The sequence below is a fragment of the Manacus vitellinus genome, unplaced genomic scaffold, assembly GCF_001715985.3.
Source record: "Manacus vitellinus isolate BGI_N305 unplaced genomic scaffold, ASM171598v3 scaffold_5_pilon, whole genome shotgun sequence".
NCBI classification, from domain to species: domain Eukaryota; kingdom Metazoa; phylum Chordata; class Aves; order Passeriformes; family Pipridae; genus Manacus; species Manacus vitellinus.
The window spans coordinates 21,052,090-21,196,268 of record NW_021940682.1 but is presented as its reverse complement, the minus strand read 5'-3'; positions in this window follow the sequence as shown (position 1 = coordinate 21,196,268).

Here is a 144,179-nt window from a genome sequence, read left to right as displayed (position 1 = left end):
AACTGTCAGCTTTTTAGTTTAAATTTCTGTTGGTAATCAATTTACATTTAGTGCTCCACTTCCACCATGCTGCAAACTCTTTCTTCCAATAAACTTTATTGAAAGTATTAACATACTTTATGCTCACAGTTAGTGCCTGTTTAGTGGATGCAAATGCCTAATGGTGGATTTTAATATCCCAGCAACAAAAGTCAGTTGTATAATTCCCCATATAAATAGAGGAAAATAAAATAGTTTTCTGTACATAATCTGTTGGGAAATAAATGAGTAATTGCCATAAATACATCCAAAAGTAAGTTGCTTGATTTTTCTCCCATTTTTTCCCCTCTAAATTAAAATATCTGCTAAACTCTACTGTATTCTGTAGGTTTTTAAGATATTTGTCCCTATAAGTTTTGCATTAACTTTGCCAATTTGGTATGAAAGTAAGGAAACTCATGATTTTTATAGTCACCTGGAAAATCTCCAGCTCAAAGAGTTTTTTAATATATTTATCTCTACATGATAGGAATTCAGTATTTTGAATAAGTTAGACTGTTTCTGACTCACGATATAGAAAATCTCATGAGAGTGAAGCAAATGGCTAGGGTTAAACCACACACCCGGTTCCTATTAAACTGGTTGAAAAAGGGGTAGGGAAATACTGTGCTTGCATTCTCCAATCTAAAGACTACATTTTTAAAGGCATGATAACTGAATAGAGGTGTTTACTTAGCTGAGTTCTGTTTTGTTGAGAAGATGATGGTCTCATTTGTTTAGCAAGGGGTTAAACAGAAACTAATCCTTTAGGCTTACTTTGAAAGGTGGTTATCTTTCTAGCAAGAGAAAGCATTGTTTGCTTTGCCAGAAACAGTGTAATTGTTCCTTAAACCATCATGCTCTCTAAATAGATAAACTTCTTAGAAAGAGGAAGAATATAATTGGCATAAGCAACGTCTTTAGAAGATTCCAAAAACTAATAAAAATGCTTTCATTTATATCTAACAAACATAGGCATTTTGTGTGATGTAGGCTGTATTACAGCTTTTTGTGAAGAGATTATTTTTTGTGTGTGACAACTGCTTTAATATAGAAGTATCATAAGTTATGGGAAGCAGAACAGTAGTATGGTTGGCTCAAGTTAATTACATTTATTCAGATGAAATGCTGTTCTACTGTACTCTTCAGGACAAGCAGAGAAAATACTGAAACCTTTTTTAGCCAGTATTTATCTATTTCAATTCTTTTTGACAGTTTGTGTTGCATGTGTGCTTTAGCTACAGTGCTTTTATATCGACAGTTGGTAGCACAAGCCTTTTAAAGCACAAAGGGTAGCAGTACTTCAGCCAATCTGTGATAAAAGGGAAAAAATGAAATCACTATGGAAACTGCAGGAAGAATCTAAAAGCTTTCTTTATAAAGTAAACGTCTGATGTTTGTGACTGCGGGGGCAAAAAATTCATAAATCTGTACGATGCTATCATCTCTGATTTGTTATCGCAGCAAATGCCAAGTCTAAGCAGTCTGACCTTAGCCTTATTAAGTGCTTTCTTTTCAGATACAGTTATTATTTGACAATAGAGAGACTGCAGTGCTACGAGGGGGAAAACTAATATATTTAAAATGTGTGTGTGTCTGTGTGTCTGTGTGTGTCTGTGTTTGTGTATATATATAACTATCCAAATTTTTTACCCCGTGAAGCTTATAGAGTTGGGAGGGCTGAATGTGGGAACTCAGGGACTACTATTCTGAGCACAATTGAGAAAACTATGTTTCGTCCCATTGCATGCACTTGTCTTTGATCTCAAATTGAAAATCTCTGAGCCTCTTCCTCCAATCCAAAAGCAAATAAATACTGAGAGAAAAAACCTCTCTCCTCTCAGCATATAGGGCCTTTAATACTGAAAAATGAAGGTGGGTGTAAGAGCTCTGATGAACCTGTTTGGACAACAGACAGCAAAAAAATACCTGTCTCGGTGGAGGAGTTTAAGAGCACTGCAGAGATCATCAGACAGTGCAGAATATCTTGGCTCACACAGGCCATTCTCTTTATCTCAAAACAATACCAGCCAAGCTCCTCTGTACCTAAAACTGAAGAGCTGCAGGAGCAGGAGGACAGTAACTAATACAGCTTTTAAATTTGAATCTCCTTGATTTTACTAAGAAAAAAAAAAGAAAAAAGAAAAAAGATACATGAATTCAAAACAAGATAAGATATCTGGTAAGTATTTTTATTCCATTTGGTTTCTTTAGATGCAAGATTTTTCTTTTAGTCATATGTATCTGCTGTAAGCAATATTAAGGCTTGATTGATTGTGAGGTTTTTGTGAAGTTTTTTAATTATGGAAAAATTTCATGCCTATTTTTGCATTTATGACTTTGATAGCTTTTGGATTTCTTTTTTTTGTTGTTGTGCTGTAATTAGTGTGCAAGCTTTACAAGTTTGATGTTTCAAGATGTTCTAAAGAGCACTGTTGTTCCCAGGCTCTTGGAATATAAATATACCCATTGGTAATATATATTATTGTATTTTATATATATACACACAATAACAGGTTTTAGTATTTGTTTTAGTATAGCAGTTTTAAAATATACTGATAATGACTGAAGCCAGGCAAGTACATTCCGACTGTTTCAAGCTCTCTAAACAGTGTGAATATTTTAACTCTTGTTCAGTAAGTTTATATATGAAAATTTAATCTATGACAGATGACAGTATAAAGTTATTTGTCTATAAATGTAAGAGGCCAGAAGAATTCTTGATTATATTCTGATGTCATAGTACATTGGTGAATGCTACTATAGTGTGTGCTTATACTATGAACAGAAAGATTTCAGGTTAACAGTAGAAAAACATAGACAATACAATTCTGTCTAAAGCAGGTCAGTCTTTCAGTAATAAATATAAATCTAAAAAAAGATGTATTTTGACTTATTGGCTTCATTGCAGCGTTTTATGCGTACAATGAAAACCAATTATCTGGGGGGGAAATTTGACTTTGTGGAGTGTAATTAAATTGCTTTTTAAAGGCTTCCTTAAGCAGCACTAGCTGGAGGGAAGTCCAATAACATTTTTAGCTCTGAATTGTAATGACTTTGCTACATTAATAAATCAGGTTGTGTTCTGACTTTTATCTAAAGATTCCAAGGAAGAAAACTATCCACAGCAGGTTGAAGCTACTGGGGCAGTCCTGAATTGTTTTTCTCCATCAAGCTACTTTACTTCAAAAAGTGGACCTTCAAAACCAGCAATTCCCATGGATCAGTGCTTAAAACGGTAGGTCCAAATCCATCAAAGATGATTAAAACAATTGATAAATATTAATTCCTGCTAACAAGTGAATTGTCAAACTGGAATATCTCTAATATAGTCTGGTTATTTAAATCAGTGTTCTTAAGGAAGCAAGGGGAAAAATTCTATTCATGCTCATCACATTTGGGGTGGTGCTGGTGTTGTTTTGTGGGTTTGGGATATGTTTTGTAGGTTTTTTTGTTTCTTTTTTTATAAAGAAAATATCTTGTTCTATTCTGTTTATCTCTGGTCTTAATATGGAACTGGGTACAATATTGATCTAAAAAGTAAACTTTTTCAAAAGAGATGGTTTAATTCACTCTACAATGTGTGTATATGTCCTGTTGCTGCAATTCATGTACTACTAGTTAGCTAGGCAAGCGTTTGGGCTCAATGTTGAATGGAGTGAGGTTTTATAAAGTATGTATTTGGGACTCAGAATCTGGAACTTTATGAAAAGAAAAGCATTTGTTTGAACATTTGTTTTGGTCTGTTGATATTAGCTCTACAGTAATCGTGGAGGAAAAAAAAGATACTGCCATCTACTCATTTTTCCCAACAGAACACATATCAAAAGTGTAATCTGTAGGAGGAACATGAACTGGTGAAATGTACCTCTGATGTTGGTTTCCCATGCTTTTATGCAGAATGTTTGTAATCATCTTGCTGAGTCGTAATCCCTGACATTTGCTTTCACAAAGCATCTTGGGGAGAATGCAATACCCTAATTATGTTTCTGTGAAAGAGTTGAGAGGAAAAAAAGTTGTGCTCTTGAGCACAGCACTTTAATAATATACATATAAAATTTTGGGGAAGACTAAGGATACTTAATCAACTGTAATTCCAGGTTGTTTTATATTGCAGTGTACAAATATAGTTGAACATATGTTAATTGTAAGTTCTTTTCTGAACTGTGTGCTGTACTTGCCCACATCCAAAGCAAAACAGGCACTGTCTCCAGTCTAAATATTTTTATATCTTTATGTTTTCTCTCTTACATTTTTCCAGTATTTTCTGAGATAAATGAAATCTAGTTACCACATTTTAAATAAACTATCATGGTTAAAAAAAAGTTAAAAAATCAGTGCTTTCTCATATGATGTTTTACAGTAGCTTTTATATTAAGAAAATGAAGATCAAGAATAACAATGAGTTAAATTTGAATTGCAGCTCATGAAGATCACCTCATGTTATATTCTTTTATATAGGGAACTAACCATAAACAATGTGAAGTTGTAAAACTGACTTTTGATCTTGGGGGAGCTCACTTTTTATAGATAGGTTTGTCCACAAACTGAGGCAAAAGGTTAATTGAGGTTGCATATTTGAATACATTATGTGCATTTCACCTCTATTAGACAGTTAGTTACTGAATATCTGGTATGAATAATTTCTAAATACAAAGGTATTTACTACAGAACCATTAAAATGGAATCTCCAAAGGAAAATGGATATGTGATACTGGTGTGCGGCTTTGTTCACAAAGTGGGGCTGTGTGGGTTAGCTGAAAGAAGTGACTCCAGCAGTCTATTCTCAAGCAAATTTCTCAGACACAGGATTGTTATACAAGACATACCTGGCTTTCTTTTTACTCTCCTTTTGGGAAATCCATTAAACTGTTCAAATATGCTATGGTACATGAGATTACTTGTCCAATGTTGTGCCCATAATACCTGCTTCTAATAGATGAGCAGTACAATAAAAAAAAAAAAAAAAGGAAAAATGCCTTGCTTTTCCTCCTCCTTAAGGAGCCCGCTTTTCCATTCTCCTCTGTGCTTGTGTGGGCTTTGTTGTTTAAAAAAAAAAAAAAGAGAGAAAAAAATAGTGCCAATTAGTGCCAATCAGTGTAAACAAACATCACCCTTTACATAAATCCCATAAATATGTACTTTATAGCAAGACATCTGTTACTAGTGACATGGCTGGGAAGAGTGGCCATTGTCCCACTCAAAGGTGACCTCCAGAGATTGTGAAAGCCATTGGGCAGAATACTTCTCTCCAGTCTTGCCTCAAAACCTGGGAAAAGTTGTTTCCTTCATGGATGCAGCCTGGGGGTTGCTTCAATAAAAGCAGAGAGGGTTTCTGAGGAGGAGGAGCAGGTCACGCCTTCATAGCAAGCGCCAACTTCTCAAACTTCCCAAGAAGTGCCCAGCTCTGACATGGGCTCCTTTCAGAAAGTTTTCCTTCTTGTCCTCCCATAAAGTGGTATTTACTAATGCTGTGTCATTTTTGAATGGTGTGCAAATTCATATAGATACCAAGCTTGCAGCAGATGAGGATGTACCAGGATAACATGGCGCTGGAAGACACGTGGGATCCTTGATTCAAGGAGAAATATCCCAAGTTTATTACACTTAGCAAGGCCTAACCAGAGGTTTAAATCAAATATGACCATGAGCTTGTCACATGGTCCTTGGTGGGGCTTCAGACCAGGCTTTCCATGGGAGAGTTATTGGTACTCTCCATTTTTCAGCAGTATGTGCATGCTGGTAGGGTAGACGTTCTCAAGCAGTAACATGTACTCCACAGTCTTTTGTTATTACAGCTTCAGGACCACATTCTCACCTGCAAGGGCTGGCACAGCTTTTTCGTGCTGTACACTAGCAGCAGAGGACATTCCTGGCATATATTTTCCCATCAGTCTTTAATTCCATTCACTGGCAATACTTTCTTACCAGTTTGCTCAAATAGAAGGGAAACTGGTGCACAATGCTTCAGAATTCATAATAAATTAATCTTTTTATCTAAGAACACTATTGATTTGTAAACATACTTATAATTGAAAGCTTTTTTTTCCTACCTAATGCCAGGCATTTACATAAACTGATGAGTCCAGTGTTAAAGACTGATATTACAGTTGATATGAAAGAGATACTCTGGAATTAAACAGTAATGAAGTTTCTGAATGTAAAGTCCTGGTTCTTCAAAATGCCTTTGGTAGTCTAGAGGTATTCTGCCACACAGGGTATGTTACACTGAGTAACACTGATTTGCTTTCCTGTTTGTCTGCTTGTTTCCTCGCTGCACTGGAAGAATTTTGAAAGGCACTGGATGCCTGGCACTTTTGTAGGAATGTACTTAAATTCCCGTACATACAGAAAAGATTGCTTTGAAATGCTCTAAAGTGACAGTTGTCAACGTTCAAATTAAATCACATGTAGTTTCTTTAGTGTATCAGTTGAAAGTTGCTGATAAAATGATTGTTTATTTGTAATGCGTGAGGAGGCTTCTCTGAGTTGATAGGGTCTGCCACATTAAAATACTGGTTTTGACATCATGTCTGTAATTTGCACTTGTGTTAGCAGTCTCAATTCTTTTTTTTTTTAACTGTGCTTTTTATAAATCTGATTTTATTGCCATGTGAAAATTTTGCTGGTAATCTTCAACATTTACACCTTAAAATTACCTTAAAACAATACAACCCACACACCTTAAGGCAAGTATACCCATGCATATACATATCCTACTGCAGCCTGCTTGAAATGAAGTCAAGACTGACTTAGACAGAAGAAGGGAAAGAAGAAGGGAAAAAAGTGTTTTAAAGCTGAAGTCTACACCTGAGCTGAACTTATATAATAGTTATACAGAATGCAGAGTCATTAGCTTTTCATATAATAATACTAGACTTCCTAAAAGTCAAGCACAGAGTGTAAATGTCAGGATATTTTGTCTAACAGCTTCATTGGCTCTGTCTTTGCAAATAAATACTTAAGCTCTGTGTCACATAAAATTAAGAAAAACCCACAACTTTTTGTGCAAGTAAAATCTCTGTATCAAAATATAAAACTGCTATGAGACTGAAATGAGTATCTCTCCTTCTTATGCCAACTAACCAGCCAACTATGTACTTGCTCTAGCACAGTTTTCTGCTGGAGATGCTGCCTTCATTTTCCGTCAATGCCTAAAACTGATGTCTGGTGGAAAAACTACTGAAGCCTTTGCACTAAACTTCTCTGTGTCTTAATACCTAGAATATTTGAGCAAAGATACATATTATCTATTCAAACTGTTTTATTTCCCTGTGAATTATGAGAATTCAGAGGAAGGCAGAGCAGGAATTATTTCCCTTTCAGGATTAGAATCCTGTTTTACTGCTGAAGTGTGCTATTGCTGTGTTGTCCAACACCAGACTAGACAAGATTTCAAAATGAAAGTATATACTCCTAAATTTGCATAGGATTACTGCCTATGTACGTGAAACATTTTTCTTAATAAAACCAGAACAATTTACTGATTTTTTTTTCCCCTTCCCTTTCCCTCCCTCTCCAGGGCAAAAGGAGATCTTTGTAAAAAGTGAAGCGCTAGTAAATAAAGAGTTAAATTGAAGGCAGGCTCACTGGTTTGTTGAGATCTGTCAGAGTCTGAGTGGCTGGCTACATATCTGTCTCAGGAACAATAGCTACCTGTATTCTGCACGGGCTGCTGGGCAGGCACTAGCAGTCTGGAGAAGGTCTGCCTCAGAGGCTTTTTAGTGGGAATCCCTAATGACAGCCCTACTTCTCATTGGGAGGGGGTAGAGAAATCTTGTCTACTCTGTTGATGAGGGACAGAGCTTTGATCATTTTCATTCAGCCTTGACTTGGCCTGAGGTTTAGGATCCCAGTTGTGAAGTCAGCAGGCTCTCTTTTCTCACATACACACACACTCGCACACTCACACAGACCCCTTCGCTGGTCTGTGCAGGCAGATTAGTGTCACGGCTGTAACTGAGGCACAGAGCAATAAACATAGCAGAACCAATCTCCATGGTGGCAAGAGGGGGCACTGGAGGTGACAACAATGGAGAAGGATCTTTCTTCTGACAAGTTTTAGGTAAGAGAGAATATTTATACCCTCCGCCAACTATTTTATAGCCTTCTAAATAAGTTAGAATTTGTTAGATTGCAAATGTGCCTTGTTATAGAAATATTCTAGTTTACTGCCGTATCCAGGGTGTTACTAGCGTTTAACCTGTAATTGCCGTGCTTTGTGTTATGAGAACGTTTGCAGAAAGCAGGCAGGCTTTTTTTGTGGAAGTCGGGGCTAATATAGTTACGTTCTTGAAAATATAAGATCTCTAATATTTGCCTTTTTAAAATTAACCATGAAGCTTCATTTTGGCTATGTTAAAATTATGCTTAGCTATCATAAATATCTATATCTGATAAAATGTTGTGTAGCTGATAGCACACATGCAATATTAAAACAGTGCTCCCTCAACCCTAATTTGTAATTATTTTTACACCCTTAACTGCAGTGGGGTCAGAGAGTTTTAAAAATTAATGAGGTTCCCTGCTGAGTTCACATAGTATAATCTACATGAGTTGTTGCTGCAGAGGGCTGAAATTATTTCTGCATGTTTTTAATTAGGGTAGAATTTTTGTTTTGATATATTTCTTTCAAACATTTTCCTTTAAACATCAGTTTATGCAACCTGCAGTAAGAAAGGAAGGACAATCCATTTTTAATAATGACAAACTGAGTGTGGGAAATACATGACATACACTGAAAATTTGCTGGTTGTGTTTTCTGATTTCTTATGTTAGATCTGTGTTATATTCCTGCAGCTGTGATCAGTTTTACGTATTTACAAATAACTATTGCTCTAGGGAGAGGAAAATGAACAATACTTAGTGCTTTGTGTGAGATTGGAGTAATAGGTTACTGATGTGTTTGGAACATTAAAAAGAATTGTTGGAGTACTTGAAAAGATATATAAAAGAGAAGAAGAACAGTGTGAAAAGAGGCAGTAAAAATGAAATAATGTACTATCCCTTTTCCTAGAAATGCCGTACAGATAGTGTCATCAGTGCTCCTGGAAAGTAGAATTTGCTGAATATCCTCAAATAGAAGGACTGGAAAGGAAAGGGGGAGGGAGTTATTTATGATGAAATTTCCATATTGAAATAATGACAAAGTTTCATATCACAAGATTTAAGGTGTTGTTTATTATTTATTATAATCTCCAATGCATTATGTTTAAATGGTAAGCATTTTAAAGCTGAGTATAGTGTAATCAGCGCTAAAGACACGTCTTCCATTTGCAAGACCCACTCTGAGCTTCCTGTGATATATTGTTATGTAAATACGGTGCAGCAAGGGAAAGCAGCACTATGGAGATTCAATTTACTTTGAAAGTTGTTCATTATGGAAGGGATGAATGTTATTTATTGGATGTGAATCAAAGGCTAGAAATGACTTTTTCACTGTGAAGTCTATTGTGATGGGTGCAGCGTGATCTAATCTTTTTAATTTTGGCTTTCACACCAGTGGAGATGAAAAGACATCTGAGCTCATTTATTGGTTGCTAAGTCTTACTGAAGGCCTAAGTACCATTCTTGGTTGCTATGGCCAATCTGACCTCAATCTATGCAGTTTTAGGGACTTAAGCAATCCCTTTTTTATTTAGGAGCATGTACCTTGATTTATGTCCAAAATTGTGCCTGAATGTCTTTGTCTACAAGTGATAAATGGTGGTGTACAATTCATCAGTTCTTACAAGTAAACACTGCTGTCCCACTAAAAATATGTTTTGTTCTGAGTTAATGGTATGGAACAAGCCAGTCTCCACAAACAGCTATCTTTTATTGTAGAGAGCCACTGAAACTTGGAGCAAAGTGAAGGAAATTGGCATTCATCTTCTCTGCCATTAGCATTTCATTTGTGCTCTCTGGTGATGAGACTGTGTGTCAATGGACAATGAAATGCTAGCATTGTGTTTCCCTGCTTGAATATATAATTGATCAATTATGAATTTATTTATTCTGAAAGGATATTAAAAAGTCAGGAGTACGATTTCTTATGCTGTTTGCCTGCCACTTTCTTATTGCTAACTCTAAAAGTATTTGCATTCAAATAAACTGTGTCTTGGCTGTAGGAAATTTCAAGTTTCATAGGCAAATTCCTTGTATTAAAGTAATACCAGATATATGCTACTTCCACACATGTACTACTTGTGTGGTTCTTAATCTTTCATCCATATTAGAAATCCTTTCAGTAGGAGCTGTCCTAAGTGGTAATTGAGAATATAGAGTGAGTTTTATATATAAGTAGTAATAATTTTGTTTCATTGAAATTGCTAGTAGTCATTCAGGTTGTATATACAATGGGCAAATGTGATACAGAATACATAACAGAAGCAAAATATTATACTAGTTTGTTTGTTTTTTTTTTTTTTTAATTTGTGGGGTTTGGGGTTTTTTTAGATAGAGTAATAATAAATAAATAAAACTATGTGGAGCTGGATGTTAATACAGCTCCTCCAAAATTTGCTACTCTACCTTCACTAGTCCATAGAGTGAAAAATCAGAACAATTGTTGGTCTCAGTACTTGACAGTATATAAATGTATTGCTTAGAAAACCCAAAACTTTTGCTTTTTAAAATATAAGGAATAGCTTGACATAATAGAGTTCAGCATAGCTTAGCACATGCGGAGAAAAAAATAATTCTTCAATTGTATGCATTTTTAAACTAGTGTACTAGAAGTAAAAGTAGCATTTTCTGAAGCCCAATTTCTTTTCTTAGATTATTTTTAATACCAGGCTATGTCAAGTGTTAGTATTTTAGTTGAGCCAATTTTTAGTCTTCCTGAGGTGAATTTTTAAAATTTGAATCTACAGTGGTAACAGATTTTCCTAGTATACTGAGTACGTGATAGCTGCTCCTGGAATCAATTCTCAAAGAAATGGAATTTACGAAGGTTTCTGGAACTACTGAGCTTCTTTTCAGCATCAGATTGATAGCAGAATTTGCAGAGGCAGTTCCTTGGGGTTAGTTCACAATAGTGCTACTGCTTCAGGGCTTTTAAGAGTAACAGTTATTAGCAGCTATTGCTAAAAATGGTCTGAGATGCTAGTTACAGAACTAACCTGGATTTTCTTTTTGTGAGCATGCTTTGTAATAGTCCACTGTTCAGCTACTGTCTGCTTTATACAATAAGAATCTCCTAAATCAGTCCTGCACACTTGGAAGTAGATTTATGGGATTTAATATAAGCACTACCAAACAAAAAGACCATGTTTTTTTAAATGCTTTTGAATGAGAAATATCTTAGAAAAACATTTAAAAATACTAATCAGAAGTAATTTTTTGTGACCATGATGTATTTCATGTTTACTGTTTGTTTCTACAAATGTAAGGAAAAAAAGCTAGTTCGTTAATCTTACGAAAATTTTTCATTTGATAGCACAGCAATTAAGCTTTGTTGAAAGGTTTATATCTTTTGTCTTTTGCACATTTGTATTTAAGTTAACTGATTTCATCATACATAGGCAGAAATTGCTTTTGGAGTAAGGGTTTGTAGGATCAGGACACGCAGTACATCCTTATTCCTGTTCTTGTTACTGTTTGGTCTTTAAAATGCAAGTATAATATGAAATACTCTCTTCAGAGCTACAAAATTCTTCTTAAAGGAAGAGAATGCAGACATTCTATCTTTTATTTCAGTAGTGCATAATACAATGGTGTACATTAACTGGCAAAAATCTCACCACCACCCTGGTGTAGTACAAAAGTGAGAGAAAAAAAAAATCATTACTTTTTTGGGGAGTTCCTTCAGCTTATGAAACAAGTTTCCTTTACTGGTAGTACATTTTTAATTTTTGTAGCAGACTTTCCATTTATGAAAAAATATAAATAAGATCCAGCAAATTGTTGCAAGAAAACAGGAAAATTTATAAGCTTATTTTAATCAGTGGTCATCTGTGAATAAAGTCATTATTCTTTCTTGTCAACAGCCACCTTATTGGCTAATTTATAGTCCAGGTTTTGAAATAAAGGTACAACAGTGGAAAAACCTGTATTTTTGCTCTCTAAAATGCGTGATTTTGCATATAATAGTGCCAAAAACAGGTGCATAATTTGGATATATTGTCTGTGAACTCCATTAACTAATAGTCTGTTTTGAAAGAGAGGCAGAAGAATATATCATAATGTTGTGTATAAATAAGTGCATAAATCTTACTGGGTTTCTTTCTCTCCCTCATGTTTTCCATGAGATGTTTGCATATTCTCTCACATGTACCCAGAGTGAGCAAGCTGTGACATGTAAAATCGATTTCCATGATTTTTTGCATTTTGGATGAAGCCAAAGCTGTATAAGAATAAATTTCTTGAAGGTACACTTAGTTTTGACTAAGGTGTTTTCTACACCACACTGGGTGACAGTAGGTCATATACTAGTAAAACAGTGCAGAGGAATTACAACTAAATATGGGGGGGGTCCTTTGAATTTTCTGGCAGCTTTGGCGCAGTTCACATGTTGGGGACACCAAATGAGGTAGCTTCCGGATCAGGTCTGGCTTACCCAGCCTGCTCTTGCCCCTGGCCACAAGTGATGAGCCCAGTATCAGTGGTTTATTGGCGTAAAAGCCCTTGGCTTCTATTCCCTTCACTTGGGACAACTGAGTCACCCACCTGAGCACAGACTGGGGGAAACCCTCTTGCTCTTACACAAGGAAACATGTATTTGTCTCTATCACTGTTAATGTTTGTTATCAGACATGCATTTGTATTTACTTTAATTGATCTAAGGCTACTAATGTATTCTTATTCTTAATTTCCTGGTGTAATTTGCCACACCTGACTCTCCACAGGACATTACGTTCTTGTCTCTCTCTTGAGATATCTTATTGACTAAAGACTTGTAGAGGATGCAAGCAGTGTCTGGGTGGCTCATGTCATTTTGATTGCAGAGGAGGACTTTTAAATGTGATGATGAGCAGTAATAGCACAAACCCTTTTAACATCTGATGACTGACCCAGGTATCATCAGTGTGCCATTCCTCCTCCCCACTGGACATCTTTCCCATCTTGGCTATTGTCTGTATAGCTCTGCAGACCAAAGATGCTTGAGAACAGAGTAATTTGGATTAAATAATCCATTACTCAGTCTTCCTGTACACTTAATGAGATAGGGGTCCTATCAAAAAGAGAAAAAAGATGGTTGTGTAATTAATCATGGTATCATGACTTTCAGTTCTAAATTGAGCACCAGCCTCAAGTACCTCTCCTATTGTTTGTTTGATAATTTTGTACCTGCTATCATAACCTTTAATATTGATTTCTGTGTGTTTATTTATAAAGAGTGTGTGTGTGGTCAATTTAAAGTTCATGAGCTTTAAATAGCATTCATTTTTTTGAAATGAAACAGCAACAAGAATAAAACTGTGAGGTTGTCTAAATATTGTTTACTGCGTTGTTTTGTTTGCTGTAAATCAATAGATTCTACCAGAGCCTGGGTGAGCAAGAGCAGTTCTCTTTGTCTCTCTCTATCAATTTCATCATCCTCAATCATCTTGACGATACTATTGACCAATTATATCAAATATTTTCAGGCTCCAAATACAGGGTAACATCTTGTTCTCTCTGAATAATGCAAGGAAGAAGTAGTTACCTTTTTCTGGAGATCTTTTGGGCCAGTTGGTCAGTAATTTGAGTTTGCTCAAACTGAGGGCTAAGCTGTTCTCCACTAAACTGTATACCTCTCTGATGGGAATCACCTGACAAACGGTCACCTGCTTAGTAGTGTGGTAATTCTGCCCATGAAGGAGTGAGCAGGAGCCTTTGATTGCAGCAGCTTTGCTGACCTGGGCTAGCAATTCCGGAGAAAGCACCGGTCCTGCCTCCTCTTTGTTGTAGAAAGGATTTATAAAGCTTTGCTGATCAACTTAAAAATGATCTTTCTTTTTTTTTCCCTGGTAGGGTTAGTTTTCAGACAGATCAGTCACCTGATCCAGCTGACTGCATGGCTGCTCACACTCTGGTGTCCACACTGGAGAGGCAGCTGTGATGCGGCACGAAGCTGGAGGGGACATGTCAGCCCTTTGGGTCTGTCCTGGGGCTCCAGCAGGAGCTAAAGCAGTGTTTGTGGAGAAGTAGCTCTGGCACATGACCCTGTTCCTCTTGCTCCTGCACCTTCTGAAGCAAAAGCCACCTGCCTTAGTAATTTTGAGTGTCAAATAATGTTGTGATTAGGATGCTTTTCTTCTCTGCACTTGGCATCTTGAAAGGGATCTGATATGGTGTTTCTTGCTCCACACTGTTAGCATCATTTCTTGCAAAAAAAACCTTTGGATTAGTCTGTTGGTCAATCTGTTAGGCAAAGATTTTATACTCTTAAACCTGAATGGGAATGAAGACCCCCTTGAATTCTAGTTTCAATTCTAGTTACAATGCTGTAAATGTGCAATCCTGTGATTAAATCACAGGATTAGTGCATTACTAAAATTGCTAGGTTACATTTTCCAGAGGAGTCTGTTACCTCTGTGGGTTTTTCGCTAGCCCATCAAGGTATTTCCTTTAGCTTCTCCTGCTTTTGGTCAGTCCACTGTTATTAATTACATGGGTTCCAGTCCTCTGCTTTAAAGAGGTAGGAGAAGTTTGCTCTTTCATTTCTTGCTAGTAATTCCTCAAGCACTTGTGCAAAATCATCTTTATCTTCAAATAACAGCTGTCATCTTCCTCTGGGCCTGTGGCATCACAAAATGGTGGCAGTGCACTCATGGCTGATGGCATTGACTTGAATGAAGAAATTAATTTTTGTAGTGTTATTCTTAGCTTTCAGCATTAAATTTTTCAATTTTGCTACAACAGCTATACTATATAGGCAGCAACATGATCTCTAAAAATAGCTTGTCTAGCTTATTTTCATTACTGTTTAATATCTTCTTACCTTCTTAAAAATCTGACTTCCTGTTATTGGGACAGGGCCTTTGCATCTAAGAATGGAGAACTAAGGCCTCCAAGACTTTCACTTGACCGTCAGCTGGAAACTTTAGATTTGAAAAATGATCTCATTGTTGGAAACTGAACCAGCCTTAATTTTGCTGTTTAACATTTGGTTTATGTCACTGATGAAGTATGGCAAACTGAAAGAGAGTGTGTGTGATTGGGGCACTGTAAGATTCTCTGTCAAATAAAAATATGCACTTGGCACATCTTGGTACGGTTGTTGCATTGACACAGATGGCAATTGTACTGTCCCACACCAGGAACACTGATTTGATAGGACTGCTCTTCTTTCTATGACGAGAAACCAAAGTCACACAACATTCAGTGAAATGCAACAGACATTAAAACAAATCCATAATAATGAGTATTATTTCTCCATGAAAAGTTTTATTGGAAAACAAATTATTTGTTAGTAGATTGCAATGCATGGTTTTAGAAAATTGCTTTCTGGAAGAAGGAACCATTAAGTGGTTTGTACACAGAATTTTACCACTGTAAGTATATGTGTACTGATATTGCAGAAATAATGATCTTCATGACAAGTAACTTGTGATTACTGCTATCTGTGTGCAGCACATTGGTTCAAAGCTGTTGTTGCACAAAACTGAGATTTTTCCTTTTAGTTCATCACCTTTCATGTCCATGAAATTGACTTAAAAACTAAGATTTGTCATTATACATTCTTTATATTTAGAAATTCTTCACAACTCTAGATATAATAAAAGCCAATTATGCAAATGCATTCTTGCACCATGATACACATTTGGATTGTCAGTATGCTTTAGCATTTGTTTAAAAACAACAGGTAAGGAGTATCTATTACTTACTCATTGTGCTAATATATTCATGTATGTTCACTTTAGTCATGTTAACTGTGTAACCTCTAGATCTACCCACACCCACCAAAGCTCCAAATCTGTTCTGTAATGCATGGTTTGATTTTTTCAGCAAGCGCATATTTCATATAGAGGTTAAGGCTTTAATACATTGGAAAAATAAAACAAAAAATCAGTTCTGTCGCTTCTAGATTGTTAGGAGATCTGGTGCACTGTGCAAACATCTCTTGGACAGAAACAGTCTGCAGGGCCTAATAGCTACAAAGAGGGGGAATTGTGTTCATATATTATTGCAGTAGTTCTTAGATATGTGAGGATAGCCTCTTCTTTCTCTGCATTTTCGCGGGATACATTTTACCACCTCTTACTCAGCTCTGAGTGTTTCTCTAGGCTCCCTTGTTGTTAGCAAGTTTCTAGAAGTCTTTATTGTGTTTTTGTTTTCATAACCCACTTCTACCTGTTAGTGTGTGCCTGAGAGAAGAGGAGATGTATTTTAAGATCAGTTTACTCAAGCTGAAATGAGATTAGCTGGGCTTGGCAGGGGAAGCCATTCTGAGAGACTGTCTGCCTGAACATGCCCTCTCCTTTTGATGAGAGCAGTTCCCCATATTTGGGTTTTAGTAGCCCCCTTGGGCAGTCTTTAGTTAGTAGTAACTTCTTGTGCATTGGATTACCCAGTTTTGGTCATCTGGTGACTCATAGCTCAAAATGTAACTTTTTTGGTATATTCCAGTTGGGATAATGGTGGTAGAAAAGTCGCAGCAGGTGGAAAAAATAATAGCACATTATTCATGTGCAGACCATTCAAATAAATCAATAAATCAATAAATACAAATTACTTTTCAGTACCCTCTCTCTCTAAAAGAAGTGATTGACACTAGAAAAAAAAGCAGTTTTGTTCCTAGATAAACTAATTGAAGTAGACAAATACCATGGACAAAAGACTTTCCAAATGTGTTTTTCCACAGCACAGGTGGTGTTACAATGTACCTCGGAATGTTCAGACTGACCTTCTTTTTAAAAATCCATTTCCTGATGCTAAAAAAGTGTACTTTTCTAGAAGCAGGGAAATAGGAAAAAGAGTTGGAGTAGTCCCCTGCTTAGCAGTCAGCTGACTGTCCCTCCATATCACTTGTTTTCTAGCCTTTGTGGGGTTTAGTTTATGAAGGTGTGTCCTTCTTCCCAATCCATGTATGCATCTGTCCAAGGGTGATGGAGTAAAGGGAAGCAGCTGGGCTATAGATGAACCTTCTCCCTTGGTCTGTGCAACATTGTAGAGGTGGCTTCTCTGTTTTATACATGTGATCTCCATGCAACAGGAGGCCAGCAATGGGAACCTCAGCACTGAAGTGGTGCTGCCGTTATCCTCCACCAGCTTGCCCGGCCAGGTTTGGCACCAGCCAAATCTGAAGACTTCAGGTTAGTGAGCCAAGTGATGCTGCTGCAAGGTTTCTATGGAGACAGAAGTGGAAGATGAGAGACAACTAGTAAGAACTCAACTGAGCCAGCTTCTGGATAGTGATTTAAAAATACGGATTCTTAAAAATAGCCCTTTACCTTATTTCCCCCCACTTAGTCTTTGTTTCTGAAGAAAGGAATCAGAAAGGCAGTGGCTTTGTAGCAGCAATGAATGAGAGCTCTCACTCACCACTTTCATCTGCTGGCTGTCATGCAAGAGCTGTAAGTAGCAGTTTACTAAAACTGGTTGCAGGCTTATAAAGTGTGTAGTAATTGTAATTCTGGACTAGAAGAAAACGTGAAATGCATTTTAAAGGTGTTCTTTCACTCCTGTTTTCATCCTTTTGAATGCAGTGACTTCAAGAATGGCACAAAGGCACTTTCTAAGCCATGAACTTGCACTAGATATTAACTGTGGCGGAATATATGTGTATTTTACTGCATGAAAAATACTCTTTGCTGTGTTGTACCTATATTGCAAATGAGATCTAGGTCTATTATTCCTTTTAATCTGTTTTATTTCTCTTCATCCTTCCCAGAATTGTCCCTACACTGACAACTTGTAATGTAGACCCACAACATTTCAAGAAAAATTTTACGAAGTCTTTTCCAAGAAGGATCTTAGAAGAAGGTTATTATGTATCAGTGAAAAAGGGAATTCTTTACCAAGCTTCTGTTTCACTTAAATTGCTTAGATTATTTTTTTTCTCCTCAAAGGGTTTAAGAGGTGGGAAATTATGATTGTATGAATTTCTTACATAAAATCGAAAAGCGATACAATAGGCCAATGCTGGTGTTATGGCTGAATTTAGTGCTTTCGGTCTAATGCTGGATTGATTGTTGCTGCTGTTATGTTAATATGACGCTTTGATGCTTGTATGAACCTTTAGAATACAGGAACTAGATCAGATTGAGTCTCAACTCCTTAATCCATTTCTAAAAGTCTGTTGAGAAATTAAAAAAAAAAAAAAAGAAAAGGACAGTCAAGAGAGGTGGGAGCTCCACAACTCAGTATTATATGGCAGTTCCCATCCATGCAGACAATAAACCAGAATGAGAAAGCCAGTCAGTTGATACCCTTGTGCATCTGTATGCCTCTTCTCAGACTGAAACATCCTGTCCTGTCCCTCTGAATGATGTCTTAGGCATCCTAGGAAGCCCAGGGCAGAGGCAGTGGGACGCTGCCTTCTCAGTCCTGTCACATGTGTGCAGGAATATTCCCACTTTTCACATTGTACCCAGAATCTCTGATTTGCTCCCCAAGGCCTCTTGTGTATCTGATGGGCATGTCTGTGATTGCATGATGCTGGTGAGAAAACACTCCAGATAAATGAAGTGGTGGCAAAGATCAGAAATCAGCAATTTGTGGAAACTGGGAGCTCTGTTGGGTGATCTAGGTAAAGTTCAGTTAGAATAAACTCCTGCACTTTTATACCTCAGTTGAGAGGCACTTCCAGAATTTTAAAGAAAAAAATCTGTTTGTGTGGACAACTGGGAGCAGAGATAAAAGTGTCTGATTAAGTTGAGTGAGAAAAGTTATTTTGCTGGAAAAGGCCATATACACAAGGATGGCATCTAAACACTGCGTTTAGTAAACATTTATTCTAAAGAGTCATACAAAAATCCAACCTTTACAAAAAGTTACTAAAACTGAAGCACCACTACAGGATAAACCAATGAAATTTTAATTCACCTTTAAATGCAAATTGTTGGAGGTTGAGTAAGTTTTCATTACACAGACATTTCAATTTTTCTCAGTCTTATTTTCGGAGCAGAGAGAGGAAAAGGAGTAGGGAGATGAATAAGAAGTGGCTAAGGCTTAGTTTAGTTAATAGTGATTTAAATATAAACAATTATCAGCATCTTAGTATTTTTCCAGAAAATTCATCACTATGAATTTTATTTTTCCCTTTTGATATACTCTGCATTCCTCCTGTTGATCATAATATACTTAACAGTTGTGCTTGCAGACTTGAAAATATAACACATGCTGATTTGTCTTCCAAGAGGCACGCTAGATTTGACATGCACTTTTTGAAATACTGTATTTGTCACCGTTGAAAAGCCTCTAAGACTATAAACATCATTAGTTCATAAAAAAACCCAACAACAGTAACAACAAAAAAACCTGAAAAAACCAACCAACCAAATAAAAAACCTGCAAAACACATCAATTGCTATGGCTTACTGTTTGTACATATATGCAGGTGTAAGTTTAGAATACTCGTAAAAGTATTGAGTGTTGATATGGTGTAGATACCATAATATGTAAAAGCAATTTTCAATAGGTTTTTACTACTGTAAAGTAATCACTCTGTTCCTAGAAGTGTGTTGACACTGTGCTGACAAGGACTTGTTATTTTGAGTATCTCTTAGAGATGTCAGGGTAAAAGTAGGGTTATATTGGTGGCAGCACAGAAAGCAGGTCACTTTTCAGGGACAGTTAATGAAATTTAATCTTGTAAGTGTGGAAGTTCCCCTTGGACTGTGATCTAGGCACTTAAGCACTTCCTAATTTTTATAGCAAATCATAGACTTTCCTAGATTGCCTTTTAAATCTTCCACCAATTGACAGCAGTGGAAATCTTGCCAGAAGGATTGATAAGTGTACCTATCCATTTGTGGAAAATAATTGAGACTGTGTGTAAGTATTGGTGTTCTTAGGGTAGCACCTGTCACCACAGCCTGTGAACATAATTTATTGAAATATTATTTTTTCTTCTTGTTAACTAGCCATGCTGGCAGAAGTTAAGCTTAAATATAATATATTTAATGATGTTTAATAATATTTAGACTAGTCCATCTGGCATGAGTAACACTAAGGAAAAAAAGATAACAGTTTTGATATAATTTGCTTAGATACTCATGCCATGGGTCCTAACACATCTGTAGAAATGGAACAGTGTTACCTTATGATAGTGCTATTGCAGGGCACTTTCAAGGTGTGGGGAGCAACTATTAGCATTTTCTCTTCTTTTGGAAGAGAGAGGAAGAAATTTTACAACCTTGGTTCCGCTTCTGTTCAGGGCTTAGGGTTTTTCTAATCCATCCTTATATGTTTTCCTTCTGTTGCTTTACCAATTTCATTGTTCTTCTGGAATGTCGCACTCATGTGAGATAGTGCCTTTGGAGGGAGAGAGAGAGAGAAAGGGGCTTTGAAGTAACTTCAACTAGTCCCATTCATCCCTCAAATTATCCCTTCTCCACAGGGCTGTCTGCCTGTTGAGTATATGATAGCCATCCATCAGCATTTGCAACTCTGTAGAGGTTGTTTCAGGCTGAGGTCAAATTTGTACAGCTTTTATTAAAGAATTCCTGATAATAAAGGGGGAGAGCAATGTGCTAGAAAATGTTTAATTTTTATTTTTCCTCTCCATGTGAAATTATCTCCTCAAATGTTTTTCTTTCTATCTTTTAGCTTTAAATATTCTCAGAAATGTTTAAATTGCACTAACAGAGGGGACCACGTCTTAGCTTAACGAATCTCACTAACTGATGGTGTTTTCTACTATTCAGTCTTATTTTTTTCCCTTCTTAATGTCATCACATTATAACTATCATATCTTCCATATTACACTAAGTGATTTACTGAATCTGGTGAAATACAGACGAATGTGTTCCCTTGGTCATTGGTTCAGTCAGAGAAGTTCAGTTAGCATCAATTCTCTCTAATTGAAAGAAATTGTGTCTTATTTTTGAACTTTATCATCCCCCATCAGTTTCCTTTCCCTCCATTTTATTCTTTTTGGTAGGGCTCAGGGTAAATGCACTGTGCCTCAGAGGAGTTTTTTTACCACTTCTGAGCAGGTCCCTGAGCCTCCAGCTTTCTTGGGATTGTATATAAAGTGACTGTTTTGGGCAGCTTTGTTAAGGGAATCAGCTAGCAGGTCAGAGGGCTTTCCTGCATAGTGATTTTAATGCTCACAAATATTATGGCTAATTTAAATACAGACATAGCTAGATATAGATGTCAGCTCAAGAAACACTCATGGAGCAAAATAACATGTCAGGATTGATTGCTAGAGCAACCATAAGCCTCCTTACTGCTGTGTTCCCAACAGGGTGAACTGGTTGAAATAAGAATTTGGGGGGAAAAGAAGAGTAGTCTCTCTCTTACAGTATGATTAGTTCAGAGTTGGCTCTCCTTACAGCAGGACATGTGCAGAGAAGGCAACCAGAGAACAGCTCGATAATGTTTCTTATGCTGCCCAGGAAAAACAAGTTTTAAAACCCTTCCTGGCAGTGTGAAGCTGGGTTGGGTTGTGGAACTCAGTGCCAGAGAAAATTAAGGAGGACAAAGATATAAATAAGTTAAAAATGGAATTAGGGAGATTCATGGAGGGTAAATGTCACGGTGACTATAAAATCTGACTGTCCTGATGTACTCTGCTCATTCAAGTTAAGTTTAAATCTCCAATTTAACCAGAAATGGTTAAATATGTCTAAGAGTTATACTCTTCCTTAACTGTCTGCTCTTAGCCATGGTCAAGGACAGCATTCAGGGTACTGGCATAACTATTCTTGCAGGTTACAGGCCTGCAAGGTTAGTTTTCCTCCTGAAATAGGAGATGCTTATTTCAATGTATAGTTCTGCATTTTTTAAAGGTTGCACTGAAAATAAATTCTCAAACTATATTATCCAGGCTTTGCTCTGATTTGCATAAGGAAGCAATGCACAGGTGGTCATTAGGAACCTGTAGTGATCAGGGAAGTTGGATCTCTTAGAGCGTATTCTACATTTTGTGCAGCTCTAAGTCTTGTGTAGGAATTGAATTACGTAGTTATCATTGCACTCTGAGCTTACAGAATGGATCCAACTGAGGTTTCACATTCATATTTCTAGAAACTGCATGCTGTAGTGTTCTCTATTTCTATTGTGATTGTGTTCCTTAAAACTTTACCATAAGCAGCTTATTTTGTGCTAAAACAAGCTAGATTTTTACACACATTTTTTACACACATAATTTTGTGTCAGACAAGATAGATTTGGTAGATTCTGACTCTCTTTCTCTCCCTGCAAAGGATTTTTTTTTTCTGTTTTCAATTTCATATATTGGTGCAAATAGAGGACTTTGATTGAATAAAATCTTTTTAAAGTTTAATCTCAGATAAATAGGGAATAAAAAATACCAGAAATCACTTCTTACACTAATTATTTTTTTCCTGTAGCTTCTTGATAGATGGAAATCTTGAAAATTTTTGGAATCAGTTCGTTGAAGCATATTTGAGGCTTTTGTTCCAGATTTGTGGTAGTATGATTATTTCTGAAAAATGTGGCTGACACATAGAGAATTGTGCTATTGAGTTCTTCAGTACTAAAAGAAATATCTACAAGTGCATCTTGGCCCATTCCCCACTGTTCTTTCATTTTTCTATTCTCTGTTCCTGGAAAAAGTAGAGATAAGACTGGGAGGCTGATGGGAATGGGCTGAGGTGAGTGGGAGAGAGATTACCAGTGCTAAAGGCTGATAACTACTTTAGATTCTTAAAATCCCTACTCGGGCTTTGAAATTTAGTATATGTAGTAAAGAAAAAAATGCTAATGTCATTAGCATTTTTGTGGATAATTCTGTTTTAAGTTGTCCTTTCCCAAGAGTAGTTTAAATATTGGTGTTATCTGTTCCAAGAGAAGAGAAAGCAAAGATTGCTTTTAGACTGGGGGTTGGGAATTAACTTAAACATGAATCCCTGAAGAGGAGAATCACTTGAGTTCTGTTTAGCTCTACCTTAATTGTGTTGAAATGTTGCAGGAGATAGTTATAGGAACTATCATCCATCATTCAGAAATTTGTAGGAAATGGTTTTAGAGTACGAATAGTAAGAGTCACTTGAGTTACTAGTTCACAATTTTGAATTGTGCAAAAAGTAGTCCATACATTTTGGGATGAACATTAGTTCTCTCGGTAACTAACTGGATTATATTAAGACAGATATATATATATATAATTAATGCTGTATCTATGTAGTATAAGAACATTTTGGTGGAATTATACCACTTAGATATATATCTCAGATACTTTGATCCTGAGCTCCTGGAAAATATTTTCTGATTATATTAAAGGGTATAGTGATATAGATTTTATCTTTATTGCAAATCTAGTTGGTATGCAAATGCATATGATGCCATGTGCATCTGTTTGTCTGCTAGAATTCCAAAAAGCATTGAACACTTACAAAATTTTGCTATTTTAATCCACATTTTATATCCGTTTGCACAGCAAAATTTAAATGATTGAAACCTACAGATTCATAAGTTGTAAGCTTAAATTTCATATTTGTTTCCTGAAAATATCTCCTTTTCCTGGAAGAAGATCAGAGAAGATGTGCATTGGTCATAAATAGCCACAAGTTCCAAAGCACCAGAGATCTTAGTATTTCATAGCTCTTCCCAGCTCGATTTCAACCTAATTTGGCACATAAATTGTAGTTGACCTCAGACAGAATAATTCAGATGTTTGAACCTCTCAGATGTGTAGCCAAGAGTGAATTGTCTTGTTGCATGTATTTTTAAACATCTGCAAGCTGAGCTGAGAAGCAGAATGCAAATTATAGGACCTGAAGATACCTGTGAGGTTCGGAAAATCCCTTTGGGACTGCAGGGAATCCTTGTATTTTTTTTCTAGGCATACTGTATTTAGACATTTAGTATTTGCTTTAATTTCTGGTAACTGAAGTACAAATGCCAATAGAAGTAGCTCATCAATAATGCAATAGTAGAAGTACAATCTGAGATAATAACTTTTGTTGAACCTTTTAATGCATATTCCATGAGACTGGAGGAATTGTTTCCACAGTTTGTATTTCTTGTTTATTGGGATAGAAGAATAATCTGTTGTTCATGTGTGACAAAAAAATTTTATGTTGTAACCAGTTAACACTAGCTGAATTGTTTCAATAGCTTTCTTTTACTCACGTAGGCACCAGTACAAAGACAAATAATATTTTCGATAGACTGCAGAGGAATTCCCATGCCTCTTACTCAGGAGTAAGAAAGAGCTAACTTCTCAGCTCAGGATAAATAGGGTTTATATGGGGAGTTTTGATCACTTTGAAACCCTTGGCTGATATAAAGATGTGGTGATTATTTCTCTTAATTAAACATTGCATGTATCTATATAAATGTCCTATTTTCATTATAGAGTACTTTTTGCTTGAGATATTCCATTTTCTGACTATGTATTTTTAAAAGCACTGTGTGGAAGCCTGTGTTTCAGCAGGCTACATTCACAAGTTGACCTTTGAAGGAGAATTACATCCAAGCATTGATTTTTGATATGTTTGTATAGTCTTCAACCATGGGTTTGTTTCCAAGATGGGATTGTTTGGTCTTTCACCATTATAAAGCTTATAACATGGTCTCTGATGAGATTTTTTCTGTAGAGGTTCTTATCATAAGCACCTGTAATCCAGGATCCTCTTGATTACAAAAGACATCATGGCTCTTTTTGAAATGGCAAGGGGTTTTGGCCAAACTCCTGTTTAGTCATAGGTCCCTAACTTACACCCACCCTCTTCTACTAGCCATCCTGAGCAAAAATGCATGTCGGTGGTTGGTGGAAAGACTTGTCTGTGCACTGATTCGTAAGATACTCTCAAATCTTGGAAAAGTTGCAATCTGGTTTCAGAAACATCGCAAGCATTGGTTAAACCAGAAAAGATCTCATGTGATAAGGAAGTGGGTGCGTGGTATCGTGTTTTAGATGACTTTGCATCATGTATTATGACTCAACAACACAAAATCAATAGGTTCAAAACTTCCCTTAGGCTTTCTTAGTTCGTCTGTAGGGTTCTTGATTGTAAAAACTGTTGTATTATGAAACGAAGGCAACAAGCTACATGGGCTCTCACAAGTTTGTGAGTTCATTTGGCAACCCCATAGAGGATCTGCTGCCACTATGCACTCACAGATGAGACCAAATCTCTCCACAGAGATGCCTTTTCTTCTGAAGATCTTGTTATAAAACATAGACAAATATGTTGGTCCAGGATAATAACTTTTTTTGGCTTTGAGTTTTAGCAGTAAAGTGATGTGGATTTCTTGAAGAAGCAGTAGAAATTGCAACATGTGTTTCCTATGATATTGGGGTCGTGTTTGCCTCCTCATCTTCAGTAACGAGGTGTGCAAGAACTGCTTTTCTGAATAGTCCCCTCCCTGATCTTATTTGACTAGATAATGTCTAATACCCTGACAGTGATAACTGAGTGTAGTATCTTTTCCAGACAGTGATGGTGAGGAGCTGTGGTTATGATCTTTTTCCCATCTGTGTCATGGAAATGAACAGTGGTTTTCTTCCATGGGCCTCAGCAAAATGCTCTCCTTGAGCTTTGGAATCTTGAGGGGAGAAAAAGGAAAGGAATAACTGAGCTCCATTCCATAAAGCAAAATATCCAGGAACAAGATCCGGATGGGAATTCAAGTGTATTTTTGAGCACTAGAATCACCATATTTGGGAGAACTGATTTGTTACATTAGCAACAAGGAGTAGACAGTGGCCTTAGCTGGTGTAATTTCAATTGAGGATGATCAACTGTTGTAGTTTTCTGACTATATACATATATGTGTATATATATATATATACTGACTATATACAGGTTTATGTGCAAATACCTGATCCAGAAGAATTGTGTTAGAACTGTGCCCTTACAACTCAAGTCCCTTTTAATGTATATAGGAATCTTCTCAAATCTGGGTTTGAAAGGTGCCAATGACTCACAGGGATGCACATTGGCTGGGGAAATGAAGCTCCTCTGAGACTGGCAAGTTTGGGATGTTTAGCTGAGAAACAGCTGCCTGAGCAGTGTACCATGAGAGTGTAAACAAGGAGGGAGATCTGCTACAACCTATTTGAAGAAAACAGTAGTGTGATGTGGTTTTCTGGGGTTTTCTTCCCTCATAATTTTGATACTTTTGATTAACTCTGTTTTTTTGTGATGTCTCGTTATGAGATAAACTGAAGTGCAGAGCCTGTTAAAGACCTAGTTTAGCTCTAAAATGAAGAGAAACTTAATTTATAATGAGCTCAAGAGAGAAATATGTTTTGGGGGAAAAAATAAAATTTGGGATCTATCAAATCCAGCTTTTGTGAGTCTGAGTGTATTTGGCAGGATGGCTGTTCTTGTTGGTTTATTTCTGTCATGTCTTAAGACTGAGCTTGTCACAAAGCAACTCCAACTGTATCATTTCAAACAAGGATGTCATCTATATTGTGGAAAACAACCTTTATGCTTCCTATTTCTCAGGACTTGCTGACAGAGCAGCAAAGTTACCAGAAATCATCTTTGTCTCACCTTGCACTTTCCCTCCACAGATGTCAGGGTCTTGCTGAGCCATTGTTGACCCCCTGGGCACCAAGGTTGTGCAGAGCAGGAGGACTGCAGTGAACCTCTTCCCATGTCTCAGGGGAGCCCAGTTCTGAGTGTGGCAAAACCCTTGAGGGGGGCGTAACACAGGTGCGTGAAAAATGTTGGGAATGTGGCTCCATATTGATTTTGTGTTAATGTTTGACATGTTGAGTGGGGATAATATTCCAGTGGCAATTATTCTCAAGACATGCACCATTATACAAAATAAATGTCAATGCTTGCCCTCTGTAATGCATGCAGCCTTCTGATTCCTGTAGTTAATTTGAAGATTTTGGAATTTTAGGTTGTCTGCTTCTCTCTCGGCAGAGCACGATTAATTAGTGTGTCCTGAAATAATTATTAAGAAAATAACATCAGAGTTTTGGGGTTTTTTCTACTCCTTTTGCTCTTCTTTGGAGTCTTAAAGCAAGAGTAAATCTTCAGGCTCAGCAACAAAGATAAAGGTCTGATCTATCCTGCTTTCTACTGCATCTTCATGTATCTCCCAGGATCAGCCTTTCTGATGACTTCTTAATAAATGTCCCATTTCAGATAGTCAATACTGCAGAGCACGGAGAGAGAATGCTGATGTTAAGCATAAATATATTCTGATAAATCAAACATCAGTGATTGGTAAAAATAAAACTTTAGTAAACAATTAGTCAAGTTCTGATAAAATATAAGCCAGGCTTCATAAGCACTTCTGATATTTTTCTTGACTATGCTCTTTTATAGTTTCTATGCTATTACAATTATGCTCAGGTGCAAACTGAAGCTTTTAAAATTTTATTGTCAGTGAAAGGTGCATACTTTAGAGCTAGAGACTGAAATCCGCTAGTCTTTTAGTCAAACAAATGTGCACAAAAAATGAAAAAAAAAAAAGATTTCCACATTATACAGTCAGAAAACAAAGGCTGATATTGTGGGAACACCCTGAGCTTTGCACGGAAAGGTTGTTCATTTTTTTCAGTCCTCTGCTGAGAATGCCAGCTGTAAACATCACAGTGGAGAAAACATGGAGAGAAACATCTAATTAACTTATTTTATTGCCTGAGAAATAATTTCAATAATGTCAAATAATTTGATTGTCGCTATTCTGAACTGAAGACAAGACTGTAAAAGTCCAGGGTGTGAGTCTTCCACAGTAACTGAAAGCAGCCATATTGGTGGAACCTATGGGACTCTTGCATCTAACTCTGGGATGAGGACTTGATTCCCACTGTAAATTTTTTGGAGCTGCCTGTTTCTTTCAGTGGACTTTAACTTCTTATAGTTGGAGAAAAATTAAAACGTGTCAACTATCATGTTGGTAGGTTTTAGGAAAGGAAACACAGTATTTTCATTAAACCAAACTTTCTCAGAAGAAATTCCTTTCCTTTGGTTGGAGAAAGGATTGTGTACTTCTCACTTTAAGTTTCCTCTGTACCTTAAAAAAACCAAATGAACAAAAAAGCATGTTGATAATGTTTACCAGTTTTAACATTAAAGGAGTTACTTAGTCCAGTCACTATAAAGTAGTAAGAAACAGTAGATACCATTTTAGCTGCTTAAAAAAATTAATTTTTTTTAGAAAACACAGAAACACTGACTCGTTCACTTAAGCTTAAAAAGGAGTTACCTTGTGGTCTTTTTCCCAAGTTTTGGGCAGGTAATACTTTCGAGGCTTAAAGAATAAAGAAGCTTAAGCTTCAAACATCTCTTGTTCTTATAGTCTTTTGAATTACTGTACCGTAATTTATGTGAGTGGCTTCTGTTGCTCCCTTAATGACTACCTAATGTTCTTGCTGTGTTTTCTTGCATAGGATCACAGGATGACTACACAGTTACTTCAGTGATATCAGTAATGGAGTAGATAATGCTAGATTTCTGTACTGAAATATCTCCACCGAATGTGAAAAAGGGGAAAAAAATATTATGCTTTTCATGCTTCAGCAAGCATAACACTGATGAGAAACTAGTTGTTAAGATTAAGGCAGTGGAGAAGTATTGCTTGGAACCATGATAGCTTTTCATGTCTTAGTTTTAAAATGGTACCACAATGCACTTAACAAAAAAGATTAATAAAAATATGACTTTTGACTGGATAACATTTTCAGTGCTATTTGATTTACAAATATTTTCATTTCTTCCTTAGTAAGCTACCAATTCTAGAAAAAAATAAATTATTATTCAGAGTAATTTTCTGTGCATGCTTTTAACTGGATATTATGCCAAAAGTATTATTTCTTTGCTTACTGGCAATATATGGTATACCAAGTTAATTAAACAATATTTTCATATTACTTACCCTTTTGAGTACATAAGCTTTGTTCAACAAGATAGAAAATGTCTTTCAACTTTCATCTAGACAGTAAACCTCATACAAATTTTGTTTAGTGATACTCTTTCATTAAAATGGTTTCTAAGAAAAAAAAATGAGGACTATTTAATGTTTGGTTTTTTTTTTTCCACCAAGGAAAACGATACTGAGAACAGCAGAAATTGTTTATCTGGAGTATAAAATGCTTCTCTGCTCTTATGAGATGTAAATGCCTTTTGTTTCATCATATCAACAAATTTCTCATGTTGCGAAGTATAGTTTGTTTATGGCTTCCGGTGCAGAAAATGATTTTGAGGTGCCGTTTAAGCAGTAAGCCTGTAATAGTTTATTATGTTGTAAATTTCCATTGCTCATTCCTCTTGTGCAGGTAATGACTTTGGGGGCAGAGAGTGAAATTAAATTCCCCATTGAGTAGATAAACACTCATTTATTACTGCTTCTCTGGGTGCCAAATTATAGGATAGTTGATAGTGAGAACCTCCATCAGTTTTTAGCCTTTGACTCCAGATGAGAGAGGTAATCACATGACTCATATTGCCTCAGAAGGAAAAGCTCGTCTTCTGAAAGAGTGGTTGAAAGACTGTTGCTGCATTATTAATAAAAAACAGAGGCAATACAGAATCCCTGATGTCTCAGGATGATGAGGTGAGACTTTGAATTGTCCCGTAGGAAATGGTTTTATTTTATTTATTTTCTTCCAACAAGTTTTGCATTTCCTTTGTTGCCACAGGCAGCTGTAAGGCTTTCATGTATAGAGTACAAAATGCAAATAGCAACTCTACAGTTGATAAGTGGTTGGAAATGTTTAGTGCCACAGAATGGCAAACCTACTTGGAATGTGTTGTCTCATACGTACATTTCTATTTTGTGGTACATCTGCTAAGGCTTCCTGGGTACCTTTGACTAGTAAGAGTACTTGTGCTCTGCTAATGTCACAGTGATGGCAATATGGTATGGTAAAATACTTGGGAGAAGTATCAAAATAGAGTAGTATTGCTTCAGTGAGGAAAAAAACCCACTGTTGCTAATCACACAGGTGAAGGGTACGCAGTCAGAGTCTCAGTGTTTCATTTAATGATGGATGACATAATTAAAAAATGTAGTTCAAAATTAACACTAAGGACTCACCTATGATTAATGTGTAATCACTTTTATTTTGGTGATTTAGATTCAATGCTCCAGCAGCCCTGCCTTAGGAACACTGGCTATCAAGTTTACCTGGTAATGTTTAGCAAGAGCCAGGGGAACAATGACACCTAACCTGTGTGAGATAAGAGAAGCAAGAGAATCCCTCCAATCTAGAACACCCCTGTTGTTTATAGCTCACTTATAGTCACCTCTTTGAAAAGGAACTAGTTATCTTCATAATATATTGCATTTATTTCTTGTTTAGTGGATTTACCTTTTTTTTTGGGTCTATGAACACATAATGTTTAGTTTTGTGCCCCTGATTTTGCATAGCAACTCAGAATGGGTGTATGTGAAATGTCTGTCAACCTACTAAGTACTTAGTTAATGAAATAATACCTTTTAGGAACATTATGCCTTGGATAGGTGATGTAATGGTGCAAGGGTAAGTCATACCGCAAAATAGAGTGCAAAATTTAAATTAATGAGATTTGAGGTTTGGGCTTTTTTTGGTTCAAATGATTTTAAATTAGACAGATGTTTGTCTTTATTGCCCATTCAATAGTTTTATTAGAAAAAAGTGCCGAGGGACGTTTTTAGTTGAAGAACAGCAGCACTCAGCAAGTGTTAAGTGCAGTAAGCAAGTACCATTTGTGTATGTTGGCAGTGGAGAGGATAGCTCTGTGGAAGTTCACAGTGTGTTTGTAGTTCCTTATTATACTTTAGATGATCCATGACTTTCATGCAAGACTGAAGTAAGATCAGCCAGGAGGACCATCATCCTAGAAAACTTTACTCAAACCCACAATTTTAAAGAATTAGTCTGTTGAAAAAAAGATTTGAGATTCAAATACATGAGAGGTTGATGTGAAGAGGAAAGTAATAAACTGTCCTCTTTGTCTGTGGGGTACAGGAAAAGAATAATAATGCTTTTTAATGCTAGTGAGGGAGATTTAAATTAGACATTAGGGAAACCATTATAAATGTAAGGTTAGTGAAGGACAGCAGCTGATTGATTAGAGATGCTGCAGCATCCCTGTTGGTGACTCTGGGAATGAGTTAGGCAAAATTCTGTCAGAGGCAGGTTAATGATCCTTGTTGGGAGCAGCGGGGTGCTGAAGACAGTTTGTGGCATGCCCACCCACCCTGCCTAGGCCAGCTCCATTTTTATACTGTGCTTGGGATGCAGTAAGGTTAAAAATTTTGAACTGCAGTGGCTTCTTTACCCTAATCTGTTTTATGATTGTATGTCTTATTTTACTCTTGTCCGAGTATAAGATAAAACTTAAATATACTTTTGATCAACAAGTTTCCACAACTTTCTTTTCCTGAGGAGAGTGTTAAAAGAAAATGCAGCATGTCTATTTAATACTATCTAAACTCTGGTTTTGTGTTATTTGGCAGTGTTCTTTGTTCATATGTTGTGAATGAGGTATTTTTCTAATACTTTGAAATAAAGTTTGCATATTGTCGTTGAGTAAAATCGTATGCCAGAAATTTATGGCTTAACTTCCATTTTTATTTAAGGAAGATTTTTGGAAATTAATTGAACAGGGGTTTGCAAAATGCCCTTCTGGGTTTTTTGAATATAGGAGCATAAACAAATAAAGTCTCTTTTATTCTGAGTCTACGCAGCATTACGTAATTTGCCACATCAATATAAACTTCTGATCTCTAGGGAAGGTGTTATTTACAGTAAAATCCTATGATATTCAAAGTAATATAATGTGTCTGGTCGCAGCTGATGAAGACATTGTTTTCTAGAATGGATGGTAAAGTCCATCGAAGCATTAAAGAGGGTATTCTTGGTATCTCACATGTAGGTACAGTCTAGGCGCTTGAATAATCAGCAGAGTCATTAGAATGTCTGCCTGTAAGAATACTAGTCTTGGTGGTGAGAAAATAGAAGTATTTCTTGCTCATCATTGTCTTTCTTCCCTATTTTTCTTAGTATCTGACCTTTCATGGTTAAATACTAATTCGCTTGACTTGTAGTTTGCCTTTCCATTTCTTCTTTTTGTTTCAGTTCAACAGCAGGAACGGACAAATAGTATTGGAGCCCCAGGGATGTATTTTCACTGAATAATAATAGAATTTAACTGACTGATATTATACAGTCCTAATGAATTTTATTTACAGTATTGGAGATTAGAAAAGCACTTTCTAACAAAAATCAAATTATTGTTTTTCTCAAGTACTTGTTCCAATGTGTTAGATTTGGAAAAAGACCAGTGCAAAGTTCTATCAACATTTTTTAATTAGGAAAAATTTTAATTGTGATCTTGGACTTCAAAAAGATCCATGATCTTACTGAGAGCTAAAATAGTGGCATATATGGCTTCTGCTTCTCTTCAGTCTCTTCTTTGAAAAGAACAATTAAAACTGTATTTTTGCTGCTACTGTCACAACACTGTAGTTCTACGACAATTTTAAAGGGGGAATTTGCTTTGAGTCCAACAGGATGGGGCTGAAGTGCTACACATGAGAGAGAATATATTCTAGTGGGTTTTTAATAGATTTAAAAAAACCCACTGTTTGTCTTACAGAAACAAGTAAAGGGCCTCCTGTGACACATAAGATTTTGTAAGCACACTGAACTGGCAATCAGCTAATCTCTAGTGTCAGAACGATATCAGTAATTGGATCCCCTATGAAACAACAGGAGTCAGTGGTGGGTGGATTGTTTCTTTGCAGTGCAGTGCAGGCAGCTGAGTGCTCCCGTGCTCAGCTGTTGAGGTTGTGGGAGCATGATTGCCACAGTATCAGGAGAATTGAGACAGGTTTTTAATTACCGCTTTATTGAATTATTTGGTATTATTTCTTGCAAGTGCGCAATGAAGCACCATGTGAGAATACTAATTTCTACTAGGTTAATCATGGGTAGTAGCACTTCTGTTGCATACTTGTAGCCTGCTTTTGTCTTTTAGTTTTATAATAATCATGAGAGATACCACTTCTGCATTTCTATACTTAACTAAGGTAAATCTTTGAGTCAGAAATATTATTATTAATGTGCTTGGGATAATATGATTGAAAGTCACAGGAGAGATTTCAGCTTTTCAGGGTACCACCATGGGAATGCCTTGTTGTTTGAGAACAAAAAAAAATAAAAAAATAAGCAGAATATAGAAGGCAGAAGTAAGAAATAATCTTAGTTTCTGTTGTTTGTAATAAGTAGGCCTGTTTTGACTCAACTAATTATCAGAAGTCCCTGTTCTGCTGTGAGTATTTTCACCAAGAGCAATAACTCCTACAAGACAGATGTCCTGATATTTTGAAAGACTAGTTTAAATATGTATGTGTATGGTTTTTTGCATCTATTTGATGTTTAAATTCATTTTAGAGACAACCATGATATAAGATGCTCTTTTTCTTTTTACTGCTGCAGTCTGTATTTTGTGAAATAGTATAGCATATTTTTCAAACCATTTAGGGCCCTAAAAGGCTCATTTTTAATCACCAAAGTACCAAATAAAGCAAAGCCTTTGAAACCGTACAAAACCAATTAGTATCATTATGTATTTAGCATACTTGAACAACAACTTCAAGTGTCTGGAGTTGATTTTTTTTTCCCCCATCTTTGTTATAATTTTCCTTCACCCATCACCTGCAACTGTTATTGATGCTTGAATGAGTCAAAATACTTGGAATCTGTTTTACTATCGTATGCTAAATCTGGAAGACCTCAAAGTCAGTCTCTATGCAAATTATTTCTATTGAGTGGAATTGGAAATGGAGAATGTCACTGTGGGGAATAGGGAATATGTAGGCAGGGGAATATATAGAGGGAGCATTTTAAGGAGGGTTTTATTTATAACTGATATTTGTGTGTTCTACATTTATATTCTATTTTTATAGCTTCTTCAGAAATGAGCTTAAGTTCAGCTTTTATCGCCCTTCCACAGTGTTAATTTGCAGATCAAAACCAGACAAATAGCAGAAGAACAGCATTGTGCCTTTTCAGTCATGTGCCATTGCTATATGCACTGTAACAACAATAAACTGTTGTTTCATGCAGTCAAAGCAGGATTATGACTGGCTTTGTAAAGTGATCAAGGTAGAATGTTTTAAGTCCAGTAAGTTCTAATAACTTTTCAGAGAAAGGCAACATTTGATCTGATTTGGCATGGAAAAGAAGTGTATGTTTTTTCTCTTTGAAATTAATTACTCCTGCTCCAAGAACTGTTTCATGGAAGTTAGTTCTTTAAATGAAAGTATTTACTACCGGTGAAATAAAAAAAGAAATCAAGCGTATTTGCCTCATTTTATTATTTGCCTGAGTGAATGTTACATACAGAAGTAAAGTCTCCCCTTGAAAAGTTCTTAAATACCTGAGTATGTCTTCAGCCTAGATTCACTAGGTTGCTGGACCTGGAGCATTGGTTCAAAGGGGAATTTGGATTTTTCCCTCTTCCTTTTCAAAACTGTTTCTCTGGTAGACTCACACAAACTGTTATGTTTTGGGGTTTTTTTCTGATTGTTTCCCAACCACTACCTCCTGTCATAATTTTCCCAATCTTAAAATGTCTTTCTTTGCTACTGTAGTTGTTTGTGAGAAGGCCTTATGTGCAGTATTTTGCTGCCACTTTTCACATTGAGAGTACTCCTTTTTCAGCTTATTTTGGCAGATTGAGAAAGGTGATAAGATCACTGCGTAGAAAATTTAGACAAATACATCAGTGCTGTCCTCGGCACTGATACTTTTCCAAATACCCTGTTTTCTTAGTTGTCTTTTTCATATTCCCCACAGTGTCAGTATCACAGTTTCAGGGTCTTAATCAGATCCCAACTTCGTAGTTAGCACTTCTCTTTTTATATGTTTGTTTGTTGGTTTGTTTTTTTAACAACATACAAAAAAAGTTTCCTTACCTCTATTTTCTTTATGTGAGAAATGCCACTTAGGTTTTACTTTACTTTGCACAAATATACATTTTTTTCACCTGCTCTTTCTGTGGCTTGGTGTGCGACAAGGCAGCTTCTTGATTCCCATTGCTGGGTTGCTGTGACAGGCTGTGTTGCCTAATTGGTCTCTACCATTTTCTCTATCTTTTTCTCCCCTTTACCCAGCTAGAACAGAGCCTCACTGAGAACAGCCCATGAGCTTCTGACAACCACCTCATCTGTTACCTCATGCTGTTACTAGCAAAACAAAAGCAAAAGTCCTAATGTGGGCTTCTTGCAAGTAGCGAGGAATCAAACTGTGAATTAAACCTATTTTGCCTACTTTGCAGCTAGGAAAGAAACATACGAGTGATGTTTGAGGCACAGATTGGTAGGCTTTTTCAGAATACCTAAGAGACTGCAGGTTTTTGATACTGTGTTCATGTTTATTCCTCTCAGAAGAAGAAGCAATCATATCATGTCACATTTAGTAGGGTAATAGATTTAAGAACTGAATCACAAGGTAAGTATAGTGTAAGTACAGAACTCCATTCTAACACACTATATATAAGCTTTGAGCATCCTTCTGCTCTTCAAATTGAATAAGTCCATACAGAAATGGATAGCTTTACCAGTGTTCAGAATGATGAAGGAAGTTAATGCTGTGATTGAATATTGTATTTATCTGCTTCACTAGAATTTTAATTCAGTTTGAAAGTTATAGAGAAGCTTTCTATTCATGGTGTTTCATGACATCATTTTAATATTTTCTAGTAAACTGATGCCATCATAGAGTAGAACAGGCAACTTTTTAATGTGGAATTCAAGTTGGGAATTTAAACATATGAACATTCATATGTTTAAAGTTCTACTTTTAAAAAGTGTACTAAGCAGAATACAGGAGTTTACAATTACAGCATCTAAACTGTCATGATTCTGTCAAATCAAAATACCCTGTAAGTGTAATATGATTTTGTTTAAAAAAATTCAGTATTCATGATAGAATGAATGATAGAATGATAGTATTCATGAAGAAATGAACAGCAAATTCATTTCTCCTTTTCCATATATTTTCTTTTTCTTTAAAATAGATAAAAAGTTAAAGTTTTGGGGGCATCTTAATTGCATATTTCCCCGTTTAACCTGCTCACAGATCTTTGTTTGTCTTGCTTGTTTTCTGAACATCTTAGGTCTATGGTTCTGGACTAAATAGTAGTCAATTAAAACCTATGTATATATTTTTATTTCTGATATAAAGTCAGCCTTAATTCCATGGAAAAGTATTTTGATCATTTAGGATTAGATTGCTCTTTGCTACTGTGCATTCCTGATGATCTGAAGGCGAGTACTATCATTAAAAATTAAATCTTGTATGAACTATAACTTTCCATCCTAGGTTAACTCAAACTGCAGTTTACACCAGGGTAACATTCATAGTATCCCAAACACCTCTGTTAGAGTGGTACAGTTGTCCAAGTGTAGAATAAACCAACCTTGAGCTACTACAGGTTCTGCAACTGACTTGTTGGAGGATTTGCTTAGTAAAATCTGTGTCAGCATCCCTAGATATTAAGGTTTTTCCTCATATATCAACTTCTTTTATGTACACAGTAGGTAGTCCAGCCGCTGCAGCTGCACAGTGTGTCAAACACCACCAGCCACTGTGGTAGATGGCCACCAAAGTTGTTGGCCTTCAGGCTAAATACTCAGTTAACTTTAATTTTTGACTCTTGAATCCGTTCTCCCTTATCCTACAGACTTACAAAAATCAATGGAAGTCATCAATAGAGGTTTCATTTAATCCTTTTTGACCTGACTTCAGGTAACTTGCATGTATATGCTACATATAGATAAAAAAAAAATCCCAAGGTACATAGATTAAAGTTCATTGATAACTTGGTTTAATTGCAGCTTTTTCAAATTTAACTTTGCAAAAGATTTAGGTTGAAAAATTTGGAAAGTGTGCACAATTGAATTTTAATTATGGCCACTAAGGATTAAGTCTACAGCTGCTAAATTTCTTAGCTATTTTAAAATATTTTAATTCCTAATTATACCTCTACAGAACTATTTTTTTTAATTAGTGTGAATCTGCAATTAAAGGATATGGTGTATTTTTCACATATTTCAGTTGACTAAATGGCTTGTAGCAGCTTACAACACCAAAAGAACCTTCATAATTCTCTCAATAATATTTTGTCAAAGTTTACTAAGTTGTGGGTTTATTTAGCATCCCTGTGTTTAAAGAGTTGTTTAAGTTAAGATCTGAAATCACTTTCTTCGGAAAGTGAGAGAGGTGACAAAGTGCAAAGTATTATCTCCAACCACCAGTGGCCACTTCCTCCACCTCTCTGTTCTCTAGGAGGGGCTGAGGTCGTACTGACAGATCCCTCTGGACGGACACAAGGCAGCAGCAGATGAGCCCTATGAAGTTTGTCCCTCTTGTTCAGTCGTGGTGGTTGTCTCCAGCTCACCTCTGTGGAGGCTGGTGGGAGCAGAGCAGGACAGAGCACGGTGAAAAGCAGGCCTGGACTTGGCAGCAATGATCGTTTGAAGGTTTTATGTGAAGTCAAAAAGAGAAGCTTAGGGAGGAGATGGGAGTGTTGCCTAGCCCATTTTGTCTGCTGACAAATGCCTTCCTGCATTTCTAGCTAGTCAGTGCAGGTAGTTTCCTTAAAAATCAAAATGGGTAACATTCTGGTGTACATCATAGAATATGCAGCAGAGACAACTTTCATGACCTTTTGACTTCATATCTCTTAACCAAATGAGAAGTGCTAGCACACTTCATAGCAGGAAGGAAAACAGAACTAGGACAACTTATTCTTTGCTAGAGGTCATCACTGCTGCCTTTAATCACTCATAGCTGTGGGTACTTGTGATCACCTTTTCTTTGCTGTTATTCTGTAAGCAGGTTTAAGGTAATGTCCCTCACAAAAACCAGAATAGAAATAAATCCTGAATGAGGATCCATCCAAAGATTTCTCTCAAAACTAAATCATCTAGTTTTTAAAGGGCATGTTATGCAAAGTGGCTATCATAGTTATTTTTAGAAATGAAGGTAAGATTTTGAGAAGAAATTAGAAGATTGTTTATATTGGTGATGAGTTTTTCTTCAATACTGTATGAACCCTTGTTTGCTGACCAGTTTGGTTCGTTTGCAAATATGAAGGTAGGGGAACAAGATGATTCAGAAGAAAAGTTGTATGGTATAAAGCCTTCTATTTCATACTAGAAATAAGATCCAAACTCAACTAGTAATGATTCAGTAGTTAACACTTTTTTGGGTCAATAGCAAAATGAAAAATCGAGATGATACCTATTTGGTATTTTTGAAAAACTCTTTTCCACCTGAAGCAAAATGTATTTGCTGTTGCTAATGAACATTGGAGTTGCAAAGGAAGTGAAGCTGAAGGCATTTTGTAAGGCATTTGATTTGTTTCCATTTAATGGTCATGACTGGCACTTGTGGTAAGTGAGGCCAGATGCTAGATGGAAAGTCCCCTGTTCAGGCTGCATTTAATTTTTATTTTTAACCTTTCTTCCTGTATTGTTTATGCCAGTGTACTCTTTTTATAACTTCAGTGGATGTAGGATCATGACCTTGCATCTTAATTTTATTGAGTCTTATTGGAAAAAGACAATAGACTCTGAAAATATTTCATATGTCAGAGGAAACACATTACATTAAGATTGTGTTTAGAGAATAAGGAAGAAGGTTTTAAAGTGGATCATAATTCCTACAGATGGTATTTGCATTAATAACAAGTGCTAGAAATGTTTACATAACATAATTCTCTCTTGATGACTGGGGAGAATAGTAAAGATGGAAAGTGTTTCCTAACCATCACTGTTACTTGTTAGTCCATTCTATGAGTACAGCAGAATTTGTGGCTGGTCATATGGAAATGATTGAAAAATGTCTGTGAAATTAGGAAAAAAATCTGAAAATTTACCATGTTCAATAAAAGCTCATCTAATTTTAATGTATGCTGTGGGTTCAAATTTATGTCCCTTTGTCAGTAAGCTAATCTGAAAGAGTTTAATTGGGAAATACCTATTACCCTTTTCCTCAGTGGGACTGAGCTTTCAAACCTATTCAAATTTATCATCAGTCTTGTACAAGTTATCTTAGAAAGCCCAAGGAGAAATCAATGGGGTTATTTCCCTCAGGGTCCACCATACTGATTACAAAAATATCCATGCTTAATACTGAGTTTATGCTTATATCTTCACAACTGATCATGAAACAGATTCACTGTATGCATTAATGTAGAGCCAATGATATTGCAAGTGCTTACAGTGCTGATAAATTTTGTAATGGCTTGCATTTACATCAAACTGTGCTTTGCACTTCTGGCAAAAATACATATATAACTTCCAGGGCATAACATGTGCATTTATTTTTTTACTGCATGTGCAAATCTGACGTATCAGACTTGATGGTGTATAACAGAACATCTCCCATTTTGAACTAGCTCTACTAACACTCTGTCATCTTCTGTGATAACCCTTTACCTTTCCTAGGGTGAATCACAAATGTTTGCAGTCATGCAGAGCATAAGTATAAATGTCGACAGTTTCATGCAACACTGATTTCTTGTCATTCCCACCAGCTGCATGATCCTATAATGTACAATAGCAGCTGGAACCCATACAGTTGGCTTTTGGGATATCCTATGTTAGTGTTGCAAAATTCCTATGGAGTATTATATCCCTTTTTTATTATTATTTTTTTTAAGAATCCAAAACCTTCTTTCAGTGTTGCTGTTTGCCTTCCACTAGACTTGAAAAATTGTGAGTAATAATGTCTCAATAGAAGTTTATTTTCCTTTTCTGGTTTAACTTAATTTTTTCTGTGGCAGAAACTTGACCTGATTCTCAGGTTGAAGGTCAAATTCTTTTACAAATGAGGACAAAATTAGATTAAGTTCTCTATTTTTGGAGAACCTCAATAGTGTTAACAATTATTCCTTTCCTATCTTAAATTTCTGATGCCATCAGAAAGGAGTGCAATAGTCACACAGGAGACTTTTAATTCACAAGAGTGCTTTTAAATCCATAACAGAATGATGAAGACAGTAGGAGACACAGATTTTCCCCAGTGTCCTCCTTATTGTAGACCTCTATTGCCTGGTCTTATTTCAGTTTTATGGGCAAGAAGGTGTTAAATTTTGCACTTCTGTTCTCCTATGTTTGAATGAGAGTCTGTCTATGTAAAATTACTGACATCTTTAGCATCTCATTCTTTTGCCCAAGAATGCTATTTTGTACATGATAAAAAACTGTTCCTCTTACCGAGGCTCATATGCCAGGCTTGCTTGCAGTCTCTGAAATTAGAGCATGAACATATCACCACAAGCAATCAGCTGGTTGCCTTCTTAGGCATTTACGCACGTTTGCTTCTCCTTGGTCTGGTGGGTACCTGAGGTTTTAAAATTCATGCTCTTAGAGCTTGCTGGGAACTGCAGGCAGGTTGCTGAAGAGGGTGTCCCATTTATGTCCAACCCAGAATTATGAGGATTTCTTGGGAAGAATGGAATTCGGAAAGTGCTGCAACAGAAGTCCAAAGCTGGGTGCCCTGTGCTGCTTCCTGCTGTGGCCAGCGTGTTGTCTCTGCAGTCAGTGGTGCTGATGCTCTCCTGGAGGGATGGATAACTACAGCTTGCTTGTTTTGGATGCTGGGTTTATCAAGCCCTGCTACTTAAAAGCATTGTTTATTAAACCAACCAAACAAGGGAATTAAACAGATTATAGGCTTATCGTAGAGCAAGTAAAAGACAGAAAGCGTGTAATTGGAAGGTGGAGTGTTTTGACAGCTTCTGCAGATGGCAGTAGACAGAAGGGAGGATTGCGTTCCTAAAGTGTAACTTTTTATTAATAAGACTCAAATAATTCTAGCAGCTCTTTTGAGGGTATTGTATTCGTCCTGAAAAGTATGACTGGATTTCTTTCTAGGCATTGATTATGAAAGTCTTACTTGGGCTTTTTTTTTTTTTTATTCATGATACAGCATGTTTTCTGAGCAGTACTATTGTGCAGTTTATGTGGTAATTTTTGAAGCAATGCTCTGATTTGTTTTTGCAATGCAGTGGTCTCCAGAAGGATCAGGAATTCAGTATTGCCTCAGAGACTTTGCACTATTTTATCACTCAGGAGTGTTTTCATATTCGGTATCATCTCTGAAGCAAAATATCTAAATAGATTGTTTCAAAATACTTATTTTTCAGAAAGTTATATAAACATAAAAATATTACAGTGAAGGATTTATTTTTTACATGCTTTTGGCTTTTGCCTTTTAAAAACCAAAAGGATTTCCTTAGGGGTTTGCTTGTCTAAATCTCTTTTCTCTCCAGCATATGAAATGACAGGCTATACAAAGTGCCCAAATATTAATTTTTGTGACATGTCTGTATATTCATCTGTCAACCTTCAGTGAATTTTCTGGTTTTCTATTAGCTTGTCCCAAACTGCTGGCAAGCTAAATTTCTCTAACAGACATCAATTCGCTGCATTAAATTCCTATTCTATCCTGCAAGACGTATTGATTATTTTTTTCTTAGCAAAGTGACAAATACCATTTTCATGACAATAATAGAGATTGATTACAATTTTATGGAACAGAGAAGGAGCTGATATTGCTGAGAGAACCCTGGGGCTTATAAAAAATTGGGGAAAAAAATCATTGAATTAATAAAGAAATTAATTATTTTATCTGTTGCTGATAAAGCTGAAGCATTTTTTATATGATGCAAACTACAGTAAATGCATGATCATTGCTGCAGTGAGGCAAATTTAAATGCATTTATAACATCTGGTGCCTGAAATTACTTGCAGAAATACTAGTAATCCAATTTGAAGAGCTTTGACTATGAAATCTAGAAGATTTCAATAATTTTTTCAATGCGTTTAGGTATGCATGATCACATATGCGTGATCATGCTGTGCTATCTCGATCAGTGGAAGCTGAACCTGAAGACTGAGGAAATATTGTAGGGGTTCGTATAGTTATTTCTTTAGGTTCTTTTTTGGTTCATTTTCATTTGCATCTCACATTATCTCTTTTGCTGGAGATATAAACTGCAGGTCAAGCTCCTTTACTCTTGCTCTTGCACCTTATCCACTCTTTAAATGAAGCTGGATGGAGAGACAGTGAGGTTTCAAGATAAGACTCGAGTATTTGAATTTGCCACAGAATTTGTTTATTCATGACATTGTGTCAAAAGAAATTATAACAATGGAATTTATACAGGGTAAAACAACATACACAATTTTCATTTTCTTTTATATATTGTTTATAATTAAACAAAACAAAACCTCTTAGTGGACACTTTCTTATAGACGGGGTTTTCTATGTGTGATATGACTGTAAAACTCACATTCAACAACCATATATCAGTTTTAATACTTTTTTTTTTACTTCAGAATATATATTTTCCTGATTGATGTATAATTGAAAAACTAAGGTTAGAGTATGATGGATGTTAGACTTTCAAGCAAACTGGAAGGTAGGACAGAGAAAAAAACCCATCACACTGATAATTATAGTCCCTGAAATGACACTCGATTTTGCATTTAGTTTATGATTTTCTCATCAAGAAATATGAAGAACTAAATTTTTAGTCTAGGAAGAGATATTCAGCAAAGTTAGCTTACAGAGATAAACCAGAGTAGTATGCAAAACTAATTCTGTGGCTCCTGTACATGTAACATGTCAGTATGACTTGGAAAATTTTAGTCCTTCCTCCACAAAAAAAGTTATAAATAATTTAGTGTTGAGCCAAACATAAGCCTGGTTTGAGGCCAGGCACAATGAAGTGTTTCAGAATTCGGTATGAGGGCATTCTTTTTGCCTTGTTTAGCACACTTACAAAAACTTCAGTTGTTTTTTTGTTTCTTAAAATTCCAGGTTAACTATAAAGCTGAAAATGAATTTTTCTTGTGATTTTTTTTTTTTTTTGTTTACTTGAAAGAGTGAAACGATGTATTGTTTGCCTTCTGCTAATTCTGTATACACATATGTTGGAAAAAATGCAGAGCAATAGAGCTGGGGTTATAGTATTCAAATAAAAAAGCAAAACAAATAAATGAGTACCTACATCCCACTGTGAAACTTGCATGGGAGCTTAGTGGTTAAAGTAACAATAGAGACAGTTTCTGTATTTGACTTATCATGAGCTTCCGAACTAAAATTTTCAACTGTAAACTTTCAGTGTAAAACTTATTTTAAGAGTGTATGTAAAACTGTCCCAGCAGGAGAAAGTAGAATGATGCCCTCATTATAAAAAAGAATGTCTATGACCTTTTAAATGACAGCTGTAGGACCAAAACATCTGGATAAAGAGGTTGAAATTTTTCAAGGTGGCAGTTCTCTCTCAGGAGACAAGTCTTTGAAATGTCTCTATGAAAACAGTTGTGATTTGGTCTGAAGGTGCTGTGGTTTGCCCACAGGTGGTAAAATTTCAGTGATAGTATGTCCACCAGGTTACTCAGAAGAGCAGTTGGCTCAGTCTCTGCTTACACATCTTACGCTATTTTTTCAGGATATGCACCTGAGATTTGCAGGAGTCCTGGTATCGTTCACTGTTGGCTGTAAATTGTAAAACATTAGGCTTCCTCTTGGCTTTTTTACAGTGTGCTAACAAGCAAATTTGTGCCCCGAGAATTCAGGCAGTTGACATTGTTAGTGATTTAGGAGCAGTCTCACTTTCCCCTAGGACTTCTTCTTGGAAAGAAAGCTCTGTCCGAGTGGGATTGAGGGGTTGCAGTTAGACTTATGTGGAGCTGATGAGGATCCTATGATTCCTTAGAGCAGCCACAGTGCTGCACAGGTGTGGATGCTCTGTCACTAGCATCTCCTTTGGTTCTAAACAGGTGGAACTGCATTTGTGGGAAGCTGCTGCTGTTCAGCCCTTAAGCACCCACATTACTTTTATATGGAAGCAGTGGAGAAGTCTTGGTGTAGCAGCCCCCCAGAGTAGCCTTGGAGCAGAGAATGATCAGGGATACTCCCATTTCCTGCTGCATACTTCAACCTTGCTCCTTCAAGCATGGTGAATGTGGGCTCTGTGGTAGACATGGGCATGGTGAGCTCGCTGTGGTACTACCTGGCTGGCCTCTCGCAGTGTGCTTTAGCATCTGATTTAGACTACATCCACAGTGGTGCTGTCTGGTACTGTATAATATCTTCAGTGATGATATTACTGTATAATATCTTCACTGCTGTTTTCTGGTACAAAATGCTGAGTTCAGAGGAGTTCTGGCAACAAACGGTGTGCTCATAACAGTGTTGTGCTTCCACACCATTTTGTGAAGCAGTAAAGTTCAGTAGCCGTAAAATGGCATCAGAAAATAGTTAAAATACGCTCTGTGACTTTTTGCTGGAACAGAAAATTAGCCCGATCTGTTTATAGCAAAGTAATTCTATTTGACTGCACAACGCTAGGCAAATGCTTAGAAAAGTTGTTTTAAATATTATCCACAGCTTGAACATATGCAATCAGAAGTAATGTATTACCAATGAAACAACTCATGAAATTCCTCACAGGAATACTGGCTGAATTTTGTTGTAGTGTTCTCGTTTTGGCTTGGTATTCTGAAAGCAGCACTGTAGAATTTCTGCTTAAGACTCTGCTACGCAAATTCATATTTGTAACTAATTTTGGAAATGTAATGAGAGAACATGCATGTTTCTTATTTTAATTTCCACTTTGAAATATAAATTGATCTGAAATCATTAAAACTGAATATAACGCTTGAATGTGATTGATGATTAAATTATCATTGCATTTGCTAATTTTTTTAATATCCTGTTTTTGTAGTGAAATCTTTAAGTATTTAGCCAGATTAGGGACTGTGGGATGAATACCTACTTTCATGCAGTCAGCGAAGGACTCTTAAATCAGTCTCTGGAGTTATTTAACGGTTACCAATTACTCCTGCATTGTAAACAATCAAAGTGCTTGTATCTGCAGGCAGTAGATAACCTGAAAATCAAATAGATCAGCTCTGCCCAGATCCTTGAGGAGATTGTCCTGTCAAGTAAAACAAGAATAAAAGATGTGATTGTAAACAACATTTGTGGGCCAAGCAGGTTAGTAACATTAATTTGAAAAATAAATAAAGAACCACCTGTAGCAGGCAGTTGACATTAGGTGTACATCTTGCAGAAAGCAAAGCCTTAAGAAACTTGTGAGTATGTATATGGTCAATGGGCTTTGCTTCCTAATTGTGAGGGCTTCTTCCATCTGATCCTTCCTTTCAGTGGTGTTGAAAACCTTTGCAGTTTGGCTTCTTTGAGTAATGAAGTGACTGCTAGCCCTATATTTTTATTTCTTTTGAAAGGATTGTGTTTATGGCTAAATGCATGTCATAGGGATTTTTCTTTAATATAAGAATTAATGAATTAATTAAATATAATACTGTTATTAACAACTTTTTTTCTAGTTTTGTTTCTTGCTACCGATGATAAGAGAAAAGAAACTAATCATTACCTAGAAATTTTGATTGAAATATCTCCATCAGTATCTATTAAGTAGATGAGAAAAATGAAGATTTTTATATAACATTAGTTTAAATGCCATCAGTATTAGGAATAATACAACTTTTAGTGACCATTTCACTTATTCCCACAGCACTGAAGTTATTAGGGATTTGGCCATTTAACGTAAATGCTGGAATACCAAAAGAGCTTCCAAACCAGTAATAGTGTGACAAATAATTACACTGAGAATACTAGACTGACACCACTATATGTGGATGATTGTGTTCATAGTCTAAATGCTAAGCTTCTTCTTTTATTTCAAGGGAAAGGATGGTGATAACAATTTATTTATAGTCATTTGTGATGGAAATATTTGGTAAATAAAAGAAATAGAGGGAAAAGAGCAAATCTGTTAGCTGCTGTTTTCTTGTATTGACTTTTTTTTTCCTCTTAAAGATAGCTATTTAGTCCATTAGTGGGTTTCTTTCCCCTTCCAGGCTGGCTTCCTGTAGATTTCACTGTGGAGTAGCAGGTGTACAATTCCAAAGTGTCTTTACAAGTGGCTCAGCAGGGCTTCCTGTGCCATACATTCACTGGAGACAGCTCATCTGTTTAATCCTTATGTTTTAGTCAACCTTTCTTATTATGCGGACAGGGCTCCCATGCTCAGCTGGATTTTGACTCTCAGAACGAATTGATGGAGCTCTTTGATCTTTGCTGTGTATTGCATCTGTTTCATCTTTCATCTTAATGCGTGATCTTCCTAACTCCTAGCTAGCACTTTATTTTGTTTATTTTACTGTTTTCCACTTGAGTCCATCAATTTTATTTTGTTCTTTTTGGCATGCCTTTTTATTTTCAATGAATTTGATCACACAGCTTTAACATTATGATAATTAAGTTGATATGGGTAAACACAGGCAAAGACTCAGGGAGCCATGTTGTTTTTTTGGGTTGACATTTTGAGTTTTAGGGCCTTGATCAGAATCCATAAATCAATTCATGTGATTTCTTGCAAACTTATGGATTACTGCACTTAGTATTTGTGATAAATAGTAGAAATGCCGAAGAATCATAGGGTATGACAGCACATAGATTTGGAGTAGTCTGCTACTGGGTACTGGCACCTGAACTACAGTGGCATTGAGCAGTAGTTTGCAGAGCTGGTATATTGCAGAATTTTCTTGAGGTATATCACCTTGACAACCTGACACATGAGCATATATTTAAGTTCATCTCTTCTAAATTCTTGTTAAAAATTAAGCAGCTCCTTAGGAACTCTTAAGCAGTAATGCTTTTCCTTAACTGTGAGTTTATTCTGCTCTAGGCAGTTTTGATTTAAAAATGTTCAAAATTCCATGTTCTAACTCAGTTAAATGCTGAGTTACAGTTACATTTTGGGTTATCTTTTGTTTGTTTGGTTGGTTTGTGTTTTTGTTTTGTTTGTTTTGGTTTTTGTTTGGTTTTTTTGTTTGTTGGTTTGGTTTGTTTTTTTTTTTTTGTTTTACCACCCCTAAGTTTTAGTATGACAACTAGCAAGGGATTACTCCTTTTCAAACAAAACCAGCGAGTGAACAATTTTGGTTATACTTTTTAGTTGAAACTATCAAAACAGCATTTTCTGGTGGTATGATTGATTCCTGTACCTATACAATAGAGTTTAAATTTTGTCCTTAGAAAGATTTAAGTCAGTGTTCAGTTTTAAGTGAGAGTAGCAATTTAATTTTTCTCATGATCAATAATGCTGGAGTGGCAAGACCATTTTCAAGGGAGCAAAGAGGTCTGCAACAGCTAAAGTCTTGAGTCTTTGCTCATAAGAGGTTTGATAGATTTCAGTGCAGTCTGGCACCTTACACATGTGGCATACTCAGAGCTATACACTATTTTGCTGCACATACCAGTCATATTTTTGTCTTAGAAACCCTTTGGGGGTACGCAGCATTTGGACATAGAGCATTTAAAAAAAAATTCTTTCTCTGGATAGCGCTCCTAATGCAGAACTTCCACCTCCCTGTTTGGTGTGGTAAAGCCTGGGGTAGTTGATTGTTATGTAATGGGGAAACCTCCACTTAAAAATGGAGGCACATCCTCCCGTGGTGCTTCACTGGTCAACTACATATGACCCATTCAGTCACATTACAGGGGAATCTTTTAACAGCTTTTTGCAAATACCATCTTTATAACTGAAAAAAAAGTATAAACAACTAATTTTTGGGAAACAGCAACATTTTTACTTTTGAACTTGTTAGGCTTGATTTCAAAGGAACACAGCACCATTGCCTCACAAAATTACTTATGTTAGGCTTGATTTCACTGTGGCATAGGTAGATAACACTGTTCCTATTCATAATTTCTGTGATGAAAAAGAAAAAGGACCTCAAACTGATATAATAAAGTTACTTCTACTGCTGCAAAAAAAAATCATTTGATAATTTTTACATGGGATAATAAATATCTCCCCCCAAACAAACAAACAAAAAAACACCCCAACCCCCAAGCTATGGTTTACTTACTGTTAGATTTCTTCTTTTAGGTACTGCTTGATATAAGACTTTGTAAGAGATCCATGTCCTCCGATACTGAAAATAATAGATAACAGCCATTGATGTGGGGACCAGTTTTAAAATATATAACAAATAAATTTAGAGTTTGAAAAAAAATTATTTCTGACCTGGTTTCTCTGGCCTCCTTGTTATCCTTTTTTTGTTTTTTAATTTGCCTTTGGAGCTATTGCCTTTTTACTGCTCTGAAATGAATCAGGTGTAAAATATTATCTGCCAGGAAATTAACTAATTGTATTGAAAGAAGTTCATTAAGTGAATTTATAAAATTATTAAAATCCTGGATGCCTGTATTGGGCAGTTTCACAATTTGAGACCTATCTTCATAGAATCCAGACCCAAAATGTAACTACATTAACACTATTTTTTTTTTCTTTTCAAATGAATTATAAACAGACAATTTTAGTGTTTGATGTTGCTGGATTTTTTTTCCTGTCAGTTGGGTGTTTTGGCTTATGTCACTTTGATTGGATCACTGAAGTTACAACTTTTCTAATTGATCACGTACCAGAGTTTGTTTCTGCCACATTATTGGTGTTTTACATGTTTCAATTTTATTCAGACAAAATGGATAATTTTATGAGACTACTTCAGGTGTAAGTGCAATTTTTATTTTGGGGGAAAATATAAAATGACACATTAAACATAAGTACCATATAATCTAAAGAGATTGTTTTGCTGTAACATGGCAGTATGTTTTCTCCAATGTATTTTGTGTCTGTTGTCTCCAGAACAAGCATTTGTTTTATTCAGTTGTTATTTGTGTTCTATGTGTATGTGTGTCTGCCATCTCAGTTTCAGTTTACTGCAGGTGAGAACTTTTGCATAGGAGATGCCTTCAGGCTGCAGAAAAGGCTTTTTAATCACAAAATTGGGAAGAAGTTTACTGTAAAATAGTGCAAAGCTTGTCTTCAGAGAAGAACTATTGCTAGCTCCTGGAGCCATGATGCTCAGATGTCTCACTTGACCTAGTGAGAGGCTCTTTAGGAAGGTGCTTTATATATCAAAAATATCTTTCCATTAAGACAATGCAAGTTTTTTTATTGTCTTATGTTTACGGAATGATACAAATCCTGCGGGCCCTGCCCCCCCCAGTCCAGAATTGTTAGTCTAAATGTTAATGAATTACTTGCCTCTTTAAAAAATAGGTAAACAAAACAAAAAATTAAGATAGAATTATTTTTTGTAGATTTCATCTCAGTCTTAGTTTCTTATTCACATGAGCCTTCCTGTTTTACTGATATATTGTCAGTTATTTAACTGTGCACCCTTGGTACTGATTTTTGTCATTCTGTTACACAGGATAACTGTATTGAAATTCTTGTCATGTTTGTTAACTTATGTGCCATGTGTGGGCAGAAGCTGGGAGTGTACATCAGGAAAGAAATTGCTCCTTGCTTGCACTTAAATTCTTCCTGGACACCTGCTACTGGCCATTGTCAAAGGCAGGATACTGGTGTCTGAGCCAGTGTATATATTCTTACTGGTCAGTTTAAGAAGAGGTATGTCTGACTGCTAGTGTAGGTAGCAGAATAGCAGAGCTTTGGTGCAAGAAAAAAGGAGTAGCAAGGAAAAACAATTCACAGCTTTCAGGCTCATCTGCGTCTGGTCATAGCAGTCCTTTAGTTCATGTCTACTGACAATATTAAAGTGGGATAAAACTGGACCTGTTTACCATGATCTGGGTGGAGAAATATCATGTTTCCCCTTCTTTCTTTGTTGGTTCCTAGAATATAGGCAAGAATTTTTTTTCTTGCAATGCATTAATATTTCACCTCTGTTCATTCTGTGCTAAGGATTGACACAACATGTGGCCTCTTCACATCTGCCTCATGGTGCTTCCCCCTCGAGAAGCTATGTGTGACCTTTGCAGACATTTTTCTGCACTGTGAAATTTTATTATTTCATTCTTTTCAGTGGAATACACATGCAGTTTATTATGCAGACTGTCTCGATTTGCACTGCTAAAAATAAAAAGAAAAAATATCCATGACTATTTTAGATGCATACGATGTGCCAAAATGAGAAACTATACCATAAGCTCTCTGTCTGTAGTTACATATGCTCTTTCTTGGAGCGAGGGAGGAATTAGTGAGTGAGAGGGTCAGTGTGTCACCAAACCTTCAAAGCTCCTGATTTCAGGAAGAGATTCACTGCAGACAGATGTCGCTTCTTGGACCTGGGCTCTGCTATGTGTTCCCCTAACAGTCCCCCCGAGGACTGGCAGCTGTGCACCATCTAGCACTGGCTTTTTGCCCTTGTGTTGCATCTTTCCTTCTCCTAGTTTGTGTGTTGTAGTACAGTTGACCATATAGGCTCCTTATTAATTAGCAGCTGCTGAGCATTAAAAGTTAATTTAAAACGCACTGGATTGCAATGTGAAGTGTTCCTTTCATTACATTGTTCATTATTTTAAATGTATAATTTACATATATTATTGTTTAATTTCACCTAATTTTTAGTAACATGGTACTGAATGGAAGATTTACAGGATTTATGAGACTAGAAATGGAAGATTTATTAGATGGGCATTTTTAAGGTTAAGCTTATGAATAGGTATACATTACTGAAACTAAATGTGTTTATGTCCATCTGGGATTGTGAAATACTATTCTGACTATTGATCAAAATGTTTAAAAATATTTTTCTTTTTTCTTTTTTTTTTCTTAGATAATGGATCCTAGTCTTTTTCTATACTTGCTTTTTTTTGTGTGTGTGATTTTTGTTTTTTGCTTTTCTTTGCAATTTTTTGTGTTCTAGGAGTGTAGCAAATAATGCAGAAATCCTGAAGTAATCTTGTCTTTACTAGAATAAATCTCTGCTTTGAGTCTGTACCACCATTATTAGGGTCATGGCTTGTGGTTTGTTTTTTTTTAAACTGGTTATACTCTTAGTTAAGCAGGGACTATCCTTTGTTTCATCTTTCTCCTTTCTAAGGAAATTTTTCTTTTACCTGACCCCAAGTTTACTCTTCCTTTACCACTCACTTTCCTTTTCTCATCCTATATCAGGTATGTTGTCTAGTTGCTTCCATGGAGGTCTTTGTGCACTTTCTTTGTGTATTCTCCTTGATATGTTTTCTTTTCTCTGAACCTCTTGTTGTGTAGAGGATTTGGTAATTCTAATATTTTTGTCTCAATGGACAGGAGAAAAAAGACTACTGAAAAAGGCTGCTTTTTCAAAAGGTTTGAGGAAGGTGGAGGCCAAAATACTCAGAGGAGGCGCCCTGCCCTGCTGAAAAAATTACATATCTAATTCCTGTAGTATGGATCATCTCATAAATGTTACTATTTATGCTGCTTTTGTCTTAGACGGTTCGTGGATGAATAGAATAATTCAGCTTGGAAGAGACCTCCAGAGGTCGACTAGTCCAGCCTCCTGCTCCAAGCAGGATTAAAACTGAATTCAGATCAGCTAGTGGAGAGACAGTACATCCAGCATACGAGTCATTCCACCAGCATCCAAGTATGGAAATAGGTATAATAATTCATGCTTAGCAGATTCCTGTCATGCTGCCCTTCATCCTAGTCATGACAGAGGAGAACATAGTCATCAGCCCAGTTGCCTTGTTTGGCAAGGGTAGATGAAGTTAATTCTATATCTGTACACAGTGAACTCCGAAGTAATGAAGAAGAAAAAAGTGTAAATAAGAGAAAAACCTGATGTAATTATTGAAAATGGACAAAAGTAAGCGCTGCTGAGGTGCCAAGTTTAATCCTCCTTTCATGCTTCTCTTAAATAATCAGTCAGGTCAGTCTGTACCTGTCAGAGACCATTCTTCTTGTTTTCCAGTTTGACCAGCTCAGATCTCTTCTGAGAGATTAGAAACCTAGTCAGGTGTATGCTGGTGGCTGACTGGAGATACCTCTGTGGATAGCCTTATGTATCTGATGATTTTGGTTCACCTTCCAGAAAAATGAATCAGTAGCTATGGCAGCCTCCTATTTTTGTGTCTTTCCCAAGTCCCTCACTTGTCTGCTGTGCTTAGTTATTTCCTCTTACCTTAAAGCTCTGTGCTAGGATCAAGACTACTTCTTCATATTTAAAAGCTGTTTAACCAAAGCAAGATCTGATTTGAGTACAGCAATAGAATTGAGACCGAATAGTTCACAAAGGGCTTCCTTAACTTCTGACTAAAATCCTCTTGGTGGTAGATATTTTAATAAAGTGAATTGATCATTTGAGTTGGGCTAGGACTGAGGTTTTTGACAGTGCGTCTGACAATGCGTTGGTGACAATGTGTTGTGGAGGCACTTGAGCTAGATCTCAATTTGTTAATGATTTGGATATAGTTTGCAGAGTGGTGTAGTCTTCAATATCTGCCTGAGAAGCTTGGTGAATATTTCATCAGTCATCCAGAATGAATGAAATTATGACATTGCATTTGAGGATGTGATTTATTTTCTTGTCCTCATCCTTTCCGGTAAATATCAGAAAGCAATTAGTTGTGTTTAATAATGAATTATGAGTGCCATAACCATTCCTATATAAAATCACAAACTTTCCAAATGAGAAAGATATATAAAAGAAAATTTGACTTCTGAAAGACAAAGCAGGCAAAGGCCACACTGTAATTTCAAGGTAGCGAGGTCAGGGTGTAATTGTTACTCCCTCAAGCTACTATTTTCTAATTGTCAATATTTTCTGTTTGGATTTCAAGAAAATGTGCGAATTTTAGCTGAATTACATGTGAAAACTTTAAAGAAAAAAATATCGTTTTCAATGGATTTACTGAGAACAAAGATAATTTTATGCTGTTAAGTCCAGAACACCTTCTTCACAATTGAGATAGTATTGCTGGATACCACCTTAAATATTAAACTAGCTTTCAGTTAAGGTGAAATAAAAATAAGATCACATTTTCTGAAAATATATTGTTTTGGAAAAGCAGTCTTTGGTTGAAGTGCCAGGGCAGCCAATATACCATGAATCCAAAACTGGTCATAAAAATTTTTGCATGTCCTTATATATTTTTATTAATTGATAAATGTACTCATCCTATTTAGTTAAATGGAAGGGTCAGCAGGCATTTTGAAATGCATCAAGTTAGTTGATGGGGGCTTTTGTACCAGAATGTATTACTTTGATAGCTTTTATTTTATTGTAACCCTTGTTTCTACTTCATATGAACTACTGTACTTTGCAACATATTTGGGTTGTAAAAAGGTCTTAGAGTAAGAGCATGATTGGCCAATGGTGTAAATGAAAAGCCCAAATATATTCCTATTTTCTAGAGCAATGCTGAAATTCACTATCAGCTCAAATTCTGTTAGGATTCTTTTATGTTTTGGGCTTATAATATATTTGTGTGTTTAACCTTCTCAAAGTGTAGTCTTCACTAGTGGGGTTTTATGTACGATCAGACTAGTTGAGAGGAAGATGTATACAGAGAAGCCTTTAATGGGAGCTAACTGCTTCTGTGGGCCCAATTAAGACTATCCAACTGTGATACAGAGTCCCCTGAGAAACAGTGTGGTCTGCTTGCCTGGATTTTCTGAGGTGGGGGGAAGGAGGCCTAGAATAAGAGAATATCCAGTGCAGCTGTGAAGAAAAAAATATTTTAAGAGTTTTCTTAGAGAAAAAAACCAAACCAAAACAAACAAAAAACTGCAAAAAAAACCAAAACAGAAGTGAAAAGTCCAACAAACCCAACCCAAAACAAAACAAACAAAAGAGCAGCCCTGAAACTTTTGGTATGCAGTATTAACAAAGATCGAGGTCAGCTTTACGTATGCACTGCATTGTAGACTTGATACTGTAGTAGCTGTGCCTGAGATCTGGATGCGTTGTTGGTCCAAAATCAATCTTGTTGCTCCTCAGAAGGCAATGAGAGATAATAAGTACTATTCACCTGATTGCCTTCCTGTTCTGAGACAGCTGGTGACGCTTGTCTTCCTGATAACCGGGAGTTTCAGATCTAAGGCAGGGATAAAGAAAAGCTGGGAGCTTGCTGAATCTAAATTTGACAGTCGATGGCTGTGTAGAGGGTCAGGAGGGATAGAATCTGTGACACGTATAAGAAAGGAACAAAATTTATCTCCTCTGGTTGCAATGATTAGATGTCTCTTTGTCTGGCTTTCTTACAGTGGATGATTGATTGTACCCGCCAGCTGGCTAATATCATAATTAACAAAGTTGCTACCATGTCTGAGAAGTTTAATCGAAAAAATTGCCGGCAGTATGATGCCATTGTCGCAGGGATCAGAAGCGCTGCAGTGTTGACTTTTGTACTGGTGGAGCCGCAGGACTATGTAGATGTGCTGAAAAGTCTTTCGCTAGGATAACTAAAGGTATGTTTCTTTCCCTATACATTTCTTCACTGTTAGTTCTCTTGAAAAATGAAATGCATGGTCCTTTGATGATACCTTTCATTTCAAGGTGCCATGTGAAGCTATTCTGTTGTATTTTAAAGCAGTTGCAATGGCAATCTAGAATATGTTTTATCAATGCGTCAAAAGGTGAATAGTCAAAACTGTAGTTCAGTGCTACTCACCCTTTCTAAGTGGTCTTCAGTGTCTTGCCAGATGCTTTTTGCAAAAAATATGGATGGAGTTGTTTTCATAGCTAATTTTCTCAGTTGGAAGGACTACAAATGCTGTTGACAGTCTGTGTTCTAGGAACTTGTAGTTGTTTGGGGTTACGTTTTGCAATATTTATTTTCAATCATTACTTCAAGTTAGAATGTAATTTAAAAGGTATAAAAAAACCCCAACAACAGGGAAAATCCCATATTCCTGCGTCCATAATTCAGTGTTAGAATGTCTCGGTAAAATGCTCTCTTCTGTATATGTGTATTTGTCTGTGTGTTTGTGCGTGTAAAAGGAGAGCAGCATCGGTGCTGATAGCTGGAGATTCACTTCACACATAGCACCTTTGTAAAATATTGGCTGAGAATCTCACTCCTTTTTTATATTTACTTGGTTTTCCAAGTTAAAAATTATGCCATTGAGCTCTTTTTCTGTGCAATTGTATTTTTACATGTGTGTGTGTGCTCTCTGTGGTAGTTCAGTTATGCTCTGGAGTGTGTTGAAAATGCCAGCCTGACATATTGCTAATGAGTGTGCATATTGACAGTGACGGGGGCGTGTGTCTGTCTGTGTGCCATATATTAAAACAAAAAGAGGAGAGAGACGGAGACAGAGAGACACAGAGAGACACAGAAGGAAATATTGGGATGGGAAAGAACAGTTTATTTACATTACGGTATGTCAAAATGTTATTATGGCTAAAAAATCCATTTTAAATAGACGTGAGATTTCTTCCTCACAGAAGCTGATATGGCCATGGTAGGAGGATAAGGGAGACCCATTTATTTTGGTGGTATTAGTATTTTTCTGCCAAGTAATTTTGACTTTTTGATACCAGTATCTAAAATTTGGGAAATGAATTGTTTGCATTGTATTTCAGTACTGTAATGAGCTCTTCCTGAGTTTTCTGTTGCTTTTCTCTGTATCTTTACAGGTAAACTAGTTCTGAGCATTCAGATGGAATTGTTACAGTAGAATTTTGAAGGAATGTATTGTTTTATAGCTGAAATAGCTGATGTTTACCTAAAACCAACTTTTTGTTGAGATGTGCTCATTTCCATTTGATAACTTTCTGTTTCAAGTTAAACAATTTTCAAGTTTTGAGCTGATATTATTGCAATGATAATTTAAAACTAATTCTGACTTGAATTTTTCAGAGAGATTTTTCAGTTCTCAGTCAATTTAATAGCAGATAAATTGTTTTTAATTATTAGACCAAAACTGAAAGGATCAAATATATATTTTTTTTTTTAAATTTCTTTATTTGTTAATGGGTTATTCCCCAAAAGAGACTTCTATTTTGTGAGGAAATACTTCTTTGCAGGCCAGAAACATATTCCTATCATCATTATTATTCCTACCCTTGGTAATGGATTATTTTAACTTATCCTTGTCAATCTACTGCTTTTCAAAGATTTGCTAAGCAAAATTAAAAATCTATATTTCGTTTTGAATAGAAAATGCTGTAAACAGTGGCAAAATAGATTAGTATTATGATTGCAGACAATAGGGAAGATTAAGTTACTAAAACAGTATATTGTTGTTCTAAACTAAACCCTGTAATATTTTGTGTAATTGAGACTTTGTGCATTGTTAGAACTCGGTTGGAATATCAAACGGTTGTGAGGATTAGAGCAGACAACTAAAGCAATGTCACAGTAGATGTGGCTGGTTTTTAACAGGATTATCTTCTGAGATGTGTAGAAATGAGCTCTTGTAATAGTTTCATAGGAATTAATAATTTTAGTAAAATATTAATGGCAAATGTGCTAATGTAAAGAATTAGAGGATTAGCAATGCATTCTTTTGCATGGAAATAAGAATATAATAAATGTCCTGCAGGTGACTGAAGCTACTGCAATTTTATTGGGGATTAAAGTTTGATTGACCTTTGCTGAGGTGATTAACCCTTCTGAAATTAAAAGCCAGCAGTAAATTATTCTGTCCAATTTAAATGCAAACACGAATGACACAGCATACTGTTCTAAGTGTAAGAGAAAAAAATGTTTTAATTTTCCTTTTGCACTCAGTGAGATGTGATTGCAGACAGCACACTGGGCTGTGGTAGAGCTGACCAGTGGCACCTTGCCTTTGCTCTGCTCGTTCCCGCCGGAGCAGCTGTGCCACGGGGACGCTGAACTTCGGAGCAGCTGCCTGCAATGAACCTTCACATGCAGGAATGTTGGCAGGAGCGCGTGGAAGCACATCAACAAGGTAAGCAGTACAAATCACTGTAGATATGTTTTATCTGCTCGTGTAGACCTCGAACCAGCTGATGCACACACAGGCAGGCAGCGTAACACAGGTGAGGGTCCCTGCCCGGCCTCGCAAGGCAGCTTGTCGGAGCTGGGCTGCTTAGATGCGATCCATCGCAGAATTAGAAATAAAGCTGCATGTATGTTGTTTGAGGTTTTTTTCCGTTTCCCTAATCCTTAAAAGTCAGATGGACGAGCTTGCAAAACGCACTTTTTGACTGACAGAGCAATTCCACAAGTGCAGACTGAGTGCAAGTGTGCGAATTGCTGTGCTGTACAGGGTTGTGATTCCCATCCTTCCCACAAATATGAACAAGTGGTTTTTTTAGATTGGAACCAGTAAATCGTGCTGGATGTGTAGGATCAGGACACTATCTTAGCAGCTCTCTAAAGCCTGTGGGATTACTTGCATGTGTAAAGTCACGCAGATGGTCATCAGAGTCACAGTGGCTGTGCTACTGAACAACATTTAAACATCTAGAAAGTAAATTTCCAATAGATTTTATAATTCCGATTCACAGTTGGTATGTTTGTGTGCAAACTTTATTACTTAATATTAAATTGGAAATACCCCAGCAATACACTTGTTGCATTTTTTTATAGATCTTTCATTTAAAGTTGAACACTTAAAAATTCCTCCCAGAGTATCTGCCTTGCTCGTTTGGGTTTTTTTTTAGCAGACAAATGAATGTTGGGGCAGTGATTTGTTTTATAATGAATTACTCTTAATTTTCCCAGAGTAAGAGATCAGTGTGTTGCTACAAAACAGCATACTGTCTAAAAGTGGTTCTGGAGGACTATAACGACTCTCTGAGGGCTTAAATTTACTCTGACTAGAACCATTTTAAATGGATCCAGTTCATATATTTTTGTTACTTTTTAAAAGAAATTTGTGTGTTTGCTAAAAGCACAGAAATAGTGGTAAATTAGAAGCAGTTTAGTTACTTGAGGTTGGTTTAGTTTGCATTAACAAGCCCTGTCTCCTTCCTCCACCTGCTGGTCCAGGGGAGGGAGACAAGTGGGTCAGGTCTGCACCCAGAACTCTTCATGGTCCTTGGCACACACTTTACTGGATCTACCATAGATTTTTTTCATTTTACTTTTTTTTTTCTTTCTTTTTCCTTCCTCTCCCTGAGTCTACCTCTTCCTACCCACCTGAGAAGAGATAAAATGGCTCTTTGAAGGCTTTTCCTTGCATGCCAGCAGCAGTAGTACTGGGAATTGGGCTGAAGGGCAGAAGGGCTACTGCAACTGTTTGGTCTCGAGTGGACTTCCTGCCTAGGAAAATTTCCTATCCTTTCATGCAGCTGTAAGGCATTAAAATGATAATGAACGTGCTGTGTGTATTCTGTATTCAGTTTTTCTCCTCACTTTTCATCATGGAAGATTTTGTATTGCATCTGTCAAGGTTGGGAAGTCCAAGGAATTGCAGTTCAGAAATTAAGGACCCTGAGGTAGCAGCTCACTTCTGTCTCGTCTTTTCATTTACACTTTAAACAGCCTTCAGAGAGATGGGTTGCTGCTTCTGGGACCCAGTGAAGAAAGTGAGGAATAGATAAAAGCTAAACTTGTGGTGGAATGACCTAGATGGAACAGCTGGCAAAAGTATAGAGGGGATACTCCAGGGTACTGAATTATACCTTCAGGCTTGGGTTAGTGGGATGTTTAACAAAGAGATCCATTTGCCAAAAGGATCTCTGCCTGATTTTCAATTATGGAACTAGCACCTCCTTCAACATTTGTAAATTATTGACTTTTTTTTCCTCATGTAAAGTTGTAGAGTACTAATTGTTGGCTTTTGGCTCTTGTTTTTTCTCAAACTAAACATTTTTGCCTGTCCTTGAATTAACCCTATGAATACCAGTGACATGAAACATTTCAACAATTTTTCTGTTATGAATAATGAGTTGCATGCTCTGTGGAGAAAATAAATGTGAACTTTAAATATGTATTGCTTTGCTTATAATTCTGGAATGCTTTTGAGTGCTTGGAGTAGGACGAAACTTTTCTTTAAATTGAGGAAAACAATATTTATAGGTTCTTTGTAGTCATACATATCCATCTTACTTTAGTTAACAATAGTAGGTATATAGCATCCAATGTTTTTTCTTTTTTTAGTAGCAAGGTGTCTCCATCCTTTTATATATTTTACCAGCCAACTTTTGTATATAGCATTTTCTTTTTTGAGATAGCCATTATGCCCTTGTCTGTTATCAGCTAATACTACCATACATTTATTAAACCTCAGCATCAAAAATCCCTTTCAAATTGTGTGAAATAATGATACTCTAGCATGATATAAAATTTTCAAATGGGTGATGCATCAGGAAAATTCATGATGAAGTATGATGTATGCTATATACATACATGGGTTCAGTGAAGAGATGCCCCTAACTGTGTCTGCTTGTATTTACCAGTGTGGTCAGGCAGAACAGACAGGGCAGCATAGTAAAATATTTCTGGAAAGTCTGTTGGAATACTTACTATATCTGACTAGTTCAGGCAAAAAAAGGTACCAGCAATGTGGGAGGTGGAGGAGGGGGGAGGCTAGGATGTTGTGACTATACTCTCTTCCTACAGACTATAACATTTAAAATAAACAGTGTTAGTCATTACACCTTCTGTTTTGCTCTTTTGAAAAAGCATTTATCAAGCAGGGCAAGTTCTTTCAGAGACAGGTCACATAAGACTGTTTCGATGATTTCCACTGTATCTCATGAGAGACTGGACAGCTGCTTAGCGTGTGATATACATATAGGTGAGTGTTTCTCTCTTACAAGGGAAGAATGGAAAAGAGGTGAAGTTATAATGTTGTTTCCCTTCACCAGTGCCCCTAGTGACAATGGCATAGGGAACTGCATATATTTTTAAGTTGGTCTGATAATTGTTTAGAAATTATCTTGTTCAGCATTCTAACATTAGCAGTAGTCATTGTGAGTATTTGAATAGGAAATACTTCAAAATTTTACTCCTTCAGCAGCTTTATTTTCCTTCTGAACTGTTTTGTCAATATTCTTCCAATATGCTACTCTACCAATAACTAAATGAAAATTGAAGGTTTAAGACCATTTTAACTGCAGCATATGTCAAGCATTTTTATAATGGAACAAAACAGTTTTCTATATAGAGAAAACTTTCTGAATAGTGATATATGCACTGTATTATATATGATTGCAAACCACACTGCAATTTCAATAGCTGTATAGGGTAAAGGATTTTTTCCTTTACAATGATGTTTTTAGCAAAAGCTACATATTCCATATTGCAAATCTGCACATAATGAAAATTTATTATATATCCCTCACACAAAGTTAGCCTCAAATCAGGGAGAAGATACAAAAATAGTAGATTGATTTTAGACCTCTGCTAAAAATCAATAATTGCCTAGGTATTTCTTTTTATCATGGAAAATTAGCTGCAAGTTGATAATTGCATTTTTTGTCCATCAGACTTGTGTAGTTTTCTGAAAGAAACTACAGAGAATTGAATTTGAGTAACTTGAATAGCTGCATATGAAAACTCTTGGAACATAATGATACAATGAACATTCCTTATTTCCGTTTCAATAGAAATGAAAATTCTCTTATGAATATACAGTTTCTTATGCTGCTTAAATGTTGGGGTTTTTTTAGCAGTGTTTTGAGGGTTTCAAAATTTGGTTTGTGTGAGGGAAAGAGAAGGAAAGGGTATGAAACTTTGTAGGTCAAGGCAGAATATTTTTTAAATATTTCCTACTTTTCATTCTTGAAATGCATGGTGGTAGAAATGTCTAGAAGCTTTTCTTTAAAGTAAATGAAAATATGTCTTCTTTGAAGAAATTAAATTGTAAATTGAGGACATTTTCATGAAAATTTGTCTGACTGAAAATGAGAACAAGTTGGACCATCATGTTCACAGTTCAAAGACTGCTTGAGGAAACATTAACTTTTAAATACTTTAAAACTTTCATCAGAAATTAATCTACTCTTCCATGTAGAAACACTGAGGAAAACATTTATATGAAAAAGTTATTGTCCAATTGCTGAAAATACAGACCAATTAGTGAGATTTAATTTAGATATTTGTCACTGAGTATGCATCACATATATGTTAGAGCTGATTTACCATTATTTCCTTGCCTTATTTGCAAAAAGAGACTCCTACTTATTGAAATATTACTGAAGAATCTAGCTTTCCCCACAAATTACACACTTTTTGCATAAATGTGCCTAATTACCTGAATTCAGTTTTGATTAGCAGTGTTAATTGATGCAGCTGTGGATGGGCTCTGTTTACCTAAATTACCATGTGCAAACAGCAATATGTCTGAAAGTGAATATGCTAAACTGAAAATACTAATTAGCTAAGACAGATTGTTATTCAAGTCACATCTCAGAGCTTTTTAATGAAAGCCTGAATGTGTCAGGGCTTTATGATATTCAGACAGAAATGTCTATATTACATATGAATTCTAAATTTAATTCAAGCAAACAGATGGGATGTCGACCGCAGTTCTTCTCCATCGCTTTCAGTATTAATGTGAATATTTTACTCTACTGGATACATTTCTGAGTATGTGTATGTGAGAGAGAAAGAAGTGTATGTGTGCATGTGCGTGTGTGTGAGAGAGAGAGAGGAGGGAGGAATTCATTGTGTGCTCTGACAATGTATCAGCCAAGAACAGCTAGCTGGTCTATTTTGGATCGACATATTTGCAAATTGTAGGCACCTTGTTTCCCAGAATGAAGATAAACAAACTATTTTGCAAATTTAATAAAGCTAAACTGTAAATGCAATAAAGCCAAATAACGGAAAGGTTAAGTAGATCTCAGTAACAGATCTATTACCACAGCAGAGATTTCTCCTTTTGCAACAATAACAAAAATATATCAGTGTTTTTTATATGAGAGGACAATTGGGCTACATGTTTCAAGTTGTCATGGAAAGGATTTTAATTACATTAATCTGTGGAGTGAAATACAAACACAATGTATTTTCTTAATTTTGATTTAGAACAGCACAGATTTAGGTATTCTATTAATGCAATTAATCCCTCTTAATAGTTCAATTGGATGCAAAACTGTAAGTTTTAAAGTAGTACAAAAGAATATCTAGAGCGTAAGTGTTCTTAATATAGATCAGCAGCCATACAGCATATGCCCAGTCTCCAAACCATTTATTCTTTTTCTTCAGAGCTTAAATATTCAGAGGTCAGCTCCCATGTGAAACTCAGTAATTCCATCAGAAGCTTTTCTCACAATGTCTTGTCAAAATGAAAAGCAAGGGTTGTAAGTACTGTGCCTAACTATTTGTACCAAAATAATAATTAGAATTGTGATGTTCTCATTTTCTTGTTTGGCCAGTTTTTGCATAAATGTTCTCAAGGTATCTGTAATGGACCTGGTTCAATGTAGATAGCTATGGTTATAGTTATAAAAAGTGTCAGATTTTTGATCTAAATTGGTAAGAATCTATTTTCTTCTGTGCGTTGCAATGGGAGAGAGAACTCCTTTGACTCTGTTATTCCACAGTTATGGTGAACAGAATTTGGCCTGGTTACTTTAGTTTTGTGAACACAATACTCCTTTTTCAAAAGGTTCAATAGTTCTGTTTTTGTGTAAGTTGACATATTGAGCTGATAATATTTTCTGCAAGTAATTATCTAAGCTCCTAAACTTTATACCTGAATCCTTTAGTCATGCTCTCTTGTATTCCATTAGTGTAGGCTTTACAGATGGAACATATTCCTAAATAAATTAGTCCCAGGTACCTTCATTGTTCAGCTGACAATTAGCTCAGGCTGAAGAGGAGAACAGTAGTGGTGCAAGTCAGATTTGGACCACTATGATGAAAGAATCGCTTCATTCCTGTTACAATTGCTAAATATGAGTGATCCTCTATAATGAAATGTCTCTTCAGTTCAGACATCTGACCTAGTAAAGAGCTTTTATCCCTAATAAATCACATTTATCAGGTGCTCTGAGTCATAAAATGTTATACTAGACCATTTAATGTCAAGTACTTCACCACCGTCAATAGAGCTTGGCTTCCTTATGCGAGGTGTAGCTGAAAGAGAGAGAAGCATTGCCTTCCAGACAGAGCACAGAAAGGGCAAGAGGCAGACACACAAATCCAAACCAGTTTTAAGATGGAGTTTTAAAAAATAATGAAAAATTGCATCCAATGATTTTTCTGACTAGCAAATTTCTGAAATAAATGTTTCAGAAACAAGCTCTTCTAGACTGGTAGATGAAAGAAAGGACAGATTAACCCATAGTTCAAAATAATCTGTCAAGGCCTTTTTTTCAAAGAAAATGAGGTACCAACTTCCACATAAAGGTTTTAAGAAAGCCAGCACCTGATGCAGAAAATCTCTCCAAACTTTGACCTTTACTCAATCATCATTTGAGAGCAAAATCAGTGAGAAAGGAGTGCAGTATTTGCTTTTGGCCTTCAGAATAGGAGTTCAGGCCAGAATCTGTGACAGCAATAGCAGGTGAATTATTTGTGAGAACATACAGAACCTAAATGATATTTCTACCTCTCTGTAACCTTTAATTCAATTGGTTGATCAACTGCTACTCAGGGAGTCTACAAGATACAGCTGCAAAAATTAACTTAGCATTACAACAGGTTTTTGTTTCCATCCAACAAACTAAACGTGTGTTTGGTGTCTTCTGACATGGAACAGCTGTCACCTGCTATGTCAAAACTATGCATTCTATCATATATGTACAAAGCTGCTTAGTAAAGAGATACAATAACATTAATAAGATTATATCTTTCTTTAGGCTTTGCCTCTGATTCCAAAATTAGCCAGTTTAACCATAAATTAACCAATTAACCAACTAACCATAAATTAATACTTATGAGGTGTGCAGTCAACCCTCAGATAAGAAAGACACAAAAAATCATGCAGGAAAAAGTAGAGTAGTGTCATGACTAATTGCCTGTTTTGTTATTATGCCTCAAAGAGAATCCATGTCAATAAAAGTGGATGGTCAACAAATTCCTGTGGAAAATAAATTCAGTGACTGTATATAGTCATCCCCTCTGTTCTGATATTTCCACTTGATTCCAGCTCTTTTGTCTTGCAAAATCAGTGCAATGTTTTTGGTCTTCCAAGCAATTAATGTGTCAGCATTGGCTCTGTGGGCTACCTCTTTGACTTGTCAATGTACTTCTCAAAACAAGGAGAATGCTATTGCTGTATTGGGAAATCTTTTATAGAGTACAAGCGAAAAAGCATCTTCTGCTTTTATAGATAATTTTTTACGTTTTCCATATCTATTCCAATTTGCAATGTTAAATTTTCAAGATCTAATGTGTTCTGAGCTAGTCTTTTTGTTATAAATTTTCAGGAACACCTTAGAGTTTACTTACAGAAAAGAACTTACAGCTCAGTTACTCACCTGAACTTTTTTAAAGTCAGTTGAAATCTATTGCAAAATTGAATGTTTTCTATTTTTGAAGTTAATTGTATAACTTTATGCAATTAACATTCCTCCCAAAAATGGAAGATATGTAACATGTTCATTCTCTTTCACGTTCCAGCTCAAAGTATCCATTGGTGTGAAGGGTCCTTCAGGACCCTGCCAGAAGTGAAATCCTCTCTCTCTTCCAGGCTCTGTGTGTCCCCCTTCTCCAGGCTCATTTTCTCTTATAGTCCAGTTGCTATTTTTACTTTCACTCTGACTTCTGTTTCTGTACTGTGACTGTATCTTACATCACCATTTACCCTGATCCTCTTTTATCTCTGTCCCTTTTTCCTTATGCTTGGTACACGATTTGGGTAATTTTGATTTTTCTTATTGATCATATGTCCCTTCTACTTAAAGATCTTTAGGCTGACCATGAGGTTTTCTCTGGTCTTTATTATGTTACAGTTGTTGTTTCTTTCTAATAGAGTATGAGTAAGGCTATGCACCTAAAAAGAAAGTTCTTTTACCTTTTAAAGGCAAACCCAAAATGTTTTAATCTAGTAGGCTACTCTAGACATCTAGAAGTACTATCACCAATGGTGAATATTTTTCTGTCTTGTGTCAGCATGGATTTCAAAAAGACTTGCAAACTCCTACTGGATCAGCTATTTCTGTGCTGTCACAGAATCATACTCACTGTGTATGTGAAGTTTTCCATATGCTTTTCTCTGCTAGATACTGTCATCTCTCTTCTGCTCAGATGCAGCTTCAACCTGCAGTTTTTCATTCATTAATTTACTTCATGTCTATATTACAAGCCACCAGTAGGTATGTCAAAAAGGCAAGAGCAATAACTGTGTGTTTTCTGCAAATTTTCATCAAATCAAGACTGATAACAAAAATTTCTTCTTTTTCTCATCACTGGTCTTTGCTAATTCTACTTTTAAATTAAATTTCTTAAATTTTTCCCTGTTCTTCAAGACAGACTAAATTGTTCCTGTTGTATTTCTGTACACAAATTACAAACAATCTGCTTTTAGTCTAAAATTATTTTCAACTATATAAAACTACATAAGATAGTAAGAGAAGGAAAAATAGAGGAGGCCAGTACCATCTTCTCTGTCACATCAGAAGTACTCTGCTTTTTGTGTAGTTGTCCATATCCGTGCAGAAAAATGCCCAGAAAGGAAGACTCAAGCTATGTAGATAAATTCTTTTCTTAGATTACTGTATTAGCTCCTTTGTCAATCAAATTATATGGAGAGTTCTTGTCTTCTGTTAGTCCTTGCATAGCTTCATTCTTACTACATGTCCTCCCATAGCCCCTCATTTATTTCCTCCATCTACACTGGCCGTTGATGGTAGTGATGCTCCAACTCTCTCTTCTAGTAGATATTGTGTATGTGTGTTTGTGTGAGTGTACACATGTGTGAACCTATGATATACATATTTTGTGCCTTTGTGGTAGCTACGAACCAATCTGTATGTGGCATTTTTATGTTGCCATAAACATAGAACATTTCATTTGGGTGAATATCTACTATAAGAGACATGATTTTTGAATAATAGCTTTTCCAAGCCTACAGATTCTCAGGAGGAAAATTGCATGACCACATAAAATATGCCTAAGTACATTTAAACTAGTGAAAAGGCCTCTCTGAATGTTGTGGTTTGCATAGTATAGCAAGTGTGTTTCTATCTATATTTGGCATACTCATGTCTATGCATGTACAAAAACATAGCCCATCAAAATGGCTGCAAATATCACACAGGAAATTTATCAAAACTCTCACAATCTCTTTCTTCTTTTTCTTGACAATTCCACTTTGGTTGACCATTGTTGGGGCATTTGGAGCATATTCTAACAACTACCAGTGTCCTTTTGCAAATAGCCTAAAAAAAAGTTCGCTTTCTCTTAGATGCAAATTATCTGTATGCTTATTAGTCTCCAGAGTAGTATCAGACCATGTTTAAATCAGAGACTATTTTTATGTTAATTTTCTCTCTGGGTATGAGAATAGAAATTGTATTTTTGGAAGGAAGGAAGAAGACTAACAAATTTGCAGTGGAACCAAATATTTCCTTCCAAGCACATGAGCTCTCAGATGTGTAAAATCAAATCTTGGTATTATCATTACCTAGCCTTTTTTTTCTTTTTTTTTTTTTTCCAGTTAGATCATATAACTTTAAAATGCTTTTGCTTTGATTGTCATTTTCGATTTGTACCTGCACAACTTGAGTCTGCCTTCAACCATGTGAGCATGCTCTAAATGGTACACAAAATCTTAGCGACAATCTTAACTCTTTCCCCATTTTCTCATTATAGTATGAACTTTGATTTCTTTACTTTTACAGTTTATTTCTCTGTAAGCTGTCTTTAATCTCTTTAAAGAAACTATATGTCCATGCACGTGTAGAGGAGGGATAAAAGGAAGTTTTTAGGCAAGTCACTGTTTCTCTTTCATTTCTATCTTCTTTTTCATCTGGATTGACTATAAGGCCTCTGAGGGAGGAAAGTGAAGAATGTGGTGGATTGTAGTCCAGGCTGCAATGAGCTGGGGGCTCCAGGTACTACTTTGATACAAATAAAGAAAAAAGAATACATTCACATAAATAGCATGACATAGAGGGGAGGCATAAATATGAACAGTATCATTTTAACTGTTGTGCTTGTTTGTCAAAGCCAAATATACTGTAAGTGAACAAATATTGAAATGTTGCAAGGCTCTCATGGACAGCTACAAAATAATCAAAACACCATAGTTTTTAACTCGATGGAAGACTCTTGGGCAGGTATACATGTATACATGTATACATGTTTATATATGTGTGTATATATATATAATAAAATGGAAAGGTTGGTTTCACTTGGCAGAAAAGGGAATTCGGCAAAAAGAAAGTGCATATTACTGCTGTCTAGTTTTCATGGGGCTGGAGAGGGGTCAGTGCTCTGTCAGCACAGAAAGCCAAAAGCAGTCCTCCAAAACTGTGTTAAATAAATTATCAACCCCCTAAACTAATCGTAGATGTTAAAGAAAACCTGGCCTTAAAATTTTTTCTTACCAGAACTATTAGTTTTAAATGATTTTAGAGTTAAATTTTTGGAGTAGAATCTGCAGAGAGTGAACTTCACTCTAAGTGAAGTCTGAGGCCTAAAAAAAGACACTAATCTTTTACGAATATAAAATTTGAAAAAGAAACCTGTGGTGTCTGTATTGCATTATATCAACTCCATTTGATGATGAACAGCATGTGGAGAACCTTGGCTGCATCTTCATTATATTTTTGTAGGACAGCCAAGCAGTTTACTCTCCCATATGTTCTAGGTCCCAAAATCAGTTCTAATAACTAAAAACAAATGTACAAAAATCAAGATTCAGTTTTGTCAAATAATTATTTATACTGACTACAGCTTGGAGAGGATTCAATTATACACTGATTAGAGATGCTTTTTGACTTTTGATTGAAATTTTAATCTTGAAAAATAAGTAAAAGGCTTAAAAGACAAAGTGTAATGCCCAAATCATTAAGGACTGCATTTTAGAGAATTCTTTTAAAACAAGCACTGACTGGAAAGATATATTCACTTTTTATCTTAGAAAGACAGAAGAATTCAAGTGATAGCAACTGTTGATTATGCAAATGTTCAGGTTTGCATTCTCCCTGTGATCAACCAACATTGAATTTCTTATTGAAATGGTGAGAGAAAAAATTTGGTTATAAATTTCTTCTATACCTATGTATACTTTTGAGATCCTTTAATTAAGACTTTAATAACAAGGAAGGATTTTCTCTTTCTTTCTTCCCACTAAACATACATAAAGTGTTATCTCTTTCTGCTGCAGTGCATACAGTATTCTAATTGCATTGTATTGTTCCCGAACCTAATTTGTTGGAAGTTAAGTTTAACGATATTAGAGCTGGGAACTGAATCAGTGTTCAGATGAAAGAATTTGGCAAGATGGACTATTATGCATCATAAATCCACAAGTCCCTTTTATTTTCTTTTTGTCTTTAAGAAGGTCTAATTTATTTTAAGAATGAGTGGGTATTCAAGACATAAACATTACATCTAATAGGTGTACTGCAACCTTTTTTGAGAGTACTGTAATTCTTCTGCATAACAAAAAATTCAAATTACACACATCACAGAGTGGTTTTAAGACCAAGAAAATGGTTACTAAATGTTTAACTGACAGAGAATCCTAGAATCACTTAGTTTGGAAAAGACCTTTAATACCATCCACATTTGGACATATTCCAAAGAATGAAGAACCAAAAAAAAAAAGCAAAACCAAAAGAACCCAAACAAACAAACAAGCTCACCAACCTTTTCCATTCATAAAGGAGAAGACCTGTTGGAGTACTTGGAAGTAGTAAAACTGGTAGCTGCCACTTAACTTTGCATATTGGAGTTAATCTTAGTAATGATACTCATATCCATCTCTCAAACCTTTCCTCTTTGTCTGTAAAATAGTTATCTAATTCTTTTGTGTGAACTGTGTACGAGAACAACATGACCTGCTGCAGGCTGAAGTGACACTGGAGCTCATTTAAAACTAGAATTGTGTCTGGGACATGCTCTGTAGTCAGCTTTTTGTTGTTTGGGGGTTTTGGGGTTTTTTTTGGTTGATTGGGATTTTTTCCTCTTAGGAAGAGTGATACAGTTAGGCATATCTGTTGATCAGAACAAAATTGAAGTGTAGATGGGCAACATCTAGACATAGTAAAACAAGTATGAGAATCCTGCCCTCCCTCAAGTCGTAAGGGAACTTTTTTTTTGATCAGGACAGACAAATGGCATTTCGCTTTGCTGTCAGATGTGTGGGGAGGAGGGGCTTTTATCAGAAATGAAGGGGATGATACATTCAAGTCAGCTAATGAAAGACATACATGGAATACCTGTCTTGTAGCTCTCCAGGGTATGCACTTCCAATAGAAAAAGAAATTACTGTGTGGATTCATGTTTTTTTAATTGGCTAAAGTCATATGCTGAATGAGTTTCAGTAATCTAGTGTTCACAAGACGAAGGCAGCTACAATTTCTGTCATTGTTACAACACAGAATTTTGAGGTCTTTATTTTCAAAGTTATTATATATAAAAGTTGCATTCTCCTGGTCACACACAGAAAGACAAAAATAAAGAAATCCTACTGGTTTCTGGGGTGAAATCCTGTTACATTACCTGTCATTCCACTTGGGTCACAACCCAAAAGATTTAAAGGTTGGAAAGAACAGAAGTGGATTTCTGCACCTAACCAAACAGCTTGTGATTGAACTGTGAGAATATTGTTTAAAATTAAATCCTGATTAGAAGAAACTGAAAACTTCTTGCCTTTCTGAGCAATCTGTTTCATTGGTTAACTAACCTTATTGTTACAGTGCAAGTTAGCAATAATTTGAATTTTGTGCAATTTTACCTTCAGCGTGATAAATAATCAGATGGGAAGCAAACAATATCATAAAGAGTATTACAAAAAGGGAGAGAGTGTTGTCGCCTCTGTGTGGGGGTTAGACAGGATCAACTTGTCCCACGTTTGTTGGCTGAAATAGAGTGAGAAGGATGTCATATGGAACATCTTAAAAGATCTATACTTTCTACATCTGGGATGATGAATCAGGGTTTAAGTTACTTGTCTGTTAACATGTGCTGCTCTTGAGGAGACGGGGGAAAAAAAGAACAGAAACAAAGGGAGTGAGGGTCTTGCAAAGATGGAACGATGTGGCATCACGTTACTATGTTGCAAATAGCATCGAAATACGTTGATGGAGGAATATTTTTGAAAATTGAGTCTCTGATGTTAAATATTTGTGTCTTAAACATTCCCTTTTTCCATGACAAATAAGTGGGGGGGATTCCTCTTTGAGCTTAGATCAGGAGGACGACAGAACTTAATTTCTCCGTCACTCCTCCTATTGGAAAAAAAAATAGAAATCATAATGTTGTCATGTTACGACAGAAACTGGAGGGTACCTCTGCAGTTACACATCTGTGATCTTACAAAACTAAATTCCTATTTTAGTTTCAGCATCATCCTGAAGTTAACAGTGGGAGTCTGATTAAAAAAAATAAGAGTAGTAGAGTCTAAATCAATTGTTGTAAATCTAGTAGGTGATTACCTCTCCCCAGCCTCCTTTCTATATGTACAGGTGCATGTTTTCTTTCAAGAGCTTCTTAAATTGTTGAAGAAGTGTTATGTTTAAATTGTCCATTCATATTTTCTGTCTGGAGCAGTCCATTTCAATGGAAAGTATCAGCTTCCATTAGTGGAACAATTCCCAGTGCTTTTTGTTCCTCACTGCAACTAAGCCTTTCCGATTTCCTTTCAGAGGTGTAAAGTTCTGGAGGAATGAATATATATGCAACTCTTTTGCTGCAATTTCATGTTACTCTCTGATGTATGGGGCTTGAGGGGAGGGAACATAACCAGATGGAAATGTCTTTCTTATCCAAGTGGAAAAGGTTTAGTCAGCTTGCAGGCAAGCTCCATAAACATAACACAGTAGAGAAGCTCACAGAGCTGTGCTTTAATGGCCATTAAAATTGCCTCTGCAGTGCATTCAGTCAGAATACAGGGAATACATATGCTTGAATTATGAATAAAAGACAAACGTCTTCTGAGCAGAAGAAAATCTAATGTTAATTAAACTTTTCCAGAGTTTGGGGTAGATAATTCTGCTTTTGTGATGTTAAATCTCTTTTGATTTTAATTGCATGACAAAAAAATTGACTATAAGTGTAATGTTAGCAAATATTCATATTTGACTGCAAGTATCTGTGAATGCTAAGTCAAAGAATCAAATGCTTTTAATGAGGGTGGGTTTGGGGTTTTTTGTTTTTTATTGGTTTTTCCTTTTGTATGTTGGGTTTCTCTCCCCCAAGACAGCCACATTGATAGTAAAACTTGTACTGTCAGTATGCTGAAGGTCATTCCTATAACCTGTTCAGTGAGATCTGCTCCCCTTTGGGTGAAAAAAAAATCAACAGAGCATATCTAAAAATGTCTAGAAAATCCCATTACCCTTACTGAATTTCAGTTATATATTTCAGATTCATGTGGAATTCAATGAATGCTCTGATCAAATATGAAAAATTGTAGCAAGTTTCCAATATTATGCACAGGCTTCCTCTCCCTCCCCGCTTTTGTGGCTGTCTTAGAGAAACAAGGCACATTCTTCTCAGAGATGGCAAAGGGTAAACTGAAGTGATTAACATTAAAACATACTTAATATTGTGATATGTTTTAGAACTGGAAACAAAGGTAGGATATGTCTTATCTGTCCGTCTTGACTCCCTGTGCATCTGTCTGTCCCTCTAGAGCAAGTCAATAAAAATGATTAGAGCTGGCATCTCACAAAGGTACACCCTTAAACCATGAAGCAATAATACTGTGAAGGAAATTTTTTTCTGACCTTTTCAAATTACATCCAACTGTCTAGGGAATTTCTCAGTGACTAGAGGTAATAAAGTTCAATCCGTTTTGCTGGTTGGCTTCAAATTCAGCTCCTCAGAAGCCCTAACTTATCTTTTCTTTTTATCTTGGCCTTGGCACCTATTCAGTACAGTAATCCATGCATCTAATCTTTTTTTTCTCTCCTCTCTCAGGTTTAGCTGGTGGATCATATTGTGAAATCTGCAGCCATGAAAGGCCCTCCATTTACTGCACCCTTCAAAACAAAATGTTAGCATGGGAGGGTAAGCTGGTATGTTGCCTTTGAGAGACTCTTGTTGAATTTAATTAGCTTTTAGATTTCATCTCCATCCCGCATCTCAGCTTTCACTATTGTGTGTGATTTAGGCTTCAGTGACTTTCATTATTTGAAACTTTTCCCAACTTGACTGCCACTTTAGAATACCGAGGGGGAAAGTAAAGTTTAAACTTCATTGTCTTAAATTGATTTCTACTTAGTTTTTATGATGTGAGCTCAGAAACAATAGAGACACAGCCTCCCAGTAAGTTAGTGAATCATTCAAGTGATAAACAGGCATTTCTATATGTCTTGTTTCTCATTGTACTACATAAGTACCAGGTAAAGAACACTTTTAGCAAAATATTTCTCTGATTATTTTGAAAGTCATAAAAACTGGGCTTTGCTACTGACACTTCCCTGAAATATGAAGTCCATGTTTAGTTATATCTGATGTGCTATTGAATGACCTGTGGAATATTCAAAGTGCATGCGTATCTAAAAGCACCTGTAAAACACTTGCTTTTAATCATGGAAGAAATACACTGGGAGATATATGCAACCAACCTACATATAGTTATAAGGCAAAGGAGTAGCTGCAAAATGGTTGGTGAAGATGTGAAGCTGATTTTTTTTTTCTGAATTAATTTTTGTTTTGATTCTCCCTTAAGTGTAGGGAAACATGGTCAGATAGATAAAGTACAAAACTGGGAGATTATAGATCTTGCCCTGTATGTAAATGGGCCTCTACTAGGACTGTAATGTTTGTCAAGTCACTCAATAATTTTGCACCAGAACCTTGGCTTCTGTGAAAAGCTGTCAGTGAGTGCTCAGCAGAGGATGAGCACAGGGTGGAATCTGGCTATTACATTGTCTTTAATTGATTCAGCTAAAATGAAAAAAGTTCATTTTTAATTAAAAGGTATTGTGCACCATTGATACTAGTGATGTTGATAGCGGGATACTCAGTAATCTGAAGACCTGTTGTGTGCCTGGAAGAATGGCATTCTCAACAAAATTATTAAGGATATCTTTGAAATTAATTTAGGAAAAACAGTAAGCCTTCTTGCATTCACAGTTATTTCTTTAGTGTCCTTACTATCATATCATGAAAAGAAATATTGCTAAATGGACAGATTCAGATAAATTTTTAATCAAGCAGTAATAAGCATTTCAAAATTCCTTTATTATTTTAGTACAAAAGGTAACATACCTAAATTGGCAGTATGTGAGATCTTTGTTTCAGAGATAATATGAAAGGCCATACTTGAGTGTACACGAACACTGAGCATGGTACTAAAATATGTTCATGTGGATGCATTCATTTACCCTCCTGTCCTGAATGCTCCACAGATACATGTAGAGTTATTTCTTTGTAGAACCAACTGTTCTTCAGTCTACATGGATTAGGCTTCTCCTGATTCTCCAGGATTAAGGTTGGTCTCTAGATATGGAGACAAGCAACCCAAAAGTGTTCATGGTTTGCCAAGGGTGTTGGAGGACTGAGAAATGCCTCGTGGAAGTAGCAAGTTTTAGCATCTCAAAGCAATGACATTGTTGGCTATATGTATATATCTTCTTACATTAGGTACTTGAAAAATGTACAATAAATATCCCCTATAATATTTCAGGCAGAAATACATAGGAATGGGGTTATTTTGAATGCAAGTGGGATATTAGGATTATGGCAGTGTGAGGGTTTTTTTTCTACTGAGCAAGTTCTTATCTCCAGGATTCTTTCTAATTCATAAGCTGGGTAGAAGCAGTTCTGCTGGCAGGTCTTTCTACCATACTGATGGTGGAAATAAGTATTGAAAATGAATTTTAAGGACAAAAGAGTTTTCTTATTTATTTATTTATTCATTTATTGGATTCCATTCAGCCCAGTATATGTTACATAAAAGGAGCTATGTAGTGATATCTAAATACTTGCCTTCCATTTAGTGGAGTGTTTGTGTACCAGTAGTTATGAGCTGTGGACAACAGCTGAACTAAATGTGTTGTTGTCCACTTGGAAAGTAGTTGAGTATGTTTTACATTGTCAGAGCCAAGTATTATGGATCACTGAAGGCTCTGACATCTCAGAAATATATTCTAGTTTTAGGTAATACTTAGAATATCACATTCTTCTTTGCACTAATCCGTTCTTTAAAGTAGCTAACTGAAAAAAAAAAAAAGAGAACACAAGTATTTTTCAAATCGAACATACTACATTATGTCTTATGGTGGGAAACAACAGAAGTCCTGATTTTTTTCTTTGATATCTTTATAACTTTCCTGGTTTTCATAAACTGGGAGTCCAATAATAGGAAAACAAAATGGGTGCCAGATATAGGTATATGAAAAATGGTGTTTCAGCTCTGCTCTTTTTCCTCAGTTCTTTGAAAATATCTAGTTTAACAAATCTTTATGAGAAGAAAATTCTGTAGGTTGAGTCAAAGTAACTCCCACCCATGCATCAGTGGGGTTAAAATGGTAGATTGCATTGTACATATCAAAGGGATTACGTGAATGTTATTGATACACCATTGTTCTGTGTTATTTATATTTTCATCATTAGTCTATAAAGTCTTAATAATTAGCTCTCTAATTTCCCAGAAATCATGCTAATTTTTTGAACTGGTTGAAGAAAAAAAAAAAAGCTGACCATTCTGGCATTGTAAGTTAATAGTATAGAACAAAGTGTAGTCATAATTAGTTGAGAAAAGGACTTTCCTTGTTCATTCCAGTTCATAATAAAAAGTCCCTCACCAAAGTGACTTAGAAAATAATGCATTCAGACTGAGCAGAATTACCGCCTAGCAGATTCTATTTATCTGTAGCTTAAAAAGCAGCTGCGTTTTTGTAAAAAGCAATGAATGTGGCAGTCCTACTTAAAGGTAGAAGAAAAAGAACACCCCTTGTTTTGTAATAAGGGGATTTTCAATTTAAAAGAGAGAGTGAGCCTGTTGTGTGAAGCATGGTTATTACATTCACTGTATTCTATCTCACCCACCAGGAGGCTAATAACGAAGGAGTCAGTGAAGGAGACCGATGCCACAAGGGTTATCTCACAGCCCCAGATGCTGGATAAGTTGAAGCAGAATCGCTTTTGGATGACATTCAGGAAGGCCTTGAATGATTATCTTGCGAAAAAAAGACTATTCTTTCCAAGGTAAACAGTCCATTTTGTCTGTATGGTGTTGGTGTAAAATATGTTTATATAAATACCTCTAAAGTTCATTTTTTATCATTTTTCAGGGGTTTTTTTCTCTCGATGCAGCAATGATCTCTCAGGAATCCTTTTTGAGACAAAGGATCACTCCACATCCAACCACACCTAAGGAAATGCTTTGAAGGAATTGAGCAGCTCGCTTTTAATCACAAGAGAGAAAGTACCCACATGGAGTCAACAGAAAATGAAAAAGTAGAGCTCGTGCTGCGAATAATTCCAGCAAGTGCCAAGGGGCTAGTTGAGAAATAACTTCATGAGGTGAATATCTTTAGCTCTTACTTAGGGTTTAGTTACTGTATGATAATTTTCTCTTTTAGAAGCAATGAATATCATAAGCGTATTTCCTAACTAAATAGCTCTCTGAATATTTGTCAAGATGTTGACAGATTTCAGTCTTATTGTTGTTATTTATTGCAATGCATTTAGCACCTGCAGACCTACAGAAATCAATTCTAATAAAAAACTCTCTGAGTCAGGCTGTCAGTAGAAGTCAGTCTGTGTCTGAAACCATATGTGTCAATATATGTTTGAGTCTACCTGTATGTGTTTTCATGCTTTCATGATTTAATGTCTGTAGTTCAGGAGGATAACACATAAAAATAACCAGACAAATGTAAGATTTTGAATGCTGCCCCCACCCTTCAGAAAGTGTGTCCCATTGTGTTGGAGGGATTTAATATCCAATCATTACAACAAAAGGAAAAAGAAATTATGTCACTGATAACATCCTAACCTTTCCCCTTTGGGCCTCTCATCCAAATTCATTGGTTTCAGTACGAAATTAGTTTGGTGACCTTTTTGTTTGATTTATTTAACCTTCCTCTCCCAGTGGATGGGAATGGGACCTTCCCTTCTTTTTTGTTTCTGAGCATTTTTCTTCCATGCACTTACCTTTCTCCTGGGGTAAGATCACCCCTAGGAATGCCACTTCCCCTTTGTTCACTGTTGTGGATACTGATCTTGTCCTTGGTGGCTTGTTCCTGGGTACCCCCTAGGCAAGGACAGTGGCAGGGAGCATCACCCAGCTCCAGTGGAAAAGAGAAGGGGAGGCTGCAGGCCTGCTACTTTTGTAACTGGATAATTTGGCAGAGGCTGTGGGGGAATCCCTGGGCAGTGAAACCCAGAGCAGTGGCAGGTCAAAGACATTTGCCCCTCTTATGTATTGTGTTTCTGCTGGACTGCTTAAGTCCGCTTGTGAATCCTGTTTCCCACCTAATGGAGCTGCATGGAAACAAGGTACCAGTCTTGGATTGAGCCCCTTTTAGAAGTGTGACTGCACACAGTTTAAAATGGTCCATCTGCAGCATCATTCAGGGTAGGGAAGGAAGAGAAGAGGGCAGAATTAGGCAAGCCCAAACACTTCCCATCTTGTTCTCCATGTCAAGTCACTAAGTTGGTTTTTGGAATAGTTTCCAGCACAAAGTTATCTCCGTAAAAAAAAAAAAAAAAAAAAAAGGAGTGACGGTGTGTAAGCATTAGTCTTGAGGAGCACAGGAAAAGCCCAGATTCTTAAACCTGCAATATACTTTTTAGTTTTCACCTTCTTCCACAAATGAAACAGGGCTGGGGGAGGCGAACAGCTGTGTTTATTTTAATACATCTATTTTAACCCGCACCTAAAAACAAATTGGAAGGTTTGGGAGTGCATTAATCTGGATCCTATTAGTGTCTCTTTCTCCCTCAAAAGTGCAACCTGAGATTAATTAATGTAAACCAGAGTTTCATATGCAGTCTTTAAGTCATTTGCATGTTTTATGCATGATAATTGAATTTATTTATGCACTTCCTTTCATTTAATGATTTCTCACTCTTTTCTATGCTATCAACATTATATTATGCAAGACATAGGATTTGGTAGGCAAGAAAGGATACAGTATATAAATCAAATCTGAGTTAATTTTTAGTTCTAGTGTCAACACTAGATCAGAATTAATATTGGTCCCATGTCAATGGGGTTATATGGCTGGGAAAATGTTAAATATTTTTGGTAAAGCATAGACTCTTAGCTTAACGAAACATTTCTGATGCAGCCTAGTTTGCTTGCAAGTGTACAAGCAAAATTATTTTTGAATGGCAGTTAAATTATTGTATTGACTTTTCAATGACCCTAGAGACTTGTGTTTCTACTTGGCCAATTAGTAGTAATAAGAAGATGAATAGTAATTACATTAATAAATAACTGTGTTCAGACCAGGACCTTGGTATTGTGCTCTGGCTTAGAAAATAAGGGTATATTATAATTTGTCTCATTTGGTCTTTCATCTGGAGAAATATGGACTTTGGAGTTATAGTAAATTTATCATAGCCAAGAAGGTAAAAGTCCTAGGGATGAATAGGTCATATGAGATAGCAGCTCTGTGGTAGTGGCTGTTTCAGTGCCATAAGCATGGAATCTTGCTTTGTTTCTGCAATTAAGCTCAGATGTCTTAAAGATGTCTTAGTGATGGAGTCTGATTTTTTTATAATGCATATCAGGAAGCTACTATGGAAAATAGTTTTAAAAAGATGCTGGTAGTGGTGCTTTCATAGCATTTATCATTGCCAGTTTCTTTCGTGTCTCTTGTCTTTCCTTATGTCTTGAAAGATGTATGTGGAAGTGATATTTTTCTGTGGTGTCCTGTCTTTTATCAGTGAATTAAATGGTTGTGTCTTGTGATCGTTTCTTGATTCTCGTAGGTAGGAATGTGTTTAAAGGCTAAAGTTCTTTTAATTTGTAGTGTAACCATTTCAGTGTCCTTCTTGTCATTGAAATGTAGTTTAAAATGCTCAGTAATGTAGCATGAAATCATTGGTTAGTTTTGGAATGGTGGTGAAATCATGTGAAGAAAATAAGTATTGCATCTGATCAAGATAAATTCACTCTAGTGTTTTATGGCTTTTTATTCCTATGTGATAGTAATAAAGTCTCATGTAGGGATGGAAGCCATGAAATACATTGTGAAAAATCATCAACTCAGATGGGGCCATCAGGATAGCATGCTGTAGTTGTAGAGTTATTGAGAATGATTGGAAGACGATTTAGTATGTCACCACTTTGACCACGTTTTTGCATTTTGTTTCTTCATCCTTCACCCACGTAGTTTGATGAGAGGAAATCAGTTTGTAACAAACCAATCCAATTTTACATCAATGTTCAGTGTTTAAATTGTTCATACATCTTTCATTTTCTGCCAAAGATAACACTGTATATGAAACCCTAAGCTAGGAATTTAATATAGCTAATAAACACATGCCAAAATGAATGCGAAGAAGAGTAGATGAATTTCTAAATGCTTGGAAACTAAGCAAGGTCTACCCTGTTAGCAACTGGTCCAGCTTCTTTATTTTCATGTTTGAGAGCAAATCTGAGGGATGATTCAGGGATTTAATCCCTGTACTCTTTTACATGGGCTCCTGTACTTTTCTCCATTTCTCTGCTTGCATGTCCTTCTGAAAATGCATATTCTTTTGCCTCTCTGGAGCTGAGATAAAGGCTGACAATATTGGGGTCAGAAAACAATTTCTGACAATTTCTTTACAGTGCTACTGCCTTACTGCTTTGTCTTCTTTTCTTTTGAATACCAATTTCCTTTGTGAATGTTTTGGAGAATGTTATTTATTCTGATGCAACTATTTACAATTTTTCTGTTGTATTATTTCTCTGAAGCCTATGTTAATAAAACATTATGGATTTTTTGCTACTTTGGCTCCTTTATTATTCCTCTCAGGTGTGAATTTTTCTCTCTGCTAAAAGATATTTTCTCATTAATGTAACTAAGGACACCTTCTGGTCAAAAGCCCCAGAGATAAGTAGGCAGGATATGTATTTCCCATTTTATTATAGATTTAAATTTCTTCTTTAGATCAAATAACACACAGAGAATTTAACCATGATTAAATTCACAGATGTTGTGTGGCAATTATTTCAGTCTTACTTGGGCTGAAAAAAATGGTAGACATATGTTTGCTGCAATGTTGCCATGTGAAAAAGCTTATAAAAACGTAGAAAACATTACCTTCAGACTCCTATTAAAAGAAAAAGTATTTTCCTTCTTACATATTAGAAAAATTGTTTTCAAGAGTGTCCGGGGTGTACAGCCAAGAGAATAAACTGGGCTTATTTTTCAACTTTTTATTTGGCTAAGATAGTTTTTATTGTCATGTTTTCAAATCTGCTTTGGTGATTAGTTTACAGAGACCTGAAATAAGTCCTTTTAATAGATTTACATGAGCTCCTGTACTCTTTTACATGGACTCCTGTACTTCTCTCCATTTCTCCCAGTTGTTGATTTTGTTGATAAATTATATACAATTAATCTTTACTGCAGGCTATACTTTTAAAAGTAGTCTACAGTCCCACCTGTAGAACATATTTTCCATACTGTATTTTGTCTCCAAATTACTTCAAGAGTGAAATGTTCTCAAAGTTGAAGTACTTCTTTTAAATGCCAAGCCAAATGGTTGAATGTGGGATCTTAAAGGAAAGTGGAGCTCTTTTCCTGTATGTTTGGAAGGGCCCTACTGACCAAAAATTAAGTCCTCAGTTTAAGCAGTACCAACCTATTAATCTAGATTGCTTCCTTTGCAATGCTGTTATATTCAGTAAATTTACATAGATGTAACTGGAACTTACTAAATAATGTATTATTTTTTAACAGTTGAGGAGAATCCAGCTCATTGTCCTATAGTAGTTCTGTTGCTGCAGTGGTCAAAGGAGTGCTGTGTGTTTTAGTAGAATCTACTATGAAAATTCAATGTAAATATTTTCTGATTATATAATGCTGTTTTAAAACCCTCAGGTAACCTGGTATAAATAGGCTGGGGCACTTTGCTTTGCTAGAACAGCATAAACTTCACTGTGCAAATGATTGCTTACACCTTAGCTAAAGATTTAGGAAGGGGACTCAGAATTTAATTTCAAAAGGCATGTTTTGTCACTGGTGCCACTGTCATACCTGCATTTTTTGTGGGGGGCATCTAGTATTACAAACTGGTGTGACACATTCACTCCAAGAATTATATACTTGCATTCTATGATATGAAGGTGATTTGGCCAGTAAAGAAAAGTTATTCCCACCTCCCAGTAAATTATATGGAGTCCATGCCTGACATGGGCTTACTGTGACTATGTTTCTATGGTGAGGTGCTAAAAATATTAGATTTGACTCTGTGTCATGCAAATACAGCTTCACGTCCTTGTGTCCACTGAGAGTAAACCTTTTCCTTGGAGTGAGAGCAGAACCAGTTCGTGTCTGCCATAACAAGGCCTGTCAGCATACCAGTAAGAGCTTTTGGCTTGCCAACTTTTATTTATCCCATTTACCTAGTGAAATACAGGATGAGAGTGTGTGTTTCTTTTTTTTAGTGGAGCAGATAGTGTTGCTGTGTTTGTTTTTTTTTTTTCTCGTAGTAGTTCGTCCATAGATGTTGCAGATACCTCCCTTAGTCTATTCTTTCCTGAAAAAAATGTTATTATTTCTATCCTAATTATTTTCTTTTCCCTCTACCCCCAGGGTGGGGCTGATCTGTTTATTCCTTTTTTTTTTTATCTGAGCAAGAAAAATGCTCTCTTATAAATCCTGCAACATGAGTTCAGATATACCTCTTTGAATTATGAGTTTTAAGAACTTGACAATCAAGTTTTAAGTGACACCTTGCCATGATGGCAAAAAGAGTATTTTTCTTGTCAGTGTCAAATTGAGTAAGAAGTGTTTGTTTAAAATGTAGTGTATGTTTAAAATGTAGTCACTTGTCAGAAAAGAAGCAAGATCTTGTCACAGAGATGAAATGTTAAAGTTACCACTTTTTTTAATATATTGTAAATGTTCATATTGCACGTGTTCTTAATTTATTAATGGCCTTAGTAAAGAGCAAGACAATATTCTACTTATACCTTCAAAATACTGTCTGAAGTAGTGTACACATCAGCTTTCAGCGTCTTGGCAACCTGAGATTCAAGCAGGATTTCCTAAGTCTTTCTAGGACAATGCAAACAGCTTGAGTGTCACCTGCAAAAGGGGCAAGTCTCTGAAAGCAACTGTGATGTGTTTTCCATGGCCTGGAATATAAAAACAAGGGCAGTTACCATTTTCTACTGGAGCTAGTGCTTTAAAGCAGTCGTCAAGGGTAGCATCATGGAGAATAAATTACAGCAATTTGGTCTGGATGTAAGAAAGGCTTTGTTAATTGTTAGGAGAGCTGTGCCACTGGAGGGAGAAGAGAGGATTGGAATTGCTGTATTAATATAAAATCAGAAGGGCTATTTCTGGAGACTACCACTTACCTATTCTAGCACTATCATTGTCTTGCTGATGTTCACAGCATCAGTTCACTGTTCATTCACAACCCCATGTTGGGCTTTGCAAAAATTGGATATGACATTATGAGACAAAAAGTTGAGGTGCTATTTCATTTTGTGGGGTCAGGGGGTGGAAAGATTTACAGAAAGAGAGAGAGAAAATAAGTTTTTCTGATAAAAATTTTCTGTGTTATTTGAATTCCTAGGATTAGCTTGAAAAGTACCTTGTCAACCTGCTGCTTTACTACCCTTTACATTATTGTCTTTTCTAATTGTCTTAGTTTTTCTTAATTTCTTAAAAAATATTATACACAATTTGTTACTTTTCATTCCTCTTTCATACAAACTTTTTAATTACAAACTATGACCCAGAAATTGACTATCTGGCAAATATTATATGAGTGTTTATGGTTTTCTACTCTTCAACAGTTATTGCTAAAATAAAACTAGCATTTTCTTTCTGAGGAAAAAAGACACATAGGACCAGAATTGTGCCCATTTTTTTCCAGCTCAATCTGATTTACTTAAGGACATTACGTATCCTTACAAATTTGCCTCTCATTATGTCATTGCTCATATTTCTGAGTAGAACTCAGAGTCCTTGTTCCTAATTATCTGCTTGGGCAGCTGAATGTTTTGAGAGGGTTATTTTTTTCGACTTTGAAATCAAACATTTTGGCTAGACGTAAGTTTTAAATAGATTTGGTGAAATGGAAATGTCATTTTGAATGAATTAACTTGGTTACTTTTAGAACCTCAGCAAGTAGGGAAATTCCAAGAATCATCATAGAAAAAATAAGCTAGCTCATAAATCTGTTTGGGACAAATAGGTTTTTGTTGTTATGTCACTTATGCTTCCTTGTGCTTAAGTTAATTATTCCTACCCCCACAAGAAAATACAACATGGAGGGTGTCTCCTTGGTACTTCAGCCCTGGAAGCCCTTGTGCATCTGAAGAACATTGGAAGGGGAGGTGGGAGGAGATGCCCTGACCTGATAAAATCTGGAGAGTAACAATGGTCAGAGGTGATACAAATTTGGTGCTTAATCTTTGGCCAAAGTTCTTGCAGAATTTTCTGTGAGTGCAAGTTTGGTCATGCTGAGGAGCTCTTTACTTATGGCCCATTTCAATACATTTCTGTAGGATATTTTTGCTGTCTTCATTGTAGTCTTTCTCCATAAGCAATAAGACCAGACCAGGAAACAAGATGTAGGGGGACAGAGAGAGGTAGACAGGCAGTGGAGATGGGGAGCCAAAGAAAGGATCAGTGGGTTAGTGAAAGCTGCTTGGCTCTGGATTCATTCCAGCCCTCTTCTGCAGAGAAGCTTTTGTGAAACTCGCTGTGGTCTCTGAAAGGAAGGTCCCTATTCATCCAGCCACTGAAGGAGATCATGCTAATAGGCTCCAGGATCACAAAGACATTCACCACCTGCTGTCATGAGCACAGGTCAGGCTTTGTTTGCTGTGCTGAATGCTTTTTTTCTTTATAAACTGAAGTGTAGGTATATATTTGACAGAGTTTATGATTCTTTCATGTCAGCATTTAAAATTTTAAAAGATAAGAAAGAAAAACAGATATTGTCCATATTGTTAGAGGTAGACATAGGATGTTTCTCTTGCCACTGACAGAAGGTAGAGTTCAGAAAAAAATTTTGAATATGTAAATATGTAGATAATAAACCCAAATCTGAAGTAGTTTGATTTAAAATTAAGACTTATTAAATTTAAGCTGAACTTCATTTTTATTGAGCAGTATTATTTTGGCAGACAATATTAGTATGCTCAATTTTTCTAAACTACCTTATTGTCTCTAAGTTCTTATTGAAATTTTACTTTAATAAAACATTTGTATTTAATTTCATATTAACAAAATGGATCCATGAATTTATTAGGTTTGTTAGAAGCAAAAATCTGCATTTGTGGCCAGTCTGTCAAATTTGAGAGAAATAGAAAATAAATAGTCTGTAATAAAAAAAATGTTCAATGTAGCCTGTTTTACATTTCCAGACTTTAATTTGTGATAATCCAAGATTCCCAAGAGTGTTAAACTTTGTCCTGAAATAAATAACCAAATCTAAAATGTAAATATCATAAAGAATCTGTATTTGAAATTATAAGAGTTTTTCTAGTGGTGTCAGAGGCATGTAGTGAGTCTTGCATGTGAAACAACAGATAGTGTCTCCCTTTTCTAACATGATCTTATGTACACCCATTTTAAGAAATCAATTTCTTACTGTGTTGAGATAATAAGAACTTTTTGAAGGATATGTTGTGATAAAAATTGAATTAAAGCAGTGCTTGAAGCAACAAATGTAAACATCTGAGGTATTGCATGCTTGATCCAAGTAAGAACACAGCTGCAAATAATTTGAAAACTAAATTGTATTTTTATATCAACATGGTTAGACAAAAATGACTTATTAAGTAATTGCTATTGTGACAAAAACTTTATGCAGTAGCTGAATTACTTGGCAGCGCTAAAACGTCAAACTACCTTGGGAATCTACCACATTCTTTAATTTTCTGATTGATTAAATGGATTATTTGACATTTTGGCAGAGCTTTGAAATCATGGCATAACAATGACTCCTTTCATTGCTCGTTATTTGCTCTCTTCAGGCTTAGTGCAGATTCTTTGAAATGAAAGGTTTAAGGTGCTTCTTTCCTGGGTAATTTTTGTTCCAGTTCACGTTTTTGCTAGGAGTGTCACATTTCCAATTTGAATTCCCTACTGTGTAAATACAGTTCCTTATAATGACAATATAACCTATGGAGATATGTAATCTTGAAAAACGCTTTTATATGCTGCACAACAGTGGGACTGAAGAATTCAACATGACTAGTCAGCTATCAGAGAGGCTCTTCCACCACTGGCATTTTCTGGAGTGTGGGAAGCTGGGCAAAGTGGTGAGCGTCTGTGTTCAGGTTGTGACAATGCTCAGTTTTCTGCTGCCCCGGGTGGAAGTAGATAATGTACTGCAGCAACTCTGGGGGACAGTTCAAAGATAACCAGGTAGATCGGAGGTCATTTATCATCATCACCTTGACACCAGTGAGAAAATGCAGTGCCTAACTGTAGTTAATGTCATTAATGAGCAACTAACCGCACAGTTCGCTGTATCAAAAAACATCTCAGTGAAGGTGTGACTTTTTTTCCTTTTCCCATTTAATGAGGAGAACAAATGCTAGTGTCCTGTTCAGTCTCCAGGCACTTACAGATGTGTCTGCAAGATACGAAGTTCTGCTTGCGTGTCTAAGAATCCACATTTGCTTCCAGTCATTATGACTGGTTCGAAGATTATGTTCTTACCTGCCATACTTCCTTTCCTGAGAGTAAAATCAGGATCACAGTAATTAACTATCTTTTTCTGAGGCTATAGCTTGAATTGGAATTTGTATGGTAGCCATCTGTCCCGACTTTGACAATTTTTCTAGCTGAGATAAAACCAGTGTTTCTGATAGTTCTCTACTATAAGGCAGTTTTAAATCTAAGGGTGAAAAACACTGTGTTTTATATATGATTATAATTTTATTAATCTGAAGTAGTGATTCTTGAAGTCAAAGTTGTGCAGTGCTTTATGTTACAATATGTTGCTTTCAATTGTCAATATCTTGATAGTAAAATTTTCTATGCCTGAAGTTTTCTTCAAGCAGATTACAAAAACAAAACAACAAAACAAAACAAAACAAAAAAAACAAACAAAAAAACCCCCAACCAACCAACCAAACAAAAAGCAGCAAACCAAAACCCTAGTACCCCAATCCACTTAGAAAAAACAGTTTCAGCATTGCTGTGATAGTTTGAGGTGAGGCTATATGCACTGAATAACTGAATATAACCTTTCCATCACTATTAATGAACTATGTTAACACATTAGTTCATCAGTAGTATCTATGTTCATATGATAGAATTTGTGGTTTAAGAACTCAGAAAACAACATCACAAAATCAGTGAAGAACGAGAAGATGCCCAGTTCTGTGTTTAGGAACACAGGAACCTTCTAGTCTCAAAAGAAGGGAGATGCAATTTTACATGCATTTTTGACAAAGTCTTCTGTTACACATTAATAGTATGTCCCAATCTGCATAATAAACCCAGTGGAAATGGACATGCAGTCTTTAACCTTCTTCATGGCTACAAAGACAGGTAGTGTTTCACCTGAAGTGGAACAACTTCAGTTGGAAAGGCTGAGGAGTTCCCACTCTAGATATCCCACCTCAGATATCTTATGTGAGTTCAAGTTTTAGGCAAAGCCTAGAGCACCGTGACAACTCACCACCTGGATAAGAAAGTGTGAACACCATCACTATCAGATCTGGCATAGGGTCTTTTTAGAAGTCAAAGGGTTTAGTATATCTAGAGTACATTTACCAGTTGTGCAGCTGAGGCTGGGACATATCAGCCTCATGGGAAGTTTAGGAACTGGTAGGCTCGCAGGTCCACTGTTCCTAATTCCTGGCAAGCCATGCAATCAGACGTGAAATTTGTGGGGGGGAAAATGTGATTGCGCAACTTATAAATGGCAAGGGAGCCTATGCATAAAAAATGGCATGTCTCTTCATGTGGTTTAGTGGTTAAGGTTTTAGACGTGCGCTTGAATTATGGCTGAGATAGCTGCAGAATGGATGTTTATAGCATTATAAATGTCCATGAACTTGCTTTTAGTCTGCTGCAAATGGGAGGAAATATGACTGTGCACCTCAGTCATTTCAATGTGCATTTGCTGAGGGCTGGCAGTAGTTCAGGTGATGTGTGGCAGCTGGATTACAGGGCTGAACCCAGGACCACAGCAGAATATCAAATGCGTGCATGAATCCTGCATGTGCAGCCGGTTCTAGCACTAACAAAGTCATTACTGACTTGATTTAATATAAAAGAAACCAAATTCCCAAAGGTTTGACATCTTACCTATAATGAGATCATACAGCAGTTGTGTTTGGTGTAAGACTATTTAAGCCATGGCTTCAGAGATAAAGTCATCCCCTTTGGGTCACATATCGGCATCTGATACTCCTCAGCTCTAGAAAGAGCAATACCATCAGGTTTCATTTCCCTCAGAGCAGTGGCATATGTGTGATCTGCTGTGCTATTTAGAAAGCCCTTGCTTAAGCACTGGTCCTAGTCCTTTGGGTAATGCCACCTTGTTGTCAAGTTTTAGTTTCCATTTTGCCCTTTTATCCCTGTATTGGGATAAAACCGTTTACCACCATGCAAGTAGCTTATAATAGGCTGTAAAGTTGCTGAAGAAAGGCTCTGATTTGAAACCAATATAGGCATGCTGGTATGAAATTTTGCTTGAATGTGCCACAGATCAATTTTCTTCAATTGCAACCCTGTATCTTAAGCCTTTAAGGTTCACCCTGGCTGATTAGGGTTTGGTAGAATTTCAGTTCCTTTCTTATGCTTTATATTGCAGTATCTGTCTCTAATTAGCTCAGTGTAGAAAAGCACCCTATGTAACAAAAATACAGTCTCAAAAAGAACTCCACTCGGCATATAATTTAGGTTTCATTTTAAAATGGCTATAATGTTTGTGTTGTATTTTGCATTGTGGATATATTTCAGAGTGAAAGCTCAACGGGTTAGTTCTATCCAGAGTAAGTGGTAGTTAATGAAACCTTTTATTAATAAAGTTTAGATAATTATCTGGGTAATTGTAAAGGCAAATAATTCAGTAATCTGAAACGATTTATTCTGTGTAGAATGATACTTTACTCCGTTTAAGTGCAGCTTTACATGCTAATTACAGGGACTCAAGGGACTGGTGAAAAGTTATTCTAGTGATCATATTCTCCAGGGACACTGCTTTTTTGGAACAGCACCTACAGAAAGATACAAACCTCAAGCCAAAATACAATATTGGCATTTAAAGATTAAAAAAACCAATAAAGCAAAACCTAATTTTCAACGTGATTGTTTTTTTGTTTGGTTGGTTTGGTTTTTTCTTTTTTTCCTTGAAGTGTTAAGGCCACTTGTGTTCTCTTGACAGTGATACTCTACCTGTAATCAAGATAGACAAGTGTCTTTCTAGAGCACTTGTCAAGACATAGTAGTCCTGATACGAAAACACACACCGTCATTTTATCCTGTTTTTCCATGTAAGTTGCTAATCTTCATATCTCAGCTATGTCTTTTGCAAATGCAGAACACGAAAGCCTTGCAAGCACTTGCTTGCTGAGAGTAATATCGTGCATCTGATCCTCAGGTGTGAGAACATCATCCCCTGTGACATTAGAACTCTTGCTGTCTGACAAAAACATCCATTTTTTTGAATGAAGAGGTTTGGTGGTTTTTTTACTTTTTGGTTTCTTTTGGGTTTTTTTTTTGGTTGGTTTGTTTTTGTTGCTTCTTTTGTTGGATTTGAGTGGGGTTTTTTTGCTTTTGGTTTTGTTTTGTTTGCTTCTTTTTGTTTTGTGTTTTTGACAAATCTCTGATTAGTTCAAGGCAGAACTTCCTGAAAACCTGACTCATTTGTGATGGCTTGTAAGAGATGGCACAGTCAAAAGGTTTGTCATCTCTGGGCAATTTGAGTGTGCTGCAGCTGTTACCGTCCTTGTTTTCATGTGGTGGTTTGAGTACAAGCTTCGTGCTGGGCAGCTGGGAGCCCCATGTCACCCCAGGATCTCAACTCCCATATCTTTTCTGTGTGGCTGGGAACGTGGCTTCATGGGCATTGTTGTGATAGACATGTCAGAGACCTTGCTGGGGACTTGCTGCCAAGTTGCTACTGGGCAGGAATAAGTCTTGAAGCCTGTGTGAATTAAGACTCTCAGTTGTGGTTCTATTCCATGTAAATGTGAAACTGAATAATACCAAAACAGTCATGGTTGCTATTCATCATCTGTGCAAGCTGAGATTCAGACAATTCTCTCGAGGAGTTATTTGTCAACAGTAGTATGTCCTGCCGTGTCATATTCCACACACGTGAACTGTGTAAGTTTGAATGGAGGCAGATGGAGGGAAAACTGCAATGATTTATCAGTAACAGATATTGAAACTGTAGTCATGCACAACAGAAATTCAGCTGGTGAGATTGCCACCTCAGTCCTATCATATCTGCAAATCCCACTGATCTCTTTTCAGACCAAGTTACAGGTAGCAAGTTGTTGTTTAAATAGTTTATATTACTCAGAATCCCCACATGACATTAAAATTGATAGGAATATAGATGCATATGAGTAGAGGAGGCATCCTCTTCCTTTTACACACAAATTCTTCTTTTCCTTCACTAAGTTTAGACCTATCATATAGCTATCCAAAAGACACTGATGTTCAGAAACATTCAAGCTACTTGAGAAAATGTGCTTTTTCCCTCGTCAAATTATCATAATATGGGATTGTCTGGTCCCAGGTTTCACTTTGGTGAAAATTCCAGCTCCTCTGGATAAAATATGCAGTTCTTAAATATGATGTATATTTTGTAACTTCTAAGAAGTCCAATTGTATGTTTTGCTCTTTACACAATTATAAACAATATTTAGCATTGTGTAGAAAAGATGAGGGATTCCAGATAAAGCAGAGGAGAAAGTGAGATTAGAAGATATTTCAAAAGTACAGCAAGAAAAATGAAGTTCCGTGAAGTAGCAGCATGAGGAATATATAACATAATATTTATTTAGTAAATATGTAGGTCACCATTCAGTCAAAATGTACTAAAATGAGAATGAATGTAGTACTTATGTTATTAGAAAACCTTAGTAAATTTGTATGTGATGGTTCATTCAGGATTAAACCAGGCATATGGTTTATCCATATAGAAATATCCATATAAATGTGGATATTTATCATGATATTACTGCATATAATGCACTAAAGAGATGTATATCTCATTAACTTAGGAAAAAACTTTAATAGCTGATATTTTGTCTTTAGGGCAATATGTAAAGGGAGCCTCTCTAGCCAAGCATAAAAGTTCAGACATTATAACGTGCAATAAAAATATTGATCACTCAAACAGATGCCAAGTGGGAACAGCTATGGCAAAGCAGGACATATCCAAAGGGATGGGAATTGTGACAGTTTTCCAGATCTTGCTTGCAGATATTCCCCAAATCTATTGGCTGCAGCTGCTAAAAGAGGGTAGAAATGTGGTATTAATTGGCACAGTGCAAATTCTTGAATCAAATCCATCAACTTTCAGTTGGTTTCTGAAAGGATATGCCTAAAACTGACTGAAGAAAGAAGTAAAATATAATTTTTAATGTGTTTCAGTACAAGGTTTTGCTCGCAGGAATATGCTTGGAGCTACCAATATGAGAGTGAGAAGCAGAGGTTGCCCAGAGGACAAACTGCTCCTAGACTATGTTTCCCTGTGATTCACTTGCTGGTTTTCCCTTACTGCTGTGGGGAGTTCATGAGGATTCCCTTGGCATGGGGAATGGATACTGAGCATTGAAATAAAGAATAAATGAGGAATAAGGATTGCCATGAACTTATGTCAAAGCAGATAACAACATGAAAGGTGAAACTAATTGAAAGGTGATGTATAGAAGTACAGAGAAAAAAAGTCTTAGAAGTAACTTGGAATGCAAAATACCCAACACCTTCTAGGAGGATATCCATAGGTGTAGCATGCTGGATTATGCATCTGGGCACCGAACATTATAGTGTATTGCATTACTGAACTATGCTATTTTCTCATGAAACTCTTAGGCAATAGTAATGTAGTTGGATTAAAAAAAAAAAAAAAAAGAAAAAAGAAAAGAAAAGTTTCTTGTAGCTATTTTTCACCCCAAGACCTCACTTTGTCTCTCCCATTTTTTACAGTCTCCTCTTCCCCAGAACTTTCTTTCGAATCAGGAATAACTTGGAGGAGATTGCTGAAAGCAGTAAAAGTACACAGCCAAATGAAAACTCTAAAGCAAGTGTTGTTTTCAAATATGTTATTCTCCTTGAAAGCCTCTCAGGATGCAAAATTAGATTTCTTTTAAAAACATTTTTGAACACACACAAAAAATATCACCTTTTTCTCTTGTGTTTGGCAAATTGCCTTCAGGCAGTCTAATAAACAGAAGAATTTTTTACTGAAAACTCAGGAGAGGAGTTGCTTGTTGGCCAATTTACCCATAAAGCTATTAATTCTTCTGACCTTGGAGAAGAAAACTGGAAATAGATATATGACATCTAAACACCATTTCAGCTTGGAAAGTTGAAAGGAAATTTAATTTCACATTGTGAAAATTGACATCCAACCACAACTTTCAGCCCAGTGTCTTACTGAGTGTGACATGTGCATTAAAATATTCTGAAAATGAATCAATGTAATAGGAAGATGTTCTCCTGATAGGCAGCTGCAGAGTCACTCCTTGTCTACATTGCATGAGGCACAGTAGCGCTCTCAGGGCTCCAAGAGCTACAAAACAAGTTCTTACAGAGCAGTTCCTTTGCATCATCCTGATACGAATTTCTGCCACGACAACAGGTTTCTTGGTCACTTTTATAGCCAAATATTTGTGTGGTGAATCTTATTTTTCCCGTGGGTGTTATATATTTATAGTAGGGATAGAGAAAAAGCCAGTGGCGCAGCTGGTTTAACACCTTCTGCAAATTTTATTAGAACTTGTCCATAACTTTTGCTCTTTCTGCTATTTTTTTTTGGAACTTCAGTTCCTGGGTTTTTCACTAAGTCCTTTCCCCCTGCCTGGTCCCACCACCATGGGGTAGTGTGGCTGTTTTGGTGACCGTTGCAGTCAAGTCCTAGGAAAATGTTAACAAAAGGAAATTAGGTTTTCCATTTATGAGGCAAGAGACCCTTGCTTCTTATATTGACTTTTTATGCTGCTAAAAAGGCAGGAACTAAACACCTGAGGTTTATCTTCCAGGGATTTCTCAGTAAAGATTTCACCTGTGCCATGCAGAAAAGCTGCCACCCAAGGGATCTTTCTCAATACCTGTCAGGAGGAGGAAGCCTGGAGGAGGGACTGTGCTGGACAGAGGAGCAAACTGAGGCAAAACTTTAGCACACATCACACTTTTTGGCTGTTCAGCTTGCTTCAGGCTCCAAATCCAGTCCTTCTTTAGGATAGTACTCAGGTGGCTTAAACTGCATTAGCATCCATCTCAGGTGCATAGTGGCATGGCATCATGCCTCAAGACCTGTGGCAATTGTTTGGGGGTGCCTTACAAACCTGCCTGGTACTGACACACTGAACACAAAGAAAAAAGACTAATGTGTTTTTGAATGAAGTTTCAAATGGAAATCAAAGGAAAGGGGGCCTCTTTCTCTCTCTGCTGCCCTTAGATAGTGCTGTGAAACAAGACTGGTCCACATGTTTTGTGTCAGAGCCTGGGGAGAAGGAAGTAAAGCCCTTCCCACATATATGTGAATCATTCTCTTCCCCAGCTTACTGGTGACAATATTGTTTAATTTTGGTATTTCTCTTTGTAAAGTATCCGGTAACCTATGAACAGAATAACCCCAGAGTCAGGTATTGAGGCCCTTCCAGCCAGGCTTCTGTGCTTTCACAAAAAAAAATCTTCATATTTTCTGGATTTGTTAGCTTGTGAAAGAGGTAAAGAGAGATACTAGCATGTTTAGAGATTTTTTAGTTTGAAGTAGGGAAAAAATTAAAGTAGTGGGATTTCACAGCCATGATGCAGGGACTGATCCTTCCAAGAAAGACAGGATATGAGTGTGATGAAAGCACTGTGTTGGCCTTCAGTAAAAAATCCCCAATGGTAAAAATTACCTACCCTAGCAAATTCTGAATTTGAAGTTGTTCTTACAGAGGAAGTTAACTATATGACATTATTATTATGAAAACACCTCCAAAATATTTTATTGAACAGGAATTTTACTTGAAGAAGGCTGCAGAGTTGAATAAAATACTGGTTTGCCTCTCTGCTGCAGAAATATAGATGAGATTTAAAAGCCACTGTAATTTATGAGCTGTACTTAGAACCCATGAAGGGATGTCTCGGATTCAGAATTGTTTCATTCCTGATGTGATTTAGAAGATTAAACTGTCATATTTTAGCACAGATAGATGGCCATGATTGCTATAATTAATCATGTACCATAAATTCTATTATTTAGAAGATACTCCATATAAAAGTTGGAAATACTTATTATACAATGCAAAATTAAGTAGCCTTATAATTATGTTTTATAGATATATGTTGATTTGTTTCATATGCAGAGGCTATTTACTTTACAAAGTAATCCAATACAGTAAATGTATATGCAAAACAATACAATAATGGAGTGTTTGCTAATGGCTTCAGTTTAAGGACAGCCTGTCTAATAGGTGAGATAAGATGTTATCAAAACAGTGTGCTAATGATTTGAAAATTATTACTAAAATTGTGTTTGGTCTAGGAGGGGTTGCAGCCATAATTGTGCTAATAAATATCCAAGTCAGCTCTGATTTTCAAGCTCGTATCATGATTACTATAAGTTTAAGAAATCAGACAGAGCTAAATCATACTGTTGTGCTCATATGAATAACCTCTCTGGTGGCACTGCTCATTTGAGTAAGGAGAGCAAATACACCCTTGCTGGACAGAAATGCATTAAACACTAATAAATGGCTGGTCAAAATTGCTTAACTGTGCACGTTCCTTGAAATTCTCTCTCATGAAATTTGGTCTATATACAATCTTGCACACAAGTTCATATGTAGGTATATAGAATTTCAAAATGTGGCTAAGAAGGGATTCTATTTCTGTCTATACCTAACTGTAAAACATTGTGCGTATACCAGTGTCGCTATCACCTTTTTATGCATTTCTTAGGTGTTCAAAGCACTCATCTAGGACAAGGTAGACCTGAGTTCAGTTTCTTCTTGGCCTGCGTGGCACGAAAGCTAAATCTTCCAGCTTCTAAGAAAGTGCTCTAAAAACAGGTAAAAATCGTAGCTCCTTGTGGGAGGGATGATGTTTTGCTTGACCAGGGGCCCAAAGCATCTATTTGGTTTCTGGTCTCTATTGTGGGCTCCTTATGTAATTTACCTTAGATAGGAAGAGAATAAAATACATTAAATAGTACTTGGGACAGAAACTGAACCATAATTCACTGTTTTCTGTGAGCCAGCTTCAAGTGAGGAGCCTTCAGCTGGGCGATTAGCATGTGAGAAGAGGGCTGCGTATTTGTGCCCTCTGATGAGGCATGAGCGTGAGATGGAGTTATAGCTGGACTGTCTTAGCAATACTCAGATATTTCTGGGAGTTGCCTGATGCAAAATTCTGCAATGCCAAAGCAGATGTTTGGGTAGCTATGGTACTATTTCACAGCTGAATCAACAGTTTATAAATCAGAATTTGGTGTTTAAGTGGGAAAATCTCTGTGATTTGCAGCCCAAAGCTTTTGCACAACCTTGTATTTCAGTACTGATAATATTTCAGTCCATGTTCTTTAAAAAAAACCTTAGGGTTTGGCACAGCAAATTTTAATTCTTTTTTTCTCCATTCAAAACCAGAATGAAAACCTCTGCACAGCTGCTCATAAGGCACAAGACTTGAAAGTGTTAGTTCTAAAGTGAAGATGTGAAAAACAGTTTGTCTGCCATTTTTCTGACAATGCACAGATTGCGTGTTCCTTCTGCTGCCCACTGCCAGGTGAAGCAGTGAACCAGCTAACCTACTGGTATGTCAACCCCCTTTCTGTAAATCAATGGTTGAGGCTGACTCTTAACATAATTTATTAGGACACCTGCTTTAGGAGCAAGAAGTCAGTGGTGTGTGCTGGAGTGGCCTCAGAGGTAAGCCGGGAAGGATGCCAAGGAATGCAGATGTGTCTTTGGAGGAGCAGGTAAAAGGGGCAGTACCATGATCTACCTGCCTTGGTACTGCAAATTCCCTACTACTGGCCAGAGGAGTGTTAAAAGACTACTGGCAGCCTCAGAGCAGTGCAGCTGCAAGCCATGAAGAGCACTGGTAAAAGGCTGTATTTAGTCATAGGTCAAAAAGAGAAAAGCAAGGCTAAGCAAGGAACATGGGAGGCTTCATTCACTTGGCTGCCTCCCTTCCCATTGCAGCTGCTCTACTTCAGGTTATTTACCCAGCCTGAATTCTTTCTTTATTTGTCATTGTTGACTGTAGCTAGCTTGCTTTGGGGTTGAAAGGAGCTGAAGAGTCAATTATGTGTCTGGGTGCTTTTGAATGTCTTAAGTGTGGTAGATGGCTGCAACCCCTACTGCTCACGTCTAATGAGGCAAGGCACAGAGCTGCAAGCCTCTGGTCTGGCGTGGGCCCACAGAAATGCTCCAAAGAGCCAAACAGAAGTGAACAGGAAGGGAGAGAACCATGTCTGCATGGGTTTGCAGGGCATTTGCAGCTATAGCAGTGTTCACTCTGCCTCTCTGCTTGCCCTGGAAATGTCCCTGTGCTGTCAGGGCAGGTGTGTTGCTCTATGCCATGTGTTCAGTGACACCTAATGCAGGTGGACTCTCTTCAGGTGGCTTCAAGGTTTTGGATAGGTAAGTGTAATATTTGGTGAATGAGGTGCTGGTCTGATATGCTGAGGTGCTGCAGATATGATACCATGTCAGAGCCCCAGCTAGTGCTTGTAGTGTCTGCTTGCTACTTGCTCATTTACTAGGTTCTATCTTGCCTCTGCTCACAAATGCCTGGGTTAACATGGTGGTGGTTACTGACATATATTTACAGCATCATTTACCTCACCTCTGCTTGTAGTCCCCAGTCTCTTGGATTTAGCCTGGGGAGTTCACTTTGCTCTTCACCTCCTCTGACTCCTCTGCCTTGTATCTTAGTTAATTATCTGTAGACAAAGCTGCACTTGATGTCTTATCAACTAAAAAGACTCAACTAATCAGCTTTGTTAGGCAAAGGTTATAGCAAGAGAGTGACCGTCCTATCCATCTGTTCACTTGTCTCCTGAAGAGTAACCATAACAGAACTCTAAAAAATCCTATTAATGGATTATAGGTCAATAGCCTAGACACTCTGATAGCTCTGCAAGGAACCATGAACAAAATATCTGGGATTAATGGATTTTCTGAATACTTTTATAAGGTCTTTAATAGAATTTTCCCTCTCAAATGCTAATATGTTCTGCTAGTAGAAAGAAAATGGCTTTTTACCTCTGTATTCCCTTGATGTGGCTAGGCAAAGCTGGGAGGTACCTAAAACTATGTAAAAGGCACTGAGTTGATCAATTCATATGTAAAGTTCAAGGAGAAAACCTTGGCCTTTTGCCTTCAGAAGTAATCATCCAAGTCACAGAATTATCTCATCCTGACGCATGAGAAGTCTCATGCATTGAAATCCAAAAGTTCACCCAATTTACTACTGGTGATCAAATTGGCAAAATGTACTGGGGAAGAATCAGACAATTCACTGTGCAGCATGTCGTGCTGAGGCAAATCCAATCTCACTCAAATTCTGTGTTTTAGAAAAGTGTTATACAACTAAGCTAAGAAATTCTGTCACCTTCTTTATCTTTTAATTGTGAAAACTTTCATATGGAGGTGTATTGCAACCTATTCAAATGTTAGAGCTCTAAATATGGTGTTTGTGCTTAGTTTGCAGTAAGCACAGCTGTGTGGCAGGGTGACCATTTATCTCTGTTCTTTTTTGCCTTGACAGCTAGACTTGACATCTCCAATTGCTGCAGTGTAGGAGGTACTTACATCCAGAATAGGGCAGAAAGTGTGCAGAACTGTTTTGTCCTGATCGCATCATTTGTCCTGATGCCCATTAATTGAACAAAAAATGACTAAATATGGGAAAATGTGGATTTATGCCATTGTGGGGATTTGTTGCTCTTATCTCCAATGCCAAAATATTATTTAAAGTTTGCGCCTTTCTGTGTTATTATTCCACAAGAAGGAAGGGATCTTCAAGGTCTGAGGATGACTGTGACTTGGTCTCAACTAAATACACAATCCACATCTTTTCTGGAACAATGAGTAATGGCAAGTGTTTAAAATATTATATTTATGCACTGGAAATAATAAAGGAGGTTTTTTCCTGTCTAGAATTTTTTTCATTTTGGGCAAGGGGAAGGGAGGAAGCATTTTTTAAGATTTCTGATTTTAAGCAGAGCAAATTTTGCTGTTCACTATGTCTGCTAGTTTCCCAAGACCTCCTTGTGCTTCTTCCAGTCTTGCAAAAAAGGATGGAGAATCATACCATGCTTTTCAGTCTCTCAGGATGAATGTCTGGGCTTTTGCAGAGAAATTTTTCTTCTTCCTTCCTGAAGCATATCCCAGATAGTGATGATGTCAAGATCCCTTCCTCTCACAGGACTGGTGCTACAAGGAGCTAGTCTGCCCAAGTTGCTGAGGTTTCTTCTGCCACCTGCAGAATAAAAAAGGTTTACAGAACAGCTCTCTCCCTATCCCTCAAGAACAGAGAGTTCAAGAGGATCCTGGAAAGTTAACCAGGAAATGCCAGTTCCTCTCCCTGAAGGGACAGCATTGGAGAACTGATTTTCTTTATTTTCAGGAGCAACTCTGAAAAAAATTGGCAAGTAGAGCTGGAAGCAGGCTAAGAAAGTGGGGACACGTGTCTGAAGTAGCCAAGGTCCTTCTCAATAGCAGCAGCAGTACCAGCAAAACCAGGGCAGTCACCATCTCTCAAAAGCAGGCTCCCAAGATGCTTCTGGGTGTGTCTGACCCGGGAACTGACCAAGACTGCTGAGATTTATCTTTAAGGTGTGAAAATTGATCAGCATAAGCTCATCAGGTTACTCTTTGGACAGGATTCAAACACAGAGCTGTACTGTGCTGGCAAGTTGTATTTACTTATCACCCTGGCTTAAATGACTGCCCAGTGAGATAGGCACTTAATTCTCTTTATGTCACACATTACTTTGAAACAAAGAAAGAAAGAAAGAAAGAAAGAAAGAAAGAAAGAGAGAAAGAAAGAAAAGTAATTTGACAACATTTCTACTTCTTTATGATGTATATATTGCACACAAATTTTCTCTGAGTATCACTAATTCTTTCCTGCCTTCTCATTTCTGGGAAAGCAGATGTAAGTCTAGGGATGAACAATATAGATATTGTCTCAATAGTTCTCTATAAGTAGTTCTGTGTAAATATTCCTTAACCAGTTCCCTATAAATTGTATCAGCAAGATGGTTTGTTTTGTCAAAGTTTTGTTTTTGATATGAACCCACTGATCTGAACTGATGTTTCTTTTTGCTGCTTTCACATCTTTGCTGTCATCTGTCACACATTTCATCTGGAAGCATGTAAGTAACAGTTTAACTAGAGAGCTAAAACTCTAGGACAAAAACAGAAACTGGCTTGGAAAGAAAGATAATTGACACAGTAAGAGGTCAGGCCAAATCCCTTCCACAGCCCCACTGTAGTCACTGTGACTAGTTGTGTGAACAAGGCAAACAGGATTTGGCTTTTGCTGCAGTTCCAGCCACCTTTTATCATGGGAGAGAGAGGAAAAACACCATAAAATTAAATAGGTATCATCCTCCCTGCATTCTTAGTGTAACTATTTTAACTGGAATGCCTCATAAACAGATAAAGGCACTCCTGAGCTTTGGGATGATCATTTTTTAAATGACCATTTAGGACTGGATTATGGTTTTACATTTTCACCTTGGAGCTTTTAAGGGCTATTTGGGACATTAAGCGCTAACATATCAAAGCTTAAACTGAAAGGCAATGTTGCTTGCGGTCGTATTGCCCAGCAAAATAATATAGTTTTGCTGCTGTTAATAGGTAAATACTTTCATTTGTGGAAAGAAAATGGTGATTCAAAATCGTTTGATGCCCCTTAAACTCTCACAGCAGCTGGATATTTTACATTGGTGTCTATATTATTCTTATGATAACATTCCTATCCTGCAGGGGTCTGCTTGAATATCGGAGTACTCATCTTTTTTAAGTTTTGCATAATGTGAGATATTAAAATTAAGGCTGGTGTTTACTGTTCAGCTCTTACACATCTATTGCACATTCACAGCTAGATATTATTTCCCTTGGAAATGCTTTCTGTCCCTGCCAGTTACCGAATGCAATCAGATAGCTTTGCATGGGCCAGCATACCAATTAAGTACTGTGCCTAGGATACACACTGCTTCCTCCGTCAGAAGCTCAGTGGTTCATCAGCAAGTGGGCTGTGTATTTTGATAAGGAAAAAGCCTGGACCTACAATGGAGGCAGAATCTATTTCTTGAATATGCTTTCAGAAAGCAGTTTGAGGAGAAAGGAGAAAAGGGGGCAGGAGACATGAAATGTCTAGAAAAGTGAAACAGGAGGAAAGATTAATGGAAGCAGGATCAGAAAAATATTCAATTAGAACTTACAGACCTGGTCACATTACTCTGTGTTACTGTACATCTTGTCATTACCCAAATCTGTTGCTAAACTGTTGTCATTTATCTTCATTATGCAGTAAAATGGTATAATGAATAGGTTACAAATATGACGGAGGAAATGCCTTGGAATTATCACAATGCCTGAGAATGAAAAATGCCTTAATTTAAATTATTGGTGTGTGGGATCTGCCAAGTGCACAGATAGATGTGAAGAGTGTAACGTGATTTTGTTCTGATGCTGCCTTCAAAGTTTCTGTTCCACTTCAAAGGGGTTTTCAGGCTGAATCCTTCTTTAAAAGCCAATGTCAGGAATGTGATACAACAGATAGCAGCATTTGACATATTTCTTAGCCGCAAGGAACTGCACAGCCTGATGTCTTATATCTGGTTTTAGACACTTCTGCAAGCAGCACTTCCCCACATGTCAGGTGGAGAGCTGGTTAGTGTATAGACTATGACTTTTAACAATGAACTTTAATTTGAGGTGGGAAAAAAACTACTATCTCAGCCAAGTTAATTAGACATGATTTAGTCTTCAAATTTGCACTGATCCATACAGACATTACCTTTCGAGTTCGATTTTGCATTTGACTGATTATTATCTTCTAGAAAGACATTTTCAAAATATTTAAACTTAACATTTGGCCTACTTTAAAACTGCAGGAGTCTGAAAATCAGTACCAGTACATAATAAAGAATTTTATATTAGGACCAGGATAGAAATGAATATTTTACTAAAAGTTCAAATAAAATCCTAAATAGTATTGAAGTACTAATTCAGTAGTAGGGATCATAGACCTCCCTTTCTAGATGTGTATTAACTTTAATAAAGCATCCTAATGACTGCAAGGACTGTCCACCCAGGCTGACATGCATGCTTCCAAACTCATTAGGAGGTCTGTATCATAAAAATAATGTGTACATTAGAGAAGGAATATAAGAAGTCACACAGTCATTCAGCAAGAATGCAAACCTGGAACTGCAGGAAGTCTGTCATCTTAGTCCTCTGCTAGAGACTTCTTTTGTGATTTTCAACAGGTCTTGGTGGGTGCCTGGGCTTCATGTCCCCGTCTGGAAAATAGGCATAAGAAGGAGTAAAGGAAAAGGAAAGAAGGTTGAAAGGGATAACCCAGCAGGAATTGCTCTGTCTAAACTGAAGTTTGTGGGATGCTCAACAATAAGAGCAATGGGTTTGATGGAAGCAAACTATTAAATTATTTGCTTCTGTTTTTGAAGGCTGTCACACACTGCTGCAGTTCATGGCACTGCACACAGGTAGTGCAATACACGAGAAGCTGTTTTCTACCTTGTGTATTAAGTACTCTGATGAAGATTTGTACAGTTTTTCATACTAAATTCTTGACCTTGTGTTGATATCTTTATCTTGATTAACATGTGTTACTTTGACATCAGATCAAATATTTGGGAGATTTCACTTCTATATGAGCATCCTTTTATGTTGCACTAGATTTAATGATATACAGCTCTTTGCTTCACCGTGAATGGTAGATGTGTTTTAAACGTAATATGAAGAAGTTGAAATAATTTAATTTGTCTTTCAGAGGATCATTCTAATCTTAAACTTCATAAATGCTGCTAGACTCCTCATGGTAATGTTTCACTGTTAAGTTGCACATTTTGAACCAGATGGCTCAGAAAATCGATAAGATGATACCAAATCAGTATCACCTCTCAGTCATTGTTGGTTTGAATCCAGCTTTGGTTCAGAGTAACCAAAAGTTAGTACTGTCTGACAGCTGTTTTGCTTAGATGTTTCCAAGTGCACAGGTGTCCACCATAGAAAAAAAAAATTAAAAATCACCTGCACAAATAGAGGTTGCAACATAGGAGAGTTTATGGGCACTGACAACAGACTAACTTTTCTGATCGCTGGATTAGGTGTGTTGCAAAATGGAGTCTACACCTCTTTCTAGAAATACCTAAAATGTCTAAATTCTTCTGCATCCCTTCAGTGCATCAGTACCTGTCAGTAAGCTCCTTTCGTGATGTTACCTGTAGTAACATCTTTCATGAAGTGCTGGTTGACAGCCAGCTGAACATGAGCCAGCCATGTACCCAGGTGGCCAAGAAGGCCAATGGCATCCTGGCCTGTATCAGGAATAGTGTGGCCAGCAGGACTAGGGAAGTGATTGTCGCCATGTGCTTGGCAGTGGTGCAGCCCTACTTAGAATCCTGCGTTCAGTTTTGAGTCCCTCACTACAAGAAATACAAGATGTGCTGGACTGCCCAGAGAAGGGCAAGGAAAGGGTCTGGAGCACAAGTCTTATGAGGAGCACCTGAGAGAGTTGGAGTGTTTAGTCTGGAGAAAAGGAGGTGCACTCCCTACAACCACCTGAAAGGAGGTTGTAGCCAGGTGGGGGTCGGTCTCTTCTCCCAAGTAACAAATGACAAAACAAGAGGAAATGGCCTCAAGTTGCACCAGGGGAAGTTTAGGTTGGATATTAGGGAAAATTCCTTCAATTAAAGGGCTTCTCAGGCGTTGGAACAGGCTGCCCAGGGGGGTGTTAAAATCCCTAGATTCCAACACACCACCTCAGGGAAATGGTTTAGGGGTAAACAGAGCTGTGCTGGATTAACAGTTGGACTCGATGATCTTAGAGATATTTTCCAACCTTAATGATTCTATGATTCTATTCTATGAGTTATAAATTCACCTAAATGTTGTACTGGTTGTGGCTGGGATAGAATTAATTTTCTTCATAGTAGCTAATATGGGAATATGTTTTGTATTTGTGCTGAAAACAGTGTTAATAGATGTTTTCACTGTTGGATAGCGGTTTTACCTAGCCACATTCAAGATGTGTCTGCTCCAAAGCGATTGGAAGATCTGGACAGGCAAATGCAACTGACTTTAAAGATTTGACTATATGGTCAACATCTTAGCTGAATGTGAAGTGTTGGGAGATAGCTACTGATTGTAGTTATAGCTTTGCTATACGGCCAAAAGTCTATGGTGCACTGCCTCCTGGTGTTGCATTGAATCATCTGGGTGGACTTGATGACCTTAAAAGTCTTTTCCAACCACACATATTCTATGATTCTGTGATTACTGCTAAGCAGCGCTCACACAGTTTCAAGGCCTCTTCTGCTTCTCACACCATCCTGCCAGTGAGGAGGCTGGCGGTGCACAAGACACTGGGGAGGAAAAAGCCAGAACAGCTGACCCCATTGATGAAAGGGATATTCCATGCCATATGGCACCATGTTCAGCATATACATCCGGGAGAAGAAGAAGGAAGACAGGGGATATTTGGACTGATGACGTTTGTCTTCCCAAGTAATCCTTGCACATGATGAGCCCTGCTTTCCTGGAGATGGCTGAACACCTGCCTGCCCATGGGAAGTGGTGTATGAATTCCTTGTTTTACTTTGTCTGCATGCACAGCTTTTCCTTTACCTATTACTGTTATTAAACTAATTCTCTTCCCTAACCCACGGCAGGGGTGAGGAGTGAGTGAGTGAACAGCTGTGTGGTGCTTTGTTGCTGTCTGGAGTTAAACCACGACAAATGTGCATAAGATGAAATGCTATAATGTTTTCCCTCCCTTTGAAATAAATCTCTGATCTTTACAGCTTACAAGTTAGCCCCCTGATGAACAAATAGTTCATTACAGAACTCATGTAATGGTAACAGTGTAGGAAAACATTTATAATGATAGGGATGCCAAGACTAAAGTAGCAGGATGATTTCCATGTTTTTTTAATTATTATTCCTTTGCATGTTGTACCTGGTACAAAAGGGAAAAAAATAATCCCCATTCTGAAGATAGGGCCAAAGGGGACATGTTATTATTGATTGGAATTAAGTGTATATTAACTAGAAGGATACATGGTACAAGGTCTAAACCTGTGATTCTGGCTACTTATCATTGATGCCGGGGGAAACTTGATGCAGTGATTCATGTGGTAGCCTGAAACATGGGAGTCCTATGTCCTTTTGCTGCTTTTGCCCACGGAATCTTTTTGTGTGTCTTTGAACTAATCCCTGTACTTTGGTTTTCTAAGTGTAGAAGAAGGGTATCACTCCCGTTCCTAAATGCAGTAGCGTGAGTTAAATATATTCAGGTCTGTGTACTACACCTCAGAGTGACAGCCCCAGCAGAAGCTCCAGCTCGGCAGACAGAGCTCCTGTTAGACCTCTCAGGATAGAAGAGTTTAGTTAGCCTGGCTGGATTTGCTTTGCATTAGTATTTTTATTTCTTTTCTTTCTCACAAATCCATGTTGGTCCTGTGCAGTGTGGTGATGCTATTCCCAACCTGCTGGCACAACCTTGGCCAGAAATATCTCTGTCTGAGCTGGGGCTGTGAGTCTCCTCCAGGGGTGAGCCAGGAGCTGGGATGTGTTCTTTGGTGCCAGGTGTTGCCCCTCCACCATCTGGAGCCAGCAACACAGAGCTACCTACCTGGCACAGCCAGCGCACAAGGTGCTGGTGCTGAGATGAGAGTGAGTGTCAGCAACAGCAGTCTGATCTGCAAATTCAAATCTCCAAATTCAACTTAGTGTCTCCTTTCGGAAGGAAGGCGTGACTTTTGTACTGGGCACTGCTGGTGGACTGAATATCGAAGTGGTAAATGTGGCATAAAGGAAAAAGCTGTACTCTTTCCAGCCATTTGAGAATAATTATATTCCGATTAATTGAGGAAAATGACATCTGACACTGTCAGTGTTCTGAAGTGTAACGTATTAGACCCTAAAAAGTAAATGAGACACATATTCATTTTAATTAAAATGTTACCAAGAGGTGCTGCTGACCAAGAAGACCATTAACAATAATCTGCTTTAGTAACAAGTGAGGTAGTCAATTTATCGAACTGAACTAAAAAGCAAACCTGGTAACAGCTGCCCACTGAGCAAGTATTTGATCTTTCAGCTTTCTCTGATTAGCAGGGGGAGGCGTTCCCTGAATATTACGGACTTTTGTCTACTTTCTCACTACTTTGTGGTTACTTGTAGAAACTGTCTCCATGGTGCAATCAGCATTTGCTCATCAAACTTAAAAGGGAGCTTTACTAGCAGATCCAGCTTCAAAGAAGACATTTATAGAGAGAGCAGTTGCCAGGTACCATTATGTTCTTTTGTGCCTCAGCTGTTAAAATCTTTGCACAGGATGGAACGTTTTCCTTGGAGATCAGGCTCTTTTACATAGAGAGGCTAGTGCACAAGATTTGATGGTTACAATAGAGGCTACTTGCAATGAAAAATGACATGGTTGCACAAATTTACCTTTTAAACCTAAATTCATTAACTTCACTCTTTTGGATTGATTACTGTGTGCTAAGGAGCATTAAACTGGCCAGAGATTTCCTGAGCAGGTTTCTGCCTTTATAGGACATCTCAATATGGACATAAAGGTAGTGATGACAACCAAGTTACTGCTTGTACCAGGGAACACCAGAAGTTTTGGTGGGGCACACTTTGCTCTGCTGTCAGCACTGGAAAGAAGAGCAGCCATGCTGCAACCTTCTGCCTAGGCCATTTTGGGGAGCTACCACACCTGGCTGCTTCCTGTGGCCTCTCGTTGCTGTGCCTATACAATGATGCCAATGGTTGTTTAGCCCAAGAAAATTTACAAAATCCCTTCTCATGTTTCTTTTGCTCTTGGCTGGTGAAAAAGGTCAAACCCTTTGCTATGTAGGCAGTAGGCATGGGAATGTACATTATTCCAGAATCAGTCATTATTTCAGAATAAATTCAAATAATATCATGCAAAAAACCCAAAGTAGACTTATATGTCCAAAATAAAGTACAAACAACAATAGGTTAGTTCTCTTTTTCATAGAAAGGAGTTCAAAACTTTTGATTCTTCCTGAATCCATCAGCAGGCAATATGCATCAGTTTTCTTGGATGTGGGATAGCACACCAGGTCCAGAAGCCCTCCAGACACCTTTCTAAAAGCTCTGTTTTAATGGTTGTGATCCAAGAAGAAGGAATTTTTATAGCGATTCTACCAACTTCTGTCTGACAGAACATTTTGGGTGGGAAAATGAATCCTGTCAAAAAAGCACTGATGCCTTTTAAGTCCTACTGTGGACAATAGACACATCTGTCACTTACTGTTCAGAGGGCATGCCATGTTGAGCAAAACTGAAAGTCAATGAGATTTCATGTACTTCAGCCATTTTGAAAACAACATCCAGCAACCACTGGTCCAGAAGTTCACCCAGGAGTATATTTAAGGTAGAAAGAATAGCAGCAGCTACCGAAATGGAAAAGATTGATGCTAAAACTGAAATTAAGGTTTCTTATTTTTTTTAAAGTTTAATCAGTCAATGTTCTTCTTAGAAATCTAGATGTGTATGAAAGTAAACTTACGTATTAAAATCTGTAAGATTCTTATATTTTGTTGCAAAACGTTTTGGAAGATTTTGGCAGGAAGTAAAGAAGTGAAAAACTGAAGGAATGACTCCATAGAACTTTAAAGTATCTTTGAAAGAAATGAGCTTCAGCACAAAATTTTCATATCTTTTGACAATTTAAAAGTAACTGTTTTGGCACTAGAACATTTGCAATTATTTCCAATAGAGAAATTGAACTGAGGAATGAGTAGGTAGGGGAACTCTTGAAAGAATTAACATAATGTAATCCTATTATATCTGATCTGCTGTCCATCAACAGGGAAGATTCTTGGCTTTACAAGATTAGTTTTCTAGCTAAATGTAACAGTATATTCAGACTTTAAATGCTATGATAAAATAGCATCTAGAAATCTATGTTACTTCCTCCACCCATTATTGTTTAGTGAGACACTGATGACTTTTCACTCATTTGCCCTGAAGTCTTTTGAAGGTCCTTTAAAAAATGTCAAGTTTTAGTGGCTTGTAAGCTGATGTGTTTTATATTATTTTGGAATTTATGTTTCTTCATGTCACTTTCCATGGATATCCCAATCCAAGTTCAATGACCTGTTTATTTCCCACATACATGCATTTTATTTTTAGGACCAATGTGTGGTTTCTCACCTGAAGTGCTGGAAGCACAGCAGTCCAGTGGGCCAGGAGCTCTTCTGTTTGTGGGGGTGGGCAACCGATCCAGAGCTAAGTGCCTTTAGCTTCACCAGAATAAGCAACAGGCATGAGCCACCATCAGTCCTGTCACAGATTCATCTCTGTTGCAGTGATGCCTACTTACCCAGCCTACACAGTGAGAAGTGGAAGAATGAGATTACTTAGGGGCTGCGGTCTGTGGTCCCAGTGGTTACTCTTGGCACAGGGGAGCAGTTGGTTTGAACATGTTGCAGATGGTGTTTTCCTCCTGCAATCCTTTCCTCAAGAAAGGATTGCCTGCTTAAGCCTGCCTGGTTATGATTTGGAAATGATAAACAGAAATAGAGCTCACTGAGGATTCAGTCCATTTATTGTGTTTTTCTGGATTTTTGCGTTTAGCAAAAACTCATAGGAATTAATTAGGCCTGTTGCTGATAATCAATGGCTGGCAACAAGTTATGTAAATTCTGCAAAATATGCTGGGCATGGGAGAAGTGGCAGGCTATGATAGACTTAGCACTGAAGGGCTAGATTTTTAAATCTTAGTTGTTACTTAGTATTGCAAGACTAGGGAACTTGGGGGGTTCAGCCAGTCATTCAGAGTGTAAGTGCTGTTGATGGTGAACACATAAATTGAGGTCCAGGCAAGGGTTCTGCCTTTAGAGGATCTTCGTTCCTTTCCATTTTTTACATAATATGATTTTAATAACATGAATCATGTTTGACTTTACAGGATTTTTTTCCTTTAAATATAAATTAATAAGAAACCATCTTAATTAAGTAGCAGGGCCAGAATCAAATGTTGTTTTCTGACAAGAATTTCATTAAGAGAAATACATCTCTGGATTTTTTTTTCTTTTTTTTTTTATGGATGAGAAAGCAAACTTCAGAGGATAAACGGCCTTCAGAATTGTCTTATCTCAGTGAAACCCTTTCATGTGCATGGAGGAGAAGATGCAACCACTGAGAATGAGGACTAACAATAATCAGCCACTGTTTTACTGGAAGGTTTTTGAAGATGATCGTTCTTGTCCCTGCCCCCAGGTGCAGCACTGCTGTGCTAACAGTGAAATTCTCCATCTTAGTCCTGAGCACTGATAACAGCAGCATGGCTGTGGTCATGCACTTATTTGCGCTGTGGTAGCATGTGGTCTGGTCCCATGAGCTGTTTTTCATGTAACTCCTAGAGGTGACCAGGCATGGAAAAATATAAAAGCATTCTCTTCATAACATTTTTTTTTAATATATGAAAAATGTAAGGTCTCAGCAAGAAGAGGTAATGTATAGTTGTTCATTGGAGCCAGGTATAGCTTTCAAGATCTTCTCTGGGGAGCCTGATGCCCACTAAACTGTACTGGATAAAAACAATCAATACATATTAGTTGCTTTTATTATGGTAAGTTCCCATATTGCCAAGAAAACAACATCTAAAATGATAGTAAATGTAAAATTGTCAACGTTCACCATCATTCATACAGGCTGTGGCAAGAAAACATGGATTATTATGATGATAAACTGAAAACAACGTTACCAAAATAACTACAATTTACCTATTACCTGCAAGAGTGCAGCTGTTATAGTCTAGTATGATGAGTGTAGCTGAAGGTGTAGTCATGTTTTGAGTGTACAAAAACAACCACAAGATTGGGCATCTTGCAAACATACTTCTAAAAATGACTTCTCTCTGTCTTAGTTTCTGTAGTAACACTTAAACACTTTATTGGAATCAAGACAAATATTACTCCTTTTTTACTCCTAACCCTGTATCCAGGGCTATATTTCTTGGAAGCTTGTGCGGGGTTTTTTGTGGCTTCCTCATGCTTGTCTTGGGGCTAGTGAAAGATGACAGACCACTTGGTCATAATGTCATCATTTTTTAAAGTGCATTCACAGCTTAGTCTGTTGGCTACTGAATCAGCAAGTGGGCCAGTAGAGTTTTCTTTTTTTTCCCATCTATTGCTTCAGATCAAGGCTTATTTACAATTGTGGATAAGTATCTATGCTGACCACCTGCAATCTTTTGGCGGACATCGGATTAATAACTGCTCTCAGTGCCAGTCTTCAGTTTTCAGTTGGCAAAACTACTTGTCTGCTGTAGTTTTAAAGAAGGAAGTGGGAATAGCCCCATGGCCCTTCTGCTGTTGCACGGAAGCAGCTCTGCTCAGAGGCACTTGAGCTTCTGTTCATAAATATGCCAAAATTTAATTTTCCAAATTTCACGTGCTCTGCCTGACTGAAGGGTTCCATTTCTCTAAAATAAGCTGGTTTAGCCTGTCTCCTTCAGAAAAGCTAATTTCTTTCAGAAAAAGTACCCTTTAGAAAAAAAGAAAATAGATTCTTAACTGGACATAGCGCCAGATGAGTAAATACTAGTTTTCACCTACCTTTGAGAACAATTATGAGACTTAACAGGGAAATAGAATCATAGAATCAACTGGGTTGGAGAAGTCCAACCCTTGATCCAGCACTGCCACTGTTACTAGACCATGGCACTAAGTGTCACACTCAGTCTCATCTTAAAAACCTCCAGGGATGGTGAAGCCACCACCTCCCTGGGCAGCCCATTCCAATGTCTGATCACTCTGTCTGTAAAAAATTTCTTCCTAATATCCAACCTAACCCTCCCCTGGCAGAGCTTAAGACCATGAACAGAGCACGGGAGTCAAACCATAATCTGAAGGTACTGTAGAGACTAAATAAATTTTATCTATGCATCAGAAACATTTTCTAATGTTTCTGAAACGTTATGAATGAAAAAAAAAGTATACAACTTTCCCTCTTATAACAGAATATATTATATTTATTTGATAGAACAATTAGCACAGTTTAATTAATTTTCTCTTTTTAGAATCAAAATCACTTTGACTATGCTCTTTAATAGTTTCTTTGTTGAATTTGACATTATCTGTCACCAAGGTTAAATAAGGGAAACACTGCCTACTGGTAATACAATGCAAAGCTTTAGTCTAAAATCAATATTGTTTTAAAGACAATTTGCTCTAATTAGATTGAGATGATAACATGACTGATCTCTTGAGAAGAAAATTAACTTTCTCTATATATGCAGAATTTTGGTAAAAGTCTCATTAAAAAGGGGAACTCAAATCAGGCAATTCAAGTTGAAAAACCTTGGTTCCTGATTGACCTGGTGATAAAAGCAGTGGCTTTTAAATTTGCACAAATCAGAATCTTCCCTAGTCTACTATTTATTTATTTATTTATGTGAGTGCTGTAGATTTAAATATAATCTGCTACCAAGGAAAAAGAATATGTCAGTGAAGTAACTGCTAATGTATTTTGTGTCATTAATGCCTGTCTGGACTGAAGAAGAATGGGAGGGGGTTTTCTTTTGTTTTAAGATGATTCATAATTATGTGATATAAAATAATATTATTATAGCATTGACTGTAGCTTATAGCAGTCTCTGTAAAGGTAGGTTTCAGAAGACACCAATTAAGTTAAGATCATAGATTCATGTAATATCCTGAGTTGGAAGGGGCCTACAAGTCCAGCTCCTGACCCTGCACAGGACAACCCAAAGAATCACACCATGTGTCTGAAAGCGTTATCCAAATGCTTCTTGAACTCTGGCAGGATTGATGCTATGACCATTTCCCCAGGGAGCCTGCTTCAGTGCCCAACCACTCTCTAGGTGAAGAATCTTTTCCTATCACCCTTGAATCAAACATTTATTTAAATGGTAGAAATACAGTGATAGGTGAAGGCATGATTTGTATGGATAAGTGAGGAATATGAAATAAGGTAGAAACATTTCAGAGATGTTTCTGGTACACTAACAAAGAGATTAATTTACACATGTGTTTCTGGAAAAAAAGAAATAGGCAAGCAGCTTCAATACAAGGACACAGAGCTCATCAGAATTAATGCTCTTCTGTGGTATGCAAAAAAGGGACTCATTTTCTACAAGCCATTTCCTCTTTCACAAGCAGAGAAAACTGTTGAAAGTCCTATCCAAGGGACAGGATCAGAAACTGTGCTTTAAATAAAAGGCAGGGGTTTATTTTCATTTATACTATAGGTATCCCAGATTTATTAGACCAAAATCGTTGATTGGCTTACCAAGACTGGGTCAACTCTAAACTTTCTTGTTTAGGCACAGCTATTTAGACTACTGCAGGGATATGCTCAGTCCTTGTCCCTTACAGAACGAGTACACAGTATACCCTTCAGTATCTTTGTGTTCTAAATACAGTTTTTTCAGGTAAATACCCTCTGCTCTGCATGATCAAATGTGGAAGGCAACACAGAAAATCACTACTTTATTCAGAGCTAAAAGATAGTGCTCAAAGTTGGATGTATCTATGTACTGAAAATTCAGTCAATACAAGAAAAAAACGACATACAATTGCTCACAGCATGGGAGAGGGAACATGGTTGAATTTGTTGTCTGAGAGTTCTATTTGCATTTGTGATTGAGTTTCAGTAGCAGGTGATTGTTGGACATAATTTAATAATCAGCCTTTAGATAGTTTTGTAAATATACTAAAGATCACTATCACATTTAGGTATGTAGCTTGTTGAGAAGATGATAAATAAGCCAGAAGACTGATCAAAACAAAGCCTTGACACAGAAAGTGTGTGTGGAGATTTTCTTGACTTTTTAGTGAACATTACATCTGAACCTAAATATCTCTTCAATCTCCCCAGGGTCAGAGGAAGAGAATCAATGGAGAATGGGACTCCAAATCTTCTGAAAAATGAGGTGAAAAGGGCATCAATGAAACCAATTTCAAAATCAAATTGCTATAGTGGTTAGAGATACAGATAACCTGCTAATACTCCAACAATAAAAAAGCAGATAAGCAGCGCCACTCCTTCCTGTCTTTTCTTTGTCATCAAGTAAGTAGTGTCCTTATCTCACCGGATATTTAAAGTGCTTAGGCATTCAGTGACAAAACCAGAAACAATGATTTAGGTGACAATCATGGTGGCAAACAGCCAATTGAGACAGAGCTTTGGCAGGAAAAAAAGATTTTGCAGGACACACAGCTGTTTTTATTCCTCAATGCTCCCCAAACCTTTTTAGGTTAATAAAAGTTAACATCACTCAGGGTTAATATTGCTGTGACATCCATCTACTTTCACATTGTCTTGGTAGCATTCATAGTAGAGTCAGCTTAAAAGATCAAATTAAATGATGCCACCAAAGATGTCTGTTAACACTTTCAGCCTTCACTGTAGAGTTTTGATGGATGATGAACTGCCTTCTACATTGCAGATGAATCAGACCCCCCTCTGCTGGTTGATTTAGTTTAAGCTCAGATGGAAGTTAGATCCATAATACACCTTTCTTTTGCCGTGCTGCCTTAGGGCTGTTTGCTTCAGGAACACTAAAATAATAGCAGTTTCCAGTGTAACTCCACATCTTTGGGTTCAGCTTCTTTGGCACATGATCTATGTGAACTTGGACTTAATCTCTTGTCTTGGTTTGAGATAATTTGGAGAGGTGGAGACCTCAGACAGAAATCTCCTCCCTCGGATTCATACCCCTGGTTTCTCCAATAAAGAGCAACAGACCAAATGCACCCAGAGGTAAGTGAAAAAATAAGTTATTTCCAAGAATGCTAATAACAAAATAACTGATAAAACTGAGCTAAACCAACTGATGAGGAGCCTTGCCCAAGCCTTGCCCACTGGACCAAACCGAGTTGGCAGCTGGCCTCCCCCACACTTGTGGCCACAGGATAGAGACAAGATGGTCACTCCTCCATGTGGTTCACCTCCCCCACACCCAGAAAACCTGGCAGGAATGGTTGGAAAGTCAGCGCTGACAGGAAACAGTGGATAGCTGGGATTTGATACCGGCAGACAGTTGCTGGAGTGAGGCTGCAGTGCAGGTACAGTCAGTCAGAGCAGGGCTGTGGACCCCCAAGGTGACTGGAAGGACCCACAAGTCACTCGGCTCCAGCAATGAGTCTTGGTAGTTGCAGTTTTGATGTACATTGGTTGAAGTGATGGTTGTAGTCCCCATCCGTCGAGGAGGTGGGGGTGGGGGTGGAAACCCCAGATGGTTAAGGAAAGTCCTGCATGGTGAGGGAAGAAAACTCAGTATTGAGTGAAGTCTGAGTGTGGTCTTTTATTTGAGTCATAAATCACTAGCAGTTCAGCCTCTCTAAAGAAGGCAAAACACCAAAAAGCCAAAAAGGCATATTTGGAGAAAAGAAAAGGTAGATATCAGAGGTTTTGTGTAATCCAGGACATCTCTCTGTACATTATCCTTTTTTTTCCTCTTTTGTCTGTTTTGATTTTATAGTCTCTCGGGCAAAGAGCCTGTTGCTTATCACAGCAGGAGCATATCTGGCTGCTATTGTTATGCAAAGTAAATTATGAATACCAAATGACTTATACTGGTAGAAATTTAGCATTTAGTAACTCTTCTCCATTTACAACTGTATTCTATATCCAGTTGTTTCATAGCAGTTTAAGGCAAAAGGGCGTAGAGTTGAAGCTGTAGTGCCCCAGCAATGACAGCTGCTGGGCTTTTCAACAGACCGCAGAAATTCTTTGGGACTGTGGCCTCCTAAGTTTGAACCTACAAGTTTCCCCACCTAGCCTAGAATTTAAGCAGTATCTATCTCAGCTATTTACACAAAGTTACACCGTGATCATAAAACAGTCAAATAGTGCCTCCAGGTTCACCTCCCATCCTGGCAGAGTAGCAGTTCCATAGGTCATTGCCACCTCTTCAGCCATCAGCAAAAGTTGCTTTCTTCTTTTAGACATCTTTCCCTGAACTTCTAACAAGACTCGACCTTGGTTATATATCTGACTGGCAGCCTTTCATATTTCCCAGAGTCCGTTTTCACAGAGACTGGAAGAAATATGAAAACAGGTATTTTTTTAAAGGTGCAGACTCTTGGATGGTGTTAGGGGTAAGCATCACTGTGTCTGGTGATTAGTTGGTTGCACTTTTCAGTGCCTGAATTTTTCCCTCATGTCCCTGTTATTTTCCCTCATTTTCCTATTGTACAATAGAGTATACTATTTTGCAGTTACTGACAAACAAATGTGTTAGATTTGAATAAAACATCAATCTCAGTATTTAAAGAAGTAAATCTTCAGGCAAGTGACATTTCTTTGGGCTCTAGTGAAGTAAAAAACGTTACTTCTCAGATCTAGTGATGTTTACAACCTATCACTCACTACATATGAGCAGAAGCATAAGAAATGTTAGCAGGGCTAAAGCATTGTTGGCCAGGGCTTCCTCAGGCATTTAGATGCACATTGAAAATAATGCACCCTCTTAGCTGACCTGCTTACAAGTTTTCTTTGATTAATTCATCTAGCAAATCTTAAATCTTAATAACTTTCTGCTGCTGGTACCTGCTGGCCTGTAAATGCACTCACACACATTACCAAGGGGGCAATTGTCTACTTTGCAAATGAAATTCAACTACATCTTTTCAAAAGTTAGCCACAGTAGTTTCTTGGGGGTTTTGTGTAGGTTGTTTTTTCTTTTAATGTGCTTTCTGCAATGCAGCTGTGTCTCGCTGGCAGGCAGAAATGTCTGTAAGCTACTTTTTTTTTCCTGTTGTTCAAGTATTCATTCTGCATCTGCCATCTCTGCAACAGGGACTGTCCAATTTGCAGGTGGGCACTAATCCATCTGAACAGATGGGGAGGAGTGGAGACAGACAAAAGATCATATGGAGTAGTCATCTAAAAAGTGTGGTGGCAAACATGATCAAGTGGCATGGATTTTTTTTATTAGTTTTTTTGGTTTGGTTTGTTTTTTGTGTTTGTTTTTTTTTTCCTTTTCCTTTGTTTTTTTGTTTCGCTTTGTGGTTTTTTGGGTTTTTTTAAAGAAAAACCTTCACAAATTCCTTTACAGGGCAACCACTAACACAATTAACAATAACACTGAAAAAAACCCCCTCCTTTCTGTGTTTGGTTTCCATGCCTGTGACTGAAGTGTATTCAGAACTCTTTCAGGGATCGTGACATAAAGGCTTATACAACAGTATGAAGAACTGGTGTCTAGCTCTGTAACCCTTCAAAACAAAGAAAAACTTCCAAGTTTTTAAGCTAGCTATACAGCTGATTAGACAGGAGTCTAACAGGTAATTTAAAAATCAACTCCTGCCTCCGCTTATGTTAATACAATATAATGTGGGCACAAGGCTTAGAAAAATATTTTATCTGAAGCTGATTTTTTTCCTTTCTTTTACAGTATTTGTTCTGAGCTTTTCCGAAACCCTTTTTGTTTTCAGTTGCATGGTGTTAAGTCTCATAGGGTACAGAAGGTTTAAAATAAAATAACCTAACTTCTATTTCTTGCCTTTTTCATTTCCTTGCTTCTCAATCCTAGCCAGTTCTATCTCCTCTTTCCTTTGCCCTTCACTAAGCAAGCACAATTTAATCAGATTTATTGAGAGATAGAAAAGTAGAAATTGAGAAACAGATAAGAGAAGCAATTCAGCATGGTTACAAGTCACTAGCACATCTCACAGCCAATGTGAGCATGTTTTAGCGGACTTGTTTACCCTGATGTAGTCCTGTAAGCCATTATAAATTGCTAAGTCAAATAATGTTTTGGGTGGACTGATTAAAATATTTCTCTTCTTCTTTTCTTCCTTTTTTTTTTTTTTGGTGTTTTTTGTTTGTTTGGTCAGTTGGTTTTTGGTTTTGTTTGTGGTTTTTTGCTTTGTTTTGTGTTTTGTTTTGTTTTTGTTAAGGTTTGCATTGTCTTTCCAGCATTTTTTGAAGTCAGGCTGTTTGGTTGGTTCTTAATAGCTTACAAAGCCTCCATTTTGGTAGGTTGTAATGACTTAAACTTGTGTATTTCTGTAGCTCTGTGGTAGTACTGCCAGGCAATTCAGAGTATACATATAGTAACACAGTCTCATTCGTTAGAAATTTGTGAGCTGTATTTGTTGCTACATAGATATATCCGTAGTTTCATATATATATATAACTACATAAATAAAAAATATCCAGGAAGTCACTACAGATTATAAAATAACTTCTATGTAGCTTTCATTCCAGAAAGAAGTTTGTCAGAGAAGTTAAAAATATTTTTACAACCTTGCTGATATACAACCACAGAAGTTCTGCCAACTTAGGAGAGATTTTAATATGCTGTATTAACATAGGTCTAAGAAACGAGGTTTTGTTTCCCATCCACAGAAAACAAGAACTCTCTTCTTCCAGCTCAGCAGTGACAAAGGAGGATGATAAATTCTTGTGCCTTGGGAAATGCACAGATACTGTCATTCTGGCGAGCACTAGGCTTGTTCTTCATGGCAGGGAACGTGCTGTGACTGCCTCTTTCACTGGGTCAGAAAGCTGCACTAAAATCTGTTGCCTTACAGATATGAAAGGGAGGACTCACACATCCCTTTCTCACTCTACATTTTCCTGTAACAAACCATGTGCAGGGGAATAGTAACAGTATCCTGCATTTGTACATAATGCATAGAAGGCAGGAATTCACTCACAGTACTTTTGCTTTCAGTGATGCTTTCAGAAGAACAGTGGATGATTTTGTACTAGAAGCCAGCTATTTGTATGCATTGACAACTATCTGTATGCACTGCCAGCTGTTTGTACGCTGATGCTGGGCACAAAGGGAGCAGGAAGGGAGCAGCAAGTAGTTTCTGCCCAGCCTTGCCGCTAGTGCCAAGCTACTGAAGTCCTGCAGTTCACAGCAAAACTGGATGGGTGTTCAGTAACAAAGTTGCAATCAGGTGGAAGAGATAGACCCAATTAGACCTGTTTGCACACTGAATGTTACAAGAGCGTGAGATGTCAGGAGTACATTACGGACCGCAGTTTTATACTGTTTGGAGCTGTTTATTATACAACACACAGTGTAGAAAGATACTTTCATTACCAAATGGCTCGTAGTTATTTCAGCAGCACACAAATGCTGGCCTCGGTGTGGCCTGATTATGTTTCAGCTAGATTTGGATGGGACTTTGCAATCTTGGTAGAGGAAGGGAGAAGAAATTTGATACCCTGGCTCAGAAAATGTTCAAAACATAGGGAAAAAAAGGAAGGAGAATAGGAAGGAGGAAGAAGAAGAGGAAGAGAAATAAGTGCAATAAGAAAGTTTCAGTTCATGATGATATTGATGAATATGAAGAGTGTGGTAACATCCACCACTTGCTTTGGAACAGCAGCCATTTTATTTTCACTGCCCAATGAAAGACTGAAGGGGATTTGGAGGCATTGATGTAAATATGTTATTTTTTTCTTATTCTCCCTTTCTTTAGGGACAAGAGACCACCAGGTCACAGGATGTCTAGGTGTAGCATTGTGCAGTTTGTTTAAATGCCTATCAGCCCTTAGCCCCTTTAAGTTGCTATCAGATGAAAGGGCACTGCACTGGAATCTATGGGTATTCTTATATTTATAAGGGGACATTACATGTGATCATTGGGAAGTGAGCAGGGGTGAAAAATAGAGTGAGAACTAAGGACAAAGAGGAAGGTACAAGAAAACAAAGAGTAGCCCAAGGGTAAATCTACTGCAACTTCATTAAATGAAAGCAGCATTGATGACCTTCACAGAAGATGGTCTTTCAGAAGATAGTCTGTCAGATGGTGTCTAAATTATTAAAGAGTTGCAAATACACTGGCATACTAATACCACAGGAGACAGTTACCACCATTACAATTTGAGAAGAATTAACAATACGGAAGTACCCCAAGAATTATGAAAGGAAACCAAGGTAGTATCTTTAGCAGCTGGAGTGTAGTGGTAGTTATAGTTCAGGAGCTGATTTTTGTTGCCTGCTACCCCAAAAGTAGAATAAGAGAGGAGAATACCGATCTCTTCACTCTCCAGTGACCAGTGACAGGATCAAGGAAATGGCATGAAGCTGAGTTAGAGGAGGCTTGGATAAGATATCGGGAAAAAGCTTTTCACCCAGAGGGTGGTTGGGCACTGGAACAGGCTCCTCAGGGAAGTAGTCACAGCACCAAGCCTGTCTGAGTCCAAGAAGTGTTTGGACAATGTTGTCAGGTGCATGGTGTGATTCTTGTGATGTCCTGTGCAGGGCCAGGAGTTGAACTTGATGATCCTGATGGGTCCCTTCCAACTCAGCATATTCTGTGATTCTGTGGTCTTCTGATAACACTGTGGATTGGGAATGGTGTTTCTTAGGCTTTCTGTTTCTCACCCTGGCTTTAGCACAGTGAGAAAATAAAGTACTCTTCATTCTCTAACCTTTTTGATTAGTTGTTGGAACCCATTAGAGGGCTGAAATTAAAAGATGATGGGGTGGAGATTGGCAGTGAACATATACAAAAGGAAAATGACCTGTACTGGATGAGTTGCTGCCTACATAGTTCCCACATTCAACTATATCGCTAGAAGTCAGGGGCAAAGTGTTTATTCATTTCAATAGAAACATGATCTGAACTCTACTCACTTTTAGTGCCTTATATATGGTTTGGTTAACATTCTTTTAATATTTCTGCCTGGCTAATAACAGCAGCTTTAGCAATAGAACTTCTAAATTCTAATCTAGCTTTAATGTGCAATAAAAAGTAGCTAGAGATTTTTAGTACTACTTATAAATAAAACTCTTACGTTTCATCTTTTTAGTCAGAGTTTGACATGTAATGGTGATACCTTTGAAAATGTACCAGCTCCACAAACAGTAAGTAGCAATTGTAAAAGCACTTTCAGATTCCAGTTGCTCCCATTCTCACAATTTATGGCCTGAGAAAGCAATTGCCTTTTAGGTTGGAGAAGAAGCAAAATACCCTTTAAGTTTAGCCAGGATTCTCCTGCATATTACTTCCTTTTTTTTTTTTTTTTTTTTAATTTTTGGTATAGGCATTAGCCAGGGCTTTACTGCCTTGAATGCTATTTTCTAGGTGATGAAAAGAATGGTATAATTTTTCTATTTTTTGAGGTTAATGTAAGTAGCAGAAGCCTAGATGCAAAACATTTTTGGATTTAGGTAAGTAAAGATTGTCTTTTTATGTGAAGACTATGTAAAGTTGATTGGTTTTGAATTTGAAATGATGTATCCTATCATTGCCTACCTAACTACACTGGATTGTCCCCTTCTCAGGACATACAAACCCAATAAAATTGGTACAGTTTTCACTTTTTTTGCAGGGCAGCTCCTATTCCCTATTTCTCTTTCCAAGGTGTGTTCATTGTTGCCATTTGCTCCTTTGTTTCATGCTGTTGCATGCTGCTGTGTGAGCCCCATCTTACGCATGGACTCAGAATAGGAAATGAGGAAAAGCTACTATGTGTAGCTACTTTCATTGCCTTTCTCAAGCACCTGAAGTTTCTCATTCTTCATTTTACACTCTTGGTCACTGATTTAAAAAGAAAGAAGATAGAATTGTCTCTAAAAGAAGCAAATAAAGAGCTTTTTCTTAAAAAAAAAAATATAAATAAAAGCTCATAACAACCCTAATTCTGATACCCAAACTGACAATACTGTTATTATTTTGCGTGATGAATTTCAGAAATATTAGTGGCTTTAAAATTATCTTCACCAGCAATTTTAATAATTTTGACCCTCTAGGTCTGCATAAGGAAAGCTTTGCTCCTTCCAACTGGACTCTGTGCCTGGCTGGGGAATAGCTTCAAGCAGGTTGGTCCTTCCTTTGCTTACTAGAGAAGTGAGACTGACACAATTGCCTTGAAGCTGAGCTTTCTAACTTTACACTAAAACACCAAATGACCATTCAAAAAGCTGAATTTGGATCTTCCATGGGAAGCAGTCACCAGTCGTATCACCTGCCAGTTGTGCTCCGTGGTGGCTGACACCACAGCAAAGGTGCAAAGGTGCATTGGGAAGGTCACTGGACTGAGCCCTGACATCTGAGGTGGGACCGTACCTGCAGGATGCTCCAGTGAATGCCGACCAGGAGTGAAAACTGTTAAGTACCTAGACAGATTGTCAAAAGTTTTCTACTACCCTGATCTTCCATCCTTGGCACCATTGCTTGGATAGTGGTGGCTTGAAGGTGTGTCATGTCTTAAAGCATGTTAAAGAAACAGTGGAGGACGCAGGAGGTGCCACGAGGAGGTCAACTTTACCCCTGAACCAGAGGGAGGAAATGGATGTCTGTAGGGGTGGTGAATCAGAGAGCTTCAATCAGACACCTTAAATAGTATTGTTGATATCCAGCCTATCTTCTAATATGACATCCCTGCAAAGGTTAATCAATTTGAATGTTAATATCATTCTTATTTTCCAACCATTATCTTTCAAATATATGGTATGCGCTTGTCGTCATCCGGGATTAACAACATGACAAGTTTGAACTTTTAAAAGCAAGACACTTTTTAGTTATTGGAGAGCAGAAAAAGGTCACAACGCTTCGTACAAAACAGAACCATGTACATTTCCAGGCCCATGATTTGCCTGTTTTTTCAATAATTTATAAAAACCCATGGAGAATAAATCTGCCAATTCAGTAAGAAGAGGGACTGCTCTGCTTATGTGTACAGTGTAAGAGGAATTATTGTACAGGATAAAAGGAATTATCCATGCAGGTTGACTCTTGCACCTTTGTTCTGGTTGGCACAATATAATAAGTTCATTTGTTTCCTAAGAATGATACACACAGGGCCCAATTCACCATTCTGCCTAATTCTCTCTAGAAGTTATTTTTGGTTGCCAGTAATAGTCACAGAGAAATAGGAAAATGTATTGGTGTCAGTGTTCTCTTGATCAGTGTAAGGCAAAGGCAAACTCAAGTATTTACTTTTCTGCTGTGACTGCTATTGTCCTTGGGGACTGCTGAAACTTTAAATCAGAGTCCTAATTGGCACTAGGATAGCCATGAAATACTAGAAGCTTCAAAAGGAGCTTAAGAGAGTAGCTGCTGCCTTTTCTCTGCTCCATCCTTTGCTATCCACAGCACACACATAACAAGGATTTTGGAGGTAGAGTTATCGGCATTAAATCTTGCTGTGTGACTAGCTCAGACTTTGTAAGACTGGATACCCCTGAGGAAGGAGCTGACACTGAAGTCATAAACCTGAAGCAAATTACACTGTGTAAGTAAGTGATTGGAAGTGTGACATGATTTGCCCTGACTCATCCGCTGATGTTTTTGCTGCTCTTCAGGTAAGCCTGCAATTCTTTTAAGAGGTATGTTGTCATTTACAGCTTTTTAAAATCAAGATAGCTTGCAAAAGTCATATGTTCATGTGCCCATAGCCTAAATAGTCAGGAAGGGTGGAATAGCAGCTAAAGGGATGAATGCCATTTGTGGGAGAATGGAGGCAGAGAGGCTCCCCTCTTGGCTGGTGTGCTTCCACGTTACCTGGTTTGGAGTTTACCAGTTCAGAGCAACTTGGTTGCCTAATGGCTGCCCCCACTGCTCCCCCACCTCTGGTACGTACTTTGAACCTATTAACCTGGCACCAAAACCTACTTTTATCAGTAAGCCCCTTCACAATTGTAGCAATCAGGGTAGTTACTGCTCAGGGTAGTAGCAATCACACAGCATTAATGGAAAGTCTTGCTGATCTGCACAGTGCTGGTCCCAGTGCTTTTGAATCCACTCTATTGCAGTGTTCAAGCGTGATGTAGGAACAAGCACAGCTGGACCCATCAGGCTGTTTTAGTATAGCTGGATGAAGGCAGCAATGGTCATTGGAAACCAGGGAAATTGATTTTTTTGCATACCAAACATTATCTACTCCTGATTTCATTTCTCCAGGTTAGGCCTGCTATCCAGCTGTTGAAAGGTGTTTTTGGTGACCATGTGTACACCATGCTGGAGAGACAGCACAGCTGGAGTAGCTGTTCTCTCTCCTTTCTGCTGGTAAAATGGAGGAAAGTGTGAAAAGGACTCTAAATCTCATGCCAAGGCAATGACAGTTCAAAATTCACTTTAAACAGGTGAACCTTTACTTTCAATAGAAAGAAAATGCTCCTTGTGCAGTGACGGGGTGGTTCTACTGTTCTTAACAAAGCAGGTCGTTGTAGGCCTAGGCATTTTGAGCAAGTTTTACTGGGTTTTAAAGAATCCTGGGTGTAATGACTTGGTTTTTAGGCCTTCATTGGTGACCAGATTGAAACCAAGGAAGTGCCTCTCTCTCGATATTCCCTCCTATTTTTTACGTAAGTAAGGGTATAAATAGGAAAGAGAGGGGAGGTTCTCCCCTCTTCTCTTCCGGTGGACTCGAGAACGGCAGGTCCCTGTGGCTGGTCTCGCTCATCTGGGAGTTGAGGATCTGCAGGATCTGTTGTTTCTGCCGATCCAGGAGGCAGTCCAGTAGCGTGGCGTGGTCCTGTTTTCTCAAGGGAAGTATTAAGGTTCTTTTTGTTTGCTAGCTCTCTATTAGCAGTGTATATTTGAGTATATTAGTTTTGCTGGTTTTTTTTTCCCTTTTTCCCCTCCCTTTCCTTTGGGGAAGGAGGGGGTGTTTGGGGTTCCTTTTTATACATACATAGTATTGTAACTGTATATAACTGTGATATATGTAAATTTATATATTTTGCTATAGTTCTGCTATTTCTTTTTTTTTTTATATGGAGTTTTTTTCCTCTCGCTCTTTTGCCAAAGAAGGGGCAGGGGGAGGAGGGAGCTTTCGTTGGGGATTCAGGGACTTGGTGGGGAGCCAGGTCCAAAACAACACACTGAGAGACCTAAAACTCTATGATACCCCCAGAGCTGATACCCTCAGGCACCTCAGGCTAGCATAGATCAGTTAGGTACGCTGGAAGGACATCAGAGGAACACTTCTTGTTTTGTTCTTTTTCAGCTCTGTGCAAAGAGAAGTGGCTGCACCATGCCCTGAACTGCCTTTGTTCCAAATCTCTGACTCTAGTAACTCCAAGAAGGGCTTCCTAGAGGAGAGAAGACCCATCATTTCAAGAGGAAGCCATCAAATTTGGTAAGAGAAACCGCAAAAGTTATAAGGAAAAGTCGATACCGTTTATGCAACATTGAATCTGGACTGAAACTCTGTTGCCTGGAGTAGGTTGTTTGTAGTTTTGAGTTGTTTTCTTACAGTTGTACAAGTAGCTGTGTTTCTGTTTGCAGATGCTGATGGTTCAAGAGTAATGTCATGGAAATGGCACTTATAGCAGGATTTTTGATTATGGAAGAGAAGAGAGTAGAGCTTCATAAATTCATTCCCCCTCCTGCATGGGAGTGGCCATTTAGGCTCTCACAGGGTCTATACCCCCCAAAAGCCATCACTCCACAGATCTGAAACTGGTGCTGAGAGATCCCCATGGTTGTGCTCCCATGTCACCACCTTCTTGATCTGCAAGCTCATCAGATTTTTCTCTGAACTTTTCCCTTACCCCCTTCTGCCATAAAAATGTGTGTATGTGTGTAGGTATATACAAAAGTAATATCATCAAACATAAAATAATTAAAGATAGCAACAGTTAAAAATAGTGTTGGGAACTACTTACTAACCCTCATTTAGTTAGTTCTTTATGAATTCCCAAGTATGCATATTATACTAGCATTAGCTTGTTCTCTGATAAAGGACTTAAAGTACAGATTCTGGACACTTGACTAATTTTGTGTGAAGTATTTTCAGCCTCCATCAAATGAAATGGGTTCTTCCTTTTCAGCTGTGAAAGTGAATCCTAAAGTCAGAGTTAGGCTCAGTTTTCCCAAGTAATATCAGTTGGCAAGCAATATCTCAAGTAATATCAGTTTTCCCGAGTAATATCAGTTGCCCAGTGATGCCTGGGCAACCTCATTGACCATCCAGGGTTTGCTCACATGTGACAGGCTGGAATTTGGCTAGCAATTCAGGTGGCAATGTGGTATAATGTGGAGAGAACAGTCCATCCATCAATCCATCCATCTATATGTCTGTCTCTTTCAATGTTGTAAATTTGGAAAGGAAAGTAACAAGTTTTTTAGTTTGTGTAAGTGGAAAGTGCCCATTTGGTGTAATCTCTTCCTGCATGAGAGCTGCATTTTGATGCCAGGTTCCTTGTTAGAGGAACTTGATAGGTCCTCAGTGTTGTGTTTGGGGGAGAGTGTAATTAAAGCATGATACTTAATTTATTTGTTTGTTTGTTTATTACATGTATCCATGCATTATATAGAGGTAACTTATTTTTACTTCCAATTTTCTTTTACTGGAAACTTAGAAGCCACATTGCACAGCTGGAACGGAGAGTATCTTTCAATTATTCAGTACCTTGATTCCATCAAGAAAAATGTATACCTTCTTTCATAACAGTACATTACCTTTGAAAGAAGTAATAATAAGAGAAATATTGGTTTTTGCCAAATAGAAGAAACAGCATTTTATAACATTACAATCAGAAAAATCTGTATTAGGTTATTTAAAAAACATTTAATACTCATGAATGCATTCATTCACTGGAAACTCAGTTAAATACTTACTGTTTGTTGGCACAAATTGTTGTTTGCTGCTTTGTTAGAAGATATCCTTTGCAGCCATTTTAACTTTTGACGTTGCTCTTATTTTAAACACCCAAATGTTGTTGGCAAAGTTCTTTACCTACAATCAAGGCTATTATTATAAAAATTTCACAATTTTGCCAATGAGAACGAGATAGTCAGTTGTCTTGGCAGGCTAATTTAGATAACTTCTCAGGTATGCTTTTTTAAACAAGAGATGCATGAGAAATGAGAAAAATGTTATCTCTTACCGGAAATGCAAATGTGGCATTTGTTCAGCCTAATATGAATGCCTCTGCACCAGGCAACAACACCAGAAGTGCCAATTAGGATGCAGTCATGGTTCCAAAAATTCACCCTTTCTTTTCAGCTAATATGACATTTACGTGTCGTGTCTTTTTCTTTCAAAGAGTGACTGTGCTTCAACCTACTTGTACAGAAATGCCAGTTGTGCTTGAATTTTATTTTAGCTAAAAACCTGTTATTGGGCCAAGCATCAATACAGAATGGTTATGCATGTTACGTGTTTTCTTATGGCTAGAATTTAAAGACCTGTGCCATATAGGTCAATCAGTGTTACAAATGACAGCAGTTGTTATCTGCTAGTGAGGACAGCAGTATAATAATAATGTTTATTGCACATCATTTTTCAATGATTTTATGCTATCATTTAGGAGATGAATGAAATGGCTCTCTAGCTGACATGAATGTAAATAAATTAAGCATTAAGAACCAGAGAGTTCTAATCACCTTTCTTTAAGATTGCACTAAATGGTTGCAATCAGTGAAATAGATGAGAGATTGCATTAAATTGCTCTCCCAGATACTATATCATGCCAGCTCAAACAAGGTTCACATGCATTACAAAACGGCTCGTTGAAGGAGCAGCTGGAATGCCTCATAGGCATGCATTAGCTGAGAGTAATGCACTGGACGTGTACCGCTGCTTACAGTCTTTTATATTAACATACATGGAGTGAAAAAGACAAACCCAAACAAATAGACAAGGGAAAACCTGTGCTGTTTTGTTCCAGGGCTTTAGTCTTAATATAGATTTGTATTAATATATGCCATAGTTTAGAGGATTATGCAGGAGCATAGCACTGGTTGCGATATTTTCTCAGCTCTTTCATTCAGCCTCTGCTGTTTTTTGAGGATGTTATTGGAAATTCACAGGGTGAAAAGATGACAGGTTGGGGAATGAAGGGAGGTTTGTTACTGTTACGAGGAGAGAATACAGGCACTGTGATATGGGTAGCAGATAGGCAATATCTGAGAAGCTGTCAACAGGACACATTAAGGCTGGGTTTTCAGGAGCTGACCTCTTATTCTGCCAGTACAAATCCACAAATTAAATTGTGTGAGCAGTTAGGTTACAGAAAGGTAGAGACTTCTGTATTCATCTGACCTATGGCAGATGCATGAAAGCAAACCTGGAATAGGGAGGGTCTCGGGGTCAGAAAAGACAGATTGGAAATTTGTCTCTTTGTACTCAAATTAAAATTGTGATTGTTCAGGTCCTCTGTTACCAACAGTAGGAGGAGCACCCCTTTTCATTTAAGGATAATGTGTCCCAAAGTTGTATCATTGCTGATAGCATGCTAATCCTGACTGTGTGGCACTGCCTTGGTGGGATGCTTCAAGCACCTCTCCAGCGTCTACTCAAAGCCAGTTACAGCCCAAACCCTTAGCACAAGGCTGTGCTGGAAGGAATGGGAAACTATAACTGTATCCAGTTTATGGGTTCAAGTCCTGTCAAATTGTTGTCCTATTAAGAATTAGAAAATTCCATATTTCTAGATTTCCTTTCCCCTTGCTGAACCATTCATTGAACATGCCAAGCTGACATGCTAGTTCTTACTTAACTGAAAAAATGAGTCTGTGTTGAATGCTTACATGTAGTATTTCTTCACCACAGTAAGAGAAAACAGTGTATGAAAGAAAAAGCTCCATTATCAGGTTTTACCCAATATTTTCAGTGACTACTTAAATTGTAGAGCACTTTTTTGTTGGTTTCATTTAGTTCAGTTTGATTTTATTTAGTTTAGTTTAGTTTGGTTTGGTTTGGTTTGGTTTGACTTTGTTGGTTTTGTTATTTTTGTTGTATTGGATATTCATTCAATAGCTTTTACTCAGGGCTAGACAGGAACCAGCCAGGTCATATCCTACACAAACATCAAATACAAACACTTGGGTAAACATCTGTGTATGTACATTATAATTGCGTGCTCTTCACAGCCCAATATCCCTTTTAAAGAGTGACACCTGCATCTTTCTTTAAATGCCTTAAGATTCAATAAAAAAGCCTGCAATATGACTAGTCTTTCAAGCTACAGTGGGAGGCAAAAGGAATGATTCTGAATTAATTTTTTTTTTGTAATATTGCTCATCCTTCTCAGTGGGCCAAAGTTTATGGTAAGGAGAAGCAAGGTTAACAAAGGTCTTCACCAAGATTTTCAGAACAGATACTTACTCATTCCACAAAGGGGAAAATCTTACTCCTTATCTCATAACTTCAGGGAAAAGAAAGATGGGAGCACCTAATTTGTTCCCGTGGCTCCCAACTTCACTTGTGGTCACTACAAAACTCATTGAGTGTCTACAGTGTCTGGTGCATTTATAATCCTGAAATACTCCCAATAAGAGTGCTTTTCTGAACCCAGCAAGAATTTAGTATCTAGACTGAGAGATTCCTCAGCAAATAGAGGAGTTCCTTTCTGGCACAGCTGGTGCCCAAGGAGTGAAGACATTAGTGGACTATGTTGCAAATAGACATCATCTGTATTTGGTAAGTAACATCTGAACATGTCGCCTTCTGAGTCATACAACATTTTCCCTGTGCTTTTCACGTTTAGAATCATAGAATCAACCGGGTTGGAAATTACCTCCGAGATCATCAAGTCCAACCCTTGATCCAACACTGCCACTGTTACTAGACCATGGCACTAAGTGTCACACTCAGTCTCATCTTAAAAATCTCCAGGGATGGTGAAGCCACCACCTCCCTGGGCAGCCCATTCCAATGTCTGATTACTCTCTCCGTAAAAAATGTCTTCCTAATATCCAACCTAAACCTCCCCTGGCAGAGCTTAAGATCATGCCTTCTTGTCCTACTGCTGGTTGCCTGGGAGAAGAGATTGACCCCCACCTGGCTCCAACCTTCTTTCAGGGAGTTGTAGAGAGTGATGAGGTCTCCCCTGAGCCTCCTCTTCTCCAGGCTAAACAACCCCAGCTCCCTCAGCCTCTCCTCACAGGACTCGTGCTCGAGTCCTTTCACCAGCCTTGTTGCTCTTCCCTGGACCTGCTCCAGCACCTCAACATCCTTCCTGAACTGAGGGGCCCAGAGCTGGACACAGTACTCCAGGTGTGGTCTCACCAGCGCTGAGTACAGGGGAAGAATCTCTTCCCTAGTCCTGCTGGCCACACTGTTCTTGATCCAGGCTAGGATGCCACTGGCCTTCTTGGCCACCTGGGCACACTGCTGGCTCATGTTCAGCTTCCTGTCAATCCAAACTCCCAGGTCCCTTTCTGCCTGGTTGCTCTCCAGCCACTCTGTCCCCAGCCTGTAGTGCTGCAGGGGGTTGTTCTGGCCAAAGTGCAGGACCCGGCACTTGGCCTTGTTGAACCTCATCCCATTGGAATCAGACCATCTCTCCAGCTTGTCCAGGTCCCTCTGAAGAGCCCTCCTAACTTCCAGCAGATCAACATGCCCCCCCAGCTTGGTGTCATCTGCAAATTTGCTAATATGATGTGATATTTTCAGTACTACAGAAAGTTTCTAACTCAAGTCTCTAAAACAGGAAGTTTTAAGACTTTGCAGTTATCACTGAAGTTAATGAAAGGTATGAGAAAATTGTACTTTAAACTATGAAATTTCTGGTACTCAAGGGGTAGAAAGACTTATGTTATCTTTCCATTAATATTAGCTAATACACTGGGATCCTCTGCTATTCTTTGGTTTATTTAAGACTTTAATCTTTTAACTTACAGACAAAAATCTGCAAAAGTCCCGAGCATGAGAGCTGGTCACATAACCAGTATCACTTTTCTTATATAGACAACAATTTGCTGTCTGCTGAGGGGAGACAGGACATATAATCCTATTACCCTTTTAATTTTTCTCTCCAGAACTTAACTGCAGAATTTAGAGACTTCCACCCAGAAGGCAGGGAGCTGTTCAAGTGGGATTTTGCCTCTATTCATCAATTATTATCTCATATTTCATTGAATTTCAGAGGTTTATTGTTTTAATTACCAATCAGGTAAATGATATCAAAACTACAACAATAGTGTGATGTATAAAGGAATTCCAAGGTGATTCTGTCTGAATTGTTAGCAAATATTTGAGATATGGCTGTAGTCCAGAGCAGGAGGATGCAACACTGGCTTGATGGATGTGGTGACTGAGACTGAGATTCAGATTAGCTCCCAGTGCAGCTAAGAGCAGCCTGTTTTTCTGCATTTCCACATCACTTGATCTGGAAGCCTTATGGTTTTGTCATTGCAGCTTGTCACTGTTTGAATGGTTTCTAAATCCTATCCAGGTCAATTCTGATATCCATGTTCCCATAGTTAGCAATTTGCAGGTGATGTCTGCAATCTGCAAGGAGAGCTTTTCAGCCAAACCCTGTTATGAGGGAGAAGTGCACTGAAAATGATGAAAGGTACCTCAACAAGATAATAAAGTCCATCTTTCATTTACCTATGTAGCACACAAGAAGAAAGTAGGAGAAATCAAGGATATTACTGGTGTCTTGTGTTTCTGTAGCAGAAGTGATTTTGATAAGTGAAACTGTGGTTAGACTGCAAAGATAGAAGAAGAACAGATACTGCCTGAAATTATATGAGTTTTGCTGACAGATATTTCAAGAGTGTTACGATACACATCCAGATACCTGAGGCTGTACCAAGTCAACTAAAGGAAATATGTGTAAAAAGGGATATACAAGTGTTTTCCTATTTCTAAAACAGGTAGACAGCAGTGAAATAGGATGTGGTGATGAAAACCTGTTTCTACAGTGCTAAAGAGCTTGAAATATATGTTGTGTTTTGATGGGGGTGGGGTACTTAGTGTGGAAATGGAAGTAGGTCCATGTCTGACTGGAGAGACTAGCAATGCATCTGTATAATGCATCAAAGTGGTGATGGGGACAAGGCAGTGTAACAGCTTGTGATATCATGGTGCAAAGCCTTTGCTAACAAAACAGGATAATGCCCCACAAAGGGAGCATCCTCCTGTCCGGAAGCACCAGCTCAAACACTGGCCTGTGACACCTCTGTGAGTTGAGACAGAAGACCCCCCAGCTTTCTCTTTCTCTTTACTTTCTGGGTTAATTTTTCAGCCAATTAACCCCCGGGTTGGTTTGCTGTGTGGTGCAGAAGCAGCTGTGCTGATAATGCTGGAATGTGTGTGTATGATTGGGTTGGGAGGTGGCCAGGAGAGCTGTGACTCTGTTTCAGGGTGTTGGCACCAGTCATCCTCCCTTGTGCACTCCCAGCTGGTCTGAGGTCCACAAAAGCAAAACATCATCAGCTTTTCTGCATGTGTATAGCTTATGTTTTTCTAGGCTTACACTTGGCTGCAGTTTTTTTAATTGCTTTAACTCTATCTGAGAGGAGTATAAGTTTTTGTCTCCCAAAGTGTAACTCTGAGCAGAGATACCATTAGACCAACACTACAGTACCTTCTGCCAGTACAGTTTATTACAGTTTAGTACCTTGTGGGAACTAAAAGCAGAAAACTCGTGCTGATAACATTTTCTGTGGGTGCATCTGTGTTCACGTCCATTTTTGACCCTGAAGTATTTAAGACCACACACGTTCCAGGGCTTTACCCTTTTATCTCCAAATGACTGTCAGGTTTCCTCACATTGCTGGGAAAATGCATTAACTATTTATGGCAGTAAGGCCAGTCTCTTGCACTGGCACAAGGGGTGGGTGATAATCTGCTGAGGATGCTGTTTCCAGTCTGAGCCTAGTGCTAAGGCTGAAACACAGGTCAGCTGTGACTGGTAAAGAAGGTGCAATTGTTGTGTTGATGCCACGCTGCAAAGATGATTGGTCCAAGCTTGTCAGAAGTGCAACTGTTTTAAATACCACAGAGATAAATGCCCTGGGGGATACTACTGGCTCACAGCCCACTGCCATTCTCTCCAATTCACCACAGAATCCCAGGAACCCTTATTTTCCAAAGATTTTATAACCTCCTCCGGAGGAGTTAGGCATTTCTACCAAGCAGCTGCACTATAGCTAGTGTCTGCACCACCCCTGGTTTGCAGGCCACAGCCTGGAGACACTGCTGGTTCAGTACTGTGCTTACTGATCTGAAAGTCATCACACTTAGGACTGTCCTAAGATGTTGCTAACATTTTTTCTCACAAAAGGAAAATGAGAGACCTTGGAGGCTGCATGGCTAGTCTGGAAAACATTCATGTCTCACACTGCTTTTAGAGTAGCAGAAATCAAAGCTAAAATCAGTGAAGGGTATTTTGAAAGGAAAAACAGCAGAGGTTGGTTTGCAGAGGTTGCATTATAGGAGGGTACCAAAGCAACGTTCATGCTAGCTTGAATAAGTTATTGTAAGTGCCCCAAAATCACCATCGTGATGTTATCAAAAGCTACTAAATAGCCTCATCACCTTTTTGTCAGGGATGAGACTGATGAAGAATATGAAAAGTGGAGAAAAGAGCAAGAATCATACGGCCCTCCTGACGAGGAAACCTCCTTTTGAAGTTATTGAGAGCATCGGACTTTGTTGTGTTTAGTATTCCAAGATGCAGTTTACAGTTTTATTGTATCTTCCCCTGTTTTGTACTCTAAAAGTCGTTTTTTAATAATTCTATATTCTCTGTACCCTCAAACCCTTCCCCTGATTGGCCAATGCTTGCTGCATTGCAGTGTTGCCTTTTATGGCCATCCTCTCCCTTAAATGGATTGTTACTGCCCTATTTTCCCTTGTTCAGATTGTAACCACCCTTATGTTCCCTTGTTTGGTCATCTTTTACACACTCCGCCCTCGCTCCTCCCCTTCTTCCAGCAAGTTCTCTTCCAACATTATATAAGCCAGAACTCCCCTAATAAAGAGGCCGTTCTCCTTCAAACCTACCCCGAGTGTGGCTTACCCTTTCTCCAACTGGGGCCATGTCACCTTTTTTTTTAAAAAAAAGAAATGGATCAAGTTTAATCCAGTGACTTTAGGACAATTTGCTGATTTTATTAAGTAAAATGCAGAATTCTGCTTCAGGCGTCTCTTGCTTCTGAAATTTGTCTTAAAAACAAATGGAATGAATAGGAAAGACTTTCCACTCTTTTCGTTGTGGAATGAAGGTCCTTGCAATTATTTTGTTGATTAATGGCACATTTTCCATGGGGTTATTTTTGAGACAGAGTAGTTTTCATAGCAAATATTTTTAATGCAAGTAATGGGAAATGTACTGGTAAACCATAGGCTTTGCTACTGCATTGCATCGACACAAGGAAATTATGTTGGATGGATGATGGAAAATATATTTTGAAGACAAGTAATAATGCTAGTAAAGGAACTGAAGCTTTAAGCTTTTATAGACATTTCTCTCTGATAAAGAATAAAAGGTGGGATTTGGAAGCTCCACAAGTCATCAGCTGGAATTATCTTTTTGGAGATCCAGGAGAAAATAGAAGTCTGTGGGCAAGACCATTTTTAACAGACCTGAACAGTAAAAGCTAACTGAACAGGCTAGTTTTCTTGCTGGTAAAGTGTTTTCTTCTAGAAGAGTTTTATTTCATCATCTCTTGTTCCTGATTTTTCTCTTGATTGAGCAGGTATTGTTGAAGGGGCAAATGAGAGAGAACAAACTAATCTTTTTCTTTGATGATGGTTATCTTTACTTGACAATAATTTGTATGTAGCAGAACTATAGACATTCTCAAACACTTTTAAATCACTAAGAAGAATAAGGAAAAGTCTTAAAGCAGACAGTCAACAAGGCTGGAGAATTGGTGGCAAGTATAACCTCTACTTCTTGGTATTCATTGTGAGGTTTCTGATTGTTAAATCTACATTTTTCTTCACTGTTACAGTAGTCAAGGATTCCAAGGATGTTTTAAAGGAGGTATTAATGGCTTCTGGTATTTTGAATTGTTTACACAGAGTGGAAGGGTTGTGATGGTAAACACTGGAGGTAATTTCAGTGAGAAGCTTGAGTGGAGCCAAGTTACACAGAGCAGATGAATGCAGGCTGATGCAGTGTCCGCTGGGACCAGGAGAGTTGATTCTCCTGCTCAGCTTTGGGGCTCAGCTTTTTGATATCAGTACCAAAAAAGTGCAGACACAAAGAAAGATATAAGCAAATTCTTAATGACTTGACCTTTCAGAAGACACTGTATACGTGACTTTTGCCCTTTTCATTGTTACCATCCAGTAGCCTTTCCTTAAAAAAGAGAAAATAAAGTCTAGGACAAAACAAACAAAACCCGAATTAATTAATGTGAATATGACAAGTTATAGGATGATCTCCTGGGAGCCAGGCAGAGATATGGCTGGGATTTTGAAGTATCTTGCTTGCATGTAAAGAATGACATTTCAGCACAGTCCTCATGATTGCATATGATGAACTTTGTATTCAGGCCTAATGAGACTGTATGCCTTTTGCGTTGGTTGGTTTGGGGTTTTTTTACAGAAATAGTGGAAATAATAGAGGAAAACAAGGAGCAACAAGGAAAATAAAGTAAGAACCATACTACTTAAAAGTGAGAAACTGATAATGGACTTTGGCATAGGACTTTTGCAATAAGCAAAAGAACATTCACAGAGATTTCCTCTGACAGAAATCCAGAGCTTAGGGTTTCTTCACACACATTATTCCTTTCTGAGCATTTGGACTGAGAACAGGCACAGCATGACAGAGTTTCCAGACTAAAACTTTTGCTAGCATAATAGGATATGTCAGCCAAAACCCAACTAAATTCCTGTAATTTTTTTCCAGTGTTTAACATTGTTCAGGGGTTTGTAAAAACGGAAGCCTAGTGGATCCCCTAGGGAGTTCTTTTAGTAAAATCATACACCATTAAAAACATATATCCTATAAGCATGTATCCTATAAACTGTAGCTTGGGACACTGAAAGACGATATAGCTAAACTCCTGGGAAATGGGCTGCAGGCTGGCAGCAGCGTGGTGAGGAGTACATTTGTTGTAATATGCAGCAGGCAGCAGGACAAGAGAGGTGTTCTATGAGAGGTGTCAATGGGATTTGATAAGGGTACTTCCCATATAGTACCTGGCATATCTGAGCATCAACGGAAGGAAACAATTGCTTGTGGCACTGTAAAGGGGCAGTGATGCTGTGGAATAGGAGGCTTGAAGATTCTGGCTGATTTGTTGCAAATGCTGCTTCTAGCAGCAATACTAGATGAAGGAATGACTTTTTGACAAGAAGCATAGCATTGCTGTTCTGGGGGCTACTTAGTTACAGACACTTTGCACTATAGAATAGAATACAGAATTTTGTACAGTATTTCCATTTATTTTTTCAGTGATTAACTCTGAGAGCCAGTATGATATACCACCTGAGGTTTTCTCTGATGCTGAATCAATTTTCTTTTGCTGATACTTTGTTGTTATAGTTATTGGTGTTGAATAACCTCTGAAAGCTTACTGCCATATATGAAACTGTTCTTTCATTAGTGTTTGACAATCCGTAGGGACATTTTCATGGAAACTTCTAAATCCTGACCTGTAAATTTTCTAGGATTTGAGCAATCTTAATGTGAGCAAAAATCTCTGCTACTACAGAGAGGGGGAATTATTTATTTGTACAGTCAGTGGTGACTTTACCTCTAAGCTATAATAAAATGTTAAAACCAAGTGTTCACTAACTTCCCATCTAGGAATATTTTCTGAACCTTTCACTGTATACTTTTCTGTGTTTTGAATTATCATTTGTTAAATATATTATGACATACTATTTACCACAGACCACAGCTTTGAGACCTTTGTGTGGCTATGTCCCCCAGGAATGTCATAAATAAATCACTGAAAAATAAAATATACTTCTCTTTTGCTGTATTTTATGTCTTCTGAATGATATCTGCTTTAACTTAGATGAGACCAGGTTTATAAATGTTGCTTTGTCAGTTGCTGAGGGCTGTGATGTGTTGAAGTGGAATTTGGACACTGCTGCTTCTTAACATGTGTGGCTTGTAGACTATAAAGCTATTATCCCAGATGGAGGGGGGGGATAAAAAAAGAAAAGGAGAGAGGGGAAAAAAAGGACTTATTATTCAAGACAGTTGAGCAAATTGAAAACTCTTGATTCATCTGAAAACCTCTACTGAACTCTCCCCAAACAGGAAAATTAATGAAATGCTGCTTGACTATGCTTTTTCTGCATTGTATTTTGACATTAATTTGATCTGAAATTTCATCTTGACTAATAGTCAGCATCCTTAATATTCATATTGCTTTGATGGCCCAGGTCTGTACACTCAAGGATTTGCTGATGAAATAGCAGTGTTTTGTAAAAGTCGGTGGTTTTCCCTGGTTGCTTACAGAAAGTAAATCTAAGAGAATTGGTCTATTACTGTATGTGCATCTGATTCTGTCAGTGAGAGCTGTAGATGCTCAACATTTCTCATTATTGAGACATACAAATAAGGAGGCACCTCAGGCTGGCTCATACATGCTTTTGAAAAGATAAAATTAAAATGGCCTAATTCTGAGCAGCTCAATTCAAATCTTACTGCTTATCATTTAGGCATCATTCATTTAATAATGTAACCTTATCATATAACACATTTAAGCATATGTCTAATTGAACCTTAATTGTTACTTTGGTGCGATACTGAATATGGGCAGGCCCAAAGGATGTGGGTTTAGATCTTGTTGCTGAAGCATTTGTGAACTCAACACAAACAAGACTCAGACCAGTGCTAACAAATGCCTGTGCTTACTGCTTTGCCACACTGGGACCAATTGCTGTCACACTGTCCTGTAAAATGCATTCCCTGTTCTGATTTTGTTTGAATTCAATATGATGCCTTTTGTATGGCTTTTGTCATTAATTTTTTGAAGAGAAGAAAGATTTTTAATCTGAGTTGCCTTTTTTGTCCTACCTGAATAAAATAACCAGATGGTAATAAAACTTATTTAGATGTTATATTTACTTTTGTAATAATAAATAGATGGGATACTTACCTTTCATAACATTTTTTTAATCATTCATCATGCTCTTGGACCTCTTTGGCCATATATATGTACTCTTTGGCTATATTTATATACATGCATTTCATCTACACTGAAATAGAAGTTTTTAAGTTGTTCTAATAATTGTTACATAGAAATATTTGATTATTTTTCATGTGCAAATTTGGCAAGTTCTTCTTGTAAATAATTTATTACTGTTACAATACAATCAGTATTTTTACTTTATATATTTCAGCAGAAGGCATGTACTTTGGGATGTAGTGTAGTGAGATCAGCCATCCATTTATGAAATGCCCTCTTGGCATTTAGAAGCAGTATCCATTCTGCAAGATCAACAAAGTGTGAAAACCTCTAGGAAGTAACATAAATAATGGTTTATCCACTTGAAATATAGAGCCATTGGTTTGTAAATAGGACAAGTGTAACTCATATACTGCAATTTGGACGCTATTCTGTCATAAAATCATCTGATTTTTGCCATGTCCAAGACATGTCACATAGTGTATCACCTAGTTCATGCTCTATAGTTGGTGATTCATCTTTTTGTGATCTCTGAGAAATTAATTATTAGATCTAATGGCTTGATGAGATTAGATAAATTCTCAAGCTGAAGTAGAACATCTTCAGTGTATTTCCCTTTATCTTGGGCCTCTCAAATAGTGAATATCCTATTTATTCTTAATTACAAATAGGTGATTTGCATTTGCATTAACCTTTCTTTATTCTACCATTTGAGGAAGTAAATTAGTGGGACTGAGACTGTAACATTTTTTAAAAAGTGTAGCCAACTGCTATAACAACATATTACAAAGCAGAAAAAGGTGTTTATGGAAAATTGCTGAGATTTTGAAACCTAACAGTAGAGAATTAAGCTTTTTGTGTGCTGTAGAATAATTTGTCTGTTAATTTAGCTTTAATTCACATTTTCACAATTAATTAAACATCAACCTAATCATTATACGGATAAAGCATTTAAATTGATGTATGAAGAATGATGGGAAATGAATAATGCTTTGAAGATCCATTTCAAATTAGTTGTTTGATTAATGAATATTCCACAAGGGCATCTGTGTGATGACCTCTGTTGATGACTTAAGGAAAGGCATGTCTGTTTAGATAATGAGAAGACAAAGTGAGTGAGAGTTATCTCTGAGAATAAGCAATGTAGAATTACAAGGAGTAATCTATACAAAGCGTATTACTTTTTTACATTACTTGTAAAAGATAACACAGAACTGTAAGTTCAGTAAGTAAGTTTGACATTTGAAGATGCTGCTTAATGACAAAATGTGCTGGCTGTATACGTTGGTTGTCTTTCTCTGGTTATGGAGGACCATAGTGGAAGGCTGTTCTCTCTTCCTAGGCCCATTGTGATCCTTCACAGCACCTGATCTTTCATTTTCTTGCATGCAACAGAAGTAAAATGTTCCACGCTGCAGCTCATTCACTTCTCATTGCTTCTATAGTCACAAAGATGAATTGTAAATGTTTTACCTGGTAACCCTACTTAACAGATTTGGTTTCCAGCTGTTTTACTTCAGCAGTGTACAAAATACATGTATAAAAGTAGTAGTAATCTTATATATATCAGAAATAGAGTGTACTTTGGCACCCAGAAGAGTTTCCATGGTGGAGGGTTCCTGCCCCTGCAACCCTCTGAGCTGCTGACTATTCAAGACAGGATACAGCACTGGAGGGACTGAACAGATGTTCAGTCTGGTCATGTCTACCTTCCACAACCAAGAAAATATTGAGAAGAAAATGTTGCTGGGTACGTCTGGCCATTTTTTATGTTTGTCACAAGATCCCAATGAAATATTTTAAGTATCTTGGGCAGCACTCTCTTCCCTGTGTTCAGCTTGTCACACAGGGGCAGTGTAGGGACAATTAAGCCCTTTGGAGACTGCTCTCGAAAGTACTAGAGTCTAAGGAGCTCTTCAACAGACCAGGGGTACATGGCAGGCACCCTGTCATGACCACCAGTCTCCAGGTGCCGTTTCCAGTGCTGTTAGGGTCACTTGCTGCTAGTGCAGCTGCCTTCAGTGATCATGCAGACACCTCACACCCCCTGACCTTACAGCAGACTGGGTTTTCCTTCAGCAGAGATGATCTCTTATGTATAAAAAGAGACATAACCTGCTTGGTTCAATCAGAGATTAGGATGGGTTCTCTCATGTCCTAGTCAATAACACTTGTATTCAGACTTTTTCTTTGTTTCAGGGAATACTGGGTAATGGAAAGAAAGACAGAAAACTTCCCATGCACAGACTGATCCAGAAAAGAGATGTGAGTGCAGGTTTCAAATACCATCTCTCATATTTTTTTCCCATTCCCCTGAGTCCCTTTCTTCCAATATTTTTGTTCTCTTAACTGTAGTCTCAGCGAAAGTTGAAACAAAATTCCAACATTTCTTCTTAACCCAGACAGTCAAGAGACAGCTAGGTTTATTTGCTTTCCTTGGAAGTAGAGAAAACAACCAGTACAGCATGGCACCCTATATCTGCTGGGAAAGATGTTTCAAATTGGCTATCAAATGTAAAATTTTTTCTATAACCTCTGTGATTTCAAGGGCCACATTTGAAAATCTGAAAGGGGTGGGCATCAGGACAGGGGAACATCCACAGCTTTTAAACCATTCAGAGTCAGAGAGAAGTCCCATCGTTCTCAGCTGCTCGTCCTCTCTACTTCCTCAGCAGAAGTGGAAAACTTAGTCTGAACCTGTGCATGCATGTCTCTTGATCGGGAGGTAATATTTCAAACAACGGTTAATGCTGCTACCATGACTCCTTTCATATCGATGGGATCTGAGGTGATGCACTAAAACAAGACAGATCCTGTCCTCTACCCTTGGTATAGTGTCTCCTGCCTTCTGACATCCCTGCTTTCTTAAGCTTGGGCAGGAAGGATTTCTGCAAACTCTGGATACGGGGAAAGCAAGAGGTCCCATTTTTCCAGCTTACATACTATTAAAAATAATCAGAAGGTAAATTAAAGTAGACTTGAAGCAAGAGATAATGTAGTGAAAATGGTGAAATAAATTTAGAAATAGAGAATATTAGTCAATCTCAGTATTTACACAAGAGCAATCAGAATCATGCCCACTGTGATGTCTTCCAATATGCTCCTTTGGAAAAGCACTATTTAAAGTGCACTACAAGGCCACAAATAGTAGGACTTAAAACGTAGAATGCCTTTGCAGTCATCAATGGATAATCATGATTTGAAATTTATATCTCTAAAAGTGATATCTCTGAGCTTTATCATTATTCTTTGCTATATTTTTTTGAATTTTGTTGCTCATTATTAATTCTGTCTGGTGATTGCAATGAATCAGTGAGAATGACAGGAAAATATATTTATTAATGAGTTCTTTTTAAATAACGCTTTGAATCAATAGGTGCAGATGAAGCTGAACTTGCACAGAACATTAAGCTGTGACTAAACAAAGCTTTAAAAATAAAAGGTATCCCTGCCCACTGCGGAGGGGGTGGAACTAGATGATCTTTAAGGTCTCTTCTAACCCAGGCCATTCTATGATTCTATGATGAAAATTTAGAAAGTTATTACATCGTGGAAGTTAGAAAATATACCTGTGATGAGAAGCTAGGAAGTAGACATATTAGGCAAGGGAAATGCCATTTCTGGATTCATACATCACACCTACCTCCTTCTAGTGTAATGTATAGCCTATCATGTGCTATCGATTACACTAGAAGTGCATCACTACCTATGTAAAATATATTTAAACATTCTGTAAAATTAGCTAATTTCTAATGATCCATGTAGTCCATAGAAAAAATCCTAGGAAAGAAATAAGAACTATTCTGCTTCAAGAGAAAACAAGTGCTTCACTCGAAGTTCTCATCTGGTGTAAATCAGTGTCCTCCAGGGACTTCACTGCTCAGGGGTTTGTCGCATTGTGTATTTGTCTTTGTGGTATAGTTGAAGTGAAAAGAAGGCAATTGTTTATCTCTAAGCTTCTTATCTTGTCAACAATATGTGCTGGAACACGTGTGTCTACGTTGCACAGATTTAAAGTTATCACTGGAATAGTGAAACTACCATTTAAGCAAAGAAGATTTTTATAAAATTGTAACACATATTCCCAAAGCACTAAGTGTTTTTATAGACTCATGATAGAAGATCAATTGAAAGATCAATTAGAAGTTTTCAGCTACCAGCGCCCAGTGGCAGCTGACTCCTCTGTGTACATTGCCCTCCCAGTCTACCCAGGAGACAGAGCTCCAGTGGGAGTGGTATGAGCAACCTAGCTCTGCTCAGCCAAAAGCCGGAGGAACAGCAGGTTTGCATTAATATGCCTTCACTAAAGGGTGAAACTCTCTGCAGTTTCTCTGCATACCTGCGTCTGTATTTTTTTCCTATACGAGCTAGTCCTCATTAGTGTTCCAGAAAGAAATAGCCTTTCTGTGAAAATAAAAATGTCGAAACTCTACTTTTAAGTGTATACTGTTCCACCCTTGCATTTTCAGTGTTGAAAACTGGTTGTTACATCTACAGCTGAACCCTTCAAATCCTGAGCTTATTGAAAGAAAAGGGATCAATTTTTAAACTGTGCTGGAAAGAAAAAAAAAATGAGAGGAAAGCATTCAATGACAAGGTATTCAGCCGTGCAAAGCTGTTTGGAGGGGAGAGTTGCTGCCTTTATTCTTCAATGGCACAATTCAGAGACCTTTTAGGGCAACAAAATCACACCTTTGGCAATCATGGGGGATGACTTCTTCACAGAAATGATGCAATGTAAAAGTATGGATGATGGACCTTGAGCTTGTTCACCTGGTCCACCTTGGGGGATCTGACCTGTTGTTTATGCATCACTGTCATAGTTCTCTGAACTTAGCCACAGAAGCCATTCATTTCTAAAGAGGTGGTTCACCACCTGCCTGGAGAGCCAGATATGATCTACTTCTACACTTTTCAGGGCCAGGTGTAATCTACTTCTGCGCTTTTCAGACTCTGGTACAAACAGATTTTTAGCTTTCCAGACAGGTGGATTCCTAAATTCTCATCCAAAATTTCCCACATTTTCAGATTTAACCAAAGGTAATATATCAAAATGAAATTCAGCAAAGTGATGACTTTATTTTGCCCAGTCTCATTTAGAAACTGTGTGGACCATAAGGCATGTGTTCTCTCAGGTATCCATCTCTCAGAAGAGAATGAACTGTAGCTCCCATGAAGCACTGTAGCAGCTTGAGGAAAGATTAATGTTGAACTGTCTTGAGACAAGATATTTTAATTGTATTTAGGAAACTAAATTAGTCCTGCATGGACCAATTCAACCTGAGCCAATCTGTTTCATTTTCATTTTGCACATCAGAAACTGAAACATGATGGAAGAATTCAGTTGTCCCAAATTTACTTTCTATAAAATTGCCCAAAATCACCCCAAAATTCTCTATTAACCCCCCCCAAATTACCCCAAAATTCTCTATAAAATTCTCAACTGAGCAGAATATTTTTGTTTTCCTGTTCATGGCTGAAAGCCAACTTCCTTCAAGGTTGCTGTTTGCAAAATCCTTTTGCAGGATAGAAGATATGCAAAGATCAAAGCTGTCCCTGAACTGACTGGTTTCATCAAGGTGAGGTGCTTCTTCAGCTCATCAAAACATACACTCTAAAACTGGGCAAACATCTCAGAATAAATACTGAAAGAGGCGGGTTTGGGGTTATAGCCATTCTGCCATGAACATGGATTGCTTCAGTCAGCTTGGACAGTGGGTTAATCGTGCTTGCTTCTGTCTGCAGTAAAGTGAGCTGTTTTGAAGAATCACAAGCCAGCAAATTCAACAGTGGGAAGGAAGAGAGAGAGAGGGCATTGCGGAGTCATTTCACAAGGACCAGTAGCTACTGCTTGCTGGTGAGAGCCATTCCAGACCTTATGCTTATAATTGGCACTCTAAGATACTTTTGCTTTTTATGTTTCCAAGTGAGCCATTCAGCTAATGTTAATTTCATTCAATGGCAATAAAGGTGAAATCTCTCTAAAATAATTCTCTTCCTTTGCATCAGGATATGATCCCTGAGTAAACAGGCTTTAATTAATGGCAGACAGCATCCCATCAGCTAACAACACCCTCTTGCTCTGTGGGACTACACTAAATTCATGGCGATTTAAAAACAATTCCTCAGACACAGCATCTGTGTCTTTCATCCTTCTGCCCAACACCCGTCTCTGCAGTGAGACGCAATGGTTTTGAGAGATGTGATACAAAAATAGCACCTAAGCAGCTGTACCAAGCAAGCCTGCTGTGCAGTTGGAAAGCAGAAAATCTTTCAGTTTATTTTGTGGAGGTTCATACAGTGGTGATATTTCCGTAAGTTTTAAAAATGTCTCATCTTTTTGCATGCCCATATTGAGCTGATAGTCTCCAGAAAACATAGCTTGCATACCATTGCCAGCTTTGTCTAGGAGTTGATCTCACCAGAATTCAGAGAACAAGACTGTTTTGATGACTCACAGGTTAAGTAAAAGAGTGCTGTACTTTTCGTCAGCTGTCAGTTATCTCTGTCTCACCTTGGTGCTGTGGGGACCAGTGAGACATCAGAAGGGTCAGTTTAGCTCTCAAAATTGTTTGGCAGCAACTTGCTCCTGGCCTGAGGTATCCCACTTCTAGTCCTTTTCCCTTCCCAGCATGTCTGAGAGTTGAGCAGTGCAGACACTGGTGTTTCTCAGCGTTTTCTCAATGCTTATGGCTATTTCAAATTAGTTCTCTGTGCTGGTAATATTTCTTAAGTGATGCTTGGCTGCCTGCCAGAGAGCATGCAACTTGCCTTGCAGTGCTGCTGGCAAGATCCTCATTGTCCGCACTGAAGGGACCAAGCCATGCAAGCTCCCTTCTGCCATGAAGGACTCATGTAATGCAAGGGAAAATGCTTTGGGAAGTGCTGCATCCCTAAAGATTTCAACACCTCCCTTCTGTTCCCTCTGTAAGGGCACCTCATTGACAACCTGTGTGTGCTACCTGCTGATGAGACTGATCTTTGCCCTGTGTCAGAAAGATGCTTAATGATCATTCACATAAATTTCCTAATGCCCTTGTGATATCTCTGTTTTGATATCTGTATTTAGGAAGATGAACAGTGGTTTTGCTATATTTAACTGGGTTTCATGAGAGATTTCTTTTGCTGGTGGATCAAGCTAGTGAAGAAATGTTTGCTGACTGTTGTGACCTCATTGATTCTGCTGACCAAATGGAAGGGGGGTATTTCTGCTGACTTGCCTGATCAGGTACTAGCACTTCTCCCTCTGCAAAGAGCAATACAGGCACTAGTGGTAAGTGGAGCTTCAGTCTCTATACACTGAGGAGTTACTTGTTGAGAAACACAAGGAAAGAGACAGAAATTCAATTAGAGAGAGTATGATGAAAATCAAATAGGTGACAGGCAGGGTGCTGTGGTCACAGCATGCCGAACAGCTTTTTGGTGGCCACATCAGCATAAGCAGCAGCTGCCCCTGCTGCTGGCTCTTGCTCTGTGTTTCATGCATCTCTCCTCACCCCACAGTCCCTGCTGGCACGGGGAATTTTCTAGGCAGGAAGTGAAACAGGCTGGAAAGTAAACACTCTTGATTATTTTCTTCTCGAGGGCATTTTTCAGCTGGACCAAGTTCCTCCAGCCTACCTGACTCCATGAACACAAGTGCAGCAGCAGGGACACGATGATTCATGGCCAGGAGCAAGCCATCCAAAAGGATAGCTGAATGGGGCAGGAACCAGTTGGAGCACATCTGCCTCTAAATGCCAGACCACAGCTTCAGTCTTTGTGATACCATGGAAATGCTCTGTCTTTTGATTTAATATGCAAAAACTTAAAAGGTATAAAATATTGTGCTGTTTTAAAAGTAAACTGGCGGGAGAAATGAACCCAGTTCTAGAGAGATTATAAGTCAGAGTTACAATTTACTAAAAATAAATTACAATAGATGCAATGATGCAGAGAAAAACTGGCTTTAACCCCCAAAAATAGATGTATAACCCAGTCCCCTGGGACAAGAACAGAACAGTGTTCGTTGGTCCCTGTGCTGATCACCACTTGGCCCCCCTGGATGCAAAGTAAAAGCAAAGGAAAATCTGTTGGTCCGGACAATGGTGTTAGTTCTGTTGAGGTAACGATCGCAGTCTTGTTGAGAGTGGCAGTGACAATCCTGTTGGAGTTCTGGTTCTCCTCTCGGTCAGACAAGTGGTACCAGAAGTCCCAAAACCCCAAGATTATATATGCTCAAGTTCAGGTGGGAATGTCCAGTACCTCCCCCAGGGTGGGGAGTTTCACAGTGGGTGATTTAGTTCTGTGAGTCATGGGATATTTTTGGAGTTTTGATGGTCTAGGTGTCGCAGCTGCCTATTATGCCAGTCCAGTATGGCCCATTAGCAGAGATGATCCCTTAGGCTGGGTGTGAAGGTGCTGATGCCTTCTTGTAAAGAACTTTGGTCTTTACATATACACATAGCCTTGGCTCTCCTGTGTCTTTTTCCAGCAAAGAATCAATATGTTTTTTCAAAGAAAAGTGAAAACCCCGTGGCAACTTGTTGCTTATAAAAATGTTTTATTGTAGTTCTTGCCTTGCTTGACTATTATGAGGAAGAAAAATATGTATACACCACACCCTGTTGATTGGGAAATTCTTTGGAGATGCTGACAGGTTCTGGGTCTGATCGCCACAGTGCCACAGAGGGAAGCCCTCATCGCAGAGCTGCACTACAGTTGCTGGGCAGAGGTCAGGCCAGAGGGCTGGAGGAAAACCTGAGAACTCCTTATTCCTAGGCCAGGCCAGAGATCATGAACTGGGACTGTCTAAAACAAAAACTAAATATTAAATGAAAGCAAACCATAAAAATAGCTCTTTTTCGCTTTATACAGAAGGCTGCAGGGGAGTTTAAAGGGGTCAGTCACAGATGGCGTAATTACCACGTGGCAAAATAAACCAAAATTGTGGCTTTAATATCAGAGATATAATCAAGATTTGGCCTACTTGTTGCATATTTCATTTTACAGGCAGGAGTTATGGGTTTATGTACTGGAACTCTCTTTATAACAGCTTATCAAAAGTGCTTCACATGAACATATGTTTTCCCATGGTTGTGTTTTCCAAGCATGCTGAACGATTTAGTAATACTGGCTAATGATGCAAAATGGTTTTCAATAGCAATTTTAGTGGCTAAATGAATCATACTTAGGTAAGGGAAATATGAAACATTCCATTTTATGCAAAACTGCTAAATGACCTATCCAACATATCTCTGAGGAGAAGTTAACACAGGGTGGTTCGTGGAACTGGAAAAATACAACGATGTTTTCTCCTTTACAAATGGATGGGATTTTAAAGAGAACTCTAACATGCAATACCAACTATTTTCTTTATGCTTATTATCTTTAAAAAGATTCATGTGTGTCTTTGGAGATTAACTCTTGTCTTCCTTTTTGCATGTAATCTGCTGAAATTCTGGTTTATTTTGTTTTCTTTTTCCTCTAATTTCTGTGTCTTTTTCTTCTTTCTCATTAGATATTAATAAACAGAGAAAACCAGAAAAATAAAAGTGCTGTGACTTGGTAAACAAATGCTGTAGTGCCTGTTCTACCCTACTGTGTTCTATACACCTATCAAGTGATGTTATTTCCTCCAAAAAGAGTTTTTTCAAATCAGCTTAGAAAATATGAGAACATTTCTTACACAGTTTTGGACATGCCAGAGTTGATTAACAAATGCATTCATATTTGTAGAACCAAAATCAAATTACGGTACAACCTAGAGAAAAGAAAAATGCAATTAGCTCAGTTCCATGCCATGATTTTTATCAGAAAATTATTTGCACTATTCATATGCTTTTTGTTTTTCTTAGGGGCCTATTCAAAAGATGTGATCTACTTGCTTATTTGGGAAAACAAGAAACAAGGAAGGGAGAGCAAAACAATGGAAAATCTTGTTGACGTAATACAAGGCAAGCTGTCCAGAAAAGTAAGTGTTACTCTTGAGACACTAATCACTAAAGATGTTCACGGTTTGTGTATTTCATTCAGTATTCCAGGATTG